The 144,179-nt window shown below is 33.8% G+C and overlaps 7 protein-coding genes and 3 long non-coding RNA genes across 14 annotated transcripts; 3 read left to right on the top strand and 7 right to left on the bottom strand.

The window, feature by feature from the left end:
* Window positions 1-4,552: 4,552 nt before the first annotated feature.
* On the bottom strand, window positions 4,553-12,384 carry LOC129952147 (ADP-ribosylation factor-like protein 6). The gene is made up of 5 exons (XM_056064602.1): window positions 12,227-12,384; window positions 11,965-12,157; window positions 8,566-8,694; window positions 4,948-5,076; window positions 4,553-4,870 (listed from the first exon to the last, which is right to left on the bottom strand). The coding sequence occupies exons 2-5, from the start codon at window positions 12,140-12,142 to the stop codon at window positions 4,704-4,706; spliced, it is 603 nt and encodes a 200-aa protein (XP_055920577.1). The 5' UTR covers window positions 12,143-12,157; window positions 12,227-12,384; the 3' UTR covers window positions 4,553-4,703.
* A 1,580-nt stretch (window positions 12,385-13,964) lies between these two features.
* On the top strand, window positions 13,965-14,938 carry LOC129952181 (uncharacterized). The gene is made up of 3 exons (XR_008782277.1): window positions 13,965-14,117; window positions 14,218-14,383; window positions 14,438-14,938. It is a non-coding gene; the product is annotated as an uncharacterized LOC129952181 (long non-coding RNA).
* A 6,687-nt stretch (window positions 14,939-21,625) lies between these two features.
* On the bottom strand, window positions 21,626-22,690 carry LOC129950617 (uncharacterized). Its single transcript, XM_056062546.1, has 3 exons — window positions 22,245-22,690; window positions 21,930-22,186; window positions 21,626-21,868 (listed from the first exon to the last, which is right to left on the bottom strand). The coding sequence occupies exons 1-3, from the start codon at window positions 22,510-22,512 to the stop codon at window positions 21,626-21,628; spliced, it is 768 nt and encodes a 255-aa protein (XP_055918521.1). The 5' UTR covers window positions 22,513-22,690.
* A 4,213-nt stretch (window positions 22,691-26,903) lies between these two features.
* LOC129951731 (small integral membrane protein 20) lies at window positions 26,904-27,472 on the top strand. The gene is made up of 3 exons (XM_056064036.1): window positions 26,904-27,090; window positions 27,149-27,205; window positions 27,268-27,472. Exons 1-3 carry the CDS (start codon window positions 26,976-26,978, stop codon window positions 27,303-27,305), a joined length of 210 nt encoding a protein of 69 aa, XP_055920011.1. The 5' UTR covers window positions 26,904-26,975; the 3' UTR covers window positions 27,306-27,472.
* A 4,664-nt stretch (window positions 27,473-32,136) lies between these two features.
* Window positions 32,137-39,382, top strand: LOC129950135 (longitudinals lacking protein-like). Of its 4 annotated transcripts, none has more exons than XM_056061969.1 (4): window positions 32,137-32,358; window positions 35,405-35,753; window positions 38,627-38,713; window positions 38,760-39,382. In XM_056061969.1, the coding sequence occupies exons 2-4, from the start codon at window positions 35,655-35,657 to the stop codon at window positions 38,967-38,969; spliced, it is 396 nt and encodes a 131-aa protein (XP_055917944.1). In that variant the 5' UTR covers window positions 32,137-32,358; window positions 35,405-35,654; the 3' UTR covers window positions 38,970-39,382. The 4 variants fall into 4 exon arrangements, with proteins under 4 accessions (XP_055917944.1, XP_055917947.1, XP_055917946.1 ...); XM_056061972.1 differs by having other exon boundaries at window positions 32,141-32,358; window positions 38,775-39,382; XM_056061971.1 differs by lacking the exon at window positions 32,137-32,358 and adding an exon at window positions 34,745-34,902.
* Window positions 39,383-41,696: 2,314 nt separating this feature from the next.
* Window positions 41,697-44,594, bottom strand: LOC129950137 (uncharacterized). The gene is made up of 3 exons (XR_008782085.1): window positions 43,411-44,594; window positions 42,829-43,298; window positions 41,697-42,769 (listed from the first exon to the last, which is right to left on the bottom strand). It is a non-coding gene; the product is annotated as an uncharacterized LOC129950137 (long non-coding RNA).
* Window positions 44,595-50,204: 5,610 nt separating this feature from the next.
* On the bottom strand, window positions 50,205-52,641 carry LOC129950215 (WD and tetratricopeptide repeats protein 1). The gene has a single exon (XM_056062068.1). It carries the CDS (start codon window positions 52,369-52,371, stop codon window positions 50,515-50,517), a length of 1,857 nt encoding a protein of 618 aa, XP_055918043.1. The 5' UTR covers window positions 52,372-52,641; the 3' UTR covers window positions 50,205-50,514.
* A 19,637-nt stretch (window positions 52,642-72,278) lies between these two features.
* On the bottom strand, window positions 72,279-72,940 carry LOC129952523 (uncharacterized). The gene is made up of 2 exons (XR_008782327.1): window positions 72,911-72,940; window positions 72,279-72,844 (listed from the first exon to the last, which is right to left on the bottom strand). It is a non-coding gene; the product is annotated as an uncharacterized LOC129952523 (long non-coding RNA).
* Window positions 72,941-89,494: 16,554 nt separating this feature from the next.
* On the bottom strand, window positions 89,495-102,509 carry LOC129950616 (uncharacterized). The gene is made up of 2 exons (XM_056062545.1): window positions 102,306-102,509; window positions 89,495-90,592 (listed from the first exon to the last, which is right to left on the bottom strand). The coding sequence occupies exons 1-2, from the start codon at window positions 102,507-102,509 to the stop codon at window positions 89,495-89,497; spliced, it is 1,302 nt and encodes a 433-aa protein (XP_055918520.1).
* A 3,298-nt stretch (window positions 102,510-105,807) lies between these two features.
* Window positions 105,808-143,612, bottom strand: LOC129948952 (ankyrin repeat domain-containing protein 13D). Of its 2 annotated transcripts, none has more exons than XM_056060107.1 (10): window positions 143,310-143,612; window positions 136,529-136,661; window positions 136,299-136,469; window positions 134,882-135,025; window positions 134,506-134,819; window positions 134,350-134,442; window positions 132,886-133,053; window positions 131,074-131,404; window positions 130,833-131,016; window positions 105,808-106,327 (listed from the first exon to the last, which is right to left on the bottom strand). In XM_056060107.1, exons 1-10 carry the CDS (start codon window positions 143,406-143,408, stop codon window positions 106,123-106,125), a joined length of 1,842 nt encoding a protein of 613 aa, XP_055916082.1. In that variant the 5' UTR covers window positions 143,409-143,612; the 3' UTR covers window positions 105,808-106,122. The 2 variants fall into 2 exon arrangements, with proteins under 2 accessions (XP_055916082.1, XP_055916081.1); XM_056060106.1 differs by having other exon boundaries at window positions 105,811-106,327; window positions 134,506-134,822; window positions 143,310-143,610.
* Window positions 143,613-144,179: the final 567 nt, after the last annotated feature.

Here is a 144,179-nt window from a genome sequence, read left to right as displayed (position 1 = left end):
AGCTAGCATACCTACAGATGATTCCAACTTTGGTTTACAAACGGTTTTGTAAAACGCAGGAAGAGAAGGCCACTTTATCGTAAGCGACATTTTAAATAAAAAAATTGCTAATAACTCATAGAGCTTTGAAGGCTATTATCATTTCTTAACTTAAGTTTAATTAATAATTTCCAATACCTATCGACTATGGGTACAAGTTGTTTCAAGGACCAGCAGTAAGCTTTTGATTTGTCGTTTACGATAAAATTTATTTTGGCGCTTAAGATAAATTTGCGGGAGGGCTCGATATAGAGAAATCACGGACCACAGACAATTAATCAATTTATTTACAAACCCACCATCTACTATAATAAAAATACGTCTTTATCATTAATAAATCTGCCATTTTTACTAGAACTGTACAGAAAAATACCAAAAAGAAAAAAAATTGTACAAAAGTCTTTGAGTAGATTTTGAACACTTGCTAGCACTTAGCAGCAGCACAAACTGTTGTTGTAAAATTTAGCTAAAAATCTATCAAAAAGCAAACTGAAATTTAAGAATAGAATATTTAATATAAACAGTGCAGTTATTAAAAGATGAAATAGTAAATTACTTAATAATATGCTGCAAGAAAAAATAGAAGATGCTTTAGATATATGAAATATTATTTTAATCCTTAAAACAAATAACAGTAAAGTAAGAAATACAATGAATAGAAAAATATCATCGTTCAAAACGATGTGAGTATATTGGTATCAGAAGATGTCCCAATAAGTGAGAACAAAGATATATTTGATACATTTCTACAAATATTGGTACAATGCAACATCAAACAATTAAAATTAAAAATGGTCATATTTGTAATTCTTTTGCTGTCAAACAGGATAACGATATCAAGAATTTTGTCCATGTCTACAAATTATTGTTAAATTCAAAAGCACTCTACATAAAGATATAAATCCTTCGAACGTATCAAAAACCCATTTGTTAAAATTGTTGTATTTGTAATGTGGACGAATTCAACGACAAAAACTGACGTGCTTTCACGTCCCGGACCCGTAGCGCCAATCTGTTGTGGACGAATTCAACGAGAAAAACTGACGTGCTTTCACGCATACATAGAATCAATTACTAAGTTTTTTTGGGAAATTTCATAAATTAGGGGAGAAATGACACGCACACTAAGAATTCCGTTTTAGCTTGTAGGTAAGATTGAGGTATAGGTGCTGATATTGAAATCAAATAAATTTGGATGAGAATGGAATGAGGTTCGCGGAGGCAGGTGATGGATATTATTCCTAAAAGAAATCGAGTTATAGAAAGAGGTGCAGTCAAGTCAACAACTTGGTAGTCAATATGGAAACTGCAGTAGTCATAATGACAACTTTGGTTAAAAGAAATTGAAACTACGATAATCAATGTGAAAACTGCAGTAGTCAATATGACAACTGCGGTAGTCAATATGAATTTTTTTTTGAAAACTGAAATATGTATATATATATATTGGCGAGCTGAAATATTAATGTTGCCGATTGCACTTAATTCTCCATAGAAATTCGTACGCTTTAAACACAGCCTTTAAGCTAGACGCTCCGAGATCAAATTAAGCTGCGAGCGAGAATCCAAAAGCATACGAGTTGGGATAAATACGCCATCAACTCCCTTTACGTTAACGACAGCCGTTGCCAAGAAAACGTAGCTGCTCGTGGAATGTTGTACACACCTAGAATGGAGAGCAGATGATGTTATTGGTGCATATGGATCAGCATTACAGGCATTGTCGGTTGTAGGTTTTAAGCCGAGAAGTGCACTCTGAAAGCGGTAAAGTAATGTATGATGATGTTCTTTACATACCTTGCATATTGGTGATGTGCAATCCTTAACTGAATAAAACACCCTGCCACCTTATCAGGATTTCAAAGAAGGTTTGGAGAAATCACTGAACCTTGTTATGTTGTCTTTGAGGGCCGCGATGGTTTGCGTCTAAAGGTGTCAAATCACTCAATCTTTTTTGCCAATTCACTTTGCCTCGACCCGAGATAGCAATCGATATGTGTCCTTCGCTGTATGACACGTAGCGCCAATCTGTTGAAACCATAAGTCTATGGTGTCCATTCAATCAGCCCACAAGAAGTTGGCGATCATCGAGTTATAGCAATCATTGTTGACGGTGATGACTTGGCCAGCATCATTTTGGAAGAAGAACGGACCGATGGCGGCTCCTGCCAAAATCTACACCAAATTGAAACTTTGTTTGGATGCATTGGCACCTCGTCAAATCCGGAAATTTTTATTATTCACGTCCCCATTTATCTTAAAATGATCCTTATCGCTTACGACGATTTTCGACCAAAATTGGGATTGACTTTCAGCTGCTAAAATATGGAATTAGAGAACAAACAACCCCTTTGTGGTCGTTTGGTTTCACCTTCTGGGTACGTTGGATTTTGTATAGCTGCAAGACACAAAATTCGAAATGGTGTGAACTACGACAGTTCAGTTCACGAACTGCGGCGATGTTTTTGGAGACTGTATTTCGTTGAAGTATAGGTGTCGGCTGATTATTCACTGAGTCGGTGGTCTTAAATTCGGCCACCAAACATTTAATAGTCGACTTGGAAGGACGACTATATACCCCATAAAAGGGAGCTACACTGCTGCTAGAGAACACGATTTTTTGTATTTACTTGTGATGATGATTTATCTTTAATGAGGTTCTTCTTTTAGCCTATAGAAGAACTTTTTCTCTAATCAACAAAGTCCAAAAAAAAGAACATAGCTATCCTCTTTTTCAATTATAATATACATTGAAACATGTTGAATAAATAACAATACAAAGGAACAGATACCATTTCCTCCCTCGAACTACAAGTTACGATAAAAATATACTACCCCTTATACGAACATTACCTTGTGGAATGTGTTTATTTTTCTTCTTTATAAATTATAAATGAAAATACATTTGTCACAAACTTAAACCGCTATAATTTGATACAGAATTTTGCCCGTACAAGCAATTTTTGCAGTCTTTAAGAACTTTTCAACGACAAAGTTCTTAATGTGCCATTACGATAGTGAAACCGACCATTCCATCTTCCCATTTCGAGGTATAGTCTAGCACAAAGTTACATTTTCCAGAGGACGTAATTTTTTGTATGAGCAGGGGGTTTGTAGAATTATATTTGTAGCAAATTATATTGCCCACAACTTTATTCTTGTTACTTTTTTTACAATAAATGTCTTAGTGCAATCCTAAAGATGGGTTTTAACTAATTATGTTAACTTCACATTTCTTTAATTTCATAAGTTTATCTGGGTCGATCAGGTCCTACTTAACATTGATTTTCGACTCAAATATCTCATATCAGAAATGTTTATTTTTGACCGTTTGGTAAAATTAAAAAGTGAACAATTGACAGCTTTCTTGCAATAAATAAACACCCATATACACATAAATACTTCATACAAATTGACTTTTGTCTGTTTTTCTTTTAAAGCTTGCCGTATTTGAGTAAGTGTTTTTATTTCGCCCCCCCCCCCCCCCTTAAAATTCAGAAATTTTATTGAACATAACCCTGCACCCCCTTGATTTAAATTAAAATTATTTTTTTTCCTAACCGACCCAAAAAGTCAAACTTAAATTAACACTGTCGTAAGGTAGTGCGTGTGCAATATATGTATACGAGCACGTTACGTGTGGTGGTCTCTATGGTAAGCTCTTCCCCATAAATTTCACTGGTATCAGGAATAGAGCATTGAATCTCTTCGTTTAAATAATCTCCTGTTTGGTGTTTTACTGTGAGGAATGTAAGGAAATATGATTGTCCCACATTTGAGATTTGAAAAACAAGTCTAATGTTTACCGCTCAACTTATTCTGCTTTTCGTCTCTATGTGAAGTTTTTATCTCAAATTTGTCTGTTTTTAGAAAAAGTTTGAATACTAACGTAAGGGGTTCAACAAAAGGATTACTACAATTTTTAATACAATCGAAAGAATACCATAGGGACCGGCTGAGCAGTCATTATTCAACACGGATAAAAGATCAAGGACGGTACTATGTAGCACAGGGTCCTTGGTCATTTGATATTCGTCTTAGCTAGGCAGTCTGCAAGATGTTACCATTAATGCTGGCTATTCTTCTCTATTCTGTCTATTCTTTTGCGACACTCAGTTAGAATTCATCAACAAGGCCAACTAAGGCTTTTTTATACCTATTTTAAGTTTTCTGTGCATACGAGTACTTTACAACGCACATACAACCTTTGGCTTCCATATCAATCCTTCCTCCCCAAAGAAACAATCTGTAAAGCTCGTTCTAAGGTTTTTTTTTTAATTTTTTACCATCAAAAGGCTTTTTTTGTTTTTAATACTAAGAATTTAAACTTATTTCAATATAAAGTTAATAATGGACTTTGATCTTTTAATAACTAACAAACAAATAAATCCTATAATGTTCCCGAGCAGGGAACTCACTATTTACTAAAAGTTGAAACATATTTACATACATAATCCCAACATATTTTTCTTTCTTACACTGAAATTGGTTCAAGTAAATAAGTGTTATCATCTTATATGGTTTTAACTTTTTAATGTGCCTTTTTTTTAAATGTTATCAAACAGCTGGGAATTAAATTAAATGAAATTACATACACACATACATAATCTCTCCTATCAATAAATACATTTTTTAAATAAATATTTTTGATCGTCATATGTTTTTCACTTTTTAATGGACATGTTTCTTTTTTTGTGATCTTTTGATTTCGAAATACTCATGCGAATCTGTTCAATTAGCCACGAAACGCCTTCTTCTAAGCCTTCACCAGTTAATGCATTACTTGAACTTATATGCCACGGCTTGTCTTCGATATTTTCCAGTCCCAAAGCTACGTCATATGTTTTTTGTTACGAATGTATTAGTTTCTACAAACATATTTTTATAATTAGTATTTATATTTCTTACCAGCAGCTATTTTAACACTTGAAAGAGCATCTGTGCAGTCCATTTTGTTTGCATAAAATAACAACGGCACACGACGGTTCGCCAAGTCAGGATGTGTTAACAAAAGATCCAGCTCATCCTTGACAACAACTGTAAAAAAATTAGCTTGCTCATTATTTAGGTATGGATTATCGAATACATAGAAGATTACTCCAAACATTTTAAATGTGTCATGAAAAATCATCAACATGACTTGTAAGAACTTAACATTTCAGTAAATCATGCCAGAGGTCTTGGGTTCGATCCCTGCCTATGCCATCTAAAGTCTTTTCACGGGTACTGCCTCTTGCGAGGAATCGACAAATTCTCCAAGAGTAACTCTTGCCATGGAAAAGTGCTTTCTTAAATTAGCCGTTTGGATTCGGCATATAAACCGTAGGTGCTCTCCATACCTGCAATTACTCGCACACAGGAATGGTTAAGAGTTGTAAGTCACTAGGCCCTAGTTCCCAACTGACTGTTGCGCCACCCAATTTATTTTATTTATTTAAAATATAAAAATCACATCTGCTAAATAGAAACAATAGAGAATCTGGTATGGTTGTATGTATAAGCGGTTATCAAGTACTTAATTCGATGATGTACACCACAAGATATTTCGCAAAACACTTCCTAAACGAGTTGACAAGCAGATGCTTGATCGATGTTTCCAACATCAAGATCATAGGGAAATATTTCAGTTTTTTTTAATTAAAGCAATTAACTTTGTGCTCTTTTCCATAGAATCTCAAAGTGTTTAAAAGTCTTGACCAAACTCCCCTGAGGTTCATCCAAGTGATTTCCTCAAATTATCATTGGATACAGTTGGCTTTCGGTTGACGGTTAGGTCTCTTCGTTCAAACAGCTTAAAAGAAATAAAAAAGAGAACGATTCTCGTGGCTAAAAAGTACGTACACTTTTCCGGATACAACAACTGGCCTAGTAATCTTAAAGCCATTCGGTATGAATGGAATACGAACGAACGAAGATTTACAGAGGAAGAGAGAGAGAACGCTTTAAGAACAAGCAAAAGAAGCGCTTTGATACAATTCACTGAAGCATACGACCCACAACGTCAACAACTTTGTTCTTATTGAAAATAAACCAGCTACAACTGGGCATTCTCGAAAGCTGAGAATGGAGATGATAAGCTGTTCGATGATTACAATGGTTGATGAAGACACGACGAGATATCTTGTAGAAATGATCAATGAAGATTACTGAATCCGTTCCTTCATTCATATGTATATCCTCATTCAAAGTTTAAACAAAACATAAACTTCCCCAACAACCTTCCAGTTGTCCATTAGACGACATGCATGAGAATGAAGTTTTCGTGTCAAATGAAATTTCTTTCAAGCATTACCACCTACTACATATATATACATACATGTATGTCATAAAGTACGTTAATAACTTATTTACTAACTATATACATATACAAACTCACTTAAGAAGTTTAAAAAACTTTATTCAAGCATTATAAGGCTTAAAAGCATCTTGTATTATTAAGCTGTTAAGTTCGTTTTGATAATGTAAAGAAGTGTCAACTTTATCGTTAAATCGTTATGATTTCAGTGATTCTGCGTCTGGCGTTCGTGGGAGGAAAACAATGTCGTCTTCGTCGTGAATAGAATGTCTACCATTTTGGTCTACCTTTTGCTGTAAGCCCAGGGTTTAGACAGGAAATAGCATCAAAGATTGCAATAAGATAATGAATTGCAATAGTTAATCATTGAAATGAAAGCTTTGATCCCTTTTAACGCACCACAAAATATATTAACTTTTATACCAATAACCAATAATAGCGAATAACATCATAACTGGCTTACAGTATGTACATTCTAATTTTCTTTTAATTCGATTTAGCTTCAAGAGGATCATTACTTATTACGGTTACAGAACTATAAACCATTAGTATAATACAAAAAATATTCTTCCTTTTAACAGAATGCGAAATTCTTCTTTGTTTTTTTTTTAAATAACTTAGTTTAAGGTTGTATATGTTTTACAGAACGTTCAAACGATAGGTATGTCATATCAATTTTGTAGTCCTTATGTTTGGCGCGACATCAAAACATATTCATTACCCTACCTGAACTGTGAAGGGCGTAATTCGTGACATTCATATAAAACTATAAAATCAAAAGTTGCAAATCAAGTTATCTTTATTAACTTCGCATATGAAGTTATTGTAATAAACATTTCTCGACGTTTCAAAGTCCCTAGAATCTAAACAAACGATTTTGAGACAGGTGTCTGTGCGTGCGTGTATACGTATGTTCATACGTACGTTGGGGGAAGTTTTTTCGCCATCTATAGCTTGTTGTACAAATAATAATGCAGAAAGATGCAGAAAGATGCAGAAAGATGCAGAAAAGACTCTCAAAAAAGTTGAGTGCCTGGTTGTTTTGCCATAGCATTTTAAACATTTTGGTTAACCCAAAATATTTTACGAACCAATAATGCTAGCGGTTTGAATTGAATTTTATATCATAAGTTGTAACGTAATACCAAACCAGTATACTTTATAATTAACGATTTGTTTTATAAATAAAAAAAAAACTGAAAAAAAATAATTGTCATCTCAAATACTTTACGAACAAACAATGATTTTATCTATGAAATAATTATATGCAACGAACGTTTTTGACAACTTGTAAAGTTGTGAGAAAAATCTAATTGACAGTTATTTTTACAAAAACTAAACCCTAAACAAAACATTTCTAAAAGGTGGTAAAAAATGATTTTCGACCCAAATATCATTTAAAGCTAATTTAATCTTATAAGAAATATTATTTTCAATATTCGGTAAGGTTTTGAGAAAAATACACTTCCCAGTCTTTTTTACAACAAAATAAAAAACTAAAAAAACATTACTAAAACTGGCTAAACAATTACTTTAACCGCTTAAAGTATTGGCTTCAAACTAATTCAAATCTCACAGAAAAAAAAATTCAACATTTAGTAACTTTTGTATAAAAATCCATTGATGTTCGGTTCTCGATATCTCGTGAATAATAGAAGATAATAACTTCAAATCAATTTCATTCTTTCAATTTGTATTTGTTTCTATAAGAAATACAAACTTTTTATAAATGCTACTCAAGTTTGTAAAAATTGGTTTTGCTTAAAAATCTCATTAACAAAAATAGGTTTTGAAATCAAACTCTTTCATCATATGCAAAACATTATTGGTAATTTATAATTTTTTTTAGAATAATTCAATTGACAACTTTTTTAATAAAACATGAAAATCTACAAACTTTTTAAGGAAGACAAATTGCCAGACGGGATGGGAAGTTATCAGTGTGGGTAGCAACCTCTTTTTATTTTAATATCCAAAATGTGTTTTTTTTCCCTTTTCCTGTCCGTGCATGGAATTAAAAGCGGATTAGAGATCATTGTCATGAAAATTGCTTCCCAAGTAGCCGTTCGAATCCGTCATCAAATCTGCATGCTATCCATTCCTGACCTTATTTGCAAACAGGAAAGGTTGAGAGTTGTACGTCACTAAGCCCTAGGCCTCTACAAGCTGTAGAGTCGTCAAATGTATTTACGTATACATTTATGTGATAGAAAATATAACTTTTGGCTTACCTAATCTCATCCGATCACTAGAATCAATGACGTATACGATTCCTTGGCAGCTTTTAAAGTGGTATTCCCATAGATTTCTGTATCGACTAGAACCTGACATATCAAACGCCTTGAATCCAATGCCGTTATCTGAAAATGCATGTAAAAATATAATCAAAATACAAGTAACAATAAAATACAATCCTATGTTTAATAGGCGGCATGGCAGATCGGGTAGTTGGTGGTGGCCCTCGGGCAATGATTTGTGTATCCCTATATACACAAGATTGCTTACAGAATAAACAAAGAGCTGATCAGTGCACACAGTTCAAAGCAACACCTGGTGAAAGAAGTAGACGGTACTTTGCTAAGTTCGGTGGATGACCAAGTCAGAAGGTGGAAGGAATACTTTTCCTCGGTTTTAAACCGAGTTTTTGAAAATAATGTGCAGCCAATGCACTCTGAAGCGTCCGAACAAACTAATCCCCGAATCCGCACCGCACCTCCCAGTAAAGATGAGATCGTTGCCGCAATTAAAGCACTTAAGAACAACAAATCAGTAAGACTTGATGGAATTCCCGCAGAGCTTTTACAAGCAGCGCCAATGGTGTACTGCGCGTAGCCTTGTCAGGTAGCGGAGGGATCCAATGGACTTTGACATCCTTGGAATTGGATTACGCGAACGATGTTTGCTTACTCAATCATAGGATCATGCATTTCCATCAATGACAACAATTTTGGAGAGAGAAGCAGAAGTTGTGGGGCTGAAAATGAATACCGGCAAAACAAAATAAAATAAATATTTCCTCGCAACCGGTGGAAAAAGGTGAGAGCTTTCAATATCGTTTCCGTCGAAGGCAGAACCGAACAAGACTCACCTGCAGCATCGGCAAAGCAAAAGCGGCATTCGGTATGCTGTCGAAAAGGAATAACTCTGGTAGCTTAAGAACAAAGCTTCTATATGAGTGCAGCACCTGGAAGGTTAATTCAGCCATTACAAGAAAAATACAAACCTTCGTGAATAAATGTCTTCTCAACATCCGAAGAATTTTCTGGCCAAACCGAATATAGAATGAACATATAGACTCTATTATACGAAGGAGTAAGTGGCAATGGATAACGACTGCATTGCAGGCCAAGCAAGAAGAGCTTGACGACCGAGAAGCACATGGTTCAGGACAGTCGAGGAGCAATCAACATCACTAAGAAGTTCGAGGGAGCTGAAACACATCTCCGGAAACCGTACACCATGGCGCCTAGGCGTAGTAGAGGCCCTGTGCCCCTTAAGAGGTTCCTAGTGGACTTAACAGGTCTGAGGACCTAAGTAAGTAAGTAAGTATGTGTTCTCTGCTCAATATACAGGAAAAATAGTATAGGAATGTTTACTTCTCATTCGCACTCTTTTGTTTTCCATAAGTGCTATTCTTAAAGAATGCTTTTAAAGGGATGCCATCACAACATTAATTCACATTAAACAAATTAGGGTGGAAATGAATAATTTTGTTTATTGTAATTGAATATATAATTTTAGACTGTTATATTTAAATATTATATTAATTTACTTTCATTATTATAAAGAAGCCTTATTGATCATTAAAAAGTTTTTATAATGATTATGTTTTATGTTTTAACCAACACGGTTTTGTAGTAGGTAAATCTACTGCAACCAACTTAACTATTATGGTGAATGCAATCATAAATAATATGGCAAAAAAGGGTTTCAAACCGATATAATTTTTACCGACTTTGCCAAAGCATTTGATAGAGTCAATCACAAAATTCTACTCCACAAATTACTTTCCTTTGGTATAAGTTCGTCTCTTTTAAAGTATTTCGAGTCTTACTTGACTGGAAGAGTACAAATTGTTAAAATTAAAAACTTTTATTCTGATGATATTTATGTCCCATCAGGCGTTCCACAAGGTAGCCATTTAGGACCTTTACTTTTTCTTATTTTTGTGAATGATATTCCAACAATTTTTAAAAATTCTGACTGTCTCCTTTTTGCCGATGATCTACCGTAGGATTACCTGCATATCGGATTGTAGCCTTCTGCTAGAAGACCTGGTGAGATTGGTAGATTGGTGCAGGATAAATAACCTTTATTTGAACGTAGAAAAATGTCAAATACTATCGTGTTTCAGGATTCTTAATCCAATTGTCTTTGATTTCAATATCGATAACATAATTCTAACAAGGGTAAATTAAAAAAAAGACTTGGGAGTAATCCTAGATGTTAATCTATCGTTCCTTCCTCATTATGATTACTTGATCAATAAAGCGAATCAGATGCTGGGTTTTATAAAAAGAAATACCAGAGAATTTACTGATTCATTCACTTTATTATCTCTTTATAACTCTCTGGTAAGATCAGTACTTGAGTATTGCTGTACAGTTTGGAATCCTTACTATGCAAATACATCAGAAAGAATTGAAAAAATTCAAAGAAATTTTACACGTTATGCTTTTTTCAAGTTAAATTGGAGAATAGTAACACCTTCTTATGAAACCAGATGCCTGTTGTTTGGAATAAAAACGCTAGAAGCTCGTCGTAAATACTTTTCAATTATGTTTGTTCGGGATATCATTACAAATCATGTTAATTGTCCTCCTCTAGCAGCTCTAGTCCATGAGAGTAATGCTCCTCTAAGAATTACACGAGAACGGTTTTTAATTTATGAGCAGTTTCACCGCACAAACTATGGACGCAATGAACCCATTTCTCGTTGCATCAGAGAAAGCAATTTAGTTTGCTCTGGGATAAACTTTTATATGGATTGCACCAGAGAAACTTTTAAATCAATAGTTTTAAACAAAATTTAAATATTGTTATTTATTACACATGTATAACATTTTTTATTATTTAATACTAGATAAACTATGTAAATCAATTAAATGTAATTTGAATTGTATATACCCACCTACAAATATGTAACTAAATTTTTAATTATGTATCTTAGTCTATAAGAGTTCAATATGCTCTGATTGATGAAATAAATAAATAAATAAAAAGTTGTATTAATCGTTTCTTCCAAACTGTTTGGTTGTGATTTTGTGTTCTTATTTAAATATTTGTTCTAGTGTTTTTTTTATGTGTATTGCTGTAAAATATAATATAGACAATTTTATTACATGTAAAATGATACTAGGATTCTAAAAAGTTTAAAGCATAATGGAAGGGAATGGAACATGTGAAAATTAAATACTGCCAAATTTTCTATTTTTAGTACCTTTTGTAATAAGTTTAAAAAACAAAACAATGCTTTAGAATGGAATAACAAAAAAATGCTTGTATTTTACTCATTCACATGTTTAAAACTTTATCAATTTATATTTATTCAAGTAAGTAAGTATGTAAAATGTTTACTTTTTAAATAAGGTATCACAAGTCATTATCAAATGAAATTAAATTCTTCTCACTTTGAAATTGCTCAACCGTGAATCCGACTGTTGGAACTGTTATGGAAGTTCGTTCATCTGATGTCCTGAAATTATTAATTATCGTCGATTTTCCGCTGTTGTTTAGTCCTACTATTAAAATAGTCATTTGTTCCTTTTTTAGCTTAAGGATTTCTGCCAGCTTATTAAAAATTCCCATTTCTTTCTATACGCTCTGTTAGGGATACAAAATGTTTTGAGTTTACCACATTGCACAAGATAATATTAAAAATAACAAAAGAACCTTTGGTTTCAATCCTTAATATATAAATTATATAAGTCTAGGAATATACTTAAACTATGTTTTTCAAAAACACATTCTTAAAACAAATCTTTAAATTGATTTCCAAAGACATACAGTCAGTAAATAGGGACAAAACTATTATTGTTTGTTTGTGGGATAGGTTGCCATGACATTACTTTAGATAGTAACATAACATTTTATTAGGCATTATTCAGCGCATGCAGTAGTTTGCAGATATAAATGTACAGGGTATCCGATAATTCATTGGATATTTTTGGATTATATCAACGAGTATTCATAATATGTGTATGACTTGGTGTGGATGCGGCATACAACTGTAGGCCAGGTTATGACATATCGGTTTTCGAGTAACGGTTGTTTTAATGAAATTTTGAAAAACTGCTGCTTTTAGTCGGTATTTCACTAACCTTTTTTAATGTTTTTGGAATTTTTAAATAACGAAATGTCGAGAAAGTTAATTTTATTCTAAAATAAATTTGATGGGCATTGTCATTTCGATACAAAATAATTAATATAAAGTATCAAACTCATTTTTTACCTTCAACTTCAAATTTCTGTCGATTTGTCTTACTTAAAAAATGTTTGGTTTTCGTGTTGGGTTAAGAAAGTTGTTACTTGATTTATTCTTAAACATTTTAAAACAACCAACAATATTTTTCATATAAAGAAATGGTTTAGTTTGAACATCTAGTTTTGTTAAATAGAATTTTAGTCGAAAACTAATTTTTACCAATTTTAGTAGCATATCTTAAATTTTTACAAATTGGATGAATTAAATTAATTTGAGAGATATCAAGAATCGATCATCAATTTTTACTTAATTTGCGTACTATTTCTTGTAAATTTTATTTTTTTATGAAAAAACGGACTGTTGGATTTTTATAAAAAAAAAACTAATAAATATTGGAAACAATATTTTCTGTGAAATAAAAAAGTTTGAAGTTTGAAGCTATTTGAGTCGAAAATAAATTTTTACCAAGTCTTTGTATTGTTTTTTTGTAAGGTTTTTATTTTTTATAAAAAAAACTGTCAATTTGATTTTTCTCAAAATTTTTAAGAATTTTGAAAACAATATTTCTTATAAGTGATTACTAGTTGGAAGCCATAATATCAAATTTTTGTAAAGATATTTGAGTCAAAATACAATTTTTACCAGCTTTGAGTAATGTTTTTTAGGTTTTGACTGTCAGTTTTATTTTTCTCACAATTTTAGCAGATGTTATAAACGTTATTTTTAGTTGCACAAAATTGTTTTGGAGATAAAATCATTTTGTATTCGTAAAATTTTCGAGGTGACACATTTTTTGTCCCAGTTCTTTTGATTTATAAAAAAACTGTTAATTATATTTTATCAAACAATATATTTGTTTGATATCAGGTTACAATATTTTATATAAAATTTAATTCAAGTCTCTAGCGTTATTGGTTCGTAAGATTTTAAGGGTTAACCAATGTTTTCACCTTTTTTTTAACTGCTATGGTAAAAAAACACCCATGCAATTTTCTTGAGAACAAAATCTTTATAACAAAATTTATTTAAAGTCGATATCTCTTCTGGTTCTTGAGCTATAGACTACGATAAAAACTTCGCGAACGTACGGACAAACTTACGTACGGACGTACGAATGTTCTAAAAATCTTTTATTTCGACTCAATGGACCTTGAAACGTCGAGAAATGCCTAAATGTTCAATTTGACAAATCGGAACTGTGGCGACCTTGTCAGTAGGAGATACACTGTATCATATTGATTAAAGTTGCAAAGCATTTAATTGTTATTGAGATTGTTATTGAAGAAATAATAAATAAGTTTTAGTTTTGTTTTGATTATGGAATAGTTGTGTTGTGTTATTTAGAATTGGAAAATACAGGTTAGTACAGTTGGCGACGAGGTTGAAACGAAATATTAATATATATATATATATTATATATATATATATATGTATATATATTTTTTTTTTATTTTTCCAGAACAAAAAGAATTTTTGTTTACGATTTAAAAAGAATTCGATCAAGGGTTACATTCAATTGTTGACCAAAAGCATTAAATTGCGATAAGAGAAAAATAAAAAGAATTGATTGGGGTTACATTCAATTGTTGACCAAAGGCATTAAATTGCTATAAAAGAACCGGAAGGTATGATCATTTAATTGAATATATTTGTGCTTAAGTAATTACATTAAATTGTAGGATTGGTGGTGCATTTAATTGTTAACTAAAAAAAAAGGAGATGATGAGCGCCTCAGGAATAAAACCTTTTCTTTGTGAGACCATCGATAAGTCTTTGATTACGTCAGAATGGGAAAAGTGGTATCGCTCATTTGTTCTTTATTTGGAGTCGGAAGAAATTATCGATGCAGTTAAAAAGAAAAATAAGCTTTTGCATCTTGGAGGACCGCAGTTGCAAGAGGTAATTTTTAATATCCCTGGAGCATTGGTCAGTTGTGTTACTACTGGGGACGATATTGTTTCTGAAGATGTATTCAAGGTGTTAGTAAAAAAGCTAAACGAATATTTTTCTCCAAAGAGAAATTCGACATTTGAAAGACATTTGTTCAGAACGCTGAAGTCGGATGATGGGGAGAATTTCAATAAGTTTCTTTTACGGCTACGCAATCAGGCAGCTAAATGCTCTTTTGGTGAAACAAAGCAAGAGATTTGTGAAATAAATATAAAAGATAAAGTTATAGACGCATGGGCTTCTAGAGATTTAAAGAAACGATTGTTAGAAAAGGAACACTCTTTAGAAGAAGTGTTAGAGATGTGCCAAGTACATGAACAGATTGCAAGCCAGACAGATTCGATGGCTATAATTCCGTCGTCAAGTGGGATTAACAGTATCCACCCTGCTCATAAACGAAATGGTCCAAACGAAGATAGAGAATGTCAGAGATGTGGACGAATGGGGCATTTATCAAATAGTGTTTACTGTGCAGCTAAAAATAGCAAATGCAATAGTTGCGAACGTTTAGGTCATTTTGCTAAGAAATGTAAGACAAAGTCCGACAAGCGGAAAAACACTTTTGATGATGGTTTTGTCCATAAGAAAACAAGATTTGGGCCATCGAATAAAAGGTTTGTAGAAAAAGGAAAATCAAGCGATAACCATGATGAGCATTACTGTTTCCAAGTGGCGGAAGATTTTGTTGAATCTTCAAGTGCGGGGTTTACAACCCAGAATCAAGCATTGGCTATACACATCGGTAATCAGACCGATTTTAACGTACGGTGTGGCAGTATGGTGGACTGCTTTAGAGAAAGGTATAAACAGGGATAAGTTGAATAAAGTTCAACGTTCAGCCTGCCTATGTATAAGCGGATCGCTTCGCACTACCCCGTCTGCGGCACTGGACACCTTGCTCTACCTTACACCTCTTGACATATTTAGTAAACAAATAGCTGCAAGCTCTGCTATCCGCCTCAATGCTTCGTCGCAGTGGACTAACAACAACATTGGCCACTCCGTAATTCTAAGGTAATTAGAATCAATTCCAAAGCACACAGACTACACCATCCCCCAACTACAATTCGATAGGACTTTCCAGATTTCTATACCTACCAGATCTTTTTGGGAGGATAGGACATTCTTAGAGGATGAGTCAATCCACTTTTACACAGATGGCTCAAAGACCAAGGAAGGGGTTGGTGGTGGTGTGTACTCTGAACGACTGAAATTAAGTCTCTCATTCCGCCTTCCCAATCATTGTAGCGTGTTCCTGGCGGAACTTTTGGCGATTAAGGAAGTCTTGTCTTGGCTCAAAGAACAACATCTGATATCCGTATTTTCTCCGACAGCCAGGCCGCTATCAAATCTCTGGACTCAGTCTCTACAAACTTTATAACGGTCCATAACTGTCGATCATCTCTAATGGAGATGGCGCAACAGTTTAATATTCACCTTTGCTGGGTGCCGGGCCATAGAGACATTCCAGGTAACTGTAAGGCAGATGAACTCGCCAGGAACGGTACAGTACAACCCATCCTACCACGTCTGGCAAGTACTGGCATACCAATCGCTACTTGTAAACTGCTACTAATGCAAGACGCTGTGAGGAGGGCAGGCACCAGGTGGACCAACATCACCACGTGTCAAGCCACAAAAAACATCTGGCCAACACTGGATTTAAAACGTTCAAGGTGCTTGCTCTCTCTAAGCAGATCGCATATAAGCTCGATAATAGGTGTCATAACCGGACACTGTCTAATAGGAAAGCACGCCATGAGACTAGGCGTATTCTCAAATGACTTTTGCAGAAGCTGTATGGACGAGGAAGAGGAAGAAACGGTTCTTCATCTTCTCTGCACATGCCCTGCTCTAGCTCGAAAACGCAAGAATTACCTAGGAGAATTCTTCTTTAACGATCTAAACGATCTAAATCATATCGGGATAATCAGCCTCTCACGTTTCGTAAGAGACTCTAACTGGTTCCGTTGAGCTTAGGAGGAAGCCTCAAGATTCATGTGGTATCACAATGGGCCATTAAACTGGCCTAAGTGTGTCCGTTCCATCTTGGACAGCCACTATAACCTAACCTAACCTAACCTTCAAGTGCGAATATAATGTGTTTTATAGGAAATTGCAAACTTTTAATGCTCATCGACTCAGGATCACGGTTCAATCTAATAGGAGAAGAAGACTGGGAAAAGTTGCGTCAAACATCAGCATTAATTAATGTTCGAACAGAATCGGAAAATCGGTTCAGGGCATACGCTGCTAAGGAGATGCTTGAGGTTAGAACTGTTTTTGAGGCCCCTATTAGCGTTGACTGCCGCAATGAGTCGATGGCATCATTCTATGTTATTAAGAACGGCAAAGAATCACTCCTGGGCCGTGATACCGCACTTAAATTAAAAGTATTAAAATTAGGAGTTGACATAAACCATCTAAAAGACAATCGTGTTTTTCCGAAGATAAAAGGAATACGGGTACAATTAACTATAGATAAAGCATTTAAGCCGGTGCAGCAACCATTGCGCCGTATTCCGTCAGCTTTGGAAGAAAAGGTGGAAAATAAACTAAAAGACGCACTGGAAAAGGAAATTATCGAGCCTGTCTACGGTCCAAGTTCATGGATCTCTCCTATAGTGTTAGTCTTTAAAGAGGACGGAGATATTCGTTTGTGTGTAGATATGCGTCGAGCAAATGCAGCCATCTTGAGAGAAAATTATCCACTCCCTACATTTGACACTCTTATGACCAAACTGAAAGGTGCTCAGTTTTTATCACGCCTAGACCTTTAGAATGCATATCATCAACTAGAGCTGACTGAAGATAGTCGAGAAATAACAACATTCATTACCCATAAGGGATTGTTTCGTTATAAACGATTATTATTTGGAGTAAATTCAGCTCCCGAGATATTCCAAAAGACAATGGAAAATATCTTGGCTCCCTGTCAAAATGCAATGAATTATTTGGATGATATAATTGTTTTTGGACTCACTGAGGAGGAACATGACAGAGAATTAAGGTTGGTGTTAAAAATTTTTAAAGATATGAATGTTTCCCTCAACAGGGACAAGTGCAGTTTCAAAGTTGATGAATTGAAGTTCTTGGGCCATGTTTTAACTACGGCTGGAATTAGTGCAGACCCCAACAAAGTTAAAACGATCTTGGAATTTCGGTCTCCAAACACAAAAGAAGAAACAAGAAGTTTTTTGGGTCTTGTCACTTATTTAGGAAAGTTTATTCCAGATTTGGCAGATACAACTGAACCGTTATGGAAGCTTATCAAAAAAGATATTCGATTTATCTGGGGTGAGAAAAAGGAATATGCGTTCAAGCGTTTAAAACAGTCATTAGCGAAAATACCGATGCTGTCTTATTTTAACCCCAAGAACCGTACTCGTTTAGTTGCTGATGCAAGCCCTGTTGCTTTAGGAGCAGTTCTCTTACAGTTTCATAATGATTGTCCTGAAGTAATTTCGTTTGCTAGCAAAAGTCTTTCTGCGGTGGAAAGGAGATATTCCCAGACTGAAAAAGAGAGTTTGGCGTTGGTATGGGCAGTTGAACGTTTTTATTATTACCTTGCAGGAATAGAATTTGAACTTGTAACGGATCACAAACCTTTAGAGGCTATATTCAAGCCTACCTCGAAACCTCCTTCTAGAATCGAAAGATGGGTTCTACTACTTCAGTCTTTTAAATTTAAGGTGATCTTTCAAGCAGGAAAATTGAATATCGCAGATTCATTGTCAAGATTGTGCAAGATTGAAGATACGGATTCTTTCGACAGGCATTGCGAGTACAATGTATGTACACTGATAGAAAATGTGGTACCACGTGCTCTTACCATAAGTGAAGTTGTCAGAGAAAATGATCACGAGATTATGGAAGCGGTAGAAAATATAAAGAAAGACGATTGGACAGCCAGTAGTAAAAATAAGTTGTTTCCATTTCGATTTGAACTTTGTACTTTGGGAAACATTTTACTTCGTGGCTCCAGGCTTGTCATACCAAAATCATTACGATCTAGGGTACTAGAACTGGGTCACGAAGGCCATCCAGGAGAGACAGCAATGAAGCGGAGACTGCGGTTAAAGGTCTGGTGACCATTAATGGACAGGGAAGTGGAATCATTTGTAAAACTTTGTCGCGATTGCCTTTTAGTTTCAAGACCGACTCCACCTGTGCCAATGCAGCGACATGCTTTTCCGGGCGGACCCTGGCAATATTTGATATTTGATATTCATTGATTATTATTCAAGATACCAGGAGACTAAGTTTGTAAAAAAAATTACATCTTCCGAAATAATTGATATTTTGGAAGAAATTTTATGTAGATTGGGATATCCTAAATGGGATATAGATAATGGTCGACAATTTGTAAGCAGTGAGTTTAAAGGCTTTTGTGACAAGAACAACATTGATCTGATAACATCATCTCCTTACTGGCCACAGGCCAATGGCGAAGTTGAAAATATCAATAAATCTATTTTAAAGCGACTGCAAATAGCTCATGGAAAAGGGGCGGACTACAGAAAAGAAGTACAGAAATTTACTCTTATGTACAACGTGACACCACATGGCACAACGGGTAAATCGCCTTCAGAGCTTCTTTTTAATAGGACTATTAGAGACAAAATTCCCTCTGTACAAAATGTAAGTGAAACTATTTTAGATTCAGAGGCTAGAGATTTAGACAAGATTAACAAACAAAAAGGAAAGGAGAGAGGAGATAGAGTTCGTGGTGCAAAGGAAGCGGATATTTTCATTGGCGATAAAGTTTTACTTCGTAATTTAATTCCTTAAAATAAACTTACAACAGCTTTCGATTCAACTGAATTCAAGGTGATGGAACGGAATCGAAACGAAGTAGTACTACAAGGAGATGATGGCAGAATTTTTAGGCGAAATTTAAACCATGTGAAAAAAATACCAATGTTGCATCAGACTGAAATCAAAACAACAAATAATGAAGATATTTTGGAGCAGCCATTCAATGAATCCAACAATGATGTTGAAGAGACCACCGAACCAAGAAATTTGGGGTTGAAGCTGAAGCTTAAAAATATAGGAGGGATGTGGCGACCTTGTCAGTAGGAGATACACTGTATCATATTGATTAAAGTTGCAAAGCATTTAATTGTTATTGAGATTGTTATTGAAGAAATAATAAATAAGTTTTAGTTTTGTTTTGATTATGGAATAGTTGTGTTGTGTTATTTAGAATTGGAAAATACAGGTTAGTACAGGAACCATTACAATAACTTGCTATGGGAAGTTAAAAACTTGATTTACTAATTTTTGTTTCTCAAAATCATTAGAGCGGTATTTTTTTCTTACACTTATTTTTGATATGCAGTTATTAACTGCTAATATACATTTTACATTTGAAATTCTGATATCGAATTTTGAACAAATATATACATACATACATAGAAATTTTAAAAAATCCAAGAAAAATTGAATTTTTGAGCATCAAATATTATTTAGACAGTACAGGCAAAATAATTAAAATCTGTTCAATCTTGAGTATATTTAAAAAAACAAAAAAAATATGGGGTGGTTTCCTTCTGGAGCAATACAAAGATATATTTTATTTGATAGAAGAAGTTAAGAAAACAAAACCGACCCAATTGTTTTGGCTTTAAAGGCGAGAACAGACAGACAGACGGACGAAATTGGGACTCCCACTTTTCAACTTGTCAATTTTACACCAAATTTTGCTGGAGCAGTTTAGCAATTTAGCAACATATGTTCAGCACATCAACTTATTAGAACATCAGCAGTTCAGCAGTCAGCACAACCGCAGTTCAGCACATCAGCAGCTCAGTCACTCAGTAACTGTTCTTTCTTAAATTATTTATTCATTCGTTGCCTCTTCTTTTAAACATAACATTAAATATGTATAACTATCAGTTTCTTTTCTTTGTTGAATAAAATTGTATCAAATTTGCACTCAAGAACTATTTTTATTCTGAAAAAAACTAATGCCTGACATAATTTAATTTCTTCATAGCACAACGGTCGAAATCGGCGAAATTGAAAACGAGAAAAAAGAGCATGTAATGTATGTAAATGATAACAATAATTGGAATCTCAATAGGGGTATATAGGGATCCAGTGCAACGAAAAAGTGTAAAACCGTGGGTTTGCATATAACTTACAAAAATTTCGAGTAAAATTCTTGGAAGTGTTGCATACAAACCACTTTCATTTCAAAACTACTCTCTTCATTGAGATGGTTCAAACGGTTCGGAGTTTTAATTTATGTCTGCTAACTGATTCCGTAAACTCTATTAAATTCAAAAAATTATTTCAAAAAATTTCCATCTAAAAATTGTTCGAACTTTTTTTTTGAGAATCAAAAAATTTAAATAATACTTTTACATGGGAATTTTTTGAAATCATTCTTTAAATTGAAAATGGTTGTAAGAAACACTTAGGTGACATAAATTATAACTCAGAACCGTTTGAACCATCTCAATGAAGAGAGTAGTTTTGAAATGACAGTGGTTTGTATGTAACACTTTCGCTTGAAATTCTTGTAAGTGTTTAACATGCAAACCACCGTCATTATTGGCTTGTATTAAATAAATGCACTAATTCGCATTAACTTGCTCCCATAGCTTACTTAAACGTCTACTAACAACTTTCCTTTCCATTTCGTCATCTTACCTTTTGTTTTCTTTCTTGCCTATCCATTTTCCACTCTTTTGATTTCGTCAGCTTCCCAAATCACGCTAATATAAACACACAAATCTAACAAAACACTCATTTCAATTTTATTTCATAGGTACATATAAATCAATTGGATAAATTCACACTTAATTTTTTAGGTCTGATTTCGCAGGTCTGAACTCAAGTTTGAATATATCTGGAAAAACTTTTCCAAAAATTGTCGGAGGATGATGTGGTTGATTTAAATCAGCAATTCATTCCAATGACACACTTTTAATTTTTTCGCAGGTCATTGTAATGAATTGCTGATTTAAATCAACCACATCATCCTCCGACAATTTCTGGAAAAGTACGTCGAGGTTTTTCCAGATATATTCGAACTTTAATTCAGATTTCGAAGCAGCCGAATTTTGTTGGACAAATGTGCTGAGTGTCTTTGTCAAGTCGGACAATGATGCTTCCAGCGCATCTGGTGTGTTGCTTCCTCTCTTTGAAGCCTGAAATGTATGTTAATAAATTAGTAACAATAATTAATAAGTTAAAGGAAAAATGTATTACATATTTATATATTGCCGAACTTGACTCCCCTTCACTTAAAGACTTTGTTTCCTCCTCTGTGCCACCCATAATTATAGTGGACCGAGGAAACTTGGACGAGGTTGGCGTGAGGAATGCCAAAGCGTCATTCAGTTCAGAGCACCCGGTTTCACCAAAGAACATTTCGTCGCCACTGTCTCCCGATTTTCCACAAACTTTTTTTTGTTTGTGGCGTAGGCTGTCTCGGATGCTTTTGTAAATGGCTCGGCAGTCATCAACTGAAAAATTTATACAAACATTATTATACTAATTAGGAAATAATGTGGGTATATTTACCACTTCTGTCCATTTTCTTGGCCACACGCATCCAAGCAGCGCTGACAGCATTTTTGTTCGCGTGCAACTTGTTCTTTAAATTATGGATCACATCCTCGTCTTTGATGAAACCGGAGAGCTTGATTTTGTCCCCATCTGATGTCGGCTTTCTCTTATTTCTCTTTTTTGATGTGTTATACATGTTTTTTGTTGCTGTTTTTGAGAGGCCAACATCGTCAACTTCATCTTTTGAATCTTCAAATAGGTATTGTATTTCATATGACACCATTTTAACTTTTTTTTTCAGAAAAACGCGCAAGCAGCCACAAACTTTAAAATGCCGAAACCAAATGTCAAAGCTTCACCAACAGTTCCCGTACATTTTGCACGTGAATTGCCCGTGAACGAAAACTCTCCACTTTGTTCTCCACTCAGCTTCACGAGCACGTTTACGGGTGAACCAAAAACCGAAATTTGTATGGGTTCACGAGATGGTTCACAAGTATGTACTAGGCTTAAAGCCTACTTCCTCGTGAAGTGAACGTTCGCCAGTGGAGAAAGTGAACTTTTGACATTGCTCACTGGTACACACTTGTGAGTACACGTTGTGAACATGAACAAACCAAATGTCAAAGCTTCACCAACAGTTCCCGTACATTTTGCACGTGAATTGCCCGTGAACGAAAACTCTCCACTTTGTTCTCCACTCAGCTTCACGAGCAAGTTCACGGGTGAACCAAAAACTGAAATTTGTATGGGTTCACGAGATGGTTCACAAGTATGTACTAGGCTTAACGTTGTTGCCTTTCTGTTCACCACCAAAATTTAAGTGAACATTTTAGCTGTCAAGTGTGTTATATTTCACCCGAATTGAATGCTCCTGATAAGGGGAATTTTTCGAACATCACTTTTTTTCGGGTGAAGCTCAAAGTAAGGGAAAAGAAAAAGACATTTTTTTTCGGGTGGACAATAGTTTTTATTCAATTTTTTTGTATTGACAATTTAAAAAGTTTTTTTCAATCTATCTACACTACATATCAATTTTTGTACCCATAAGAAAAAAATAAAAGCAACTCGAAAATCAATATTCTGATTTTACAAAATAATGCTAGTGTTTATGTATTTCTTAATTTAGGTGGAAAATATATTAAAAACATAATCCAACCGGTTTAATTTGTTCTAAGAAATTGTAGGCAAAAAACGCTAGATGAAAATAACTCACAATTTAGTAATAAATTGTCAAATTTAAAATGAACATGTATTAAGGGTAAAAATTGTATTTGTTTTAGTCTTCTTAGACCTCGTTCACACGAGACGGTTTCGTCCGTACGGTTAAAATCCGTACGATTTTTTTCCGTACGGACTTTGTTTTCGCACATAACGTATTTTTCCCGTGAATCGTCCTCGTGTGGTTATATTTTATATTAAAATGCTTTTGTACAAGTGATCACAAAAACGGACCGCAGACGAATAAAAATCGTCTTGTGAATGAGTTCGAGGCCGCCGTACATTTTAGTCGTTGAGGCTGCTGTTTAAAATCGTCCATACGGGAAAAAACCCGTCTCCGTCCAGTGTGAAAACTTTAGTTAATTTTACTAGTTTACTATTAATGGCTCACGGATAAAAACCGTACGAATTTTAACCGAACCGGCGAAACCGTCTCGTGTGAAAGAGGCCTTATAGTTATTATTAAAATAGAGAAATCATAAATTAATATGAAATCGATTCTAGTGCGTGAATGTCAATTATTTAAGATTCTCTCTATAAAAAGTTTTTCGGAGGTGTGCATATGATAAGTTTTGACAAAAATTTGGAAGTTGTTGCAGGTAAAAAGGTGGTCGTTGTTGGTGTAATTAATGTTTTGGTTAATTTAATTAATGATATTATAAGTGTTGTGTTGCCATTTCTCTAACGTAGCTGGCTTAATGTTTTATTTCTTAATTGGAGGAGTGTATTTAATCTAAATGTGAATAACTTAGCCACACTAAATGATGTACGTGGTGAGTGTATGAACGATTTTCCCTCCGTTTTCTCGAAGGATTTTAAAGATACAATAAGGGCTACGATTGTTTGAAGCCAGAAAATACTCAAATTTTTCATAAACCATATACTCTGTAACGAATGGTTTGCGAGAAAAAGTGGAACAACAATTTAATAGACTTGTGGATCAAAAAATGTTGATACCTGTCCGCAACAGCGACTGGGCATCACCGGTTGTAGTAGTAGAGAAAAAAGATGGTTCTGTTAAGCACTATTCATACGAGCACGACCAACGAATGAACGAATATTCGTCGATTTTGACATTTATTTCACATGAGAGTTTTTAATTCGTCGCGAATACAGTTTGACTTTGGCTATTGTTTTTTTTTTGCTTATCCTTACTGTGCTTTGTTTTGAAAACAAACGATTTAGAAAATGTGGTCTAGTAACAAATTAAAATATTTTATTCATAAAAACAGAAAATAAGTATTTTCGATTTTTTACCGGTAGCTTTGTCACAGTAAAAACGGTTTTGTTAAATAATATATTAAATATAAATAAAATAGCAGTGCATGACAAAGTACTAGATCTATTATATAAGAAGTAAGAAAAACTGTAATAATGTATATGAAATAAACAAAAATGTTAGCTTACAATTAGTTCTTTGTTGCATAACCATTGTTTTTTATGATGCTTTAAATCTACGTGGCATCGAGTCCACTAAAACCTGACACCTCTCGACTGGTATTGCGTTCCACGAATCACGCACTGCTTCCCACAATTCTTTCGAATTGTTGGGTTTTGCTTTATGAATTGCGTTCTTAACATCCCCCCACAAATTTTCGATAGGGTTAAGGTCGAAGTATGGAGCGGGCCACTCCATAACGGATAACTTCTTCTGCGCAAACCATGATTTTGCATTTTTTGACGTATGCTTTGGGTCATATTCTTGTTGGTATACCCAATCCAACGGCAATTCCTCTTCAGCATAGGGTAACATAACCTCCTCGAGAATTTTCAAATACTCGGTTGCATCCGTTATACCCCCCATGGGGTAAATAGGCAAATAGGACGACTTTGCTTTCATCGCATCACAGAACTCTATGCGCTTTAGAATGGTACCTTGCGTGGACTTCGGGCTGGTAACTTCGCTTATAAAAGACGTATTTGTATTGTGACAACGCTAATAGACAGTTGAAGCCCATTTCTTATTTTCCTAGAGCCTTTGGAAGAGCTCTCTTTTGCTAACTGAACAATTTTTCTGTCAGTTCTTTCAGTAGTCATCCTTTTTGGGCCTCACAATTTTTGCTGAGCAGCCTTGGATGTCTTGAATATTTTGCTAGGTTTTTCTCTCCAAACGCGAATTTTTTTCGGTGCAGTGTCTTGACCGTCAAATTGTTTATTTTTGAGCTAATATTTGTGTATGCTTCTATGGTACAAATACTTTAATACTTTACTTAGTATAATATTTACTTACTGAAAAATAAAAAAAATTGAATTTTTAATACTTTTTAATTATAAAATCAAAAGCACTGCTATTTTTATAAACACTATATCCAGAGAGTTTGAAATAATGGAAGCGGAAAAGTAGAGTATAACTTCAAGCTAAAAGCCTCTAATATGAAAACGAAAGACCTGTTGATTTTTTTAAGAATTTTCGTTCTTTAAATAATTGACAATCTAATAAAATGTTACCAGCACTCCTATTTTTATAAACACAACTGTAGAATATTAAAGAATTCTAGCAGGCGGCATTTGACACTTCTTCTTAAATTGTTCTCAGATTTAAATATTCACTGCGATTACAGAATCCAATGAGTAGTTTTGGGAGGGAATTAAATGTCAATTTAAATTTCAAGAAATCCTGCTGAATCCATTCGATTCCTTACATACTGCATATTAATCCTTTTCTTTTCGCTGGTTTATAACATTTTCTACAGAAAATTAAAAAAAATATTATTATACAAAAATATCGCCCTCTTAATCTACACATATAAATTAAAGTTATATTGTATATAAAAAAGAGTTGAAGAATGTATAATAGAAGCAAAATAAATAAAAAATGAGTAAAAATCTATAAGTACACTTTTTGTATTATATTTGTTATAAAAATATGAATGGTGGCAGGCGAAATGACAAGTGAGGTTGTATTGCCCTATAATCTTATCTTATTGGCTGAAACACATACACGCTTCAGCTTCGGCTTCGTCTGCTTTACGTTAGGCCTGCTTCGAGGTTGCTTTGAATGACATTTCTATTATTTCATCCCTCCAAAGAGCAAATATTTTGTTTGTTGACATTTTTTTACAGCTGATGAGCTGTCAGACAAAGCAAATGTTCAGATAATTGAACTAGAGCTTCAGTTTGGAGTCACATTACGTTACATTACGTTCTTTTCCTTACGATTGTCAAATGAAACGTGAGGTCGAAGCTCCATTGTGATAGCATTCATTGAATTCCTATGGCTGAACTCATAAACGTCAGGCGAAGCCGAAGCTGAAGCGTGTTTGTGTTTCGGCCAATATATCACCCAGTTACACTAAACACTTTCAATAGTCTTCGTTGTGCAACAGAAAAAGTTAATGATTTAGTTGTATGAACCAGTTGTAAGTTTTTGTCGATTAACTAGCGCTGAAACAGGCCCCAGCTGATTTGTATGTAATATTTCAAGAATACATCAAAAAATCAATATTTGTAATTTTAAAGATTGCGCTTTGCATGTGAACCTTAAAAACACTAAGAATATATTTATTTTTTTATTTGTTTTGCAAAATGAGTACTTTGAAAGGACGGAAATTCATTGCCTTTATTTCAATGATTGTTGGTGGAATTGGTCTGGCTGTTTACCCAATTATAATCGATCCAATGATTAATACCGACAAATATAGTAACTACATTACAAATGGACAAAAACAAATGTTATAAAGTACAACTTTAATTCACAGAAAAAATTCAAGAACAAACGAGAGCTGGTGTTAATCAGGAAGCAATTCAACCTGGAGGTATTTGTTTCTGATATAAAAACAAATAATTTAATTTTTAACCGCATTTTAAAAAAAAATAGGCATGAAGGTGTGGTCAGATCCATTTGGACGGAAATAGAATTAAAATAAGACGTTTTAGTATTTATAAATATAAAAACTTGAATATGATTTAAAGCAACAATTAATCGACATTTTTTTATACAAATAATATGTTCATTGTTGTACGAGATTAATGGATTTATTTCCGCTTTAAATGGGAATAAAAACACCGTTCGTATTGTTAAACTGGAATTTTTGACAAATCGATATAGTAAAAAATCTGCATGATACAGAGTACACAATTTATATAATCAACAAATCATTTTTATAACCTGCAACAAACTCCATCAATAAGCTTTTACTTTTCCACTTAAAATAAACAATTATGCATTCCATTTTCACGTGTATGATAGTTTTGTCTCCATTGATCATATAGTCTACTATTTAAAATATATATTCGCGAACAAAGTCTGACAAAATGTTTAATATCAAGTGCAAACAAAAATTACAAAATAATATATGTAGCTAAGTTCTCTGTTCCACTTTGATCTGAAATGATATTCAAATAGATTCTAAATCAAAACTAGAGTTCTGAAATTCACTTTTATCTTATCGAATTTTATTTAAGTTACAAATTTGGATTTTTGGGATTGGAATAGGTGAAATCATTGTGATTTAAATTCAACAAGACATTTTTTTCTAAACAGAAGTAATTTCAATTAAAAAAGAAGAATGAAGCTTAGCTAATTTTTTAAAGACTATTCGTAGAATATTGGCAGTTTCTACTTTATACATGAAGGAACGGACAAACCATTTAAAACGAACATTTCCAATTCAGACCATAGTAATAACAGTCTTTTCAAACCGATCGATCTTCGAAACGGGTTCCTAAAAAGAAAAGTTAATTTACAGCAAGCTGTAATGCCCATCAACACGATGCCGTGAAAAAACACAAATATTTTATACTTTGAACAAACAAAAACATACGAAATTATACAAATTTTGCCAATTAACAAAATGGTTTTTTGGCTGATGTGATGCATTTCAGGTTGGGTTAAGTTAATATATTTTAAGAAGAAGATAGGTTACTTCAATACATTTTTATATACGACGTTTTTTGTTTTTCCTTCCTTGGCCAGAACGTAAATATTTTGAGCACGTAAATACTCGTGAGCACGCTACATATAATAGTCCATGGGAAAAACAGTTTTTTTTCCCCAAATTTACACCCTGATAATTCCCAAGAATTAAGAAACTCTATTAGGATTGCAGAGGACGACGCGTCTAATATATCGGAAAAATATTTTGGTTTGCAAGCAAGATTAAAGGAGAAGTGCTAATTTGCTAACTTTGTACCTTGTGCAGCACATTCTCTCAGTAGGCCTTCATGCAGCTGGTTGTGTGCAGGAGGCAACAAGTTTCTCTTAAGTGGTTTAAAAAATATACAACTTTTTTCCTGTTTCTACCCGTCGTCGCTGGAATAAATTTAATGAATGTTTAGGTTCACATAGAGTACTTTCTGAAACAAGATGGTCTGCTCTAGCTTATGCAGTTAACACGCTCATTGTTATAAGCAAATTACTGAAGCCTTGGCATCTATTTCTAGAGATCCAGAGCAAGCTCCAGACACAGTCTGTCAATTTCCTTTGTTCTTTCATAAATGCAAGGGAGAAATTTGATAAATTTGAAGCGTGTGTCGCAATTCAGAATCCAGATACTAATTATAAAGACTTAATGCAGCGAAAAATAATACGAAGTTCGCGTTCCACATATTTTGATGGTCCTGCACCATCAGTCTAGCTAATTGGGAAAGAAAAGTTTAAAATATCAACTTTTTTTTCCAATTATTGACACTATTACTTTGCAATGTAAAATACGATCCAATTGCTATCAAGAAATTAATGCATTTTTTGGATTTTGTTGTCGATTATCATAGAAATGTTATTGCAGAAAAACTTGAGGTAGAATGCCTGCACCTCGTACAGTATTTAAAAGAATTCAATAAAAATGTAAATGAAGATCTTATTGCAATATCAAAATTGTAGTGTCTAATTACAGTGGATGAAATTCGGAACACTTTTCCAAATGTAGAAACATGCTACAACTAAACAGCTTGTCAATTATATCAATTGAAAATGAACTGCTACAGGAAATTGAATCGGGTGACTTAATTCATGATGTTGCAACTGACAAAGTCAGAAAAGTATGCCTTCAATATTATTTTATTCTATACTTAAACTTACATGTATGTATATCTAAAAAATAAACTAAATCAAAACAAATATAAAGAAATAAACTTATATAAAATTAAAAAAAAATATAAAAACATTAGAAATCAATAAAAAAAACAATAAAATTTATCAAAAATCAGCTATAAAGAAAAATGTTAAAGTATTGAATGTAAATTAAAAAAATTATAAAAGTAAAAAAATAAATGTGTTTTTTTTAGTTCTTTTTAAAAAGTTTAAATTTATTTTTTTTAACTAAAGAAACCTTCTTTTTTTGGCCCCCAAATCCTTTAGAGCCCAGGGCCCCCAAAACTCTAAAGACACCCCTGAGTACTTTATAACTAAGTTTGTCAAATGTTATGCTAAAATCTGTAAATACATACAATATCAGACAATTTAGATATATGTACATAGGACGATAGTTACAGGTAAGATGTGAGAAACGCATATATTAAATGACTGATTACCCAGAATAAACATTGGCTATGAAAGTTGCTTAGCACATTTTTTAAGCATAACAGATGGCATGCTGTCAAGACTGGGATTAAGGTTTTCGTCAAGTTTTAGAATTTTGTCAAGTATAGAAGATTCAGAGATTCCTATATTAATGTAAGCTAAATTGGGAAATTGAACAGTATTTGTAATAAGTGCGAGCTATGACTAGTTTGAGAAGAGGGTTCATAAGGCACTTTTACAAAAATCAGCAAACGTATTTGAAAGCACTTGGGGTACGAATTTAAAAAAAAAGTAGGTCTTGACAGCGGAAAGTTCACCATAAATCTGAAAGTATCAATGATGATGACTTGGGAATATAAATATTTTCATATAAGATGAAAATGCTTGCTGTGCTCAGTGCTAGCAGAGGATGGGTTAAAAAAATCAAAAGAAAACTGAAATATATTTATTTGAAAGAATACAACGTTTTTTTTGCCAAGTGGTAACACTGTACTACTTTCTGAAGTGTTTCACCTATCATGGTATTAAGAATCCCATGGTTTTCATCCAACAATATCTATACCATTGGCCCTTTAGCTATTCTTTTCCTGACTATCTTTAGCTATTCTTTTCCTGACTATCTTTAGCTATTCTTTTCCTGACTATCTACATCGAGATTAATATAATTTGAAATATAGTTGAACAAAATGATTTGATGTGTGTATATTTGAAAGATTAAAACCACTATCATTCACATTCGTCAAACATCAATCCCATCTGAATTTTGGTGGATATTACTCCTTATACTTCGGATTTCTTTTTCGTTATCTTTAAAGTGTAATAAAACTGTTAATAAAAGTAATATAACGATTAACGCTGCTTGTAATTTTCCTTTAAAATAAATGTTCTGCAGGTTTGACAATCATGTGCGTTCCAATTCTCAAACATGCTTGTGAAACCAGCTAAACACGGCTTTCTAAAACAAAATGGATCCAAGTGGCATTTTTTTAGAAACTAAGTTAAGTTAATTTGTACATATATCATCCAATGAGTCTATGCAAAAGAAATGTATATGATATCCTGCTGCTAAAATGTCTATATTTTGGTATTAAAACAAATTAATAATGCATCTGTGATTTGAATATAAACATAATCTAATTAACCAAAACCAAAAAAAAAAAACATTTAAACCGCTCCTTCACCTGTCAATTAAAACAAATTAATAATGCATCTGTGATTTGAATATAAACATAATCTAATTAACCAAAAAAAAAACATTTAAACCGCTCCTTCACCTGTCAGTACGGTATCGTTTCTATCGGTATAGGTACCATTCGGTATATAAATCTCTGTACATAAAAGTTAGTAGTGGCTACAGCCACATCTTTGTATGTAAAACCTATAGTACCTATTGTCAAGAAGTAATTTTTGTTTACGTCTGCCGTAGACCAATTTGATCGTCGGAGGTTTCATATACAAAAGTCAAGTCAACAATCTTTGTACGAGCTTATGTCACCATAGTTACTAGATGCCCCACCGTAGAAATGTCCGTGGATGTTTCCTACTATAATTTTATATACGAAGCCTACTAGGAAGGAGCTAAGCATAAGATCTGTAATAATTCGGCTAGGCAGATACAAGTACCAATACCTACTAGTGAGGTATCGGTCTTAAGATTTACATCAAAGAAATCTGTAGTAAATGAAATATACACAATAAAAATAAGATACTCGTTTGCTTATAATCTCAATAAATAGAAATCTTCTTGTGGCTTTATTCTGTTCTTAGCTAGCCATATAATAGTTTCCATCCAGCATATTTGCCAATCTGTTACCATTTTTAAATTCTAGTTAATCAAACGGGGATGGTCAATCGTATTTGAAAGTGTGAACCTCCCATAGGTTGCATGTAAAATAAAATTCTACACCAGACAAATTTAATTTATCTCTACACTTTTTTGTTTTCATAACTGTCGTCTATATATTCGTCCTCTTTTTTGTAGAGACAATATATTTGTTTCCTGTTTGTATAATGCATTTCATATTGTTTAATTTTTGTTTTTGCTGTTCTTCATCTTCAGTCACGCTGTGAGAGATGGTGCTTCTGCTTACTCTGTAATTGTTCTTTCTCACTCACCATTATACATTCTCAGGCAGATGAGCGAGAGAAAGAAAAAAAGCAAGTTTGTGTGGTTTTGATTTGTTCTTATTCGTTTCTTTACTCTGTTATTCATTTTTTATTTCATTCTTTTACTTGTTCTCAAACGTTTTGTTTCTTATTTTCTTAAGTGAAGTGGAAGCACGACCCGACCAAGAGTACGGAATTACATCTATCGTTGTTTTAAACAATTTATTGAATAAAAATTGATATCGTTTTAACTATTTTGTGAATCAAAGCTACATCACAGAAGTATTTTTCATATCCTAGAGCGGGAAAATTTGCTTAATTTGCATACAAATTCTATTCATGGTAAGAAAACACCATGACCTACTACCTAAGAGAATTTTTTTTTTGTATTTTAAAAATTTCTTTCACACTTTCTTTGTTTGAATTGGTGATTCTATTGTACAAAATGTTGTTGAAATCCGCAATATATATTATAATGATATAAATAGGTAATATTTAATAAGTAGGTAGGTACGCTTATCTAGAAACAGAAAAGGGTTACTAAGATTTGAAAAAAAAATCGAAATAACCACAATTTATAAAGTGAAAGGCAGAAGCTGAATAATTATAAATTATATTACGATTTCTCCCTCCCTCAAGCACTGAACCATTGTTTTTCTAATCCTCTTGGTAGAAGTAAGTACTTTTTTGTGTCTTTCATTTCTATTCTGATGTATACTAAATTTGTTGCAACCTAGTAAAAGAACCAGGGTTACCTTTTCACCAAGATGATTTTCTAGTTTAAAAAAATGTGTGTCGATTATCGAATAGCCGGGGCGACTTTCCATTACCGCAGCACGAATTTCCTTCTGATTTTTTTTTTACAGTTAGGTAGGAGTCTCAATAGAACATGTTTTAAATATTAGGGCGAGGAAACAACTTTAAGTCATAAAAAAAAATATTTTCTTTTTCGGACTTAACCCTACTTTTTGTGTATTGCATTTTTTGAGCCTGAAACAAGTTTTTTTTAATTGATAGCACGGCGTACTAACAGCTAGGTAACCCCCCTGCTTGGGGTCACTATAGGATTTGGGGTGGGTGCGAGTTTGGGTATATGCAAAGTACTTTTCCATTTGAGCACTAAAATAAAAGAAATTACTAAGAAAAGAAAAAAAGTATGGCAACACTGAACAAAAAACAGGGAAGAAATGTCAAAATCAACCATTTTTGAGTGTTTCGTATGGAAAAAAGTGAACTTTAAAAATTAATTAAAAATAGAAATAAATGTTTCCTCGCTCTAAAATTGCTGTAGTTATTATTTATTTGCACATATCTATCGAATAAAAAAACCGCAGGTCGAAATTCGTGCTGCGGTAATGGAAAGTTGAGCCCTTTTTTCTTTCTTTTCTTTTCCTCACTACTATAAACTATTATTGTTATGTCAACAAAAAAATTTAAGTTTACGAATTGTTATTTAGAAATTGTTAATCTTTCGAGTTGTGGGTATCGAAAATTAAATATGCATTTTTTTATAACTTCCAATCGCATAGGCTAAGGACAGATTGATGACTTAAATAATGTACCTACGTACATAGTTTTAAAACTGTTCGTGAATCAAATATTTTTCTTAGTTTTAATACCAAAACAAAAAAATTGTATAATATGTAACTGTTGTTATATTTCTAAGGATATCGAAATCCTTCGAATTAGTAACATGTTTAATTATTTTAAATGCAAAGCGTTAATTGCTTTAAGACTCTGGAATCGTGGTCTTCAGTGACAGGTTCGTCAACTGGAGTGAATTATAATTAAATAACGAATATATAGGTATAATAAAATCGAGAATAGATTTAAATTTAAAATTAATAAAATGTTATTTATTACGTTGTATTTTAAGAAAAATCTGAAAAGAATCAAAATAGAGTATCGCAAAAACAGCATCTACGTAGCCATTTGTAGGTATGTTCTTCTGTTAAGTCCTAAGTGTTTTAATAATGTTCTTAAATATTATTTATTTTAAGCCTATTTTATAGAAAACACAAATTGTATCTCACTAGGAAGTAAAGAAATTTATTTTCTGTGTAAGTACATATTCTTAACTTAGATAATTATAAGTAAACTTTCAGAAGATAGACATCGAACTTATGTTCCTCAGCATGCTTTTGATATTAGATGTAATTCATATACATATGTATGTAATTTACTTCTGGAGTTCAAGGATTCAAAATCTCATTTTCATACCCGTATGTCTTCAATTCCTTAATAGAATAGGATGGATTACGCTTTCTTGAATAAATGTTTATCTTTTCTAAGCACTTCAAACTTTCAGCCCTCCCTCTTTACCAAACCTCATTACTTAAAAACAATTCTTATAAAGAAAAAATAATATGGTCTCTATTTGGGTACAAGATTCTACTTCTACTTTATTTTTGTGACCAATCTTAGAAGTTTTTTTTATATAAAACTAGAGCTGGTCGAAATTTATTTCAGAAGATGCTTTATTCGTTCACAAATGAGTAAAACAAAGATCTTTGTATATTATATTAGTATATTTAAATTTGATTTCATATTTATTTCAGTGAATAGCTTAAACTCAGTAAGATACGTTTTTTTTTGAAATTGTGCTAAGATGATATAAATTCATAATTTTTATAAATTTTGATTAAATTGATTTGCTGGCAGCCCTGTTCTGTTTGTTTTTATCTTTCACATTTTCTTTTTTCGCTCGCCCACCCGACGATACCGATACTAACCATCACCTGTACACGCTATGTCTGTGCAACTTTACCTTTTCTTTTGAGTTCTTTATTTTTATTTAAAAGTATTGTAAATCTTTGTTTGGTTGTAGTTTGCTATATTACGAATCTATTGAAAATAGGAGACTAAAACTAAAGATAAATTAACAAAGTAAGTGTAGGAGAAAGAAAAAAGAAATTTACAATTTCGAACACATACGTTTTGAAGAATGGCAATGGAACTGGAAGAAAAAACAACTGCATCATTTGTATTAGAATTGAATAAGCGCCAAAAAAAACAAATAAGAATACCAAGAAAGAGAGACAGAGAAGTATAAAAGTTTCTATCTCGGTTCGGCTGCTTGTTGCTATTGCTTTGTCTACTGTGTATCTGTGATGAATGCTGACAAATAAAATACGTGTAAAGAAAAATTACTTTCAACTCAACATTTCTATGCTCCTCTTGTTGACTACGTCTGGTCTTGTTGTCGTTGTCGTGAAAAAATGTGAATTATTAACTTTCCATTGCTCTTGATTCTTCAACTGCTTTCTTTTTTTCCTTATTATTTGTGTTTAATTTATTCTAAACATTGTTTGAATTTTTTAATATTGTGTTCATATTTTTTTCTTTTAATAGTTGTTTTGTACCTATTTAAATATAAATTTCCTTTCAGAAAAGAACACAGTCTAGTACAACATATTTTGTCGGTTGTCACTTGAAAAGAGACTGACCTATATACGCGTGCCGCTTCTACTTGCAATACTTTTTACTACGGCTGGAGTATTTTATTTATCGTGCCTGCTTTCCTCTCTATCTTAGCATATAAGTTCGCATAAGAGAAGATTTGGAACCGCAATAAACAGGGTACCACACGAAAATCTCAAGAAGACAAAATAAAGTTCTCAAAACATTAAACATTATTAATGATGGCCGATCAACAGTTCTTTTTAAAGTGGAATGACTTTCAGACAAATATGGTTACATCCTTCAGGCACCTGCGAGATGAAAAAAGCTTTACAGATGTAAGTATAAGTATCGAAATTTAATCGATTAAAGCCTTTTCTCAAAAATTATTGCCTTCACTTAGATGCAATAAAATTGCGATTTCTATAGGTACTTAGAAATAACAAAAAGTAGGTAATCCTTTAAAGATTCCCCAATTTTTTGAGGTCTGAGTTATTAAAACAATTTGAAATATACCTATTTGAAATGGTTTTTTTTTTTAAACATACCTGCCTGCATATACTTAGCGATATAATAGAATTGTGATATGGATGTGAAAGTAGTTGACTTGTGTGTTTTTTTTTAATTTTTATTGTTCTACAAAGGAAGAAAGTTGAGATTCATTCAGCACATACAAATTAGTTTGGTGCTTCTACCTTACTCTACAATTTTGATAAATGAGAATTCGATAACTTATAAAGATTGACAAAGACTACAAGATATTTATAAAAGTAGACTAAGTAATTGTAAAATTCGTCAAATTAAAAATGTTTCCAAAGTAAAAATTTAAACAAATTGTTTTAGACTAACTTGTGATTTTTAAGACCTAAGTAAATCGATCTTGCTCATCTGACCTAACATTTATATAAAACAATAATATTTAATTTAAATCGAAATAAGGAGTGTGTTTCATAGTTTAGGGCTGTCAAAACACGAGTGCGACATGCAGTATTTCCATACTGTATGTTTGTAGATTTGTAGAACCATAAAAAGTGTAAAGGTGTTATTCCATCATAGAGGAGGAAGGCCTCAAATCACCGCAGCAAAAGGTGATTGAAACGTTTATTAAATTTCTTCCGAAGAAAACCTACGGAATCATCCAGGGAAGCAAAAATTGAACTTAGGTTACCCATTGATCCATCAACTATCAGACGCCGCACACTGCAGACCGTATTGCGTTGTTTTAAAATAGCAAAAGAGCCATTTATTTACAAACAAAAATGTGAAAGCTCGTTTTGCTTTTCCAAAAACTCATCTCAATTGGAATCCTCAAAAATGGTTCAAAAAAGTTGAATATGCACGGATCTGGTGGAAAACAACATGATGTCAGAATGCCAAGATGTGAGAGAATAAATCCAAAACACACTAAAAAGCCGGTCAAACATTGCCCAAGGAATCGGGCCAATTCAACAAAAGGAGGGCATACTTCCTTTGTAACACCATGCTGTCTTATGCCCATTGGGAAATGGACGTTCCAATACGCAATGAACCCAAACGTAAGTCGAAGTTGGCCACAAAGTGGATTGCAGAAAAAAGATTGAGGTTATAACATGAGAGAACCTGTATGAAATTGTGAAGAGAAGAATTGGGAGCAACTTTTTTAAGGACAAAAGTGACCTATTCGCTGGAATTCAGTGCCAGTGGAATATTCCAAAAACGTTTATTAATAACCCTATAGCTCCAATGCCCAGAAGATGTACAGCCTTTATAAAAAATAAAGGGTAGGCGATTAAATATTAACATTTTCTTGCCTTGAAGTTAGAAAATAGTTTGAAATTTAGTTGTAAGATCTAAGTTGCAAATGTCTTACACAGCAATTTTACCAACTATGAAAGTATTTAGTTATTTATTTTGGTGAAGAGTGTTAATTTTTGTTCCAACAATTATAACTTAATATCAAAAGAATTTAGAAAACTAAAGAAAGAATTTTGCTGTTTGATTTTCTAAACAAATTTTTTTCTTAAAGAAAAATGTTGGAGGTTCTAGTTGCAAATGTTTTGCACAGTACTGTATGTTACCTAACCAGGTTTTTCAAACCAATACAAACACAGTTTCTCATCTATTTCAAACAATTTTGGGAACATTTTTAGAACTAGGTAATTCAGACCTCATAATTTTAGCTTCTTCTACATAGAAAATTGTCCAAGTAGTTTTTTGTATGTTTGGGAACAACAATAAGTCGTATGTTGGTCAAATACTGTTATATTATTGTTTAGTTAAAGGCTCATTTGCATACTTATCTACATGACTCATTGTGTGTTATGCTATTTATAAAAATTTAAATACCTTCAGGAGTATCACATAACGAGCTTGCATCAACACATTTTGAACTTTACTAGTAAAGAAACGATCTTCACGAACTTAAGCTAAGGGTTTCCAAGATTCCTTATACTAGGATTTACCATTCAAACCCAAAAGTGAATTTCATTCTAGACTTCCCACAAAACCGAATGTTCCAATGTTTTCGGTAAAAAAGCAAGCTCATTAATTTGAAATATGTTACTCAAATGTGGGCCCGTACTAAAATTACACCTGTATAAGCAAAAGCTAAATAGAAGCTAAAAGGTTTTAAGCGATCACACAGCATAACCAAGATTCCATAAAAGACATTTAAAAGACCAGTTCCTCTGTAATTGCCAGGTGTTAAAGTGTCTTCTTTTAAGTTATATTTATTGTTTAATTACAGCTTTTTAAAATTATGATATGACATTTTATATTATATTTTATTATACTATATTGAAAGATATTGTTTTGATGTTAGGGTATTGTGAATACAAAATGGCAGTGTGGGCCTCTTTCTGCACTAAATTTATTTGTATCACTATCTTTTCTCAAAAGTGATCATGGAACAGAAATAACACTTTAACCGATCACCTGAGAATATCTTATAATGAACCTGTATTTTTCAATGCTAGTAAGTTTATGGAAAATCTTCAAACTTTTTAAATATACCTTACAAAAGATTTACAGCAGTTAACCGATATTTTTTCCCCGAATCGTGGCTTTGTATTGTAACTCAATATTTTTTGTTATTTACTATACCGAAAATTTGAAAAACTATACTTTTAGATCCCGTAGAGTATTAAAAATAATCTTAAAGAAACAAGTACAACAAAGCAAAATATTACCCCATTTATAAAAAAAAACTATATTATAATAATTCTAATTTAAGGTGACATTGGCATGCGAAGGGCAAACGTGTAAAGCCCATAAAATGGTGTTGTCAGCTTGCAGTCCATATTTCAAAGCTCTATTGGAGGTAAGCTCACATAAAGTAATTATTTTTTATAAATTTAATATTGTAGTCTTCGATTTTAAAGGAAAACCCATCGAAACACCCCATTATAATTTTAAAAGATGTTTCATATATTCATCTTCAGGCGATTCTAGAATTTATGTATGCGGGTGAAGTGAATGTATCACAAGAACAGCTCCCAGCCTTTTTAAAAACAGCTGACCGATTAAAAGTGAAAGGACTTGCTGAGACACCATCATCCATTAAAAGGGAAGGTTGATGGTAATAATTATTTAAGTAATCCGCTCTCCTTTAATGTATCGTTTAATCACGTTAATTGTTTTTTTTTGTATTCGTTTCAACCGAAGCACTTCATACATGAAATTCATTTTGTATTTAATTTAAAATTTTCTCTTACTCTCTTTGACATTGATATTTTAAAATTCCATTCATATTTTTTGTCAGTTTATATTTCTAAGTATTGACAAATTTTCTTCATCGAATGTTATGATATGTATAAAGTTTTGATAAAAAAAAAACAGAAAATGATTGATATCGTTTATATTTTTATAAATACGGAGATATTGAGATTTTGGAAACATCAATCAGTTTATTAAAACATGGGCAAAAAACAGATGCAATTGTAATCGAAAAAGCTACAAACTGAATAAATATTCCAAAAATTGTTGTTTATATACTTTCTTTATAATATTAAAGTTCAGTAAAAGTGTTTTATTAGAAGCTACAAAATGGGCGTTCTGCATTCTATAAATATATGAATTAATTTCTTTAATTAGCATATAAAAAAGGTAATTTAAATCACATTTTACCAGCACGTTGTATTATACCTTTTTGCCTACTCTTAACATAAAAACAAACGTTTAAATAATATTTTCGTAATAATCAAATCAAAAGGTTTATAGGATTGTCATTGAGGTTTTTAGTTTATTAAATAATAATAATTATGTCTTATTTTTTGTATACAAAATGTAAAATTTATAAGAAAAGTATTAAAATAAGTTAGTATTCAACGAAATGACTTTCTTTTACTAACGTTAAAGCTTTATATTGTCTATTTTTTTGTTCAGTTTTATAAAACATGACAGAAAATTTGCTTAAAAATTAATTTCTTTATTTATTTCAACAGAATTCTCAAGTTAATTCACAATTATGTATATTCTATTAAGTATTTTTTTTCCATTGCTTACCAAGGCTCCACCAAGACTTAACGCACGAATAAATAAATAATATAATAAGCACTGGAAATCCCTAAAAATGATTAAATACAATTAGTTACAGGTTGAAACCCATGCAATTTAAAAATCCCTCCGGATGTCAAAGTGGATGATCTGTTTACAAACAAGTAATTGATTTTTTTTTTGGCTTGGAAGAAAACAATAGAGGCACTCTTTAATTACGTAGTCAAGTGATTCTTATTAGCTAAATGCAACTAGAAAATTAATTAAATTTCCACTCCCACGTAGTATACCAATTTCGGCTATAAAGTTAGTGGACACTAATTTTGACGTTTTACAGTCAGCTGCCTGGTAAAGACACAAACGCTCAAGGTGAAAAAAATCTATCAGCGCTTCGATATAAATATCTTTATTCAATTTAAAGGCAAAACAATGCATTTAAAGTTCTCAAAACTCAGATGTTTCCTATTTTATATATTTATATTTGTCATTAATATGACAGTTCCGTAATAACTGACTACGTAGTCCTCAGTTTAATGAATGCGACCCATGCATTTAAAAGCTATTCGTCATTTAAATCGAAGCTCAAATTTCATTAAGCAATAAGCTCATGTTTATCGTTGATTCTTTTAATCCGGTCCTCTCCATACCTAACAACAGTACTCGTACACAGGAATGCTTGAGAGTTGTGAGTAACTAGGCCCTAGTTTTCAACAAACTGTTGCGCGACCTAATTTATATATAATTTATCTCATCAATTTTTAATAAAATTCTCAATTAAATAAGCAGGCTTAATTTTTCTTTCGTTGTTGGTCGCGATGTAATGTTATAAAATGTTGGTATTGGTAGATTGATGATCAACAATTTCTAACAACTTTGTTTCTAACAATTCATTCCTGAAGTAACAACAATAGTTAACAATTTTTCAAAGAAGGATCAAAGACTACACTTTATGGTACAAAAATCTTATTCATTTTTATTAATTCAATCTTAAAGCTAGACAAAAATTCATAAAACTAGCCTAATAAGTTTTGGGCAGTAATAAAGTTCTTGACTAAGCATGGTAAATCGTCTTAGATTAATTTGGAAGAGATGTCAGCTGATTCCGGGAACTCTTACTCTCGGAAACCAATGACTTACAATTGGTATAGTCTTTAAACAAGGTAGAGAGTCCATAGAAAAATATCCCCGCTTTGGATGACCGATTGAGGCAACTTCTTCAGACATCGCAGAAATGGTTGGAGTATCACGTACGTCGTACACCCATTTTAAATATTCTACATGACCATCTTGGCATGTCTAGGGTCAGTGCAAGTTGGGTGCCGAGAATGCTTATAGTTGTTTGAATGAATTTATGCAGTGCCGCAAAAGAGGCGAAACGCCCACTAAGAAGTTCAAGGTCTCACTATAAGATGGAAAAATTATGGCTAGTCTTTTGGAATTCGGAGGGGAAAAAATATACATACAATTTGAGAAAAATTACAACTTTTTTTAAAAAATTGCTGCGCCACATCAAAAGTATATTATTATTGGATGAGATTCTAAGCATGTCGTCGGATCAAACTGTACGACTTGTTGCAATACGTCTTCGTTTTATTACACCTATGTACATCGAAAACTCAAGTTTTCCCATACATTTTTGGTAAATCACAAGTTTTCGTAAACTACAAGTTTTATATAAAACCTCTCGAAAAGTAGTAGCAATTCAAAGTTGAACTAAACCAACAAACTTTTCCAACCATTCAGTACTCAAATTAATGTAAACAAAACAGCTGATGGCTGCTGTCAAAACAAATAATTGGTAAGTAATATTATTTATACAATTTCCTTACAAAATAAGAATTATTGTTTTTTTTATTTACAGAATATGGCAGAGAAAAAAAGGAAACTGGGCGAGCTGCGTGGCAACAAAAAAACGTCGAAAATAAAAGCCCGGTGACTATTTGCGGCACTGGCGGTTCTTTTATGATCCTCTAGAGATTCAAACGCTCTTCGTTAAGCGAGGAACCAGAATTCACTATGGATATTGGCGTGACGACCCCAAGGACGAGGAAGACTTGCTCATAGTTCGTCATAAAGATTCCAAAGGATACGTCTTCGAACTCTTCGCCACAAATATGTTCGATGCTTTCGCTTTCTACCTGGAAAAAAACTTTCCGGTAACTCTGTTCAATTACAAGGTTTTGGGAGATATAAGAAAGGCAATAAATTCATTTGTGAACGAAAATTGTCACACAAACAAATTGGTATTGCAAAGGGCGTTATAGAAGCGTTTTACTTAGCGTACGCTACTTGGCATTTGGCGGTTAGTGGAATCCAAATTTTTGATCGACAAATGTAACTCTCGCTGTTGTTTTAGTTTCCTTTTAGGACGAGTAAACCGCCATTTTCTGTCGACGTAAAATTTTCAAACGCCTTGTGAAAAATTAAATGAAAATGCAAGTTTTTATTATGTTTTACTGTTTCTTTTAGTGTTATTAGTTTAATTTTTACTAAAGGGTGGAAGATACTAATCCAGGTGGAATGAAAAGGTTCACAGAATTTATTAAATCAAATCCTTCATTCGCACCAAATTTTAAAAGAGGTGGCCCAAACTGAAAAACAAAAACAATTGGGAATCCGTTGTAAAACCCCCAATTCCTTGGGGCCACTGGTTAGAACGGTAAAGGAGTTACCAAAGGTTTGGTTTGATGCCAAGTTTAAAGTAAAACTTTATTGACTGGTTCCGTCTTGGTCGGAAAAGTGAGCATTTATTCAACAAAACCAAAAGTGCAATTCCATAATTTCAAGCATCTCTTAAATGATGAGGCTCATCATAGGTTCTGCAATGTCCAAATTGAAATCATTCCCTACACTCTTTTGGTAACTGCCTTCAACAAAGAATCTTTTGTGGTGAAAAATATAAAATTATGTTAAATATCGAAACAATTAACAAAAACTTACTCTTAAAATCCGTTGTGGAATTGTAATTTTTGACAGGTCACAAAAATTTCATAATGTTTTCTTGTAGCCCAATCCCCCATTTCGCTTTTTTTTCACCACTCACATGTAATCACCGATGGCGAATTCAAGAGTTTACCTGGAATGTAATTTGATGGTGTCTCAGGTAAGACGGGTACCGCTCGGGATTCTAGATAATATATTTCCTTTATGGTTTCTATCTTGACTTCTTCAGTTTAGTTATATTTTGAATTTCGAGGTTAGTTTATTTTATGTTTTAAGCAAACATACTGCAATTACCAAGATGGGAATCTTTCGTACGTTTCTACTCCGAAACCCGTTTGTTTAGATTGTTGTATTTGTAATTTTGACAAAAGCCAATTTTAAGCTTTTGTTGATAGCAACCAATGTTCATTTTTATCTTGAAAAAACCATGTTCAAGCCCAAATATTTTGTTTGCAAGTAATTAAAACCTGTGTCAATTTAATTAATCCAAGTTTATTTATTTGTTTTTAATGATTTAAGCTTGCAACTATTTTTATTAATAAATATTAAATTAAAAAAAGAGTTATAATCGAAAAATACCTTATCCATAACATTATTGATTGATAGAAAAACTATGAATCAAAGGAACACCAATGCTTTAAAAAAATAACTAGAACGATTATAGCGAACCTGTTGAATAAATGCAGAGCAAATAAAATGTAAAATTTTGACATATATCACAAAATAAAAACGTCTTAAAATCGTTCTGAATTCATGCACAACTCATTCAATAGATCATGTAATCGACATGAATAATTATTGTTGACGTACAGAATATTTCTTTAGTGAATTTCCACCAGCGTTACCACTTCTCATTATTAATTGGAAGTAGATTTTAGAAAAAAAAGTGAAGTAGATTGATTTACTTTTTCATATTTTTCCAAACATTTTATACATTTAGGGAAATTCACGATCTAGTGCAATTAGTCTGTGAATTGCATTTGAGAGTAAATATATGCACAACGCCCGAAAAGCAAATAAAAAAGCAAGGTGTACTTGCAACGATTTTTGACAGTTGTGAGAACAGCTGATTATTTTTATTTTTATGTGGAATTCAAAAGTTTATTTTGGTTTTAATATGCCGAGGAAAACTGAAAAAAAAAAACAAATTATTGATTCGCTTAAGCTTAAGAAGAAGCTGCTGCTACCATTATTGATGAAGGTAAGTCAATTATTCTCATACATAATTTCGGCAAGTGACCACTTTTTATTCGTTTTTTCTATTTATTCCAGCCATGTTGATTATTTAAATATCAGCTGATTTATTGCTGTCAAAACAGTGTTGCTCATGATTGTGCATTTTTATACTTTAGGGTTTCAGCGAAGTAAATTTGCAATACTAAAGCATGTGCATATTCATATATTTTGTTAGTGTATAGCATCTGTATGCACAAAAAATATGCACATGCACTGATGTAAGACCATTTACATCCGATCGTGAATTCCCCTATTATTTCAATAAAAAAAACTATAATTCCTTCATATCATATAATTCAATATGTTAATGTAACAAAAAAGTCTGTTTAAAACTATTTCCTGCATTTTAAGAATTAAAATGTACCTGCAAAAATGTTTGTTTTCAAAAATGTAAATACCATTTAATTTATCGAGAAAACATTATTTTTCTAGATTTGTATTTGAAAATCGTTTTTGAATTTTAGTTTAAAAATATTTTTATGTTTAAAACTTATTATTAGACGTCTTGCATTTCAAGTTTGTAAAAAGTTATGATGACCTATTTTCAAGATATCAAATTTCGAAAAAAATAAAATTTGTTTATAAATTAAAAATAAAAACAATGACATTTTTGGCAGAAAAAAATAGTTTAGTTCTTGAGAAAACTTAAAAACAAAATAAGGGTTATATCCGAGATACCCTTCTGGAGCAATACAAAAATATTTTTTTATATCGAAAGAAGCCAAAATAGGAACACTTTTAGCAAGAATTTCAAAAATTCTATTTGTTTTTTTTTTAAATTGATTTCTTACCGTACAAATTTGTATTGGTACAACTGTTATTATTAGTTTGAAAAACAGGAAAGACATACAGACAAAATCTGGGGCCTAACTTTTTTCGACTTATCTACCATCGTAATGTCATGTTTGATTAAAATCCTGAATTCGAATTTGTTTACGAATGCAAAACTTGCATACAGGTTCTGTATGTCTAAAGTAAAACTTACAACAGGGTTAAACTAGAATACAGTAGATAAAACGGAACCTTGCCGCAAATGCAAATACCCAAGCGATTTTGTATGCTCTAGAAAGTTTTAAAACTACATACAAGATTGATATGGAGAAAAAAGAAGTAGATTCAGTCTATTTTTACTAAAATTGAAGTAGGGAGAAACACAGATCTTAAAAAGAAGTAGATTTCGATATTTTGATGATGGTGAGAAGGAAGAAGTAGATTTTTAATTTATTTGAAAAAAAGAAGTAGATCTACTTCATTTCAAGTAAAATGGTAACGATGATTCCCACAGTTTAACGCAAAATATTATTTTCATTCATTCTTTAAAAATGCTTAGTTACGAAAGTTCAAGTTTACTTATTATTATTTGAAGGGTATGTTTAGTAAGGGCTGCTAATAATGAAAAAATCAATGAGTTTTTATTTTTCTTAATATATTAAATACTTCCATAGATTACATTTTATAAATGCAGAACATAGTTTTCAAATATAACGCAGAGGCTAGTGTAAAAAATATTTTTGAGAAAGCTAATAATATTTAAGGTATGTTCATTAAAGAAATTTTCGCTTCAGCTCACCTTCATCAACTTTTTAGAAAAAATAAGCAATAATAGCAGCCAATTATTTCATAGCATATTTACATACGCAAATGTACATATGCTAAGAAATTCGTAATTTTATGCGAAAGCATAGAAGACAACATTATTAAGTCAAGAAGTATGCATTTTGGAGCGTTTACCGATTTTATTTCTATTGGGTGTTCGCTTTCCCTATACTGGAATAGAAAAAGTAACTTAAATCTGTTTATTGCACTAATTTAGTTGGTATTGTGTGTAACCATATTGCCTATTTCTATTCTTTAAAAATGCTTTACACAAAGCAACTTATTTTTTAAACATGGTTCCCTCAAATTTGTATTCCATAATCTAACTACAAACAAAATTCTAACTCTAACATAGTCCCCCAAAAAGAAATTATTTCTGCAACAAAATGATGGAAATACTAATCTAATTGAGGATTCTGAACTAGCTAAAGTTGGCAATGGAACTTCACAAGTATGCTTCTCGTAGCATTAAGGTACTCTTTTGTACATTTCCAATTATACTTAACCATTTACAGCGCATAATGCGTTCGCTAATAATTTAAGTACACAAATACAGCAATTGGTCAATTTTATTTAATTTAATATACATACATTTACAACATTTATTTGGTTTGAAATTAAAAAGATTTTCAAATCTTCAGATTCTGTTGGTTAGGATTGTTTCGTTTTTGAACGAAGGCCATGAAACATTGAAAGTGAAGCATTTACCCTGGATACAAGAGGAGATCGAGGAATCGAATCGAGATTTCGATCCAGGTTATATGGTGGCACTGAATTGAGGAATCGAATTCAAATGGAATCGAAATAGCATTTAGCTTTGTATGTATATATGTATATTTGAATAGTACTATCATGAAACACAAAATGTTGGTACGAAAGGCGAACCATAAAAACGTATAAATATTCTGTGTCAACGCACGCACCGTCAACGTTCACAGTGTCAATGCTTTTTAATTATCGTAAATCTACAAATGACGTCTATTTTACGTCAAAATGTCAAAGTGTTGACCGTTTACGTTGACCTTCTAATAGTAGCTTCAGACTTTTTTCTTTAATATTTGCAGTGCGAAGCAACTGTGTTAAAATTGGAAAAAAATGAGAGTTTATGCATGTTTACCTATTTTAAAACATATTTTTCTATATTTATCCTTTTGGAGTTAAAATAGGTACATGAATAAGTACGGTAGTATGTGTTTACGTTCGCAGGTTGTTGCGTAGATTAAAATGTAAGGTAGTTTCCAGAGAATAATTTAGTTAAATTAATGTATTAAACCAAAAAGGTAACAAAATTAGTTTAAGAACCTACTATTCTCCTGACACTCATTTTGGTTGTTTCAATAAAAGGAGAAATGGCTGAAGCTTACTACACTATCCTCTTCTTGCGTTCTTAGGAAAAAGGGCAAATGGTTTTGGTTTGTCAGGTGTAATTAATTATTTAAGTAATCACGTTACAAAAATGACATTCCAATTTTAAGGAATAAAGATGAAAAACACTTAACATTGAAGAAATACACATCAAATTTCAAATTAAAATAAGTTTTTATTTCTAACTAAATCTTTGTTAATTTTAATTTTCACCTCAATTACTATTGACTGATTTCTATGGTGCTAACATCAAATCAACTAGAAAGAGTTTTTAAATAAGTGACCACTTAAGCTCTTATTTAAACATGAATATATGCGGCTGGGATGCCACCCACACTGATAACTTCCCATTCCGATTAATTACTTAACTGTTTTATTTTAATAAAAATTAGGTAAATGTCGCAAATAATATTTTCTGTGCCATCTTCAAGTAACCCAATTTAAAAAAAAGTGCGATTTTAATCGTGTGTCATAGCATTAACGAGGGCTTTTAAAAGCTGCCACCTAAACTTCAAAAGTTTAAGAACGCCCAAAAAACGCTTCTTTGCAAGATTTGTCCAAGATATTGCCCGTGGCATGATGGTTAGTGCGTTGGACTAACTTAGAGTGTCCGTATGGGACCATTAAATTAGTTGTAAGTTATGGATAATTAGGCTAGTTTTATGAATTTTTGTCTAGGTTTAAGATTGAATAAATAAAAATGAATTTGAAAAAAAAAGTGCGTTGGACTGTCATGCAAGGGGTCTTGGGTTCAATCCCTGCCTGTGCCACCTTAATTTAAAAAGTTATGGATAATTAGGCTAGTTTTATGAATTTTTGTCTAGGTTTAAGATTGAATAAATAAAAATGAATTTGAAAAAAAAGTGCGTTGGACTGTCATGCAAGGGGTCTTGGGTTCAATCCCTGCCTGTGCCACCTTAATTTAAAAAAATTAATTTGCGCGGGTACTGCCTCTTGCGAGGAATTGAAAAATCTTCAAGAGTAAATCTGTCATGAAAAAGTGCTTTCTCAAATTAGCCGTTCGGATTCGGCCTAAAATTGTAGCTCCCTTCCATTCCTGACAACAGTAATCGCACACAGGAATGGTTGAGAGTTGTAAGTCACTAGGCCCTGGTTCACAACGGACTGTTGCGTCACCCAATTTATTTATTTATTTATTTGATCACCCAGTCACTTGGAACCTTATTAGAAGTTAGGTAGTCGGGGGCATCATGTTCATACATTTTGAAATAGGTTTCCCTCCTGATGCCCGAGTGCCGCATGCAAAATTAAAAAAGTAGAATATAAAATTTTATTTGCAATTAAAGAATAATCACTATCAGTATATAATAAAATCTAATTTCAGTAAGTTTTTCTTAAGCTGAAATAGTAAGTAATAATCAATAAATAGTATACACAATTTTTAATTCTATTAATATCCAAATACCTAGGTACAAGTACAGTATTGTGCAAAACCTAAGCAACCATTTCGACTTTGCATTTCAATATTGTTTTTACCATGCTTTATAATAATAATAATAAGATAATAAAATAATAACGCAATTTATGTGGAATTATAGTTTTATTTTTATGTATCGTGTTTTTATCTTTATATAAAAATAATAACATTATAAACATTTTCTAAAAATAAAATAACAAAAAATTCAACGATTTCGTATGTGCAAAACATTAGCAACTTTTCAATACATTGTATAGTTTCCCTTATTTCTTAGGACTTCAGCACATCTTCTTGGCACGGAAGCTATTAATTAGAGATGACATATCGTGGTATGTTTTTTTCCATTGTTCTTGTAAAGATTTAAAGAGCACCGCCTTGGATTGGAAGCGTTGCCCAGCGACTCGATTTTTGAGAAACCCAAAAAGATTTTCAATGGGATTCAAGTCTGGTGATTGTGCCGGCCAATCAAGAACTTGAATCCCATTGCCTTCAATCCACTTTTTAACCATCTTCGTTGTGTGTTTCGGGTCGTTGTCGTGTTGAAACACACATCGAAGCGGCATATTCCAATCGGAATATGGTAACATCTGCGTTTCCAGGGTACGTTTATATTCGAATTTGTCCATTATTCCTTCAATTTGATGAAAAGGACCTTGTCCATGTCCTAAGAAACAGGTCCAAATCATCACACTGCCAACCCCATGTTTTACTGTGACATTGCAGTATCTTGGATTGACCCGTTGACCCTTACCTCTTCGCACGTGACATATTCCATCTGACTGTATTTAATTAAACTTTTATTCATCGCTGAAAAGTACCGTTTTCCATTTCTCAACGGACCATTGGTGATACTTTTTTTGCAAAATCTAATCTAATTATTTTAAATAAGTTAAAAGTTTGATTCAATACTTCAATTAAACCCAACCTTTTTTTCAAAAGTTGTTTTGTAAGCAACGGTTTTTTGCATAGCCTGTAACTTCGAAGGTCATTTTCTAGGGCACGTCTTCTCACAGTGCTTGCATTAATATTAAGATTTAATGAGTGTACTGCTTCCTTTGAGATGATGAACGGTTTTTTTTATTATGTTACAAGTTTGTCTATCGGTTCTTCTTGTTGTTTTACGTGGTCGACCTCGAAAATTTTGATTTTCGACGCTTTCAAATTTTGTAATCAACCGTGAAATAATTGACTTATTAAATTTATATTTCTTGGAAAGTGAAATTTTTGATGCCCCACGATTATACTCATTAATTATTTTGATTTTCAAGTTGGAATCGTAGTTATTTCGGGACATATCGAAAAACAAACCGAAGCTGGGCCTTAATCGATCCAAACTAATAGATGACATTTGTTACACTCTTGTTGATTGCATTCTATGCCAAATTTTACTTTAAAAGCCCCCTTATCAAAAATTCTCTTACAGTGGAAACGAAGTTGCTTAAGTTTTGCACATTAAACATTTTACAATTTTTTTAAATTTGAATTTGAGAATGTATATTTTTAATAAAAAAGATAAAAATACAATATATGAACATAAACCTATAATATCACATAAATTGCGTAATTTATTTAATATCGAAAGAATCGAAAAACCAATTTCGAAATGTAAAAACAAAATGGTTGCTTAGGTTTTGCACAATACTGTAGGTACATTAAATGACGTTTTTTTTTCAAAAAGACGATTAAAATGTTTTCTTTCATGTGTTCAAGTTTGGGATTCATGCAATAAAAACAAAAATTATATTTAGAAATAACATAGTTATTATTTAGTAATAATGTATAATATAGTATTTAAAGACATATAATTCATGAATACTTAAATCTATGTTTAAAAAGCTTTTACTTTAGATTTTTCTTAAAAAATTCACACAACAAAAAGACTGATAGTTTTTTTTTTCTGAAATTTTCGGGCTTGGTTACTCCTTTTTGTTTTTAAAATAACTGCAATAAATATTAAGGAAGGCAAGTTTGATCATAATATATTTTTTGTTATTGAAGGGTATTACAGAAAAATAAAATAAAGCTTCTTTATCAATTTGGTATGAAAACTAACTACTTCGACAAAACGTTCCTGGAGTATTTAAGTCAAAGGGATCTGCCTTCATTCTGTACTGATTAGATTCAACAATTTTATCAATATATTGTATTTTGTTTCGTTTATCATCGGGAACTTGGATTTGAGGACTCCAAATCTTGATGTCATGGTCAATTCCGCTTGTTGCCATCAGACAGATTTCAGGATGTGGTTGTACACAGTTAACAATTGCCATATCCGCCTTGTAGACACTGCGGATCTTACACGTTTTTCGATCCCATATAAAAAAGTTTCCATCATCTGACCCAGCTACAATAAACTCACCATCTCGACCAAAGAAGTTAGCTTCCTTGATATCAGTTGTGGTATTACAATGTCCCACAAAGCGTTTATGGTAGTCTTTCGCTTTGCTTCTAAAGCGCCATTCAGCGACAGGCAATTCTACCGGTTCGTATGACTCCTCATTCTTGTTGTCCTTGTTTTCCATTATGTCTTTACGCAGCATCATTACTCCATGATTGTTTGTATAGTTTGGAAAACGATTAACAAGTTCCTTAAGGCATTCGTCAGCTTCTTTAACACGACCTAGATCTAATAAAGCACGCGCCAGACGGAAATGTGCTTTTATATAAGAAGGATCTAGCTTCAGAGCTTGATGACAGTCTCTTAAAGCGGCATAGACGTCTCCATACCAGAGACGACGCATGTAGGCGATTGCACGATTAAAATACAGGACTGGACAGTCTGGAAAATCAGCGATTGCTTCAGAATATTGATCAATGGCACGAACATACTTCTCATTCTCCAGAAATTCATTTCCCATCCTTTTAAAAGTTTCAATTTTTTCTGGCAGTTTTTTTTTATTAGAATCCGATAGTGAACAAAAAGTTGTTGTACATTCCGAAACGTCCTTTAAAGGGGGTTGAAATTCTGGTAAATTCAAGAAAACTGGCTGCTGAGCCGCTTGTAAGTCATACAAGTAAATATGGTCGCCACCCATGTTGACAAGTAGCTCATTGCCAGCATCATTGAAAGTCAAATACGTTATAGCTCGACTGTCGTGGTCAATATACCTCTGAGTAGCCTGATGTATATGACCAGGACTATAATAAGTTACACAATCCTTTGGCACCACACATATTTCTTCACCTTGATTGTTAGTCGGCGGTGAACTTACGGATGTTCGGGATAACATTCGTCGGTCGTAAATGCGTGCATACGGATCGTTTGCTCCCAGAGCTATCTGTTCTGTTCTTCGGGGATTTATAGCTATACATTTAGCCTCGGTAAGGACCTTAATGCTTGCAGACAAATTTAGCAGTCTAACATTGTCTTCAGAACGACAACGATGATTTTCTCTTATATCAAATTGAAAAAGACACCCATCCTCTCCAACCGACCAAAACATATAAGGATGATCTGGTGCTGTAGCCAATCTCTTAACTCTGGCTAAATGACAATTACAGTTAAAAATTTTTTCGTTTGACCGATTGATATCAAAAACATAGATGCACTTATCTGCCGCTCCCGATGCAATTAGCGAATTTCCACTCTTGGGTAAGAACTTAACCGAAAACATGTTGCCAGTGTGTGGCGTTTTGATTGTTTTGATCTTTTTCTTGTGAAATACATCCCATAGTATAACTTGGAAGTCATCTGACCCAGAGGCAAGGATCTTGCCGTCGGTGCTCCATTCGAGACAGTTAACACAGCCATCATGGCCTTCAAGAGATGATTCCAATTCTAGGTTGTTTATTAAGTGAGATGCACTTTGTAGGCTTTGACGAACAAAGTTGTCGATCCGGCCATACTGCCGGTCAATAATCCATTGAGTAGTATTACTTTTTGAGTAAAACTTGCTGCTTAACATTGTTAATTTTGCTAATCCTCTTCAAATCAATTCCTTTCCAAAATGTATTTAAAAGCCCATTTTTAGTTTTGGGGTAAATTAAGTCAATTATGGTGTTGTTATTAACCGTATTTATGAAATTCGATTGAACACATTTTTTTAATTATTTATCAAAGGTTAGAGAAAAATCCGATCATAAAAATTGACACAGTTTTTACAAAACAACTTTTTATTTTGGTCAAAAGTAAAAAAATAAAGTGATTAAGATTTCTTTCTTCGCATCTGTCATTTTTAATAGATGTATATGATAGGTCTGTTCGTTTACTTTCGGAAATGAAATATGCTGGAGTTACATGCATCAACTTTCATATCCGCAATATTACCAAACAGGGTGGTATGAATAATAAATAGTAGCTATTAAAACCTCAATATCTATTTTTATAAAAAATCTATAATATTATCATTGGGCACAGTCTCCGACTAGCTCTCGTGCTATACGTATCTCTGTTTACTCGGCTGCTTTCTTTGTACTTAGTACAATAACAAAAAAAAAGAGGCTGGGATGCGACCCACACTGATAACTTCCCATCCCGTCTGTCGATTTGTCTTGCTTAAAAGTTTGTCTATATAAACTCGTATCAATTTTTACCAAATTTGCGTACTATTTTTTGTAGATTTTATTTTTTATGAAAAAACGGACTGTTGGATTTTTATATTAAAATTACTGAAAATCGAAAACGATATTTTCTGTGAAATAAAATAAGTTTCAAGCCAATATTTTTAAGTTTTGAAAAGCTATTTGAGTCGAAAGTAAATTTTTACGAAGTTTTAGTATTGTTTTTTTTTAGAGTTTTATTTTTTGTAAAAAAAACTGTCAATTCGATTTTTGAAAAATTTTACCAAATGTTGAAAACAATATTTCTTATGAGATAAAATTACTCTGCAGCTAATGTTTAAAATTTTTGAAAAGATATTTGAGTCGAAAATCAATTTTTACCAACTTTTATACATTTTTTTTAGGTTTTCATTTTTTGTAAGAAAACTGTCAATTCAATTTTTTTCAAAATTTTACTGAATGTTGACAACAATATTTTTTGAAAGATAAAAGTATTTTAAAGCCAATATTTCAAATTTTTGAAAAGATATTTGAGTCGAAAATAAATTTTTACCAACTTTTGTTAATTTTTTTTTATGTTTTTATTTTTTGTAAAAAAACTGTCAATTCCATCTTTCTCAAAATTTGTCCAAATGTTGAACACAATATTTCTTATAAGTAAAAATTAGTTTGAAGCTATTATCTCAAATATTTAAAAAGATATTTGAGTCAAAAATCAATTTTTACCAACTTTTGTTAATTTTTTTTTAGGTTTTTAATTTTTGTACAAAAACTGTCAATTCGATTTTTTTCAAACTTTAATTGTATGTTGACAACAAGATTTTTTGAAAGATAAATCTAAATTAAAGCCAATATCTCAAAGTTTTGAAAAGATATTCGAGTCGAAAATCAATTTTTACCAACTTTTATACATTTTTTTTTAGGTTTTTATTTTTTGTAAAAAAAAGTGTCAATTCGATTTTTTTCAAACTTTAATTGTATGTTGACAACAAGATTTTTTGAAAGATAAAAGTAAATTAAAGCTAATATCTCAAAGTTTTGAAAAGATATTCGAGTCGAAAATCAATTTTTACCAACTTTTATAAATTTTTTTTTTAGGTTTTTATTTTTTGTAAAAAAACTGTCACTTTGATTTTTCTCAACATTTTTCAAAATGTTGAAAACAATATTTCTTATAAGATAAAATAAGTTTTAAGCCTAAATTTCAAGTTTTTGAAAAGATATTTGAATCGATATTCAATTTTTACCAACTTTGAGTAATGTTTTTTTTAGATTTTTATTTTTTATAAAAAAAACTGTCAATTAGATTTTTCTCAAAATTTTATCAGATGTCAAAAACATTATTCTTCGTTGCACAAAATTGGTTTAGAGATGAAATCATATTTCAGTCGTAAAATTTTGGAGGTGACAATTTTTTTTTTTCAGTTTTATTGATTTAAAAAAAAAAACCGTTATATTGATTTTTTTCAAAAAATATACTTGTTTGGTATCATGTTACAATATATTATATAAAATTTAATTCAAGTCTCTAGCGTTTTTGGTTCGTAAGATATTTGGGGTTAACCAAAATTTTCACCTTTTTTTCAAACTGCTATGGTAAAAAAACCACCCACGCAATTTTCTTAAGAGCCCTTTCTGCATCTTTCTGCCTTATTATATGTATAACAAAATTTATTTGAAGTCGATATCTCTTCTGGTTCTTGAGCTATGGACGACGAAAAAAACGTCGCGAACGTACGGAAGTACGGACGTACGGACGTACGGACGTACGGACGTACAAACGTACGTAAAAAATTGCCGAAAAATTTATTGCCATTAAAAATCTCCCAGGATTATGTGATGTATCCATCACCATGCACAATCAACTTAATTCCTCGAAAGGTATTGTATACGCCCCATGCCTCATAAGTGTCTCTGAATCTGAAATAGTGTCTGAAATGAAATCACAAAACGTCACTGAAATATACAAATTCAATAAGACTGTTGACAATATATCCAAACCTACAGGATTAATGCTCTTTACCTTCGATACTTTCCAACCACCTGAAACCGTAGAAATAGGTTGGTACAAAACAAAAGTGTCTGAGTACTTCCCTAATCCCATGCGGTGCAGGAGTTGTCAACTTCTCGGACATACCAAAACAAAATGCAACAATAGCCCAGTATGCCCCGCTTGCAGCCTTCCACCTCATTCCAATACTGATTGTACCAGAATAATGTGTGCTAACTGCCTCTCCGACCACTCATCTGATTCTAAAAACTGCCCAAAATTTATTCAGATGAAAGAAATTTTAAAAATAAAAAAAAAAAAATGCACTATGGCTGACGCCAAACGCCTGTATAAAGAACAAAACCCCATAGTACCAAATTTAAATCAAAATCCGTTTGCTTATGTAGCAAATTCATCTAGCTTACCTTCTAAAAACTCAAATTCATCCCAAGCTCTACGTAATAATGGCACCATTGCCACTGTTAGGTTATATTAATAACTTCGACGAGCTCAATATTCTGATCAAAAAAAGATCGCCATGTGCTTTATCTCTTCAAGAGACACACTGTGCGTTCCAATCTACTCCAATTATTCCGAAGTCTTATTCGGGTTATTTTCTCAACTTTCCTCAAAATTTAACCGGCAAACAAGGCATAGCTCTTCTTATCAAAAAGAACATACCCCATGTGGTAATCAATATCAACTCAAACATTTTAACACTTGCTGTACAAGTTAACTTGGCCATTAAATTAACTATCGTCTCTTTTTACATATTGCCCAAACAAACTTTTTCTCAATCTGATCTTGCAAACATTATACAACAGATACAAACACCTATCCTTCTTTGTGGTAATGTTAACTCGTGGAGTGTTCTTTGGGGCTCACCCGTTTCAAACCGGGGCAATATTATCGAAGAATACTTATTTAATTCGGATCTAATGCTTCTAAACGACGGCTCGCCAACTCATTTTTCAACACACAAGACTTTTACACATATCGACATATCATGCTGCTCAGTCACCCTTTTTCCATTAACGACATGAAACGTCTTAGAAGACCTACATAATAGTGACCACTTTCCTATTATAATCCAGCTACAAACTAGCCCAAACAAGTCCAAATTTTATTCAAATCCAAAGTTCAAAATCGACTTGGCTGATTGGGACCGTTACCAAGCTGTAACCAAAAGGTACTCAGATAAAATATCCCCATCCTCAAATATAAACAAAGAAGCCGCGATTTTACAAAAATCAATTCGCTACGCAGCCAACATCTCAATTCCGCAAAATGGTCACACTCTCACCACCAGAAAAGTTCCCTGGTGGAACCCAGTTCTCAAAGAACTGAGAGATAGAAAAATGAGACTTTGGAGACTATTTAAAAAGCACCCTCTAACTCCCAACCTTATAGCTTATAAAAAATCAAACGCTTTATTTAGAAAAGAAATGAAAATAAGCCAAGCTAAATCATTGATTGAATTTACATCAACAATTAATCCAAACTCTACCGTCGCCAAAATGTGGCATAATATTTGGTGCCTCACTGGCAAATATGTCCCTCGTCTAATAAGATGTCTAGAAACACCCATGGGTACTCTGTCTTCGATTTCAGACATAAGCAACTTCTTCGCTTTCTCTTGGTCAAACCTCTCAGATGACAACAACTTCTCATCATCCTTCAAGTTTTTGAAAGCAAACAGCCTTTCCAATACACCACCTGACATTTCTGTTACCTCTTTAGCGGGACAAATTGAAGGTAGTATAACACATATTGAATTGGAATGTTGTTTAAGCATGTTGAAAGGCAATACTCCAAGTAGAGATCGCGTTTCCTATCCTATGATTAAAAATCTCCCCTCTAATGTAAAATCTAGACTTCTTGCACTTTACAACGAGATATTTAACACCGGCATCATCCCACAAACTTGGAAAACTGCTTATATCATCCCACTGCCAAAACCAAACAAACCAATAGACGCTATAGACGGATACCGTCCAATTTCCCTCATCCCGTGCATGTCCAAAGTTCTGGAAAAAATTGTTGCAAAACGCCTTTTTTGGTTCCTAGAAAATAAAAAGTTAATCAGTGCAAACCAAGTTGCCTTCAAACCAAATAGAGGCTGTTCAGACGCCTTGCTACATATCGATCATTACGTATCCAATGCTTTGTCTTCACGCAATCACGTATCGATACTCAGCCTGGACTTTATGAAAGCTTTTGACAGAATAGGGATACACTTGATATTAAACAAACTCCTTACTTAGGGTGTTGGTCCCAAGACCTACGGATTTATCAAATCATTCCTGTTGAACAGGAAAATATCTGTGAAAATTAACAAATCCTTTTCTTCTATACAACCTCTCAATAATGGCATACCACAAGGATCACTTCTGTCGGTGGTGTTATTCTTGATTGCTTTTAACGACATTAGTGCCATTATTGACAAATATCGTACTTTAGACCATTGTATCTACGCTGATGACGTCTTCATTTTATGTAAACACAATGATTTAGAGGTAACAAAAATAACTTTTTCAAAAGCTGTAAAGGACATTGTAAATTGGTGTGATAACTCTGGAGCTAAGCTCTCTCTCAATAAATGTAAACTCTTACATATTTGTAAAAAATTGTCTTGTCCTAAAATTGAATTAGCTATAAATAATGTATATATAGAAAATGTAGAAAATCTCGATATTTTAGGATTAAGATTTAACCATAAATTTAATTGGAAGCCACATTGTATAAACCTGAAAAAGAGCCTAGCCGCAAGAAGCAACATAATTAGCTACTTATCCAATAAAAAACTTAATATTCATGTTAACACCTTATGTAATATAACTAAATCTTTAGTCTTAAGTAAAATAGATTATGGTCTTTATATTTATGGTAAATGTCCAAGCACTACTTTGAATCTTCTCAAATCTACATATCACCAGTCGGCCAGAAGAAGCATAAATGCCTACCGCACAACAAGAATTGAAAACATCATGGCGGAAGCTGGCCTTCCCACATTGGAACAGCGCCAATCCGAAAGTTTATTAAAAATCATCGCTAAACTTGTCTTTTCCAAAGACTCGATCATTGACAGGGACATTGATTCAACTTGCTGCTCAAAAATGCAAAGACGTCTTCCATCGACAATCAACAAAGCCTTATCTAAGGCAAAAGAATTGGGCTTACCTTTCAAGCGAGTTAAAGGCTACACTCCAAACCTTCCACCCTGGAAAATAAGTCAAAAGTCTTTGCAGCTAAACCTTACAGAGTACAATAAAGACAACACCAACAGGAGAGTTTATTATTCTAACTTTGCAGAAATAATAGGAAATCAAAACAGGAAGGTTGAACTCCTTTGTTTACAGATGGGTCGAAATCAGCTTATAACACCTCCTTTGCGGTAACCGATGCAAATGGCACTTTATTGAAGGCAGGGATATTATGGGAGTTCTCATCAATCTTTACTGCTGAAGCATTAGCCATCCAAGAAGCTGCTAAAACGATCTCACTATCAAGCTACAAATTAGTAATATGCACCGACAGCCTCTCAGTTTTCCGTGCCATATTCAACGCAAACCACAATAGCAAGATAATAAACAACATATGTGACCTTCTTATAAGGAACCCCAATTCACTAAAACTTATGTGGGTGCCTAGCCATATTGGCATACCAGGCAACGAATACGCTGAAAAAGCCGCAAAGTCTTGCAATAGACTACCTGTCTTCACTTTTGATATATTTTCGAAAAAAGATCTTCAAAGATACATCGAACAAATCATTAAAAAGAATAAAATCCTAAAATGGAGTGGCTACGAAAATCACTATTCTAAAATTAACACCGATCTTCATACCCCCATCTACCCACCATCTTTATCCAGAGCAACATCAAAATTCATCCGACTTCGGTTAGGTCACACTACCTCAACCCATCAGCACATCTTAAGGAAAGAAGACCCACCTTTGTGTCCAGCCTGTAACAACATCACTAATACCTCACATTTACTCGGCCTCGCAGTATGCAGCATCTCTCAACAAATCAATACCATTTTGCCTTATAATCAAAATATCTATGCATTTTTAAACACTATTAGTATCGAAAACATTTTAAAAATCGAAAAATACCTTAATAGTCATAAATTAGTTATTTAAATAAATACATTTATCTTTGAGTGGAAAGTCTTTGCAGCTAGCGCTCTTTTCTTCCTATTAGCATGTAATTTTTAAAATTGTATATTAATAAATAATAATAATATCATTGGGCAATTATTTTTTACGTTAGCCATAGCCACAATGTGGCGTTGGAAATTTTGTATACAAAAGGTGAAATAAAAAACTGCACGAGCTTATTTTGCTGTAGGCGCTAGGTGCCAACCCAGTGAAATCTTGCGACCATAATACTATAGATTGTATATACCTACAGAGATGACAGGAAAATTGGTGTGCATAAAATACTGAAGATGATCACCGATTGAGAATCTTTGTTTGATGAACATTTTTCAGGCTGATTTTCTTCGTTGAATCGTATCCATAGACTGACGCAAACCTTCATCAAAAGGTTCAGCTTCTTTATGCAGCTATTTTGTGTTGTAAATGACCGGAAAAGTTTATACATTTCTTGTGCAACGTGAACTAATTCAAACCGAGGGTGTTCATGTTTTTGAGGTTGTTCATGTTTTGGAATGTAACATTTTATGATTCAAATTATATTCCTACTGAAAAGGTTTCATATAAACCTTATGCGCAGCAGCAGACCACACCGGACATAAACAGCAGATACAAAAGAAAAGTTAAAACATTTTTCTGCTCAACGTTATAATTATTATTTTTTAATTCTATTAAATAACACAAAAATTTATTACCTTAAGTTTTGGTCCACGATGTGCTCTGCTCTGCGGTTGAATTCCAATAGAACGAATGCTTATTAAAAACAAGACGTGCATGAACTTCTGCACCCATCATCTTTGCAGACGTATGCAAGTTGTTGTTGTTTGTGGATTTCATCTCGTTGAGAGCATTCTCGTTCTCATCATTCAGCACACCGTGGACCACGCATAATTTATAAGTTATATAATAATAATTGAATGAACAAAAATATAGATTTATACATTATAGTTTAACTTCTCCATATAACAGAATTTTAATTTTAATCTTAAACATTCCGCCCCCCTGAACGAGTTTCAGGATATTGGCAATAAGGCTAGTTTTGTAATGGGTCGAACAAATGTTCCCGATGCTGTACGAACAGTGGCCACTCGTGCATGGTGATCTGCACCCAACGTTACCGAGAGTATTCGACCCAAGTAGCTGGTGGTAGATTGGGTTCCTTAATAACCACCAAATCTCCAGGTTTGAAATTGATCTTTTGTTTTTGCCATTTGGGTCGCTCTTGTAAGGTTTTGAGATACTCCGTTTGCCAGCGTTTCCAAAAGCCTTGTACCATACTCTGAATATGATTCCAATGTGATAGGCGGTTGATTGGAGTGTCTGAATGGTATGACTGTCAAAGGTTCACCTATGAGGAAATGAGACGGGGTTAGTGGATTTAGATCTGAATCTGATAAAGAATATAAAACGAGAGTTTAAAATAGATTCAATCTGGGTTAACAAAGTATACATCTCTTCAAAAGTTAATATCGATTCGACAACAACTCGTCGTAAATGTAATTTGACCGACTTCACTCCAGCCTCCCATAATCCACCAAAGTTTGGGGCGGAGGGTGGAATAAAGTGCCAGGTTATGCCGTCTTTAGCCAAGGTGGAAGTTATGAGATCGTTATGCGGTTGGTTTAGGCACAACTTATGGATCTCCGTTAAACATCGGCGGGATCCGTGAAAATTCGTCCCGTTGTCACTGTAGATGTTAGCACATTTTCCGCGGCGTGATGTAAATCGTCGAAGAGCTGCGATGAAAGCATCCGTAGCAGAGAGAAAAAAACTAAACGAGAGAACCAACTTCGACGGTTGCTCTCTTTTTGCCTACAAGCTGCGATTTGCACATAAACTTGCATATGTATTAACTCCATATAAAAAAAATGTGGGGAACGAATACTTATGCAAGAAGATGTGCATACTCCCCACATTAAAAAAAAATGGCGTCCACCTTCGAAAAATGGCGGATGCCATGCTGTTCAGAGGTGTTCAAAGAAAATTCAAAATTGTGGATGAACAATTTTTTGATATTCTCAATGTGTTACTTTGGGAGTAATATCATTCGAATATGAAGTAAAATTAATTACTCTTGTTAGGTGCCAGAACAATGAAGATTTAGCAACAATTGTAAATTACGCATTTAGAGAAATATTAGTTAGTTATTTGAAGCCAGTTTTAATTATTAAGTAAGTAAAATAAATAAGGTGGTGCAACGGTGCAATGAGAATTAGGACCTAGAAACATAAAACTCTGAAAGCACTACAACTATTATATGTTTTATTATTAGCTGCGTTTATGAGTTTAATTTTCGCTCAGACCGTTGAAAAATGCAAAAAAAACTCAGATTTAGTTCAATTTTCAGAGTTCATCGACTTAATTTTGGCTGCGAGAGTTGCTGGAACATTGACAACAAGAGTTAAAGAATGTAAACATGGATCATTAAAATAAAACAACGCAGAAACATTAAAAACATTTTTATATACTCATCTCTTTTTTACATTCCTTTTGTATTTGTGTGTACTCGTTGTTTATTTTCTTTATGTTACCGACATTTCCAAAATGCTGAAAATAAGTGATTTAAGTAGAGACTAAATAAAAACCGTAAACTTCTGTTGCCAATTTTCATCGCATAAGATTTGTGAATTGGCGATAAGCTATGCTTTCCACTAAGCTAGTGTGCTGTTTTTAAAGGCTTAACTACATATGTAAGCCGAAAAGTACTTTTGTAAAAAAGTAAAAGTATATGTATTCCCCCTAGGTCAGTGGTTTTGTGAAGAGAATATACAAATTTGTTCTTCAACCAAAATTTAAGTCTTATGCATCATTTTTATAAGTTTTCCAGTTCTACTATTTATTTATATCTTATCTTTCAGTTATATGGCGACAAGGAAAAATCTGTGAGGGAAAGTTCTAACTACAGTTTTTCTGAAAGTGCATTGTGGGTTATTAATAGATGTTTGCTAATCTTTTTAGGCTATTTAGAAATAAATGCAAATCTAAGTTAAGGGCTAAACCTGAATAACTATAAACATATAAAATGCTGTGTTCAAGTAATTATTATCGCAGCCAAATTTTATAATTAATTTTTTTGGTGTATAAAACAGCTGAAAGAATAATTCATGACAAATAAATGTTACGTAAACACTAAGTTCCAGAAAATATCTATTGATACCGCAATTGCAGAAGATATGGATATTTTATATAAATATTCCCTGTAAACTGTAGACCTTAATTATTTTCACCTATTATAATTAATTCGATGTAAAATAATTCAATGCAGTATATTTTAGATAAAACAGCAGTTAAGTTATTTGTTAAGGTATTACTATTGAAATAAACATAACATACATTTATAAAAAACATGTACTTGTTCATAACAAATAAAGTCTAGTCTAAAAAACCTTAACCTTGTTATACACTCTTTCTGAACACATCTTTTCTGGTTTTGGTTGTTAATGCCATCTATATGTAACTCAAAGAAAGAGAAAAGAAAAACAAATTCACCACAATCTTCCGTTTTAACGTTTACCGTAATTCATTGACAAACGAACATTTTTTGCTAGAATTAATTTGTGAAAACCAGAGAGAGAAAGAAATATCAAATGTCTCGATTCTCTCTGCTCTTCGAGGTGAAAACATGTATACACCGATACGAATTCAACACGCTATAAAAAATGAGTGTAAGAGGTTCCAAAGGGACGGAGACGAGGAAATTTTTTTAATGATTTTTTTTTGCCGGTGTGGGTGGGATGATAATTTCAGCACTCCCTCATTAGGCCATCTACCACACAGTGGATTAAAAAGTGGGTGATAGTGGTAAAATAATATTCAAATATCAAAAAATGATACAGTTGGACCAGCAGAGTTAGTTTTTTAATTAATTTGTTTAAATTTGTTTAAATGCGAAAATAAAAATTAATTCCTTATAGGAAAGAAAAGCTGTTTGAGATAGTGAAAGTGGAATAAGTTGAATTTCAATTGGTGCCAACTATTTGGAATACCAAAAAAACAAAACAACCAAGCAAATAAGAAGAAAAAGTTGTGAGTCTCTTAAATTATCGAAATATAGTGGTATTTTTTTTATGATAGTTTGATTCCCGGCGGCCCGAATTAAATTATGGAGAGCGGGGCCGCCGCCCAATTAAAAAATTTTGAAATTATATACAAAAAAAAATTTTTTGAAATTAAATAAGATTCAAAAAAATTTTGAAATTTAATAAAATTAAAAATTGAATACAAATCTGAAATTAAATAAAATTAAAAAAAAAAGAAGTGAGAGGAAGAAAAACTAAAGAACCCGAAAATTGAAACTTGAAAACTGAAAAAAAAAGAAATCAAAGAAGAAAAAAATTGGAATTAAAGGAAATTTTAAAGAAGAAACGAGGAGTTAGAAGCAAACAAAATTGAAGGAAAAAAAAAAGAAATCAATTTATAAGTTAAAAAAAAAAGGAATTACCCAGAAAGAAAATTTGACCCACCACATATACGACCATCTACATGTTCTATTTATCTTCATACCTACCCGGTGGGTCTTTTTGTGTTTGTGATTGTCCTATATAAGTTTTTTTTTTGAAATTTATCAAATTAATTCGTTGATTATTAATTAATTCATCGGCGTGAAAGTTATTTTTTTTGTTTAATTCCATAATTTTTTTTGTAGGTTTTTTTTTTATTGTGAGGTGCGAAAAGAAACGGTTGGTGTAAATTTCGTGTTCGGTCCCGTAAGTTTTTTTTTTGTACAGTGTCCTGATAGATACCTCCACAGAGCTCTTTAGGGGTAGGGAATTAGGGCTCCGCTAATCGTATTCGCTTAGTAAAAATAGAATATACCAAAAAGGGTATATAGGTCTTATATATATAAGGCAAAGGTAGAAAGAAGTAAAGACGTAGGACTACCAACCTGGCTTTTTTTTTGTTAAAAATTGTATTTTAAAGAAAAAACACAGATGGCCTCCTTGTGTGTCAATTCCTGAAACATTTGTAAAGTCATATAAACATGGTTCTTACCCTATTCAGTATGAACAAAGGTATGATATTTGGGCTGAGGTAAAGTTTGGGAAAGTTTTTGACTACGATTTGAGTCCTGATACAACAGAATTGATAAAAGATTCTGCAGCTGCAGATGATTTTCCTGATTGGTTTTCAGACTATGACAGCTGTGCTTTTCGACATTTACACGGAAAGAAAAAGCATCCGATGAATCCTGATGGAAAGCCTACTAGAGTAATACAAAGATTCTTGCAAGGTTACGAATATGACCTGGAGAAAAAGATCCATGAACTAAAAAATAATTATTTTGATCCTAAAGATAGTACAGCTTGCTTGTGTAGGAAAGAACAAGAACTAAAACCAGATAGTAGATTATTTGTCAAACAACCTTTTAATCAAAGATTAGGCCAAACATCTATGGAATCAAATATTGCAAAACAGTACATGAGATATGTCCCTGAACAAACGATGACAGATGGAGAGATAAAACTAATGAGGCGCTTAGCAGAAACAGCTAAACAGCTTAGATTTAAGCAAATGGAACATGCGCTTTCGCCATGCTTTAGTGTATTGGTTTGGAGAAGTCTTAGATGAATTATTTGATTCCGGTGATTTATATAAAAATAATCATTTGTGGTTCTTACAATCTAAGGTCTTCTGCAACTCTCGATTAGCACCCCCAGATTATGATGAAAACTTCAACCCCATTTTAGGTGAATTCTTTTATGACAACCAATTAGGAGGTATGGAAGGCATGCGACAAAAGTTGTGGACAATTATAACTATTTGTCTAATCAAGTACTCTGCGGAAACAGAAAATCTACCTATCAATATAATGTGCCAGGGTGATAATCAAGTGGTAATGGTGAATTATCCTACATTAGAAAAAGAAGCACGTACTAAAAGAAGATTTGCATTATTAGAGAGATTAGAGAAAAACTTTAAATCAGTAAATTTGATCTTTAAAAGAGAAGAGACATGGTTTTCTATTAGACTCTGTGAATTTGGGAAAGTGAGATATTATGATGGTGAAGCAACATCAAATGGTGACAAGAAAATAAATCGCTGTATCCCAGACATAAATGACGGGGTTTGTTCGATTATGTCGTCTCTCTCGACAATAAATACCATAACTGAAGCAACTGCTAAATGTGATTATATGCCTGACACATCACTTATAATTAACCAATTTTCTATTTTCAACTACTTAAAAAGGAAAAAAGTATTAGAAAAATGTAGAAATAAATTTGAAAAGATGGCTTATCTCTATCATCCTACAGATTTTGGGGGAATATCTCTATCTACTTATTTTTCACATACAATAAGAGGATACGATGATAAGTTAACTCTCTGGATATCTTTACTCAAAACACTTAAATCAACATATCCTCACGTTTACATGATCACTGAAAAATTAAACATTGGAGAACCAAAGAAAGGACCAATAAATCATTCTAAGTTAGTTGAAGATATTTTCTCCTTAAATTTTGTCAATCTACCTTCTGTAGAAAGAAAGATGAAAAATTTAGCATTAGCATATTTAAAGTCTTCAAATGTTACAAATCCTGAAGTAACAAATATATTTAGCAGTACTTCAATAAAAACTAAAGAAGATATCGTGGCTAGACTTGTAACAATGGAACCTTTTATACCTTCTTTGGCTCATGAGTTATTAAGGAACTCTAATACTGGCATATTGTTGTCATTGAGAAACCAATTTTCCAATTTATCTACCATAAATAAAATCTTTTAAAGAAAATGACTCCTAATATCTCTTATATTGTCGATGAAGAAGACAAAGACAAACCTTTTGATTTTCTTAAAATAGCAGAATTAAATAATATTAGATGTGTAGAGATTTTAACAACGAGATTATTTAGAAGACCTAATTACTATCTAAACAATTATTTATTTTTAGAATGCCCAACAGAAGCTTCAACAAAATGGTGCCCAACGCAACAAAATGGCACCCAACGTAATTAAAGGGTGTTCCAACCCAGTTGGAACATTTTTTTTGGCGAATTAGTTTATGTTGTACTAGTTTCAGTTTTTTCTATGTTGTAATGTCTTAACCAAACTTACTTACACCGCGATACACGTCGCGGTGTATCGCGACGTTCCTTTGCGAAAGCTTGAGTAAGGTCAGTCAGTACATTTTTCGTTTTGTCTTTTACCTATTCCCATCCTAACTTTTTTTTACTTTTCTTTTTTTCTAATTTTTCAATTTTCTATTCCTAGTCTTGTTTTCTACTTGGACGATTGAATGTGCGTGACGGGTAGTCCGACATCATCGTTCCAAAATTTTTGTGAGTTTGATTCTACCGTTTCATGTCTTCTAGCAAGGTCCCTTGAGACTGTCTAGGATCGCGGGAACGTTAGGAAAAAAACTTTGTAATGTAAATTGTTTGTGTTTCTAGTAGTTTTCCTATCCCATTATGGTCACATCAGGGGAAGTTTAATCTGTCCGTCTGATGTCTTTCTTTTGCAGCGATGTCGTCAGTAGGGTCGTATCATGTCGCTCATAAGCTACCTAAAGCACCCCGTATGCTATTTGGAAACCGAAATTACCTTTTCTTCTATAAGTGAAGAAATCTCTTAATTTTTTTTTGTTTAATATTATTACATTTGTTACATATTTTTCCTTGATATATTTTTTTGTACATTGGTGAGTTATTTTTCAAAGTTATCCTGATATTTTTTTTGTTTGATTTTTTGTTATATTTTTTTAGTTATTTATTTCTATTTACGTTTCATTACAAAAGTATTGGATCTTGATATTTTTTTCTTTTGTTTTCTTAGTTTACTAAGTTTGTTTTTGATAAGTTTTCTTACTTCATATGGTTAATTTGTTTTCATAATAGAAAACTAATTTAATTATGGTAAGATAATACAATTTTAAGATAACTTTACAAAGTTTTCTAAAATAGATTTTTAAAATTACATTTGTTAAAAAGTTATCTATTGTTTTTCGTTTTTCATTTTTCTATTAGTATTATTATTTTTTTCTAATCGTTTCTTATTATTTCGTGAGTTATATAATTTACATGTTTTAATTTGAGTTATTTATTTATTTACATTGATATAGTTACAGTTTTTTTTGTAAGTCTAAGTACAGTTTTTGAGAAAGTCATTATTTTGTTTACAATAATTTTCTTTGCTTTTTTCGTTTACATAAGTTATTTACTAGTTTTAGTTTATTTATTACAAATTTCTTTAGTTGTTTATCATTTTTTTGTTGTGGTTATTTATTAAATTTTTTTTGTTATTTATATATCTTTTGTTACAATATTAGGTTTTGTTTAGTTCAAGTTTACAGTTTTTTTTTCTTATTTATTTATTTTTTGTATACAGTTTTCGATAAGTTTACATTCTGTTTTTTTTTGATTAATTTAGTTTTTTCAATTTATCCTTTTCATTTTTTCTTATTCAGTTACGTTAAGTTTACATTTTTTTCATCATTATATTATTTATTTTTTTTTGACATTTTTGTTTTCGTAAGATTAGTTGTATAAATTTGGGTTGCAAATACGAATAGGTGTGTTTCTAAAAAGATTAATTTTTTTTTGTATTAGTGAAGAAATTCAGTTTCTTAGATAAAGTACTTATCCTTTTTGCGAACTCACCACTTTTGTTTTGTTGTTTTCGTATTTCTATTTTCTTTATTGAGTGTTGAACAAATAAAAGATGGCTTACTCCAGTAAAGAAGAGGAAGAGCGCATAAACCGCCTTATAAGGAATGCTGAAATAAATCAACCAAGATTAACCAGGTCGACAAGTCAAGGGTTAGACCATACCTCTAGACAGCAGATGATGTATTCTCCTCTTATTTCTGATAGGCAAATCCGAGCTGAATCCAACCAACCAGCTAGGGCTAGTATTCCTCTGGCTCGCGACGAAAACTATAGCACGGTCGATTCAGTTTCTCCTCCCCGTTTAGTCAACTTAGTGGGATGGGAGAGGAGAATGTGCATAATAGGGAAAGTATCGGATCGATGAACGATACTGTGCGACCAGCGACAGGTTTTGTGCCTGATACTAGCAATAGACCAGTGTGTTAAGAGATTTTCATCTACTTCTCTCAGGAAATGGTACCGAGTGGTACTGGCAGTTTCAGCGGATAAATTACCGTCATGACTGGCCAGCTTTGAAGGATGCCTTGCTGCGTCAGTATAGGAATACTCGCTCGGACTTCGAGATAATCCGGGACATCATGGATCGCAAGCAGCATTCGTGGGAGAAGTGTTAAGATTTCTTCATGGCCATAAACCGGATGAAATTCCAGTTAAGGGTCCCAATACCGGATGTAGAGATGGTGCGAATCCTGAAAAGAAACCTCAATGAAAGGATAGGGAAATTAGTTTACCCACAGGCCATCTTTACCTCGGATCAGCTGAGGACTGCTTGCAAGGATGCGGAAGTGGCATTTCCGAGGAAGGAATTGCCAAAAACCTTTGCTAAACCACCAGGCAAATATCCGGTTAATGAAATGGAATTGTAAGAGGAGTACCAACCGACTGATGAACAGCTTGCTGCTTATCAGTTTGGTACGGCTCGACCAAACATTTATACTCGCAAATACACCGACCCTACAAAATTAGAATGTTGGAACTTCAGAGTGCAGGGCCATACTTACTTTGATTGTGAGTCTGATGTGCGAAACGTGTTTTGCTACAAGTGTGGTCTAGAAGGCGTAATAACTCCACGTTGCACACGATGCAATCAGGGAAACCGGTTTCGGGACGCGAAGGGTACGGGGGAATCGCGTGCCAATCCAAATCAGAACGCCCAATAGATTTAAAAAATTCCACCCCCGCTGATGGAGGGATGGAAACCTCTCTCTTGCAAGAGGGTGAGATAAAAATACACATTTTAAAGCGAGAAGAAAAAGGAGAAATTATAAAAAATGAAGTGAGAGAAAGAAATTTATACAAAATTAAACCGCTACATGTCCGTCTTCAGGAATATGAGAAAGTTTGGGCAAGAATTTTTAACAGTGCAATTAGCACACCTTCGAAAAATATTTTAAAGGCAAGGGCGAGATTCAAGGCCCGTAAAGAAACTTCGAAGAAGATATCTTCCACTATTGTAAATTTAGAATCCGATCCTCGGCCTTATGCCAAAATTAAAATAGGTTCGAGAGAGTTTTTAGGCTTACTAGACAGCGGTGCTAGTGTAAAAATATTTGGGAAAAATTGCGAACAGTTGATTGAACAGCTTGGTTGTCCTATTACGCCCTTCAGTTCAGGAGTTAGGACCGCTGACGGAAAAAGACAATCAATTGTGGGCAAAATTTCCATTAGAGTTACGTACAAGGATAAAGAAGATATGTTGACCTTCTTCCTCGTTCCCAGCTTGGACCAGGAGATCTATCTTGGAGTTGACTTTTGGAGAGTGTTTCAGTTAGCTCCGGGAATTATAAGTAGTATCTCTGTTGACGAACAATCAGATTCTCCAAATGCTCACCAGTTAACCTCGGATCAACAGGCCAGACTGTATGCTGTCAAAGATAAATTTTTAAGTTTCGAGCGCGATGGTCTTGGAAAGACTACCATGATGGAGCATGTCATCCATACAGGAGATGCTCTCCCTGTGAAACAGCGTCACTACCCTGTCTCTCCAGCGATACAAACACTGTTGTACGATGAGTTGGATCGGATGCTGAAACTCGGTGTGATTGAGGAAAGTGAAAGTCCGTGGTGTTCGCCAGTGGTTCTCTTACGGAAACCCGGCAAAAACCGACTCTGTTTGGATTCCCGTAAGGTGAACGCACTGACGAAGTGATTCCTGCACGACTTAGGGAGCGCGTTTTTGTGTACCTCGATGACTTGCTTATCATGGCACCGGATTTTGATACCCATATCAGCCTTCTAAGCGAAGTAGCCGAATGCTTACGTAAAGCCAATCTCACCATCAACATGAAGAAATCAAGGTTTTGCTTCAAAGAGTTAAAATACTTGGGCTTCATAGTTGGTGGTGGGAAATTTAAAACGGATCCGGCGAAAGTAGAGGCGATCGTGGATTTCCCGATCCCGAAAACCCCTAGGCAGATCAGTAGGCTGCTTGGAATGGCAGGCTGGTATCGGAAGTTCATAAAGGACTTTTCAACTTTGACTGCTCCTTTGACTGACCTGTTGAAGAAGAGAAGCGAGAAGTTCTTCATGACGGATGAAGCGCTGGTGGCTTTCGAGAATTTGAAGAAAGCGTTGATCTCAGCGCCGGTTCTTTCGCACCCGGAGTTCACAAAAAGATTTTACATCCAATGTGATGCTTCTGACGCCGGGATCGGTGCTGTACTGGTTCATTTGGACGAGGAAGGAGAGGAGGTACCGATCGTGTTTTTCTCTCAAAAATTTAATAAAAGCCAGAGAAACTACCGTGTCACCGAGAAGGAGTGTATGGCCGCGGTGATGGCTGTGAAGAAATTCAGGCCGTATGTTGAGGGTATGGACTTTACGATTATAACCGACCATTCCAGCCTTAAATGGCTGATGAGCATGAAGGACCTTAGTGGCAAGCTTGCCAGGTGGAGTCTTTCGTTACAGTCCTGTATCTTCGACATACAGCACCGTAAAGGAAGTCAACACGTAGTACCGGATACTCTTTCTCGGGTACATGTGGATTCTCTGGCTATCGAGGACATTGCCCCGTTGATTGACTTGAAGTCAGCGGAATTCCTTTCCGATGAATATTTAGACCTCAACGGATATGTTTATAAAAAAGTTTTTAAAAAATTAGGCGAAGAAGAAATGTGGGAACATTCTTGGCTCCTTTGGGTACCATGAGGTTTAACCGAGGAAATTATAAAGAAGGTTCATGATCCTCCTAAATCTGCACATGGCGGCATAGCAAAAACCCTAGCTAAACTTAGAAATTATTTCTACTGGCCTAATATGACCGTGCATGTTCGTGAATACGTATCCAATTGTAGTGTGTGTAAGCAAAGTAAAGCGTCGAATCAAGTATCTCGTCCTCCTATTGTTACGTCATATTGTAGTAATCGTCCGTTTGAAAAAATATACATTGACTTTTTAGGACCATATCCGAGGTCAAAATTAGGAAATGTATACGTGTTTGTTGTCTTAGATCATTTGTCCAAATTTGTGTTATTGAAAGCGTTAAGAAAAGCAAGTATTTCAAGCGTCATTAAATTTTTAAAAGAAGAGGTCTTTAATATGTTTGGAGTACCCAATATCATCCATTCCGACAATGGAAAACAATTTGTATCCAAAGAATTCGAATCGATGATAACTAAATACGGTATAAGGCATTTTAGAACCGCTCACTATGCACCGCAATCGAACGCGTCGGAGAGGGTGAACCGCTCCTTGTTGGCTGCTATTCGATCGTACCTAAAAGACGATCAAGGGTATTGGGATACGCACCTTAGCGACATCGCGTGTGCGTTAAGAAGCGCGGTTCATAGCTCTACCGGTGTGTCACCTTATTATGCATTATTCGGCACTAACATGATGACGCACGGTAGCAGTTATGAACTTGCCAAGAAGTTGCATGCGCTGGACGACAGAAAACTGTTAACTCTTACCCGACAAGGTCGATTGCAGTGCATACGAAATCAAATTCGCGAAAATATAATCAAAGCCAACGATAAATCCTCAAAAATTTATAATGTCCGTACTAAAAACGTTCAATTTTCACCCGGACAAGCGGTGTATAGAAAAAATTTTGTGATAAACGATTCGTCGAAAGGTTTATCAGCCAAACTCTCACCCAAGTATATAAAATGCCGCGTAGTTAAACGAATAGGAAATCAGATGTATGAGTTAGAAAATTTAACCGGAAAAAGACTTGGAATATATCACGCAAAAGATTTAAAACAATAAGTAGAATGTTTCCAAAAACACGTTTGTTTGCTTGTTTGTTTAAAATACAAGGCGTTTTTCTTAGTTATCATTGTTGCTATTCGTTTCGTTTCTGTTTGTTATTTGTTAATTTATTAAATTATCCGTGAGTATAACTTATTATATTTATTTAGCAACAGATCGAAAAAGAAAAAACCAAAACACCCTATAACAAAAACCACAAGTACCTGGAACTGTTTAATAAACACGGATATTTTAAGTATGTATGTATTTATTATATTCATTGCATGCCTTATGTTCTAAATGTTACTTAATGTTAAATGTTCTTATTTATTTATTTATTGGTATTTTAACTTATTTTATTAAAAATCTGTGATAAAATGGTTCAACCATCCCATCTGTGATATTTTTACTTACTTTATTAATTTTACTTAGGCTAATAGCTTTTAAAATTTTTCTTTATCTGTGATAAAATGGTTTGACCATTCCATCTGTGATACTTTTAACTAACTTTATTAATCCTACTAAGACTGATAGCTTTAATTTTTTTTTCATCTGTGATATTTATATTTTCTTTTTTATTTTAGCTTAAGTAACTTATCTTTTAAAACTTGTGATACTTAATTTACTAATTTTACTAACTTAAATACTATCCGCAATGATTGAAAACTACGATCTGTGATATTTACAAAATCTACTGATTTTACTAATTTATCTACTATTTATTTATTTATTAACTTATCAACTTATTTATTAGTTTATTAATTTTTAAGTTTAACTATAATCTAATCAATCAAAGTAAGGTTATAAAAAAGATCACTCACCAACAATCACTTGAATGGTGTATGGGTACTGTAAAGTAGAAATTCGTAGTGGTGGCGGATAGAGATGGGGGTCATCAATGTTAAGTGTTGATTCGATGCATAGAAGGATTCCTGAAAAACAAAATACATTTAAATTAGTAGGTACTCCCAATTAAATATAGATAGTTTTTTGTATACACTTAAGGCTTAATAGAGGACATAGGTACTTGTAACAATTATGTTAATTGTTAATGAAATAAAGCACTAATAATTTAATTATAAAATACAAATTTATTATATGAGGTTATCTTATCTTAACAGCGGTCGAGAATAGAATGATCTTAATCCAGACAAGAGCAAGAAAGTAGTTTCTTCTTTCAGGTGTAGGAATACATTATGTTTGCGTTCTTAATCTTAACATTATGCTTGCATTCTTAATCTTAACTATTTTACATTAAGGTATGTGTACATTAGCTAGCTTATTACACGCTTTTTTCTTTAATAATTTTTTTTTTTTTTTTTTTTTTTTTTTTGAAATTATATATACATATATGTATGTACCTATATAAGGTTTCAGTCCCAGCCGTATCTTTGCGGTGGACGTACAGTTCTTCCACTACTAGTTCTGTATTGTTCATTACCCATTACTGGTATACTATCTTTATTTACAGCAATTTCAGGTGTCTCAAAACCACATTTTTCGTTTGATTCTGATTCACTACTATCAGCTGTTTCATACTCATTATCTGATGATGTACTTGTATTATTAAATGAAACTGGTAGTTGTGAATCATCCACATTACATTCAATTTGTTTAGTCTTATTTAGAGATTGAGAATTTCTTTTATTATTTCTATCTTCAGGAACAATTTGAATTTCTTTAAAAATATCTGGATTTGTTACATTTTGTTTGATGTTTTCTTCATACATCATATCGCTAACATTAAAATTATTATTTTTAGTTTTAGCAATGAAGCGTCTATTACGCCTAAAATAATTATCAAAGCTATCTTTTATAATATATGAGCGATTATTTACATGATCAACTATTGTTCCATAATACCATTCTTTTGAATTTTTTTTTAAAAATCACACGATCACCCAACTCAAGCACTGGAAGTGATTTTGCACTTCTGTCATAATAATATTTCTGCTTTTGCCTTTTTTCTTTAAATTTGGTCTGAACAAACTTCTCATCTATGTGATTTCTGTGAAGTAAGGAACTAGAGATCGGCATTCTTGTTTTAACCATTCTGCCAAAAATTAATTGAACTGGGGCAAGTCCAACGCTTGCCACAGGCGTGGTATTGTACTCAAGCAACCTATACTGAAAATGTTTTGTTTCTTGTGCTTCATAGCACCTTTTAAGAATATTCTTTGCTATTGCTACACCCTTTTCTGCTAACCCATTGCTTTGCGCATACCGTGGACTTGAAAATCTCATGATTATGTTGTGACTGTCTGCAAATTTTTCAAAGTCCCCGGAGGCAAAAGGACTATTATCACAACGAATAATAGTTGGGTATCCTATTTTATTGAAATTAATCTTTAGTTTCTCGATTATATGACTTGAAGTTTTGTTACTAAGATTTTCTACTATTACAAAGCATGAATATGCGTCAATAATGGCCAGAAAGTCTTTTCCCGCATACTCAAATAAATCCATAGCAATGATTTGAAGTGGATATTCAGGTTGATCATCTTGTAATAGTTTTTCCTTTTGAATGTTTCGCGTAAATTTTTCACAAATTTGACAAGATTCTACAATTTGCTTTAAGTGAACACTCATGTTTGGCCAGAAATAGTGCGCTCTTGCTCGAGCAAGTGTTTTTTCTATTCCCAAATGTGGAGCGTGTATCCACTTCGCAATTTTGTTCTGTAATTCCGTTGGAATTACTAAACGATGGTTACGAAACAGTAATCCATTTTCAAAATGTAGTTCTGACTTATATTTATGAAGTTCTTGCCCTAACTTACTTAGATGATGGAAATTTGGCCAACCATTTTGAATAAATCCGACTATTTTCGAATATTCTTCATCACGTTTTAAAACAGAACTGTAAAGGTCATAGTTTGCCATCGATAGGCATGCAGACTTAGTTACAGTGTGAATTATTCCCATTAAGTTTTCGATTTCCCCACAGCAACTTAGTTGTGCACGCGATAAACAGTCTGCTACCAGCATTTCTTTGCCAGGTTTGTAAACTACTTCCATTTTAGGGTATTTCAAGAGTGCCATAAACATACGTTGCAATCGTGGTGATACACCATCAATGTCTCTACGGACTAATGTTTCTAGTGGTTTATGGTCACTTTGAACTGTAAATTCACGTCCATAAACAAAAAAATGGAACTTTGTACAAGCAAATAGTATAGCTAAAAGCTCCTTCTCTATTTGTGACCATTTCTGCTCACTGGTACTCAATGTGCGAGATGCAAATGCGACAGGATGCCCTAGTTGCATCAAGACACAACCCAATCCATCCTTGGACGCATCTGTTTGTATCACGACAGGATTATTTGCATCATAAATTGCTAAGACGGGATCAGAAGTTATAATCCCCAATAGCTTATTTATTTCTTCCTCATGTTCAGCTGTAAGCTTAAACTCAACGTTGTTATAAGTAAGTTCACGTAACTTGGCAGTAAGCTTTGATAGATTAGGAATAAATTTTGCTAAGTATTTAAAAAGACCCAATAATCGCATAATGTCTTGCTTACATTTAGGTTTTTCCATATTTAAAATTGCATCGAGATGCTTGATTTCCGGTTGAATTTTCCCATATGACAAAATATGTCCCATAAACTTAATTTGGTTTGCCCTGTACTGAATTTTGTCTCGATTAAACTTAATTCCATTAGCCCTCGCACGTTCTAGTACCATTCCCATTATTTTGTCATGCTCACTTTCATTTTCAGCAGCTATGCCTATATCATCAAAATAAATCATAGTTCCTGGGATGTCCCCAAATATTTGAACCATTTTGCATTGGAACATTTCAGGAACATTATTAAGTCCGAATGGTGCACGATTGAACTTATATCTCCCAAATGGGGTCATAAATGTTGTAAGATCAGCACTAACTTCATCCAATTGCATATGCCAAAACCCATTAGAAAGATCCAATACAGAAAACACACGTTTTCCTGCCAGCCTGGACGTGAAGTCATCGATTGTAGGAATTAGAAAATGTTCGCGCTGAATACATTTATTAAGTGGTTTTGGATCAAGGCATATCCGAAGCTTCCCATTTGGTTTCTCTACTATTTGAAGATTATTTACCCATTCAGTTGGATAATTTACTACAGAAATTATACCTTCCCGCAACATATTTTCAATTTCTGCTTTAAGTTTATCTAGTAGACTAAGTGGTATTCTTTTCTTATAGTGCAACGATGGCCTAGAATTTTCTTTCAATTTAATTGAATTGGTTCCCGGAAACTTACCAACACTACCAAAAACATCCCCATTAGTTTTTATGAATTCAGTGCATGCCAGTGATGAAGACATGACAGCGTCAACATCAATTCGTTTTACCAACCCAAACTCCCTACACGATTCCAAGCCAAGCAATGGCTCATGACTATCATCAACGACATAGAAGTGAGAAGAGTGTTCAGTTTTTTTTTCTAAATCATAACACGAAAGCTTTACTATGTCAAATACATTAATTTTATTACCATTGTAATCAGAGATTAGCAAATTATTAAGTTCGTTTTTATACTTTAATTCAATGTCAAGTTTTTTTTGTTAAATAAACCGGTATACAATTGACATCAGATCCAGTGTCAAGTTTAAAGGTGATGTGTTCATTCCCTATCAAGAATGTTTTTTTCCATTGCTCTTTTTTTCCAAAGATATTCGAATTTATTCTATAGTGACATTTTTCATTTAAATAATAAGAACTATCAAAAACATTGCTTTGTAATTTACCTGATGAGTCACCCCAGTATTGCAAAGAGTGAACCGAAGGCTTTCCTTTATTGTAGTTGTCTGGCTTTTTGTTTTCCTTATGATATCCAGTTTGCTCCCCTTGTTTTCCTTTTGATTTGCACAACCTTTGATAGTGCCCCTGCTTTCCACAACATCGACAAGTTACCCCGTTTGCTTTGCAGCTTCTAAGATGTGAAGGAGTGAAGTCGTCCCCACAGTTGTAGCATCGTCGATTTATAGCGCTGATTTGTTGTTGTTCCACACTGTATGCCTTTTGAGCGATTGCACCTCTATCAAGCAAAACTTTGTTAGCATTTGCTGCCTCGAACGCCTTGCAAACTGAAATCACGTTTTGCAGTGATTCATCCCTCCCATCCAGGAGCTTAAGCTGCAGCTTTTTGTCATAGACCCCGATGATGATTCTGTCCTTTATCATTTTTTCTTCATAGGAGACACCACAAGCACAACCAAATTCGCAGAACTGAATTTGTTTCCTGATTTGAGTTTCGAAGTCAGTGAATGACTGCTTCTCTTTCTGCAATATTTGGTTGAACTTGAATGTCTCCATTGTTACATTTTTTTTTGGAATGCAGTAGCGGTCGAAAGCAATTATGATTTCCTCAAGTGTGCGTGACTGTCGCTCTTCTGCTTGATTCTCGCCTTCACCTGCTTGTTCGTTTCCTGGAGCCACAGCATTTTGATTTCCCAGTATTCCATCAGTTGTGCCATCATTTGGGAACAACGTGGTATAAATTTCCATTGCAGCTGGACCTATAAGCCATAGGAATGTTGCAATTTTTTTTGTTTCGCTTTCCTCGTTTTTTCCTGTGGCCATCATGTACATTAGAAATGTACGTTTCCAGCTTGGCCACTGTTTCCCCAAATGTGAGCAATCTAGCTCAGCAGGCACGCGGTCAGATGACGTCATTGATTCTAAAAGTTGATTTCCAAGTAACAAAAAAAAATACACGTACAGCGACGCGATACTTTTTCTTTTGTTTGTTTAATACTCCTCCGGTAGTTGCTGTTGTTATTGAGTGTTTTTTTTTTGTATGTATCCCACTTTTGACACCATGTAACAATTATGTTAATTGTTAATGAAATAAAACACTAATAATTTAATTATAAAATACAAATTTATTATATGAGGTTATCTTATCTTAACAGCGGTCGAGAATAGAATGATCTTAATCCAGACAAGAGCAAGAAAGTAGTTTCTTCTTTCAGGTGTAGGAATACATTATGTTTGCGTTCTTAATCTTAACATTATGCTTGCATTCTTAATCTTAACTATTTTACATTAAGGTATGTGTACATTAGCTAGCTTATTACAGTACTAGCTCGGTTTTTTCTCGCCAATCTCTGATGAGCACCTCCGATCCACATATCTAGAAGTGTACCTCCCAGCATCTTTAACTTTGGTACACCAGACGCTCCAGCAGATAGGGGTTTCGACAAAATCCTGAAAAAGGAATGCTAATAGTTAAATGTGTATATAGTTAGGTATATATGTGTAACCTCAGTTGTCTAGTTGAATAATTACTAATTATAAATAAAAGGTAATTCGTTTTTCCTTTCACTAACGTTGAGGTAGGTCGGCAACCTACGCTGATTATTGTTAGCGTCATTGACCTTCCCACCACTATGGAAAAATAACCATAGAAAAAAAAAAAACAAAATGGAAGCCGACTTATCTTTATAAGTATTAATTTGTTTAAATTTGTTTAAATGCGAAAATAAAAATTAATTCCTTATAGGAAAGAAAAGCTGTTTGAGATAGTGAAAGTGGAATAAGTTGAATTTCAATTGGTGCCAACTATTTGGAATACAAAAAAAAACAACAACCAAGCAAATAACAAGAAAAAGTGGTGAGTCTCTTAAATTATCGAATTATAGGGATTTACTTAGTGGTATTTTCTTATGATAGTTTGATTCCCGGCGGCCCGAATTAAGCGGGGCCGCCACCCAATTAAAAAAATGTTGAAATTATATACAAAAAAAAAATTGAAATTAAATAAGATTCAAAAAAATTTTGAAATTTAATAAAATTAAAATTTGAATACAAATCTGAAATTAAATAAAATTAAAAAAAAAAAGAAGTGAAAGAAAGAAAAACTAAAGAACCCGAAAATTGAAACTTGAAAACTGAAAAAAAAGAAAGAAACTAAAGAAGAAAAAAATTGGAATTAAAGGAAATTTTAAAGAAGAAACGGGGAGAAAAAAAGGAATTACCCAGAAAGAAAATTTGACCCACCACATATACGACCATCTACATATTCTATATATCTTCATACCTACCCGGTGGATCTTTTTGTGTTTGTGAATGTCCTATATTTAAGTTTTTTTTTTTGAAATTTATCAAATTAATTCGTTGATTATTAATTAATTCATCGGCGTGAAAGTTATTTTTTTTGTTTAATTCCATAATCTTTTTTTTTGTAGGTTTTTTTTTTATTGTGAGGTGCTAAAAGAAACGATTGGTGTAAATTTCGTGTTCGGTCCCGTAAGTTTTTTTTTTTGTACAGTGTCCTGATAGATACCTCCACAGAGCTCTTTAGGGGTACGGAATTAGGGCTCTCCTAATCGTATTCGCTAAGTAAAAATAGAATATACCAAAAAGGGTACTTCTAAGCAAAGGTAGAAAGAAGTAAAGACGTAGGACTACCAACCTGGCTTTTTTTTTTGTTACCATTTTATTTTTCTTGTTTTGATGCTAATTTTTTTTGTTAATTTATTTTGATTATAAATCTTTTTTTGTTATAATTTTGTAACAAATCCGAATTGGTATCTGTCATATAAATAAAAAACTTCCGACAATAACGCCGGCAATAGAAAAAAAAGTTTTTTTATGTTTCGCCCAAGCGAAACAATGAGGGCTTGAGTTTCTTTTCAGGGGTGCCAGGGGTAGCAGAGTGAGCGTGACTCAACGATGACCTGAAACCGAACGTCGACCTACAATTTTGGGGGAATCCAACACTGGCCGCGGATACCTAAAGGTAGGGTGGGTAATGGCCTCACTGCACAACATCCGCAGTGCCCTGATGTGCCAATAGTCCGTCCGTATATATTTCCTTCCTTTTCCTCATTCCTTGGCCTGATATATGTTTTTGTCTGCAGGCGAGGTTGAGTTTCGGGGGCAAGATCCCGCCCCGTCCGACGAGCTGACGCCGTGCACCGCAAGCAGGCCGCGTCCCCCGGAGCTCAACAATCCCACCTAACCTTTTCCAAATCTTCCTATCTCTTTTTCCTACCTCATCCTTATCCTACCCCTCCACTTCACCCACCTCCACACCTCCTCTTGCCTCGCAACAAGCTCTAAATGGATGGCTTTTGTAGCCATACAGACGAACAGAGCAAAATAGGCTTTTGAAGTCTTAGCCTTCCGGCATCGGGACAATCTTATGGTGAAGGGACCAGCATAATCACATCCTGTGTTTGAAAACGGGCGACTGGGTGTGATGCGGCATTTTGGAAGATCACCCATGATCTGTTGACTGGTTGTTTGCGTTGCATAAAACAAGTCTTGCAACGATCCACGATTCTTCGAATGAGATTGCGGCTACCCATTATCCAATATTGATGTCTAACAAAGACAAACGTTTGAGATTGTCCTGCATGGAGATAACGTTCGTGAATATCTGTAATTATAAGCTTAGAAATCGGGTTAGTTTTAGGTAAAATAATAGAGTGTTTTATGTTGAATGATACTGTTGATTGTTTTATGCGCCCACCTACACGAAGCAGACCCACATTGTCAATGAATGGTGAATATTTTAGTAATTTTGATTTTGCTGGTAGTTGGTGATGAAGTCGCAAATGTTGAATGTCATCTTGGAAGGCGGTATTTTGGACGAATAACAATAATGAGTGTTTTGCCTTTTGGATCTCCTCGAATTTTAGGCCATCGAAAAAATGGGTTCTGGTTTTATTTAAATTTAAAGTATACCTTTTGATGTATGCAATCACTCGTAGAAGACGATACCAAGACGAGAATTTTTCTACAAGTTCGTGAAAGACATGTCCATCAAACGACGTGACGAGTGCATGCCTTCCAACGTTCTTTTCCTCACGTTTAATTTAGTCCGAATCCATTGTAGTTACACAAAGATTTGATTTTGGCCAAGCATCTTCAGACTCAGACAGCCAAGGTGGACCGGTCCACCAAAGATGGTGATTAAAGAGTGTTGAGGGTGTTATACCGCGGGACGCACAATCAGCAGGATTTGATTCGGATCGTACATGATGCCAATAACTTCTCGGCAGTGTTTCTAAAAATAAGGCCGTCCTATTAGCGACAAATGTTGTCCATCTACGTGGTGGTGATGCCAGCGAATGCAGCACGATTTCCGAATCGCACCATACCATCGTTTTATTAATTTTTACATTAAACGATGATTTTACCGAAGTTATCAACCGAGATAACAATAACGCACCACAAAGTTCCAGACGAAGAATAGACACTGGTTTTTAAGGGCAACTTTAGTCTTACTTGCTACGATGTTTAAATTTACGATTCCATCGGAAGACCTGGTAACAGCGTACACGACGGCTGCATAGGCTGATGAAGACGCATCGCAGAATCCATGGAGTTCAACAGTTGCATCAAACAAGAATACATTGCGTGGGACACGAACCTTTTCAAAACACGATAACTGTTCGCGATAGGTCAACCATGTTTCCGAGAGTTCAGAGGGAAGGGGATCATCCCAGCTTAAATTGAATTGGGACGACCACAGTTTTTGAAAAAGCATTTTAAAAAGTACTACCGAAGGGGACAAAAAACCTACTGGGTCAAAGATACTGAATATTTCGGAAAGTAATATTCTCCTTGTTATTACAGGTCGCGATTTGAGATTAGAAAGCCGAAAAGAATACATGTCTGACGCAGGATTCCAGTACATCCCTAACACATTCACGGATCGTTCTGGATCTACAAACGAGTAATCACAATCTTCACGATTTTTGGTAGCTAGTAGTGCCCAGCAATTAGAACTCCATTTTCGGAGCTGTAACTAGGATTCTGACAATAATGATACAAGTTCCGTTTGTAAATCTAATAAGGTTTTTATTGAATTTGAACCGGTCATGACGTCATCAACGTAAACGTCGTGAAGTAAAACCCGAGCTGCGGTTGGGTATCTGGATTTATAGTCTGTAGCGAGTTGTTGAAGAACACGAACCGATAAAAAGGGAGCCGACGCCGTTCCATAAGTAACCGTTTTAAGGCGATAATGCTTAATAGGTTTTTTCTTGTCTTCCCTCCAAACTATTCGCTGATAGCCTCTATCATTTTTATGTACCCAGATCTGTCGAAACATTTTGACGATATCCGCGTTAAACACAAATCTATGTTGACGGAATCTTAAACATACACCGAACAAATCACGTTGTATGGATGGACCGATAATTAGTTGGCTATTTATCGAATTTCCATTAATGTCCTTAGCCGAACCATCGAATACAACGCGAAGCTTTGTAGTCGAGCTATCTGGCTTTAGCACGGAGTGGTGAGGCAAATAAAATTGGCATAACCGGTTTTTATCGATTTCCGAACTAGGAATCAGTTCTATATGACCTAAGTCAAGATATTCATTCATAAATGAAACATATTGTCGGTGTAATTCAGGATTATTCGTAAATCGTCGTTCCATAGCATAAAGACGCGAAACTGCGGACTGAAGGGTACCTTCAAACTGATTCTTAAATGGAAGTGAAATAACGTATTTTCCATCTAACGCGCGACCGAATGTTCCTTGAAAATGCTTTTCAGCGGGATCGTTAAGACTAACAGGAGAATCGTGAGAAGATACTTCTTCCAACTCCCAAAATTTTTGAAGAAGATAATCCACGTCACAGGTTGAGTGGAACGAAGATAATGCTGAACCAACATCTTTCGACTCATTGAGTTCTCCACTTATAACCCAACCGAAAGTCGCATTCTGAGCAATGGGTCTTCCTTCAGGGCCAATAACTTGTTCAGGTTTTAATATCGACCAAGCCTTATCGGCACCAAGAATAATATCAATAGGACCCGATATATTAAAGTATTGATCTGCGAGATTCAAATGGCAAAGATAATCCCAATTTGAGATTTGAAACGAATTTGAGGGTAAATTGGACGTCAATCTTGTCAAGCAAAACGCATCGATAGACAGCAAAGTCGAATCATAACGTGACATCAAGTTCAAAGTCACACGTCCTTTGGTTTGGCCTGCTTCTATTGAGCCTAAGCCTAAAACAGGAACTTGAGCATGTTTTCGTCGAAGTCCAAGATTTTGAACACATGACTCTGACACAAATGAAGATTGAGATCCTGTGTCTAATAAAATACGAACATCGATGAATTGATTTTGGCAATTTTTAATTTTAGCTAAGATCGTGGGCAGCACTGTTTGCTTTTAAGCGATTGATTCACGACAGTGGTTATTAACCAACTGTCCAATTGAAGAACGATTCAAAATTTCCGGAGTTTGACCTTGGCCTGTAGCTAACAATGATGACGAAGATGACGACGACGATAACGATGGCACCGACGACGACGAAGACGATTGATTAAATGAAGATGCTGGTGTACCATTAGCTGCATCATCTTGATGAACTAAATAATGGTGTCGAGCCTTGCATATACGACAGCGAAAATTTGAATTGCATTTACTTATATTATGGCCTGGTCACAGGCAGCTGAAACAGATCGAGTTGGTTTTTGTAAATTCTCTTCGCGATGGAATATCTAAGTCAAGGAATTGAGAGCATTGATACAAATTATGAGTTGTTTTACACAACGGGCATTGTGAACGTTTGTCCGATGGCTTTGCTACTTAGGCTCGAACAGCACCTGTCGACTTTCCACGAGTTGTATAGGTGTGCGGTTCAACGTCTGACAAGATTCTAACGCGTAGCACCTTAACTCAATAAATTCAATGAACTCAGTTATAGATTGATCTTCCCGACAGCGAACTTCTTCTGCCCACGCCTGTTTCGTATCACTATCGAGTTTTCCTAGTAAAATATAAATTAACCAAGGGTCCCGATTGTTCTTGGATAATGCACTTAAACCTCGAATTACTTCATCAGCACCATCTGTTAATTTTCGAAGTAATTGTACGTTTGGCGAGTTAATAGACGGAAGAGACATAAATGTTTGGATAAATGATTGAACGATCAAATGTCCGCGATCAAAACGTTTTTCTAACCTATCCCAAGCTTCCGTATAATAAGCTTCAGAAACTTTTATATGCTGTATGACGTCAGCAGCTGTTCCACTCAAAAATGATTTTAAATATTGAAATTTGTGAGTGGAAGATAGATTTTCCTTTATATCAACCGTGGCCAAAAACAAATCACGAAAGGATGGCCAATCCTTATATTCACCGTAAAACTTCGGAATGACGATTGGCGGTAGTCGAACCTTTGTGGGATCTTTGGACGTACAGCCTAAAGTTTTTAAAAGTTCGCTATTATCATTTGCAAGACGTTCAAACATAGAATTGTTATTATTATTATCTCCGCCTTTAGCAGTTCTTTCGCAAATCGCACGATTTAATCCCGCATGAGCCAGGAAGTATTTTTCCTCGTAACTACTGAAGTCAAGATTAAATGCATCTAGATCTTCATTTTCCTCCATGTGCTGGAGGCATTCATAGTGCAAACTAGTAAACTCGGACCATGCTTCGACAACTCTCTTTAATCGGATTTCTAACATATCTATTGTTGTCGATTCATCAATTAACATTATGAACTCCGCCGCACGAGTTAAAGTGGCTTTAGGAATACCACGTTTTTGTTTCAACGCATTCATACTCGTATTTCACAAAAAATAATATAATGTAATGAGTTCCAAGGTGAAATATATGTACCTATAAAGAAAACGAAAGATTCAATTCAATTTCAATTCAATTTTCAATTTCTTTATTGTAAACAATACACTAAGACAATGTCTTTTATAGTATTTGTACTTTGGTTGAACAATTAAAGTGCTGTTTGATTCTATATACAATAAGATAATACTTAGGCTGCTAAAAATATTTTTTTTTTTTTTTTTTTGACTTTTTTTTTATTTTTTTTTTTTTTTTTATTAATAATACATATAAGACTTTTCCTCTCTTCTTCTTTCCTATTTCCCCCTTAACATTCTAGTTGTTCGAAAAATGTTTAAAAACCTCGGTCTTGAAACTTACTGCATCCGTTATCCTCTTAATGCTAACCGGCAAAGAGTTAAAAAGGCGAATGCTGTGAACGAGGAACAACCGTGAGGAATTTAGATATCTAAAAGTTGGAATAACTAGATTATTTGTTCTTGACGATGTACAGAACTCAATTTTTTCATAAAGGTACTCAGGTGTTCTTGTGCGAATAATTCTGTGGAGAAAGATACAAATACGGAAATTTACGTATTCGACCATAGTGCACTTAAGAATTTTTTTGCTGAAAGCAGAGATGTGGTCATATCTGCGAATACCATAAACGTAGCGAGTCATGTCATTAAGCGCCACACGTAGTTTGTATTCCGATAAAGAATCCAGTTTCGGATACACGACTTCAGAAAAGGAAATGATTGGTACGAGTAGAGTTCTCATAAGACGAAGTTTTGTTTCTTGAGGAGTAAAAGAATTAGATACCCATAGTTTTCTTAAAGTTCCGTAAATACGTGCAATGACATAATTTATATGGTCTCTGCAAGAGAGATCCCTAGAGATTTTGAATCCAAGACTAGTCACAGAATCTACAAAACTAACATGGGCACTATTCAAAGTAATCGAAGGTAGATCTCTATAGTTGTATGTCTTCTTAGAAATTAGTAGGGCTTGACTTTTATTGGGATTGAGCACTAGACCATTTTCCTTAGCCCAGTTAGAAATTCTCTCAAGATCTTCATTAACGCGAAAGACAAGATCCTCTATTAAACCGATTCTACGTGAGAGATAAATTTGTATATCATCTGCATATAGATGAAAAGAGACGTGCTCACAAACCGAAGGCAAATCGTTGATAAAGGCACAAAACAAAATTGGCCCCAGAATAGAGCCTTGTGGCACGCCCATCTTCAAGTACGTATGTGCTGAAAAATTGTTTCCAACACATACACGCTGAGTTCTGTTACACAAATAACTACCAATGAGACGAACAGCTGAATTCGAAAAACCAAAGTAGTGCTCAAGTTTTTGACAAAGAACTCGATGATCAACTTTGTCAAAAGCCTTCGAGAAGTCCAATAGGCACAGTACTGAGATATTGTCTTTATCGTATTCAAGTCTAATATCCTCTAAGATCTTAACCATTGCTGTAGAGCAGGAATGGTTAGCTCTAAATCCAGATTGGTATGGAGACAGCAATCTTTTGGACGTAAAATGGTCAATAATTTGTTTAGTAAGGATTTTTTCGAGAACTTTGGACATGCAAGGTAAAATGCTTACTGGCCGGTAGTCGGCGAGTTCGGAAGGTGTGGGCTTTTTCGGAACAGGAGTTATCCTGGCTGCTTTCCACGCAATAGGAAACGTAGAAGTGACAATACAGTGATTAAAAACATGAGTGAGAGCGTTAATCAAGCAGGGTAGGACAAGTTTCAAAAATCTTAGCGGAATACCATCTTCGCCTATAGCTTCGGACCTCAAGGATTTAAAAGTTCGTATAATTTCGTCTTCAGTTACCGTCTCAAAGCAAAAATCGTTAACTCCATCATAAAGTAAGCCAGCCTTGGGCTCAAAGCTAGTAGCTAATTGATTTGTTTGAGTAAACTGATTGTTGAGGTCATTAGGATCAAGTTCACACTTAGAAATTGGCTTTTTACCAATACCAATGTATTGAGTTTCGAGGCGAAAAAGTTACGTTTGGCGCAACGGGTAATGAGAGTTGACTGATTACGAAAGTAGCAGTTGTTGTTCATTCGGAGTGTACGGTATGCCTATTAGGATAGCATCAGCTGCAATGTTATTGATCGCGATTGTTTGGATTTGTAGTTTTAAGCTGCCTATTTCTGTATGTATGTGCTCAGTTTCGTTGTCATCTATTGAAGCAAGTTGGAGACGGTCAACATTTGATGCGGTGTTGTTTACTTTCTCTCGAATCTCAACTATTTCTGTGCAGTTATTCTCGAGTTGTTTTACCCGCTCTTCCAAGTTTATAAGATCGCGAGATAATTTGTCAATTTTTTTTGACATATTTGTTTCAATATTATCCATTCGACTGGTTAAATTTAATTCAAGAGTGGATAATCTACCCAGTATGGACTCACCTTGTTCTTTTAATTTTAAAAGAAGTTCAGTTTGAGAAGGCATGTTTGGCTGATCAAGAAGAGAGTCAGTGACGACATTCAAATCATTTACTGGGATGACAACAGCAGGAGCAGAAGCAGCAGAAACGGCGGAGGCGACGGTGATTGAATTTGCAGAGGGAGAAGAGCAAATATTGACCTCACCAGGAGGTTTATTGGTGGTGTTGGTGGACTTTTGTGCGAGAGAATTTTTACTGTCACTTTTGTTTACATGAGATGGTGAGTTTTTCATTATGTGAGAATTAGTTGGATTACTCTTAATTAAAGGGCTAAAGAGTTGTGGTTTTTTTGAGCGGGTTTTATTAAATTGATCCATTGTCAATGGTTTAGTCTAAAAAAATTGTTTTTATTTTGTTTTTCGTAATTTTTGTAATTAGTTATAAAAAACACTTTTTATTCAAATATTTATTTGAGTCAACAAAAAACACTGTTTTCTATCTCGCACGTATTTTAAAACTCAAAAAGCACAGTTGGGGTTATTAAAATCTTAGGCAGCAAATTATTTGACGTCTGTTCTCTACCACATGTTTCTATGTACTCTGAATACGTTAAAATTGCATAAACAAAAGTTCAACACGAGATCTTAGAGGGCATTAATATGTGTAAATTTAAATACATATATAAACCCATATAAAGAGTTCTTTTTTAAACCACGAGCACGAGGTTTCGTCTTTAAAGAAACAAAAATATTTTACCACCAGAAAAAATGTTCTATTAACTTTATAGACACACACGATTATTTGCCTATCAATTAATTAAGTAATAAATTGGTTCACATTAATATTCGGCTTTTCGAAGGAACTTGAAAAGGTTTTATATAAACCTTATGCGCAGAAGCAGACCACACCGGACATAAACAGCAGATACAAAAGAAAAGTTAAAACATTTTTCTGCTCAACGTTATAATTATTATTTTTTAATTCTATTAAATAACACAAAAATTTATTACCTTAAGTTTTGGTCCACGATGTGCTCTGCTCTGCTGTTGATGTTGAATTCCAATAGAACGAATGCTTATTAAAAACAAGACGTGCATGAACTTCTGCACCCATCATCTTTGCAGACGTATGCAAGTTGTTGTTGTTTGTGGATTTCATCTCGTTGAGAGCATTCTCGTTTTTATCATTCAGCACACCGTGGACCACGCATAATTTATAAGTTATATAATAATAATTAAATGAACAAAAATATAGATTTATACATTATAGTTTAACTTCTCAATATAACATAGAATTTTAATTTTAATCTTAAACACCTACCGTATTGTCTAAATATTTCTCTTAAAATAAAACACATTTTCTTCCATTTTATATTTTTTTCGCTTTAATTCATAAATATTTGTACATATTTACAAATAAAACTTGTACATAAGGCGCATTAACAAAATTGATAAGATTTCTTCATATTAGAAAGTTCTAAAAACAAAAGGTTTATTTAACAAAAAAAATCAGTACTTTTTTTCTGTTGTATTTTTCCCAACATTTGAACAACTGCATTTTCTCTTAGTGGTACGTAATACATATGCATACACATTAATCGCGTTCGGCCAACCAAACGATAGGCTATCCATAATCCAAAAAAATTTCAGATACTGTTCAGCAATAATTATTAGAAATCAAAATTATTCAAAATAAAATACAACCTTTTTTCACGTTATAAGGAATGTATTTAATTAAATATTATTGGAACAAGACAAATTTTATTTAATGGACTTGATGTTGCCTCGATGATGGTTGCTTGTAAAGAGATCGATTCTTTGCATTGCACCATCGCAAGATGCTTATTCATATAAGAACAAATGTATATGGATAAGCTGTAAAAGGGATTAAGATTAAAACATTATATAGAAAAACAAAGGTGAAAAGCATTAAAAGTTATAAAGCCAAAACAAAATTCAAGGTAATAAAACATAGGGTATTATATAACTATGTTTGGCAACTTTGCAAAATATTAATATTTCATAAAGATTTAATTGAGTTTTAAAGAATTCATTAATTTACAATTCCAAATATAAATTTAGTAAATTTAAGATAAATAATAATTTAGGATGAAATAGTTAAACACGGCATTCCTAAACATGCCGGCCCCCCTGAAAGAATTTCAGGAACATGGTAAAATAGCCAGCTTCGTTATAGGTCGCTTGAAAAGGCCATTTTTGGTACGAACAGATACCACTCGTACAAGATCATCTTCTCCTTGATGAAGTTCTTCAACTCTTCCTAGAGCCCATCTGGATGGTGGCAAGTTAAGCTCTTTGATGACTACCAGGTCACCACCTTTAAAATTTTTGGTCTTCTTTTTCCATTTGGGACGTTGTTGAAGTGAAGTTAGGTATTCAAAGTTCCATCGACGCCAAAAACCTTGCAACATGTTTTGAATAAGTTGCCATCTTCCTAGTCTGTTAAGTGGAATATCTTGATAGCTGGGCTCCGGTATCGCCGTATATGGTCTACCTATAAGGAAATGAGAGGGTGTTAGAGGGTTCAAGTCTAAATCTGATATAGCACAAAGAGGCCTGGAATTTAGGAGTGCTTCAATTTGGGAAAGCAAAGTAGACATTTCTTCAAAAGTGAGAATATTATTCCCTACTACACGTTGGAGGTGCAGCTCCTTGAAAATTGGTGCCATTGTCGGAGTAAATGATGCTGCATTTTCCTCTTCTAGCAATAAATCGCCTCAGCGCCGCTAAAAATGCATCCTTAGATAAATCGCTGACGACTTCCAAATGTAAAGCCTTTGTCGCCATACAAACAAATAATGCGAAGTATCCTTTCGTGTACTTTGGATTTCTACCTCTGGCGATTCGAAGAGTTATTGGTCCAGCATAGTCACAGCCCGTTCGGTCGAAAGCAAAAGATGGGGAAAGTCTTGAAGAAGGCAAGTTTCCCATGAGTTGTGTTGTTGTAGCTTTACGTTGTCGAAAACATGCCATACAACCATGTACAATTTTTCTTATATGGTTTCTGCATCCAAAAATGCAAAACTCCTGCCGTACTAGAGAAAACAATTCCGATACACCTGCATGAAGAAATTTAATATGAGCATCCTGCAGAATCCAAATGGAGACCGGATGACCTTTAGGCAATATTATAGGGTGTTTTAGGATAAAATAAACATTGACTGCATTGCAAATTCTTCCCCCAACGCGAAGTAGCCCAATATCATCCAGAAACGGTGATAAGGATGCCAGTTTAGATCGTGTAGAGACATAATTTTTTGTTTTTAAGGATTGTATCTCTTCGTAAAACTCTTCTTGAGCCCATAAAAGGCATTTTCGTTTAGCGTAAAGCAATTCTTCAGATCGCAAGAAACTTTTTATACGTTCCTGTGGAGGAAATTTACCATTTCTCGCACGGCGAACAAAAACAGCAACGATTCGAATTACTTTAAACCAGTATGAGACTCGTTTGGCAAGTTTGTCAAAAAGTGATTCCATCACACACATTACATTGGCAACAACAGGCTGCTTTCTCCTTTCAGGTAAATCTTCAAAATCCTTTTTTTCTGTGGAAATCGGCCATAAGTTAAAATCTATAGATAGCCAATCTGGGCCTCTCCACCAAATGTGCAATTGCAACAGCTTGCTGGGCTCAACTCCTCTGGATGCACAATCAGCTGGATTTTCTTCTGAGCGAATGTAGTTCCATTGAGTTGTTTTTGCATTTATTGACATCAGCTGTTTTTTACAAGGAATTACAACAACACAAACAAATCCGGATCACTAAAGATACGCACCCGAACCCACCCATTGTCAATATTATGGGGTTCCCCGAATACTACGCACTGTCTACACATAATATGGTATCCCCCGAAGTTTTAAAAATGAATTCAGTGTATTTTTAAGTAGAAATGTTGAAAAAAAATCTCTTCATGTTTTAGAGCTTTTAAATTTGTTCACGTTTTAGAGCAGCCAATGTAAAAAATACAGTGCTCACGTTTTGGGGTAGTTCACATTTTGGGGGGTTCACGTTTTCCAATGTTCACTGTAATTGGAAAACGGGAACTTTTTAAATAAATAAATGTAAAAAAAAACGTACTAAAAGTAATCATTTATTTAGTATGTTTTTTTTTAAACATAATAACTTTGTTTTAAGAATTAATAATTTAAATATATTGCCTGTTTACATATATGCATATTATAGATAAAGTTACTGTTCTTCGAATGTGTTTAATTAATTAAATTGTATATCTTTTTAAATTCGTGTCAATTTTGATGTTACTTGGAAGTTTATTAAACATTTTTAAGCCTTTATGAAATATCATATTTTGTGTTCTGGGGTCTCTATACATTTTGAATCTAAAGTTACAATTATTTCTCGAAGAATAAGGCTGCGGGCATCATTTTGCAAGTTAGATATAAGATACTTTGGCATTATATTATATTTTATTTTAAAAAGAAACATCAGAACATTCAGTATAATGCACAGCTTCACAGATTGCCATTTTAGGGAGAAAAGCATCAAAACTGTAGGTGTGAGAGAACTGCTTCTTGGAATAGTTCTTCGCTTTATTTTGCAAAATCTGAAGACGTTTGATTTCAAAATTGGTTTCTAGGAATAAAATTGTTGAACAGAAGTCAAAATGAGGTTAACTATCGTATTATAAATATTGACCGCACATATTGTTGTGATATTTTTCCTTATTCATTTAAGAAAACCAATTTTGTTCGATATTTTACCAATCGTGTATTGAATATGCCTTCTAAAGTTTAACTTATTGTCCAATTTAATACCCATTTTTTTTATTTCATCAACTTGTTCAAGTTTTGAGTTATAAATTTCAAGGTTAATCCTATAATTGTTAGTGCTTTGGACTGTCATGAAAGGGGTCTTGGGTTCAATGCCTGCCTATGGCACCTTAGTTTAAAAAAAAATTAATTTTCGCGGGTACTGCCTCTTGCGAGAAGTTGACAAATCCTTCAAGAGTAATTCTTGTCATGAAAAATTAGTCGTTCGTATTCGGCCTAAAATTGTAGGTCCCTTCTATTCCTGACAACAGTACTCGCACACAGGAATGGTTGAGAGTTGTAAGTCACTAGGCTCTGGTTCACAACGGACTGTTGCGCCACCCCATTTGATTTTTTTTTTGACAGGGAAGATGGCTTCAATTTTCTGTTCATAGTTTTTATCAAATTAGTACAAACTATCTCGTTTTCATGTTTAAGGTTAATTTCTGTTCCAACATTGGATTTATCCATCATATTAATTTTATTATCAATATAAAGCAAGTTGTATGCTTGGTTTAATAAAAGGCTAGCTTGATATGGTCTACATTAGTTAAAAAGCATGTAGATACTACAAGTATTTACATATTTTATAAATTTACGATTGTATTGTTCCTGCTGCATCTTTTAAAACAGCGGACATATGGCCAATAAGCGTTGTGGTTTAAGCCGTTTTTAAGTCATCGAAAATTGGGCCAACATCAACAGGTCCTGAATACCTTATTACAGGAAGTATTGATGTTGAAACAAGTGGAAGTCTTTCTCCCCACCCATGCCTGAAATCGATACCTCATCGCTCATTCGAACAAAACTAACTTTTTTTTTACACTTCAGGATTTTAGAAAGTAGTTAGCTTATAGCAAGCTTCAAACCACGATCAGAGGCTCATTATAAGTGCATGTGTTAGTTGTTAGTAAGATAATAATACAATTAAAGCCTAATACACGCACAAAATCCAAAACATAATAAACATTAACATGAATTAATACAGAACAACAAAAGATAAAATAAAGACGTTTACGATAGTGGAGCACTGGTTCTAAACAATGATTTTAATCCCACCTTATTTAAATTTAAATCTATTGATGAACAGTTTAAATTATATAAAATTCGGCTTAAAGCTTCATTTTTCCCATAGTTAGTTCTAGGGAAGTCAATATGTATAAAATCAAAAGAAAGTAGGTGATGAGTTCCGCCTGGTAATTCAAATTTACACAAGATAGCAAATAAGGATCTTCCCAATTAAGACCCTTTAGGGCAAAGCGAATGAAATTATGTTGAATTGATTCAATTACGTTTTCTATAAATTTCTTAACAAGGAGTCCCTACTTGCGATGCATATTCAAGATGAGGACCAACATGGCAATTGTACAAAGAAAGAGTAACATAGGGATCATTGAACTCCTTTGGCCAGCGTTTTATAAAACCAAGCATAGAACTTGCCTTATTGACAATAAAATTAATGTGATGTGTAAACCCTAAGTTGGAACTGAAATAAACACCTAAATCTTAAAATGTGGACCCTCGACAGAGTTTTTGCTGTGATATATTTACAATAATCAAATACACTAACAATTCATTTTTTAGTAAAAGTTATCGTCTGGCATTTTAAAGGGTTGAGGGCAAGGCTATTTTTTCTACACCAAAATGTGAAAGGATATGATCATGGGTGGACTTTATAATCTTAAACATTTTCATGTCATCTGCAAAAGTGAGAACTTCACTTGAATGTAGACATGACGATACGTCATTAATAGACAGGATGAACAGAAAAGGGTGTTTCCTGGGAACACCAGATTGAGCAACAAAAGGTTCTGAAAGACAATTTCTAAATTTTGCCTCATAGGATCTGTTTTCAAGGTATGATTTGATCCAATCTAAGAAAAATGGTGGAATACCAAGAACTTTGAGTTTAAATGTGTCCCGTTCGGACGCAGCCCTACTGAACCGAAGGAGCTCTGCTCCACCTTGAGCCATGACGTCCCGATTGTATGGGAGTCGCCTATCCACGGTTCTTTGTCTGATGTGGTAGATTAACGTTACTGCCAATCTATCCTGTATCAAACCGCATCTATCTAAAAAGAGGAATGCCTTTGGTGGAATAAAGGCACTCAAGCGTGCACTCTCAAAATACTCGTCGTTCGGATAGAACACCCCGAAAATTAAATTGTTGGTCGAAGACATAGCTCTTGCAATGTGACCTCGAACGAGTTTTATCACGAAATTGTCAATTCTGTTGATTCGAGCCCCGCTGTATAGGACCTCGTTAGAATAGTAATGCACATAAGAAGATTCGGCTGTTCGATATAAGCCGGCACAGCGTCGTAAACACTGCCGCTCGAACACCCGAAACTTCTCCATCTGGGAAGGGGCAACGTTGAACCGTACAGGACAACCATAAACGATCATTGGCCGTATGAGGGCCATGTAGCAAAATACCTTCACTCTGGGGTCAAGCCGATTGCTAAACAACAGCCGTTTCGTCAGAGCGAAGGCTCCTCTGGCTCTAGTCAGAGCAGCATTTATATGACTTTCGAAATATAAATACTGATCTAACCAGATACTGAGGTACTTCACTACACTTTTGTTCGCCAAAGATCAACGATGACCATCTTGCGCCAATTCTTACACGTATCCCTCCTGTCCCCAGCCAACGGAGTCCGGAAAAGAATTGTCTCCGACTTCTGGACATTTATTTTCAGTTTCCAGTCGTCGCAATATCGCTGAATCTTGTCGAAATCAAGCTGCAAGAGAATTCTAATAACCTCAACCTTTCGGACCGTTCTGTAGATCGTCGGCGTACGCAATTGCCGCAATCGGCGAATTCACCGCTCCCTGTTCAAGACTATTTTTAATTGAGAATGTTGTGGTAGAAGTTACATTGCCACTTTTGACAACAAACTTTCTACCGTTAAGCATATCATAAAGTATATACAACAATGGCTTGCTAATGCCAAACCTGCTCAGTTTTAGGTAAAGACCCTCTAACCATACGGTGTCAAAGGCCTTTTCCAAATCAACCAGAACAGCACCTGTGCATTGTTGTTTTGATTTATTCCATTGGATATCAGAAACGAGTTTAGACGCAGCATGAATTGTGTCATGACCCGCTTTGAACCCGAACTGTTTATCCGGAATTATTTTGTTGTCCGCAGCCCACTTAGTCAGAGCCCTATTAATGATCTTTTCGAAAACTTTGCTGATGCTCGTAAGAAGACTTATCGACCGAAGATTTGACGGGTTGGAGTTGTCCTTTCCCTTTTTCGGGAGAGGATGAACCACAGCGGTCTTCCAATGTACTAGATAATATGCATTATTCAGTGCATTATTGAAGAGTGTGGTGTAAATGTCAATTGCCTCCATCGGTAAATGTCTTAGTACAATGTTGGTATGTATATGTTGGTTGATATACGAACGACACCTGCTGACTTTTTGTTTTTATTGAATTGAAGATGAGCTGAACCTCAACCTTCATCACTAACAAGGGAATTGGTCCCGTTTGCTCGGCGATTATGGCATTTGCCAAGGAATCGTCATTGAACCGCATGAAACTTCTGTTCTCAGATCGCCAATGTGTGATATCATTACGGAGGAAAAAGTGATTAAGTAGGGCTCTGTTTTCCAGGTCGTGGTTGGGGCGAATGCTAACATTCACCTTGTACACTTGCTGGAAAGCAGCTCCCACCGCCTCCACTTTTTCCTTTGGATCTTCAATTATATAAAAGTCATCGTCAAAGATGGCTTCTTCTCAACGCACTAACCATCATGCCACGGGTACTAAAAGATTTCGCTATAAACAGACTCTAAACTTTTTGGAGGAATATAAATGTTTAAAATGAAAATTGTCTTGGTCTGTACCATTATCTTTACACATACCAGTTCAATTGATAATTTAAATGGAAAATATACAGAAGACGAGAAATATGTATTTTTTACCACTATGAGAACATTTCACCTAAATCCTTTGCATTACCAACATGACGATCATTTCTGTAAACTTCGAACTCTTGGCTGAAAAGTTCTGTGTCGGAAAAGCTTGAATTAAGCCAAGTTTCTGTCAAAACGAATACGTCATGTGAAAATGATTGGGAGTTGAGAAAAATGTCAGCAGTCTTACTACGAAGTCCCCTTTTTTGGTAGAAGAGGGCAAGTCTGTTGAGTTTTTTGGCTTGGTTTTCAAAGAAACACCTCATTTTTCACTTTGTATAAATTCTTTGACTAAAGTCTCTTCGGGCCATATATTTCTATTGCAAATTAAATCGAAGAACGTAGAATTTGTTACTAATTTAAAAGAATTTGGCTTATTGATCTTTGTACAACTAATGGGTGAGCTACAAGGTATGCTCTTGGTAGAAACTAAGTAAGAAGTTATATCTTCTGGTGTTGTTAGTGGGTCTAGACGAGATATACAAATTATTGTACCTTTAATCTTCTCCTCTTCGCAACAATATGACATCATTACTTTCTCTAAAACTTGGTTGAATGAAAATCCAAGCTTTTTAATAACGAGGATTACAATGTTTTCCTTAAGGATCGATGTCCCAAAGAGGTGGAGGTGTTTTAATAGCAGTCAGATCATCTTTTTCTTGTATCGAGATTGGTTTGTTATCAACAAGTATTAATGTAAGTTACGATATTGACCAACTTATGGTTTGTGTCAGCTTAGATAAGATTCATGATTTATTTATTATTTTAAGTTGCATATAAATAACTGCTGCAAAGTGCTTGGAAATTTAAAAATTAATCAGCATGTACTTATTTTAGGAGATTTTAACTTGCAATCTTTAAAATGGATTTATGACAAGGAATTTCAATGCTTATTGCTTTTTAATGGTAGGTACATTGGTAAGGTGAAGTTGTTGATAGATTACCTGAGTTTGATCTTAAGCAGATTAATAGCTTTTCGAATAATCTCGATCGAATCCTTGATTCAATTTTTATCGACAAAGAACTTTGTGCTGATATAAATGTTATCTCTTCAACTCCACTATCCAAATCCCCCCATCATTTTGCACTTTATTTAAACATCAAATTTTACAACATTTTAAAAATTCAAACAGCCTAGAACATGAATATGGTATCATTATATAAATGGTGATTATATGTCATTGTCAAATACCTGTGTACCTTTAACTGGCCGCCTGTTTTAAGCAATTTAGAATTAAATGATGCTAATCAAAAGTTTACTTCTAAACTAAAAGAGGCTAATAGTTTTATATTCCAAAAATTTGCAAAAATAAAGCATTTCAGTTATTCCGTAATTCTTAAAATAATGAAACATTGTATCAAAAATATTGCTGTCTTCAAAAGCAGTTCGATTATCTTAGTACATTTCTATTTAGTACGCATTACATTTTTTAAGTTGAAACAAACCTTGATGTTTTATAAACAACAAGAAAAAGTCAATAAGTTTTCCTAATAAAATGCAGTATTTAGACGTTACATCATCTGTTCTTTCAACCGTATGCAATTTGTTTGCCAAACATTTGCAATCCGTATAGTAGGGGAGCCCAGGATGCTAAATCGGGATTTACTCGAGCGTCAAAGAGACCTATTGGATTGCGAAGCTTAGATGATAAGAACAAAAAAATGTTATATCATATATATACTTTCATCGGTGGGGAGAGCGGCTATAAGTTTTCAAAAATTTAAAAAAAAACAGTTGCATGGACATACTCGAGCGCGTCAGATATTAATAGCATCCATGTTCAACGTATTTTTGAAAATATACGTATGTTAATCTGACCGTTTCCATGATGGGGGTGGTCGTACGTAAGGGTTGAAAACGGTAAAAAAAAATTTACCGAGCGCGTCAGATTTTCAAAGGGGATGTTAAGTGAACCTAAAAAAACGCTCTTATGTGATAATCTGACGATTTGGATGTGACCCAAACTCGCTGCCATCATTAGAACTTGCAAAAAAAAATCGCCATTTTGAAATATATTTTGATATATATGGTTCATGTATGTACCCTAAACGTGTTGTCTCTTAATCTGACGATTATCTGGAGGGATTCACCTAATCTGACAATGGAAAGTTTTTTTTTTTTAAATTACAAAAAGCAAATTTTTTAATTAAATTAATTAAATTAAACTTTGCATGCACCCCATCTTGCATCCATCGCACCTTTCAACCTCCCCACCTTGCACATACTGCACCATGGACCCACTCTAAATCCTATAGTGTGCCCAAGCAGTGGGGTTGCAGGGGGCAGCATGCCCCCATACACATCTCGGTGTGGCGTACACCCAAACTCGCACACACCCCACTGTTGCATACACCCACACTCACACCTACTATTATTACTATCAAAATAAGACCACTCACACTGGTTATTTTCAATGTTCTCAAAAACTAAAAGACATAAAATCATCTAGTTTTCAGTTTTTGATCAAAAACAAATAAGAGCAATAAATTCTGAAATAAAAACAATGGTAGATAATCTTGAAGTATTAAAAAATTACACTTTAAACCTTTTTGTTAATTTTTTTACTCAAATTTTGAGTTTAAAAACTGGCTAATAAAACAGAATGTTGGCTTTAAAAAAATGTATAAATCTTAATTGTAAGCATCACATTTATTTTATAATTATTTTTTTTCCATTTTAAATAATTTTTTTTTTAAATTTTCCCTCCCCTCACTTCGGTTAACGAAAATCGTTAGATTATATATTACTTGTGAACTTTGAATTATTACCTTCAAAATAAAAAAAAATTTAGCCACGCTGGAGAAAGTCAAGATGACGTTTTTTTTACAAGTTTGTAACCCGCCTACTTCTTATCGTCGATCAAAAATTGTCAGATTAGTGGAATATACACTTTTTAGCATATAACTAACTTACCCTACCTTAATCTTACGCGCTCGAGAATTTCAGATGAACATTTTTTTATCCCTGACGCGCGGCCACATATACTGGGCTAATTCTTGGTGGAGGTATTTAATGGGGTACTAGGTACCTCCCTGCATATTAATCTGCCGCGCTGTAGTAAATCCCAAAATCCCTTCTTGGGCTCCCCTACTAAATAGTATATGTGGTTCCAAATCAAGATACATCTTTTTCTAATACATAATTCTATAAATTCATTAAATGTTGAGAATTTGAATATCTCGGTAAACGAAGTCATAGAAAAGATAACATTCCGAATTCAGATAAAAAAGCAGGATTTAATGGTTTCCCATTAATAGTTTTTAAAAACACCGCACAGGTAATTGCTTTTTCACAAGCAGGTTCATAAAATGATGATGTTCAACAATCGTCCAATTTGTAAAATATCAGTTATCCCGAAACTATTTGAAAGTTGAATTATAAGAAACTTATACTTTTATTAAAAGAAGTGATCTCTCCGATGCAACATGGTTTTGTAAGTGGTAGATCTACTAACACAAATCTTATAATTTTTTTCTAATTTTGTGCTGACAGCAATGGAGAAAGGTTTTCAGTGAGGTGTGATCTGTACTGATTTTGCCAAAGCATTCGATAGAGTTGATCATCATACATTGCTTCGAAAGCTTCAGAGGTAAGATTTTCACTCTAATCTATTGAAATGTTTTGAGTCGTATCTGAGTTAACGAACCCAATTCGTCCGTAGGCTTGCTGATGTTGTTATAGTTACATGCGGTGTCCCCAAGAAAGTCGTCTGGGCCCTTTGTTGTTTCTTCTATTTGTCAATAATATTCCAGATGTTCTTGTTCAATCATAGTGGCTTCGTTCAATTTCCAATCTCGTGTTGGATAGGGTATCTTGGATAGGTGAATTTTTAGATACCTTGTTAAACGAGTTGGATAGCTGTATTGAGATAGCAGTCAAAAAATAAAAACAACTTTCGGCTGTTCACAAAAAACAGGGAAACATATAAGCTTAAAAAAATTATTGTAAGATTTTTATATTTATATTTTTAATTCCTTCTCATCAAAAATTGACCAGTGTTCTTCAAGAACTTTTGCAATTTCTTGAAAAATTGTTCTTCACCGGGGTTTTGGGTCTCGGAGCTGGTCCTTTCTCTTTCTGCACTCCTCCAAGAAGAATCGATTTATGTTCCCAACCTTAAAAAAGGGAATAAAGTGGTTCTTCTTTAGGGTTTTGAATCATCTGAAAGAATCACTTATCTTTCCTTTCAGCGACCTTATTTACTTGAGCTCCACAAGCTGTCTGCTTTTGTACATAAAAGTTAGATTTATTTATTTCCACAAGATTAATATAATATATTTACCTGTATTTTGTTCTACCTCTGGAACAGGGTGAGGTTCTTCAACTTCAGAATGCTGGACACTAGACTGGAGGTAAGAACTAGCGAATTGGTCATCTACAAAACGAGAACAAAAGAAGTCAATTTTGAAGTTTAAAAAATAGATCATAATTACCTTCTAAAATTCGGAGGCAAATAGCTTTCTCATCGTCTATTAGGTACAGAATATCCTCAAATAAAATTTCAACTTCAACTTTTGTATCTTTTTTGTTTACCAACAAATACAAGAAGCTGAAATCAATTTTCAAGTTTCTTGAAATTTAACTATGTGTTGAATCCGCTATTCTGTCAGATATTTACATACCCCAGAAATTATTGAATACCTTTGGATTCCTTTTTTGACATCTAAGCTGTTTTTGATCAGCTGTTATACCATATCAGTCTGAGATTGAACGCAGCCAGTGTCTTATATTTACTAACAGATTTGTCAGTTTCAGACGACATAAAGGACTCGAAAAAAGGCAAGTTTCTAGCATCTAAGTGGTCAACTGTCAAAAAATTGTCTTCCAGTTAAGGCAACTTTATTGGAAAGTTAGTCAAGAAAAATTTCCCTAACTTTCAAGTCAAGTCATCTTATGTCAACATTTATCAATTATCATGTTTTTTCATTCAACCGAAAGCTGAACTTTATTCTCCATGATTAATTTGTTTTCTGCACAACTTCATTTAATTCTTTCTGTAAAAGGGTTCCTTGTCAATTTGGAAAAGAAATAACTAATATTTCTTTACAATACAAAATACAAATCGTGATGGACTTGTAGCTTGCTTGAGCGGTGTTTTGTAGACAATAATTTTTGTTGGTACTTTTTGTACTATGAACTTAAAAAAAAGGTTTGCGAAGTAAAGTTCTGAATTTGAAATTCATGACACTTGAAAAACTAACTAGTTGCTTTGGTCAAAATTTAAGTTTAAAGAATGAAATTGACTAAAAATGAAGTCCCTTAAGTTGTCTGAACTTGCCCATTGATATCAGATTGGTGTGTAAACAATAAGCTATTTTTAAATGTATCTAAGTGTCAGAGTCTAAAATTCTGTCATCGTTCTTCACCTTTAAGTTTTGAATATTCTTTAGAAAATACGACTCTTGATAAAATTAAAGAAAAGAATAATTAGGTGTAATATTTGAGACTTTTTACATAATGGAATTTCGCATTCCTTGCATATTGTTTGGTATGCGTTTATTTTTAAGGCTTCGCACAATTTACGCAACCTCGATGACTAGATCTTCGTATCGCTGTTTTTTCGAGTACTTGAGCAACCAAGGCCTCTGATAAATTTACCAAAAAAGTTTTGAATGTCATTTTTTGTCGATTCATTTTTGAGTGAATACCCCATGCGTTCACTGCTGCCATCATTATAAGCGGGTAAAAAAACTTCTTTCACCATTTATCAGATTTTCGGTCGTATTCATAGAGGCCGCTCATTTGATCTGCCATAACAATGCCTCCCATCATCTCTCTATAAAACTTAATCATTTTTGGGCAAGGAACTTGAATTTTTTCATCGGTCTCCAAGTGTTTGTAACAACCTTCATATCATTGTTATGGCAGTTGCTAAGCACTAGAACCTCATTGGTATCTTGCAATTTCACGCATAAAAGCCAACAATTTAATTTTTTCCATTGGACATAATGGTTCCCAGCGATGGATATCCAATAGATTCCAATAATTTGACCGATGTGAAAAAACGGCCAAAACATACTTCTTTTATCGTGCTAGCCAATTTATTAACGACTCTCTCCCCCAAAGTTCTATTAAGTGCTTCTAACTCCTTTTCGCTGTAAATGTTGAAATCATACGTGTACCCAGTTAGGGCATCGCACCGAAGCCACATTTTGATTCCACGTTTTACCGGCTTTAGGGGCATGTATTGTTTGAGGTTACTGCGCCCTTTGAATTTAATCATTGACTCGTCGATGCTCTGATAAGCACTATCTTGTCTGCAGTTTTGAAAGATTTTTTTTCAAGCATTCAACTAGATCATTGTCTTTGTAAGTCTTACAACAGTCAGCTGGATTTTCGGGTGGCGAGAAATACATTTTTGATGTAATCATGAGGAACCGATCGCGAGTTATTGTTTTTTACTGCTTGGTTTCCCAGCGATAAATGCGTTGACTAATAATCCTTAAGGCTTGGCACCCGGTTGTAGCACATTGGAAACTTACAACCAGTGATTACTTCAATTTCATCAGCGTTAGTTGGATCCATAGTCTTGCAGCGTTCATTTTTTGATGATCTACGATGAATATCCAAGCGGTCGTTTGTTCACTGTTTAATATATATGTATACAGATTTTGGCCAAAGTTTGTGGAAAATTTGAAGAATTGAGAACGATCGGTGAATGGTCTATGATATATTGCATGGTCGTGAAGAGAAAACTGTTTTTTTTTTTGGAACAAATACACCGATAGTCCAAATTACATCCTCAGCTTGTGTATCACTTGTAGAACCGGCTTCACGAAGATTGTTATTACCGATTTCAGGAACAGATATCTCTTCATCTGATTCTTCTCTAGAGCTTGAATCCTGGTCGTCTTCTGTTTCGGATTCATCACTTGGATATGGTCGAAACGAACTAAACGAAGAAAAGTCTGCTTCACCCGAATTTTCTAATTCACCATTCATTAATTTTTCAATTTATTCGTAGTCCATTTAAGTCTAAGAACGAAGGTATTATAATGCAGTACCCAGCCATAAATTCCGAACGGTAATTATAAGTACCAACATACAGGACGAATGGTACACTACTGTACCATCCACTTTTATTTGATAATAATTGTTGTATTTTGATCCAAATCACTTACCTTTTATAATATTATCACACTCTAAAAATGTATGATGTATGTATGTAATTGGTTTGATTATGGGGGCCCCGTGAAATTTTAGGCATGTTTGAACTTTAGATGATAGGTACATACATATGTGTACCGTGCGTCACGAAAGGGATAAGAGCTGTGTGCTCTACTTGATGAATAATAAATAAATGCACTTAATCTCAATTAGTTTTTTTTCTATATTTAATCAAGTTTCCGACACGGGTGCGTGTGTTTACCTTTCCCTTTGATTTTGTTATTTTTCTTACTAACAATTAACACACAAGGTACAATTATGACGAGCTTCAAAATCGTTAAGTGACGCTTGCTATACGCCAACTATTTTATAGAATTGTGGTGCTGTGAAATAAAGCCAAATGAAGTAAGGCCATTTTTTAGGAGTTGGATTTGTTACACTAAAACAACAGAGTAATAAAGCTAAATTGGTTCTATGAAGTATTTATTTGAAAAAGTAAATGCTTTAAATCAAGATGAACTTTTTTATAAAAGAAATAATAATTTATGAATGAGAAAATTTAAATCAAAATTACACTTTAATTGGTTTGGATTGCACATTATTTTACGGTATATAAATACGGCAAATAAAATAAAGAATGGGTTAGTTGTGATGTTGATTAAAAAAAAATTGTATTATATCAAATTTATATTATTTGATAAACAATGCTAAGCAACAAATTTAAATAATGTAATCTCTTGTTTTATAAGTGCAGCAGAAACTAAGCATACACTCAACTTCTAAGCATGTCCCCCATACACAGCTCATTGTTCGTTCTCACCGTAGTGCTGGGTGTGTTCCCCCTGCACTTGTAGAAAGTGGAATAATTTTTGTAGGTTGGTGTTAACTTGCCTTTATTTCCCGTCACCCAACATAATTGTAGAACTCTGCATTGTTCTCTTATCACATTGAGGATAAAGCTTAAACAACTTGCTCTAAGCTGGAAGAAGTCAGATAATTAAGCATTTCTGGAAGCGATGGCAATCAAAATAACAGACTTATCTGTAGTAACGGAAAAATAGGAGATAGAAAAGGAGAATTTAAAAATTAGACAACTAACGAGACTTTCAGGATTGTTTGCCCTCGTACGATAAATCACCATACATACAGTTGTGTTCATAAAAATAGCAGTGCTCCCCATTACAAAAAGGCCTTCCATATCAACGTTATAATATATTCATCAAACTTCAAATAACAAACTAAAATATTTTATTCATAATAACAGAAAATAAGTATTATCGATTTTTTACCGTTAGCTTTCTCACAGTAAAAAACATTTTTTTAATATATGGCTGTTCATAAAAATAGCAGTGTATGACAAAGTACTGGAAAACTGTAATAAGTTATATGAAAGTATACAAATAATGTTAGCTTGCAATTAGTACTTTGTTGCATAACCATTGTTTTGTATGACTGCTTCGTATCTAGGTGGCATCGAGTCCACTAAAACCTGACACCTCTCTCGGGTGGTATTGCGTTCCACGAATCACGCATTCCTTCACAATTCTTACGACTTCTTGGGTTTTGCTTTATGAACTGCGTTCATAACATCCCCCACACATTTTCGATGGGGTTAAGGACAGGGGATTCAGCGGGCCACTCCATAACGAATAACTACTTCTGCGCAAACCATGATTTTGCATTTTTTGACGTATGCTTTGGGTCATAGTCTTGTTGGTATACCCAAACCAACAGCATTTCCTCTTCAGTATAGGGTAACATAACCTCCTCGAGAATTTTCACATAGTGGGTTGCATCCCTTATACCCCCGATAGGATAAATAGGCCCGACCCCCGTAATATGAAAAGCAAGCCCATATCATAATTTTTCATCCATGCTTCACTGTTTTTATAGTGTACCGTGGTTTAAGGTCTTGTCACATATTTTCGACGACCCTTGGACCCAAAAAGGACGACTTTGCTTTCATCGCTCCACAGAACATTTCTCCATTTCTCTTTTGTCTAATCTCTATGCGCTTTAACAAGCTCCATTCTCTTGGCCACATGCCGTTTCTAACTGAACAATTTTTCTGTCAGTTCTTTCAGTAGTCATCCGTTTTTGGCCTAGCGTTTTGGGTTTATTTTGCCATTTTAAGGCGTTACTGGCTATTTTTGGTGAGCAGCCTTGGATGTCTTGAATATTTTGGTAGGTTTTTCCCTCCAACCGCAGTTTTCTAATAAGTTTTCTAATTTCTTTGCTATAGTGTCTTGACCGTCTGATTGTTTATTTTTGAACTTATATTTATTCGTTTTTTATATGCTAGTAGATATGTTACATATACTTAAAACTTTAAATATTTAAATATTTACTTACCGAAAAATAAAAAAAAAATTTGTTTAACACTTTTTAATTATAAAATCAAAAGCACTGCTATTTTTATGAACACTCTATATCCAGAGAGTTAGTGTGTGTTCATCAGGAAAGTTAGAGTATAACTTCAAGCTAAAAGTCTCTTATATAAAAATAAAAGACCGTTAGATGCAAGTAGCATTATAATTTTGTTTGTAAGAATATCAGTTATTTAAATAATTGGCAATCTAATCAAATGTGACCAGCACTGCTATTTTTATGAACACAACTGTATAGCAACGAAAGATTAATGCTTCAAATTCGCATTCTTCGGTAAATCGTTAGATGACAACGAGCAGTCATAAAACGTGGAAATAACAATGTTCCTAAGCTGAGTCGGTTAAGATAGGCAAAACTGGTCACTCGTGCTGATAAAAAATATAGAGGGTATCCCAGACCTGGTTGGAAGAGTTTTAGCATCTTAACTATATTTATAGAAAATCCTTTAAGAGTAAAGGTCTATCACTATTGATTATCATTGGTCGGTCAAGTAAAACTAAATATGGGTTTTCTTAAACTTAGAAAATTGGGTGAAGACCTTTAGTACGTTTTTTACCTAGAAATATACTTGAGATCACTCTTGGTACATAATTTTTTTTTATAGTTCTGATAATAATCTTCTTTGTAATGAATAGATGACTGGTTTTTCGGTGGGAGATACTTTAACTTATTACTAAAATTAAAGGTTGATTTAACTAATTTTCTCGGCTTCATCATCTTTATAAACAAAAATTGAAAAGTGCATTTTTTAAAGTTTTAAATAAGGATTATATAATTTGTTCTTAAAAAAATGTACATAAGAATTAACACATTTTGAAATCATTTAATTTTTGTTGTAGGTTAATACGATTTTTTTATTTTATCTGAAAGTTGGAAAATATCACAAAAATGTATGTTTGTATATAAATACAAATTCATATAAATGTGTTTATGATTTTTTAATTTTTTTGTTTAAAGAAAGGTATAATTTTATAGAATATATTGTTAACCTAGTTGAAGTCTAGTAATTTTTTTTTTTTTTAATATTTTGTTCACAAATTATATTCCATTGAAAACGTAACTATTTCTCTGCAAGGCTCAGTTTTAAAGCCTCTTCGACCATTTCCTGTTCTCTCTGTAATTCAAGTTCATATCGATCCTGATCTTGTTGACTGAGGCGGAGAGCCATTTCTAAATCGGAGTCCGTGTAGTTGAATCCACCATCGTCATCTTCGAATGCTGGAGAACCAATACCACGACCTTGGCAGATAGATTCTTGAAGAACTCTAATTTTTGCGCGTGGAAGGAAAAGGTTAAATGCGGGACATTAAATACATGGATGCTTAGCGGTACATTTTTTAATGAGTTTCAAATAAATAAAAAGAAATGTCTCAGTTGGCTTAGCAATGTTAAGTAACTACTTGAATATGTTTTTCATATAAGCGTAATTGTTTTTAAGCTGTTGTTGGGGTGGTTGCTGTTGTGGGTTACTTGGAAAGCGAGAATTTATTCTTTATTTTATTGGTTAATGGAAAAAGGATATTTGAGTTGGTTTGGTTGTAAAGAAAAAACAAGACACTGTGTTAAATGCTTTAAAATTGTATACTTCAATTAAAAATAATATAATTTTGCGATTCTGATCAAGATTGGGTTAAAATAATAATTGTGGTATCAAACTTTTAACTAACAGTGTAACAATTTTCAATATAAACTCGCTGTAAAATTAAATTTAGTGCGAAAAAGTGCTACAGTCAAACATGTCGATACTACCTGTACAAATACAAAGTAACTATCTAATTTTCCTGTACAAGTATTAGAATTAAAGATTAATACTACACATTCGTATTTTTGTTTTAGGTACATTAAATGATCTTTAATATTATGTCCATATTTTGTATTCTTCAAATTATTAAAAGTCAGATTTATTACGAAAGTGATTTTAGAGACAAGTTTGCTTTGCATTAATTTAGTAACGTGTTGTACAACGTGGTGTAGTAGTAATTATTAAACAAGATTTAAATTATACCTAGTTTCAATGAGATAGTAATTTTAAGTAATCAGTGAACATTAAAATGCAAAGGAAATCCGGCGAATCTTGTACCGCCATACTAACATTAATTTAATAAAAGATTTGTTTCACACCCGCACTGATCACAGAGGCATAGTCTGATTGCACATTGAGTGATTATAAGTTTATCTGGCAAGGAAGCTAAACGTACTAAAAGCCATATTTTAAATAAGCTATAAATAGGAAATGAAAATTAAAATCATGGTTGTAACTAATAACTTAGTTAAAAGGAACATAATGCATTCCCTTTTTAATTTAAACTCATTCACACTTTTCTACTTTTTTTGTTTTTAATTATAAAAAAAATTATACAAAAGCTGGGTAACTTTTGAGGATATTTTGTTTACGATAGTTATAAAGTCAAACTTCAACAAATTCGGGTGTGATAGCTATTCAAATTAATATATTTTTTCCAATCGGGCCAGTCACTTTTTTGAGTATATTGTTAGATATTTAGAAATTCCAGAATTTAAATGACGAGGTAACATAATACTGATACATGTTGTACACAGTTTTTAAAGTATTAATATTAAATTTAAAACAAATTAGTAAAAATCTCTTAGGATTTAATAATGATCACTTAAAATCAAACCAATTGTACTAAAAAATGGTTCAGTTGTTTTATCGAATCCAAAAGATGTAGCGGATGAATTTAGTTAATTTTTTGCGTCTGTTGGGCATAGTTCTTTTTCTGAAAGTGTACATACTTTGTTTGACTGTTGCTATGAGATTGTTCCTCAAGAAACCAGTTCGAATAGTTTCTTTTTTGAGCCAATTACAGGACTTGAAATACTTAAAACAATAAACTCGTTAAATAATTCAACTTCTCATGGCAAAGATGAAATATCTAATATAATGCTTAAAAAGGTTGGACCAAATTTGGTAGATATATTGACACACATTTTTAACTTAAGCATATACTCTGGAAAGTTTCCTGAAGATTTAAAAAAAGGTATGATAGTTCCATTATTCAAAAAAGGAAGTAAATCAGATAAAGGAAATTATCGACCAATAACTTTGTTGTCTTCAATATCGAAATTGTTTGAGAAGGTAATTAAAAGAAGAATTTTGTTTTACCTTAATAAAATAAACTTTTTGAGTCCATTCCAATTTGGATTCAGGGCTGGGCTTTCTACTGAGGAGGCTCTTCTAGAATTTTGCTGCATTTTACAAGAAGGTTTTGCTAAGAAAAAGTGTGCTGGACTATTCGTGGATATTACTAAAGCCTTTGACATGGTGAACCATAACATACTCTTGGATAAACTGTATAAAATTGGTTTTCGTGGATTCATCTGGAAATGGCTGGAGTCTTATCTAAAAATTAGATTACACAATGTAAAAGTTTGGTGCAGCATAATTTCCTCTAAAAATAGTCTTTTGGGAGTCCCACAGGGATCCGTGCTGGGACCAATTCTATTTTTGGTTTATATTAATTCCCATTTTTCACTTCCTTTCCGAGGTAAAGTCAGAGCCTTTGCCGATGACCTTGGAATTGCATACTGTAGCAATAGTCCTTTGAATCTAATTTCAGATATTAACTATGATGTTCACTTGCTAAGATTTTGGTTTGCTAAACATGAGTTAATTGTGAGCAATAAAACTAAGTTAATGTTTTTCAGCCTAAGAGGTAGTATCTCTCCCGACATACCAATAATTTTTCATTCTCACGATTGCTTCAGTCATAAGTTACTTTATGGTGAGTGTAATGGTCATCGTACTCAATCATACCATCCCAACGTTAAATGCAGTGGTAGCTGTTTTGAAATTGAAATAGTTAAAGACTTTAAGTACCTCGGCATCTATATTGAAAAAAACCTTTACTGGGACAAGCACATTTCTATTCTAAAAAACTATCTTCTCTCATCCACCCGATGTTTCTACCACCTGAAAAAACATTCCTCTTCAAATTTGTTGAAGATGGTTTATTTTGGCATTTTTCATTCCAAGTTGCAATATGGAATACCCTGTTGGGGCGGTGCATATGTCAACAAACTACAACAACTCACCGTTATTCAAAAATCAGCTATACGTAACGTTTGTAAAACCCATCGTTTAACACCATCAATGGAACTTTTTAGGTCTTTAAAAATTATTCCCGTAAGACATTTATATTTTTTTAAAGTTTTAAAAGTTTTTTTTAAAAGAGCTGGATATTTGGAAAGTCCGATTTCCGACACACGAAGTCTTAGAAGTAATTCCTCCTATATAGTAAATATCCCATATTTTCGTACGACAAGCTACAGGAACTCCTATTCCATTGCTTCCTGCAAACTTTTTAACACGCTTCCTATAGAAGTTCGTAAAATAAGAAATATTGGCGAGTTTTTAAAAGAAAAAAAGTTATTTCTTCTTGCCGTAGACCACCAAGAAATAAAAACTTTGCTACGTTACACTGTCTAAAAATTAAACTTATGTAAATAACCAAATACGATTTGTTTGCTGAAACTTAACTTTTAAAAAAGATTTTCTTAATTTTCAAATTTATTTTTGCTAATACTATTTTTATTTTTCTAATTTATAATTTTCAATGTATAATTTATATTAAATTTTTTTCTTCCATTATATTTTTGAAACCCCACACAAAATAAAATCGATGTGGCATCACCACTATTTTTAAAAAATAATTGTTGTCACTAACTATTCTTATTATACAATGTTATTGTTAACTATGTATTCGAGCGCAATGTAATATATGAATTCATTAATAAGAATAGAGAAATTATATATCTATCTTAGTAATAATTAAAAATAATTAGTAATATATAATAATGGAAGAGAATACTATATCAGTTTTCAGAACGGACTTTTGACATTTAACGTAACGTTATTCACTTATCTTTAACCCTGCAGTCGTCGCGCACCAAAATGTTACACCAGTCGTCGCGTGGATTACATATGCAATCCATTTTAAAATTAGAATAAACCAAAATGTTTTAATTTTTTCAAATTTATTTTGGCTTTAAAATGTACTTACATGTTATATTAAGTTAAGTTAACTAACTTTTCTATCTATTTAACTGTAAATACTAAAAGAGATGAAAAATCCCCACCACTAGTTTCTTAGAAATACTCCATTTTGTATGAGTGGATTACAATAGTAATCCGCGCGACGACTGCAGGGTTAACTACTTTCACATAAAAATAAATAAATTAGGTGGCGCAACAGTCCATAGAGAATCAGGGCCTAGTGACTTACAATTCTCAACCATTCCTGTATGCGAGTAATTGCAGGGATGAAGGGGACCTACACTTTTATATGCCGAATCCGAACGGCTAATTTGAGAAAGCACTAACCATCATGCCACGGGTATTACAAATAAACTTTAGATTAACAAAAAAATGACGACTCACAATAGGATTAACGTTTTGACTGGCCAAGCACGTATATAGACAATAAACATAAACCAAACTCTACAGTTATGGTGGCCGTCAAATTGTGCGACCCACAACTAACTTTATTACCAACATTAAAATTCAACGCGGGATGTGACGTTGAGTCGGCAATATTTCGCTCGAATTTTAAATTTAAGTAAAGTGGAGAACACTGCATTATGAAAGTTGTAGTATATATTAAACTAAATATATCACAGGTTGTATTAAATTGATATGTTTTCTCAAATCAATTATAATGTTTAATAGACTTAATTCTTGGTTTTCTTGGTTGTGACATGCCAAAGGACTGACGTTTTAAGAACTAATTGTGTTTTTTTAATAAAATGTATTCAAAATGAAGAACTGCAATTGGGTGACTAAATAAAGGTCTTTCCATTGTTTTAAAATAAATTGTAATCTCAATAAAATATAATTAGACTATGTATATATTGGTTGATGACATCGAGTTACCCAACTTTTGTATGACCACCCATAATTGAAATTTTAGTGATGCAGATGCATACATAGACCAGGAAAGTCCCAAGTTGATCAAATATTCACATTACGGCAGATCCTGGAAAAAACTCAAGAGCACCAAATCGACACCCGCCATCTTTTCATCGATTTCAAGGCCGCATATGACAGCATCTACAGGACGAGCTGTATAGAGCCATGTCTAGTTTTGGCATCCCTGCCAAACTCGTCCGTTTGTGCAGGATGACCATGGAGAATTCACGCTGCTCCATTAAGGTTGGAAACAACTAAACAGAACCTTTTGATGTCAAAAAAGGTTTTAGACAAGGTAATGCGCTGTCATGCGATTTTTTTAACATCGTGCTTGAAAGAATAGTGCAGAGCTCACACGTCAACACTAGAGGCACTATCTTTCAAAAGTCTGTCCAATTACTGGCATATGCTGATGACATTGACATAATCGGAAGAACTCAGCGTGATGTCAATGGGGCTTTTGTGAGTATTGAGGCAGAGGCGCCAAAAATGGGTTTAACGGTTAATGAGGGCAAAACAAAGTACATGCTGTCGTCTAGAAAGGACATACAACACCGACGTTTTGGTCACAACATCACAATCGACAGACGTAACTTTGAGGTAGTCAAGGACTTCGTCTACCTAGGCTCCGCTGTAAACGCAGAAAACAACACCAGCGCTGAGATCAAACGCAGAATAACTCTTGCTAACCGCTGTTTCTTTGGACTAAGAAAGCAATTGAGTGGTAATGTCCTCTCTCGAGGGACCAAAGTGTTGCTATATAAGACCCTTATCATCCCCGTCCTGCTATACGGTGCAGAAGCATGGACCATGACAAAAGCGGATGAAAGCACCTTGGGTCGCTTCGAGAGAAAAGTTCTTCGTGTGATCTACGATCCCGTATGCATCGAAGGGGAGTGGAGGAGAAGATGGAACGACGAACTGTACGGGCTGTACAGTGACGTAGACTTAGCAAGAAGAGTAAAAGTCCAACGACTAAGATGGCTGGGTCACGTAGAGCGCATGGAAACCAATGCTCCGGCCCGGAAAGTCTTCGAATCCGCACCCACAGGAAAGCGCAGTAGAGGAAGACCGCGGATCAGGTGGCGCGCACAAGTGGAAGGTGACCTCACCCAACTTGGAGCGCGAAACTGGAGACATCTAGCTAGGGACCGAGCTAGATGGAGAAGTTTGTTGGGTGAGGCCCTAGTTCACACAGGACTGTAGCGCCACCTTAAGTAAGTAAGTAAGATGCATACATATGTATATCCATTTATTAAATTGGATCACAAATAATCATACAAAAAAAACCTAAGAATATTTATTATTTTGATTGAAAATCAAAAGCGAAAATTTTAACGAATAAAGACCAAAAGCGAAAAACACTCTATATAGAGTGTTTTTGACCAAAAGCATGAATGGACAAAATAAAAAGCTTTTCAATGAGTCTCTTCTTTCTTCTCTCAAAAATTGCATTTTGATTGATTCGCTACGTTTTTTTGATTGTTTATTGTTTTAATTTTTGATTAGAGAAAACGGTGTTACCTCGCGTCAAATAGTTCGTAAATTGTTCATGAAGGAAAATAAGTTCTGTTGGTGAAAAGATTCATTTTTTGACAATAAAATTAAAACTTACAATTCAGTAGATATATTGCAAACGCCGAGAATAGACGTGTTTTGAGAGCCAAACCTTATAGCTTTGTTTTTGATCTTTACGCCATGCGGACTGAAAATTCAATTTATTAACTTACTTTCTATTTTGTATTTGATTTAAAAACAAAAATCTTTCTGGTGTCTAAAATTTTAAACGAAAATGCGGGGGGATCCCCCTAGTAGAAACAGATTTAAGGGCTCGATTTTGATGCTCCCTTAAGTCCACGAACCAAAATGAAACGAAAATTAAACCAACCTCACTACCAACCTCAATTGCGTCCATATTCATCGTACAACTTATTTCAAATTAATCGTGGATATGTATATCCAAAGAAATTTTAGAGGTTTAATCCATGCGGTCTGGTGATCTATTAGTAAAAGTTGCCAACTTACAAACTGCAAATAAATTTATCAAACATCGACTCGATTCCAGTTAAAATTACAACACACAATAGTTTAACCTCAGTGCAAGGAAGAATCTTCTCTCACCATACCAGAGACATTTCCGAAGAAGAACTTCTAAATGAACTGCAACTACAAAAAATTATCGACTTAATAAGACGTCCCAATGAAATCAAACTAGGTAGGCTTACATTTAAAGTCGAAAAATATATCGCAAGATCAATGAGATGCATCATTTGTGAAAAATTGGGACACACAAAAATCGCTGCACAAATGCCGAACTATGCAAAGAATGCTGCCTTCCCCGCCACACGACGAATGTTCGCGCATTTTTTGCATCAACTGTCAATACGACAGTCATACATCGTATGTTGCCTTATGCCCACCATTACTTCTCCATAAATCAGTCAACAAAATAAAATCCGACCACCGTTGCACCCTCAGAGAGGGAGATCTCTAAAAAACCGATCCCAAGCAATCTATGACAGAGATCATTATAAACAGAATTCTGAGAGAACAATTTAAATTGAACAGAAAAGTCCCTACCACAAGATAACACAATACCATAACCAGACTAAACAACAACAACCCCATACTAACTATTAAAACAACAAATAACCAATCCAAACAATTAAATAATATCTCTAACAAGCCCGCAATAACCACCCGAACAATATTCGCACCAAATAACACAAAAAAAAATCAATCAAAAAATGAACCCCCAAAACAAGATTCACATTCAAACACAAATTTTTCGGCATCAGATTCTCCATTATCACATGTTACAAGAACACTTCATAAAGAAAATAGTTACTATGTAAACGTAATGGATGATGATGACCAGTAATCAAACTATAGGCTCAAAACTTCAACATAATATCTCGACAAACATACTTATTCACCCCTCGTTCAAAACTATCAACCCTTAAAATTCTCCAATCGAACATGGGCGGATATTTTGATAAAACCATGAACTTCAGCTTTTAATAAACGAACAAAACACTTCTATAAAACCCACATTCCCTCAAACACCATTTTTTATTCTCCTAAGGAATGTGCATGACATTTCTACAACCAGAACACTATAGCCAAACAAGGAATAGGACTTTTAGTTCACAAGTCTGTTCCACACAAATTCATAAATATAACATCTAATATTCTAGCAGTGGCAGTAGAAATCAAGCTAAGTATCAAACTTACAATTTTTTCGTTATACATTCATCCAAAAAAGGATTTTATAAGTCCTGATTTAGAATTAACTGCTGAGAATTTCAATACCGCGATATTTTTAACTGGCGATTATAATGCTTGGAATCCTATCTGGGGACCTCCTAATATTAACACTCGCGGTAAAATCGTGTAACAATTCTTTACTAATTTCAGCCTTGCTATTTTCAATGATAGATCTAACCATTAATTTCCCCTCCTTCACTCCAAAAACAACATGGAAAGCTCTTACTAACCTACATGGTAGCGATCACTTCCCAACCATCACCGAAATTACCCTTAAAAATCACACGAATCATGAAAATCCAATACGAAAATTCCAACTAGACAAAGCAAATTGATCGTTATTTCAGGGCAAAGTTACAAATTTTTAGTCAAACACAACACGGACATTTTCCAAAATATCAATAAAGAGTCAGCACTTATTCAAAAATCAATTCGCTTCGCAGCCAACTTAGCAATCCGCCAAACCAACAATTTACCATACAAACATATGGTTCCCTGGTGGAGTAATGAACTTTGAAATCATCGCCAAAGCAAACAAACAGCTTGAAAAACATTAAACAAAATCCTACTACTACTAATAAGGCACATACACTACGCAAACATAGTTTCGCCACACACTACACAAACATGTTTGAGAGTATTGGTTGCGTGACGTTTTTCATCTTAATCAGACCTACCTACGGACACGGAGCAATGAGTGATTTTGCATGTGCAACTTTTTATTATTGCCTTAGCTATTAAAAAAAATTTGGAATTTGGTGTCAAAAAAATGTGTTCCTCCTGTTTAATTATGTTAACTCTATGAAAATTGGCATCGGTTTGAGAAAAATTCAATACACACCACATAAACATGTCGGCGCAGGCACGGAAAATTCATTTTTTTTTATTTTGTTCAAACCGCTTGCGCAAACACGTATAATCACTACACACTACTAAAATAGTTTGTTCAACCATTTTTAAAACAACAAAATACATTCGTTTGCTCAAACAGTTTGTGTAGTGTATGGGCCATATAACCTGATTACATTAAAAAAAGCCAAATCTATTCAAAAAATCAGTAACAGAAATAGTTTTGATAAGTTTACTTCAAACATCAACCCAAACTTCCAAGAAGCTTCAAAAGAATCAAACTTTAATTTTTTAACTCAGAAAAACTTTATACTAAATGAAAGAATTCAATTAGACCTCATAAGTGAAATAGCAAATCAAATCGAAGGTAGTATGAACCTAATCAAATCAAATCAATCAACTCATGCAAAGGCAATATATACGCCATGATCAAAAATTTCCCAATTTTTCTCAAAAAGCGTATATTTCATCTTTACAACGAGATTCTTACTTAAGGTGTTATACCACAAATATGGAAAATTGCTACAGTAGTTCCTATTCTCAACCCAAGCAAAGAAATCATAAATCTATCCAGCTATAGGTCAATTCCCTTCTACCATGCCTTAGCAGTCGTTGAAAAAATTATATCCCGTAGACTATCTTGGTTCCTCGAAAGAAACAACCTGGTAGATATCAACCAAGTTGCCTTTTAAAAAAAGCAGGGGAACAATTGATTCACATTTATACATCGACAAATTTTTTTTTTTTTTATTCACAAGCACTCAAGGGGTTATTTACAATTGATTCACATTTATACATCGACAAATTTTTTTTTTTTTTTATTCACAAGCACTCAAGGGGTTATTAGTACCCTTTATATGTTTATATTTAAACACAGTGCGAGCGTTAGGAAAATAGGGAAGGATTTAAAAGGAGATACCGGTGCACATTGGTCTTAAAGTTCTGAACATCAAAATGGGAGGGAAAAACAGAGTTGGCCAAAGCATTCCACATTCTCGATATGCGATTTAAGAAAGAATCTCAAGGGTAAACTGATAAGTATTCCTAGAAGTGCGAGTATTACGGCTGAATTGTTTAAGGGGTAGAATGCAACTGGCTAATTCGACAGAACATTGTTTGTAAAAATATCTATAAAATAACGAAAGCATGAAACATTGCGACGATGTTCTAGCGATGTAAATGTTTCGATTATAGTTCTGTCGCCTATCATTTTTTAAGCCCTTTTTTGAATTCTATCCAAGAGATTTAAATTTGTTTTGGGGGCACCTGCCCAGATATGCGAATTATATTCAAGCTTTGGACGGATAAAAGCTTTGTAGATTATAGCCAGATCAGAAGGGGTGAAAAATTTCTTGCATCTTCGGAGAAATCCTAAGCATCTGGCAGCATTTTTGGCGATATCGAATATGTGATCATTCCATAAGAGGTGATCTGTGATATTCATACCAAGTACTGAAAGTTGATTAGTTTCCTGGATGCAAGTGCCGCTCATGGATGCGGCATCGGGGGTGGGTTACGCTTTAACGACAGGAGACAGCATTGAGTTTTCGAAGCATTAAATTCTACACGGTTTTTATTCCCCATTAATGCTGTCAAGATCAGAATTTAATGAGCTTATCATATGCTGCCGTTGGAATTCCACATTCGAAGGACAAGGATGCGAATCTAGAAACGAATATGAAAAGCTGAGGGTACTGTCGTCGGCGAAACAGTTTAATGGATTAGAAGTGACAAACAAGAGATCGTTTATGAATATAAGGAAGAGAGTCGGAGACAAAACGGAGCCCTTGGGTACACCAGCATTTATTTTATGAATTTCAGACATGAAACCATCCAATACAACTTGTATTGAACGGTTAGAAAGGTAATTTCTAATCCAACGAAGAAGAGATTCATCAATACCAAAAGCACGCATTTTCGATAAGAGAGCTTGGTGCCAAACTCTATCAAATGCTTTTGAAATATCAAGTGCAATAATCTTACTTTCTCTAAAACGATGTAAAGATTTTTTCCACTGTTCGGTGAGATAAACCATGAGATCAGTAGTGGACCTATTGCTACGAAAGCCATACTGTCGGTCATTAAGAAGCTTCCGTTCTTCAAGATATTTCTTAAGCTGGAAATTAATCAGCGTTTCCATGACCGTGGAAAGAAGGGACGTAAGTGCAATTGGACGATAGTTTGAGGGAGAGGAGGATTCGCCTTTTTTAGGGACTGACAAATGCAGTTTTCCATCCACTCGGGAAGAGACCTGTAGAATAGGACAGATGGAAAAGCTTACGCAGTGGTTTTGCCAGCGTTGAAGAACACCTCTTCAGAACAATAGGGGGAATACTATCCGGGCCAGCGGATTTGTGTATGTCAAGGTCTTTCAGTACTCTTTCGACTGCACGAGTGTGAAAGAAGATTCGTCCCATAGAATCATTTACGCTCTCAAGAACAGGAGGACTCATGACACTATCCGGTAGCGTCGAATTAACAGCAAAATGTGCTGCAAGCAAATTGGCTTTATCAATCGAGCTTACATAGGGAGTGTCATTGTGGACGAGCGTTGGAACCGAGGATGACGTGGTGTTTCGTACGTTTTTTACAAATGACCAGAAATTTTTACTACCTTTGGGACATTGTAGTATTTTTTGCCTTAATTTCTGATCATGCAAAAATTTGGTTCGTCGAATATGACCATTACAGGTCTTTCTAGCTTGTTTAAACTTATTCCGGTTTTCCTCAGTCGGGTTGGCTTTATAACAAAGGAAACTTACATCTCTGATCCTAATAACCTCTTTACAGCTCGAATCAAACCATGAGTTCTGTTTGGGTTTGATAGATTTCACCCTATTCGGGATAAAATTTCTCATTTCACAAAGAATTAAATTTTTCACCATATCTGCGCTGGAATCCACGTCACTATCGAGGAAGCATAGTGACCAGTTAAAGTTCCTGAAGAATTTATTGAGACCGTCCCAGTTGGCTTTCTCATATTGCCAAACGGTTCTCATAGGAGGTTTTTCTATAACTGGGTTTTTTCGACATGAGAATTTTGCAGATACGATACAATGGTCTGATGTGCCTAAAGGCGGTATTACACTAATTGTGTATTTAAGGGTAAGAAAAGCTGAGTTAATTGATTTAACTCAGCAAAGATCTCAACATACCTTCCTTCCGGTGTTGACTGGCCAGAATAACGAAGCCAAGAAGAATTGTGTACATTGAAATCGCCCGCAATGACGATTTCAGTGTGAGGATAATGGGCAACAATTCTTTGAATGGAGTCAGACAGAGCATCAAATTCGTTAAAAGTTGAATTTCTGTCCAGATTTGGACTTCGATATAAAAAACATGCGTGGATGATGCGCTTATTTACCGTAAATTTTAACCACATGAAATTGAAGTTTGTGTTAGAGCACAAACCATATTGTGGCTGGAGTTGGTACGCAACATCATTTCTTATATACACGGCTAATCCATGATGAGGAAAAAATAATGCCACTAAGTTATACCCATTAAAATGAAATTCTGAATGATCGGAATCTTCACCTATTTGAGTTTCACTCAATGCCAAAACAGATGGCCTGTTTGATGCAGTGTGGACATATGTGGCATAGAAGTTCTTTCTTAAACCACGAATGTTGCTAAAATCCACCCTGAATTCACCCAACATTCTAATGTTCAAAACTAATTAAACACAATTCGGACAATTACCTATAGTATATGTTTTATCTTGAATCTAGTTTGAACTTTTCAGTTACAGATTTCCACTATGTTATGCCTAAGTGAAAATTTGCATACTGATCCGCCCCTAGTTAACTAGATATCACATTTACTAATCTATCCGAAAACACATCAACTCAATCGATGTATACACTGTACAGCTATAAAAGAACCGTACGCAATGTCTACATCGATTGAGATAATATGACTGTGAGGGATGGAGTGAAGAAAGAGAAGGGATTACCCATTGCTGTGTTATCATTATAACTTTTGCCATTTCACTAATTGCTTATGAATTTTTGTTGTAACACTAGTTTTAGGTTTTGATTTTTTTGTTGTTTGGCTTTGGACACTGCACTTGAAATAATTTGTTGACACCGCGCGGGATTGCTTCAAGCTTATCATCAAAAAATCATGTTCGACTCTTTTCCATTGTCTTCGAAAAAGCTTTCGATGGAATCGGAATCCACCTTATTTTGAACGAATTAACCTAGTGGAAGAGCTTTTTTAACTCATAGAAAATTTCGAATAAAAATAAAAAACTAATTTTTTTCCGTGCACAATCTTGGAAACGGTATTCCCCAAGGATCGCCTCTTTCAGTTGTGCTCCTCGTGATAGCTTTCAATAAAATAAGAACCATAATTATTCTTGGTGTCTTTATTCTTTTCAGGAATCATGTTGCTATCAGCTCTTACCACTTTATGGCCTTAGCACCAATTCCTTTTTTAATTATATGTAGTTTAAATTATCCGTAAATAATATATATCGAAGTCCTAATTTATAGAGTATCAACTTCTCGTGAATTTGATGCTTTGTCTGATTCCATCCAAAGAATTTTTTCGTCCTATCCTCGCACCGAATTCGTTATTACGGGCGATTTCAATGTACACAATTCTTCATGGCTTCAACATTCGAGCCAGACAACACTCGATGGAGTATGTGCTGAGATCTTCGCTGAGTTGAACCATCTAATTCAGCTGGTCTACGAGGCCACTGAACGAGCTGAAAACTCTCTTCACTTGTTTCTTACACCTGACCCTAATAAATACACTGTTAGTGTTTTATCTTCTCTAGGCACATCTGACCATTGTGTAATATCTGTAAATTTCTCGTGTCAAAACTCTCCAGTTTAAGAAAGAGCTCCCATGAGAATCGTTTGGCAATACGAGAAAGCCAACTGGGACGGTCTCAATAATTATTTTAGGATCTTTAACTGGTCACTATGCTTCCTCGATAGTGACGTTGATGCTAGCGATGATATGATTACAAGTTTGATTATCCTGGGAATGAATGAGAACAGGGTTAAAAGCATCAGACCTAAGAAAAACGCATGGTTTGATGCTAGCTGTAAAGAGGTTATTAGGTCCAAAGACGTAAGTTTCAACAAGCCAGAAAGGCCTGCAACGCACATATTCAACGGACCAAATTTGTACAATACCCAAAATTACTGCAATGTCCCAAAGGCAGTGCAAATTTTTGGTCATTTGTAAAAAACATGAGGAATTCTTCCTCTTCTTCGGTTCCTGCGCTCGTTGTCAATGACACTTCTTTTAAGAAGATGAAATGTTAACAGTCGAACTGTTTGTTCCTGAACACCAATTATTTTAATAAATATGATTTAAAATCATGAAAATAATATTTTTAAAATCATTAAATGAAAATAAAAATAAAAATGAACCAGCATAGTGTTCAAATATTTGATTTATTTTCATTTAATGATTTTAAAAATAAAAATATTATTTTCATGATTTTAAATCATATTTATTAAAATAATTGGTGTTCAGGAACAAACAGTTTGACTGTTAACATTTCATCTTCTTAAATCCCTTAGCAAGGAAATAAAAACAGCTACAATTTATCTTCTCTGAAGACTTGTAGCAACCATATAATTCGCAGTAGCTCTATGTAGCTCATATTATATGGAATCTCGATTTATTCGAGAAAATATGTGTCAAGACAAAGTGCAATGGTCATCTTCTGATGAGCCCAACCATTGCACCGGGGCGAAACGCATATTTGAACACTATGCTGGTTCATTTTTATTTTTATTTTTATTTTCATTTAATGATTTTAAAAATAAAAATATTATTTTCATGATTTTAAATCATATTTATTAAAACACTTCTTTTGTTGCTCTTTAGAGAAAGTTAATGTCTTTGCTTGGCAGTTCGCCAACAATTCTACACTGCCAGTGAGTATTATGACTCCTGTTCTTGAGCGAGTTAGGGATTCTATGGGACCAATCTTTTTTCGCACTTTTTTCGTTCCGAGCGGATAGAAAACTGCATTTGTTCAACCCATCCCAAAAAAGGCAAATTTTCCTCACACTCTAATTACCGACCCATTGCACTTACGTCCCTTCTTTCCAAGGTCATGGAAACGTTGGTTAATTATCAGATCAAGAAATATCTTGCAGATCGAAAGTTTCTTAATGACTTTCAGTACGGCTTTCCTAGCAATAGGTCCACTGGTTATATCATGATTCATCTCACCGAACAGTGGAGCAAATCTTTACATCGCTCTGGAAAGTAAGATTATTGCACTTGATATTTCAAAAGCATTTGATAGGGTTCGGCATCAGGCTCTATAAGTGCTTTCGGTTTTCATGAATCCCTCCTTCATTGAATTAATAATTATTTTTCGGATTGTTCAATACAAGTAGTATTGGATGGGTTCAAGTCTGAAAACCACAAAATAAGTGCTGGAGTGCCCCAGGGCTCTGTTCTCCAACACTCTATCTCATTTTTATTACAGTACATTGTTTAGCTGAAGATAGTGCTCTTAAATTTTCATATTCTTTTTTAGACTCACATCCCTCTTCTTCGGATTCGGTACTGCAACGACAAAATAAGATTACTTACTTACTCACTTAAGGTGGCGCTACAGACCGGGGCGGACCTGGGCCTCAAGCAACAAGCGTCTCCAGCCAGCTCGGTCCCTAGCTAGCTGTCTCCAGTTTCGCACGCCAAGTTGGTTGAGGTCCTCTCCCACCTGGGTGCGCCACCTGAGTCGCGGTCTTCCTCTACTGCGCCGTCCCTCGGGATTGGATTCGAAGATCTTCCGGGCTGGAGCGTTGATGTCCATCCGCTCTACATGACCTAGCCATCTAAGCCGTTGGACTTAAATTCTGCTAACTAGGTCAGTGTCGCTGTACAGCCCGTACAGTTCGTCGTTATATCTTCTCCTCCATTCTCCATCTATTCGTACGGGACCAAAAATCACCCGAAGAATTTTTCTCTCGAAGCATCCTAAGACGCTCTCATTTTTCTTTGACAGGGTCCAGGCCTCAGCGCCATAAATGAGAACCGGGATGATGAGTGTCTTATAGATGGTGATTTTACATGCTCGAGAGAGGACTTTACTTCTCAATTGCCTTCTAAGTCCAAAGAAGCAGCGATTTGCAAGAGTTATTCTTCGTTTGATTTAAGCGCTGGTGTCGTTGTCTACATTAATAGCGGTGCCTAGGTAGACAAAGTCCTTAACTACCTCAAAGTTATAGCTGTCCATGGTGACGTTTTGTCCAAGACGTCGTCGTTCAGTGTCCTTTTTTGATGACAGCATATACTTGGTCTTGCCCTCATTGACCACTAAACCCATCTTCTTCGCTTCCGTCGCAATGCTCAAAAACGCTCCACTGACATCACGCTTTGATCTTCCAATTATGTCAATATCATCTACGTATCCGAGTAATTGGATGGACCTTTGGAAGTTTGTGCCTCTAGTGCTGACGGTTGAGTTTTGCACAATTCTTTCCAGAACGATGTTGAAGAAGTCGCATGACAGTGCATCGCATTGTCTAAAATCTTTTTTGACATCAAATGCATCGGTAAGATCTTTTCCGACCTTGATAGAGCAGCGTGCATTCTCCATCGTCATTCTGCATAAACGGATAAGTTTGACAGGGATGCCAAAACTAGACATTGCTCGGTAGAGCTCTTCTCTATAGATGCTGTCATACGCGGCTTTGAAATCGATAAAGAGATGGTGGGTATAGATTTGAAGCTCCTGTTTTTTTTCCAATATCGGGCACACTATGCTGAGATTCCACTCATCGGGCATGCTTTCTTCCGACCATATTTTGCAGATGAGTTGGTGCATGCTCCCTACCAAGTTATCGCCTGCTGCTTTGAATAGTTCGGCAGCGATGCCGTCAGCTCCAGCAGCTTTGTTTGACTTAAGTTTAGATATAGCTATCTTCACTTCGGGTAGGCGCAATTGTTGATCTGCGTCGCCGAGGTTGAGTGGTTCTGTCTCCCTTACAGCGGAATTCGGTTCGTCATCTCCGTTATATAATTTGGAGAGGTGATCTTTCCATATTCTCAGCATCCACTGCGGTTCTACTACGATGTTCCGCTGATCGTCTTTACAGGCTTCGGTTCGTGGCTGGTACCCTTGGGAGTTTTTTTTTACCTTTTGGTAAAATTTACGAACCTCATTCCTGTTGTGACATCCATCTATCTCCTCGATCGCGCGCTTCTCATGCTCTCTTTTTTCCGTCTAAGAAGCCGGTGTTCCTCTCTCCTCTTCTGCTCGTAGAGCTCGCGAGCAGCTCTAGTCCTTTTGTGCAGCGCCGTTTTGTATGCCTCTTGTTTCGCTGCGTGCGCTTGCCGGCATTCGTCATGAAACCAGGGGTTTCGCTGTTGTGGCCGTGTGATACCTAGCACTTCAGAGGCGGCATCTCTGATGGCTGCAAGGCAATGTTGCCACTGGTTTTCAATGCTTAATGCAGGAAGCAAAGGAGTCCTTAAGAGGTTATTAGAGACTCCATCGGAAAAGGACATGGCAGTCTCTTGCGATTGTAGCCGTCTAACGTCGAATCTTCTCACAGTACTTCCATGTTTTGGCTTGGATCGGGATATCCGTAGCCGTACCTTGGCTACAACGAGGTAGTGGTCCGAGTCAATGTTGGCCTCCCGGAATGTTCGGATATCCTGGATACTGGAGAAGTGTCTTGTGTCGATCGCAATGTTGTCAATCTGGTTGACGGTTGATTGATCAGGAGATTTCCATGTCCCCTTGTGGATATTGAGATGCGTGAACTGCGTACTAGCTACCAGAACGTCTCGCCCCGCAGCGAAATCGAGCAGCCTGAACCCGTTGTCGGAGGTAGTGTCGTGCAGGCTGTATCTCCCGATTATGCCACCAAAGATGTCTTCTCTTCCTAGCTTGGCATTAAAATCTCTTAAGACAATTTTAATGTCATAGCCAGGGCACTGCTCATATGTCTTGTCCAAGAGCTCGAAGAATATGTCTTTGGTGTCTTCATCTTTCTCCTCTGTTGGGGCATGCGCGCATATTAGGCTTATGTTGGCGAATTTAGCCTTGATGCGGATTGTCGTGATGCGCTCGCTCACACTGTTGAAATTCAAGACTTTTTGCATGAGCCTAGTTCCAACAACAAATCCACACACAAATAGACGCTGTCTTTGTTCTCGGTAGCAGTCGCCGTAGTAGATATCGCAGTCTTTTAGTTTGCGTTTGCCCGGTCCATCCCATCGCACTTCTTGGATGGCTGTAATATCTGCCTTGCAGCAGTTTAGGGCTTCCGCTAATTGTTCGGCTGCACGTGGTCTGTTAAGGGACCTAACATTCCACGTACATATCCGAAGTTCGTTGTCCTTATTTCGTATGCGTGGGTTGTCAACAGTGAATCCGTCCATATCCGAGGCTTGTTGGAGCTTCGAAATTATGATGTTTTTACTCGGGAATTCTCTCCCCCCTCTCTCGTTTTCTGCCCCCAACAACTTTCCACTGGGGACAAAATATGATAAGCTCATTAAATTCCGACCTAAACAGCATTGTACAATAGGGAATAAGAAAACGCTTCGAAAACCCAATAATGTCTTGTATCGTTAAAGACAGATATATAGATGGCACTTGCATCAATGAACATCTCGATATTCTCGGTATGTGTGTCAGTAAAAATTCTGCAAGCTGTTTGGGTTTCCTTAGGCGATGCAAGAAATTGTTCACCACTTTTGATCTGGCTGTTATCTACAAGACTTATATACGTCCAAAGCTTGACTATAACTCCCATTTCTGGGCTGTTGCTCCTGCGACTTACTTAAGCCTTTTCGAAAGTTTTGAAAGTAGAGCATTTAAATTGATTGGTGATAATATCATCATAAATTCCTTTACTTCGTTTGAACCCTTCTTTAACTTTATTTTAATGGTTAGCAGTTCAACCGAAATACTCGGACTCATCAGTGTACTCTCGAGCTCAACTTCGGTCGTACTGTCAAGTACAGGGAATCGTTTCTTAGCCGTACTACTATGTGGAATGCCTTGCCACACTATTTCATTGTCATTGCAATATTCAGGAATTTAAAACCAATGTGCACCAAATTCTACTTTTAAACCTTCTTTCTAAGGGTAGTAATTTACCCTTAAGTACGGCAAATGCTCAAAATCATCATTTCAGCTAATCACACCATAATACTACAGCGCCACATATCATTAAATATGTATTAGCAGACGCCGGACGTCCATCAATTTTCGATCGGATAGCATTCCAAACTGCCTCCATTCTTCTCAAAATAAACTCCAGCAAAAAATCACCTATCCAACCACTGATACAGACAATTCTACGTAGAACTAGACAACAAAAATATTCATCCTCACTGCGCAATGCCATAAACCTTTCAACAAAATGGAATATTTCAGATCAAACGAACACAGCTAAGTCTTCAATATTTCCACCATGGGAATTAAAAGTTGACTCTATAAACACAGACCTTCAAAAATTCCTTAAAATAACAACAAGTAATGAGACGTACAGGAAATTTTTTATGAAAGTGGTAAGAAATCTTAAAAGAACAGAATGAAACTTCCTCGAACACGGGAACGGTAAAAAAAATAAATATCAAAAGTGAAATAATCGATCAATTGAGGGATAAAATAATATTAAACACAAATCTTACCATTATCTGGGTGCCTGGACATGCCGGCATACCTAGAAATGAGATAGCAGACAAAACGGCAAAAGTAACATTTTTAAATAAAAAAGATTAAAAAAAAACCTTTTGCACACAGCCTGTGATCTCAAAAAAAAAAAAAAAAAACATTGGAAAGAATATATCAAATGACTCAAAAAGCGGTCACTGCCATACAACAAAATACAACAAGCACTCTGTTAAAGCTTTTAACCGGCCCTACTGAACAAAACATTAAGGACGTTTTCAAAATATTAACTTCAATTAAACTTCAAACTCTAATTTAACTATTATATTTATAATAAGTATATTTATATTCAAGTTAAACTCAAAACCTCACAACATACAACAATATTCAATTAACTGAAGTCCTTGTAGGTTGTGCCGAATAATATTATTGTTATTAATTGTGTAATTTATTACCTGTTTTACTGTAGAAAATAACCCATATGGGAATGTTCTGGTTGTGATCTCAGTAAGATTTTTTTTTTTATTTCGAGGCGTAACTTATGTCCTAACTCATAATAAGTATTATGTAGTTAGATACAAATACGCACTTTAAATTGAAGCTCAAAATGTGTCATAGCTACCTTATGTAAAAGACTTGGATAATATTGTAGGTATTAATCAAAAATGTGAATAAGCCTATTTATGTTTCAACTTACAAATACCTTCTGACTTAAAAGAATACAAACTTTATATTCCTTTCAATCTACTAACAAATAAAATTAATTATTTCTACGGAACCAAAATCTTGAAATTATTCACTTCAGAATAAAAAAATGTTTCTTAACCTACAAAAGCATACATACATGCCTAATGCATGTAAACCAAGGAAAGCCTATGGTGCGCAACTCTGATGAGTTTCGCGGTGCAGTTATTTGGCAAATTTATAGAAAAGGATCATTATTGCATCTAGCAAATTATCCGGCAATCTCGTTGCCTCGTATAAAATTTGTACGATGGCCCTTTATAACCGTCTTACAACTTTGATTGCTTTAAATAACTTGCTTCGAGTTTCAATCAGGCTTCGAAATGACTATTCAATGATAGACAACATTTTCCTTCTGAAAAGCGTAAAAGAAAGCTTCTTGTAGCAAGGTTTAAAACTGTTAGTTATGGCTTTTTCTATAAATTGTATGGTCTTGGAATTTCACTGAAATTTGGAAGTGTACTGGAAAACGGTTATAGCACACGGGCTTTTACTAATTTATATGATGGTCAAGCTTAGAAGTGAAATGATCAATTTAAATTTTACTTCCTATAGACCGGATCAAGCCCTTGAATTCAGTCTGTGCAATTTAAAATAACGGGAAGATTTCATTCACTTTATATGAACGGCATAAGTGAAACTAGAAGTTCTGTATTTGGAAGAAGCATACTATCAACGAGGATTTGTGAATCCTTGTTTCAAATTATTTTAATATAAGTAAATAATATTAATAGATAGCTCACGTACGCTTATATAATGTATACAACTGTTATACATGTATCTATATATTAAATTTTAAACTTTTGATTGTTGTCATTCTGGTAGAAGGCCAAAGACATACTAAAGGGTTTTTAAATTGGCACGCAAACGTTGTGGTGGCCCTTCACAGTTGACGATTCAACATTTGGTGGCCAAATTTAATTTGAGACGACCGGTTCAGTAAACAATCAGTAAAAAGTTACCGTTTGGAGTAGATTTTTGGCCGGCGCGGCGGTGTAATTGGGCCGTACTTTTTTAAACTGACTTTAGTCAGGAGGTCACCGTCAACAGCGAGCACTACATAACGATGGTAACTAATTTCTTATGGCCCAAATTGACCCATACGGACCTAAGCGACAAGTGGTTCCAGCAGGACGGCGCTACGTGTCACGTAGCAAACGGCAAGATTGACATTTGCATAAACGATTTGAGGTAAGGTTATATCTCGAAAGGGTGATGTGAATTGGCCACCAAGGTCATGCGATTTTACCGCATTAGGTCTATGCAAATAAATCAAAATCGACCGATGCCCTAAAGGTGAACGTAACACAGGGCATCGCTCAAATTCAGCCGGATCTGGACGGTAAGAAGCCAAGGCGGGCATTGGGCATTTGCACACTTAATTTTGTTAATACCTCAGACACAGTTTGTTTTATTCCACTCCAACATCTGCCCGCTCTTATTGAAAAAGGCTTTTTTAAGATTTTTGTTAAAATTATTAGTAAAAACAATTTATCTATTCGTCTATTTAAATATACAATTTGTCACTATAAATTTAATCCTAAAACATTTCTCAACCTTGCTAATTTTTTTTTGAAACTAAACTTTGATAATCACAAAACTGCGGCTTACGCAGATTCATTGGTTGTGCATAACTTACGACTCAGATACGAAATTTGTTTACATGTTTTAGACTATGTTTAGAACGCTAAAATGAATGTATACAAAATTAAAATTAATTACTTTTAAATTGAAGTTTACTGTTCTTGTTTTTAAACTGGAATAATAAGTCATACACACAGTGTTGGCAAAAACATTAGCAACAAAAACTACTTTCATCTTTATGTCATTCAAAAACTAATAGCTTTAACTAGTCATGTTAGTAATACATTATGTATGTACTTCTAAATAGAGCACAAGAGAAAATAGTTTCCAAGAACCTTTATTAAATAAAAAAAGCAACTTTTTATTACTACCTCTATTATTCTTAATAATAGAGAAAAGTTAGTCCGTTAACTAGAAAATCTTTAGCTTATATTAAAGGTGTTGGCAAACAAGTGCAGTTGAATATATTTATTAGGTATTATTCAGTTCACGGGCAAGTTAATCAGTGTTCTTAGCTAACTTTTGTTAAATGGCCGGAAAAAAATACTCTAACGAAATAAAAAAAATATAAAAGAATATACAGAAATGAGTCAAATTAAAATATCGGACAAATATTCCATTCCAAAATCAGTGATTTACCGATGAATACAATTTTACAAATGCAAAAAGTCATTCCAAACTGTTCATCGAGGTGGCAAAGCAAGAAAAACAACAAAACGAGAGGATTCTGCAATAATAAAATCGATTGAAAAAACACCCTTTTATATAATCGTGAGAAATACGAATCCAGTTCGATCTGAACGTAAGTGCGAAAACTATTCGGATACGAGCTGTTGATGGTGGACTAAAATCTTTTAAGACTGTAAAAAAGCCTTTTATTTCCACCTAGAACAAGCTTGCGAAATTAAAATTTGTTAATGCCCACATTAACTGGACCGCTAGAAAAAGTAGGAACGTAATCTTTTTCGACGCGACCAAATTCAATTTCAATGGTTTCGATAGATTCCGTCGTGTTTGCGGTCTGGCTGGTCTAGCCAGAGACATTCTTCTTCTTCTTTACACTAAAGCTACTTTAAAGCACGGAGGAGTTAAAGTAATGGTGTAGGGATGTTTTCAGGACATGCACTGGGACCGATTCACCAAATAGTTGGTACAGTGGATCGTTTTATTCACCGCGACATTTTGCAAAATATAATGCTGCTACACCATAAAGACAAGTTTAAATTGATATTTCAGCAGTATAACGACCCAAAGCACACACTTAATGCGGTTTTGAAACCACTTCTTCAAAAAAAACCGGATTGACGTGTAATAGGGGCCAGCACAGTGCCAAGATCTGAATCCCAAAGAAAATCTATGGGAAATTGAATATTGTCGAATTGTAAGGACTAATTGCACAAATATAAACCATCTGTTTGATCAAATTAAATTTAATATCACAGACAGCATATAAGCAATTTAATTGACTCCGTGTCTCGAAGTTGTGCTAAAGTGGTTAAAAACATGAGGTTTGGTAAAAAATTCAATTTTCTTTGTCTGTCAGTTTTCTTTTCATTGATCAACTCCAACCAATGCATGATTTTAATTAAGAAATTCTGGGTTCAATTTAGGAAATTTGCGATCAATGACAGACATTTTCCATGAAAGCTATAACCAACCTGTCAAAATATTTCCAATGATAACAACCAATGACTTAAAAATAAGTAAAGTTTCTATAATCTGATTGGCCAATTGTCAAACAAATGTCTTCCAACTAACGCAACTTGATTGGAAAGTTAGTCAAGAAAAAGCTCCTTAACTATCAAGTCAATTCCGTCATATCAACTAAGGGGCCGGTTATATTTAGCTATCAGTAAAATCCATCAGTAAATTGTTTGTTTTTAGTTTTTCAACATGTTACAGATTTATTTCCAGCACAAGATTGATGCAATAAGATGAACCCTATATTCAAGTATTTTTTTTTTTTCAAAAGAAAAAATGCATTTAAAGTTTTATTTAATTTATAAATCCATTTCAATTTTTTTAACGATAAAATTTCATTTTACTGAACAGCTGACTGCCAACAGCCAAACAAAATTCCATTTCGTTTCACTGTTAGTGTTCCAATTTTGTACTGTTTCCATCACATCATTACAAATATTACTGATAAAAGCAAAAATGCAAAAATTGGCGCAAAGCTCGATATTATGATCGAAAGTGACAGTTAATTTAATGGCGTAAATTTACGGATTGTAAATTTACTTATCAGTAAAACATTTCAAAATTTCGCCTGTCTAAAAATTTGCTGATAGCTTTAACCGGCCCCTAAGAGCTGAATATTTCACTGGAATTGTTTGAAATTGAAACAGAAATCAGTGGAACGTTACTTTTTAATTTTTAACATAAAAGTATCAGATTTCCATCCGGAAAATAGAAAAATACATTTTTAGACAAAAATAAATGCGCAATTAAACCTTTTTTCTCAAAAAAAAAATAATAATTAGATAGGTTATGTTAACAGCAAAAAATGTTAAAAACAAAGTCTCACCTAAAACCTAAGACCTAAGAAACATTAGTGAATTCAGAATTCCATCAAGTTTTAAACGTGCAACACTTATCTAAGTAAACTGTGTTTTTTTAAATTAATTTCCGTTTCCTTTTTTTAATTTACACAACTTATAAAACCAACCAAAACGAATATAATATGTATTTTAATATACATACTTCATTACGAGTATTATTATTTTAATTATAAAGGAGTTATTTTAACTTTGAACAAGAATCGCAATTAGAAACATTCTCAAAATACCTTTGCAACTGAGCTTCTTCATCTTGTATTAGCGAAGAATTTGATGATCCACTCTGACCACGAAGTGCTTCCCATATATCCACTTTATCAGTCTCTTTCTCTGTGCTTTCTACTAAGCTTTGCTCAATAGCATATTGTAAGAGATCGTCTTCATCTATGGTTATTTGACGTCGAACATTTGTATCTATGAAATAAAAATAATTAATAAATAAAAATAAATGCATTATTTTGTTAAGCTTGCCTCTATTAGTATAATGAACAGGTATATCAAAGCATCGATCATCGACAATACACGTTAATCGATCATCTTCATTTATCGTTTGGACGTGCTCGATTGGAGATGTCAAAGCAAACACATTACCAAATGTTATGCATGCATTTAGTACGTGAAATAGTGGAATTTCAATTTTCACTGGAAACCCAGACGGCAGTTGCATAGTAATAAAGTCTTTTAATTTTGACACATGTGGACTAGCCATTGTAGACATTAAATCTAAAATAGGTAAAACTTGTTCTTGCAACCGAATCGGATATTCTTCACTGAGCCAGAGATTTGCCTTAAATCTTTGAATCTATAATTTCAATAAACAACCATAAACTTCGAATAAGAACGTATTTTACAGCTTGGTTCTACATTTTACTTTCCCTAGAAATGAAATAGAAATTTATCGAACATTAAATTCGGCCTTTTTTATTTAGTTTTATCGATTCAAATTTAAATTTTGTCTCTATCAATTTAAAGTGTTTAGGTGATGTCCTTGTATGGAAATTATGTTATGTTGGACATTCGAGGATCATAGAAATGAGAGTGCCGATCTCCTATATTATTACTAATTATAAAGTACCTAAAATTTTTACTTTACAAATCTCCTCAGATACATTAAATTCAATATTAATGTTGACTACAACAATGGTCCATTAAAATTGAACCGAATTGGCCTTGCAGGATTACATTCAGAATGATAGGTATTCATTTGCGAGCAATCAATCTTAAATAAGTGGACAATGGTTTAAGCACAAATAGTTCCTTACGCTTCGTAAGGAGATCTAATTGGTTTCATTAAGCTTAAACAAGACTCAAGATTCATGTGTTATTTCAATGGTTCGACAGTTGGGTGCATATTCCTGACGAAACACAACCGTCAATAAACTTTATGACTCCTTCCGCTAGACTGTTAGGAAACCGCCTTATGCGCTTATGCGCGTTCTAAGAAGCGTTTGCTGTAGTTAATGATGATATAAAATTTAAATTAGAGAAAAAACTGTAAAACGTTCCAAACAAGGAAAGGTAATGTTAACTAAATTTGAGAGAACCGGTGCAGTAGTATTTGGGTCCAGAGCCAAACTCTCTATACCGATGTGTAAATCTACTAGCATTTTTCGGTGTATTGCAAATAAGTATTCTCCCTCAGGCTGCAAAAAAAAGATCATTTAGTCGCAGGGCATTAGTACTCCATTAACCTATTATTTCATTTCAAATAGATCAAAATGTCCAACATTAAAACAATTTCAATCATAAGTATAACTCTATTTTAAATTTTATCTATACAATGATTTTTCAGGCTTTTTTGTCATACTATTCTGATGCAAATAAGAAAACTGTATTCCAAAATTTTACCCAACGTTTTATTTGAAATTTCCAACTCATCGTCATTATTGGCTCAACAAACCGGTTCATTTGGTGCCGTCTTTCAAAAAGTCTCTCTAATAATGGCGATGAGTTGAGCCTCTAATCAACACGTGAAGATACCAACATAAGTTTGGTACGCCACGTAGCCGTCTAATAAAAAATTTGGGTTATGGTTATTTTTTAAAGAAGTGGTATAAGACCTGTAATACATTTTGTACAGAATTGATACAACTACCCCAAAAAACTTGAGATACATTAGTAATATGTTAAATAAAGTTATGGAATGCTTTTTTTCTTACTTGCATAAGAGTATTTAGTCAAAAATAAGTCTGTAAAACCAAGATTAAATACCAAATTCAATTGTTTTTCAATTTTATTTCACTTATTTGCTAGAACCAAGCTGTTATGGTCAAAATACCTTACTTTGGTACTTATTTTCTTTGGTCTACCAATATCTCTTCCATTTAAATCAATTTCGGAAAAGTACTCTTCAGGTGTTATAATTTGTCTTGGTGTAGTGCTACCTGAACTTGTACTTGGTGTCTCCTCCTCTCCGCCATTTTCTGGATGAGATTCTATAAGTGATGGCACCTTTAATGATTATAAATAAAGTTTAAATTTGATAACAGATACTGTTACGTTTTATATCAATCGGAATAGCAGTAGCATGGAACAAGTATGTACGTTATTGTGGAATTTATGTGTCATGGAAGAAATACAATCTCAAAAGACAGAGTGACGAAGGAGTATATCCTAAGTGAAAGGATGTAGTTAGGTACCTGGTAGGCATATACGTAGTTACGAAATACTGTATTCATACTGTGTAACAAAATTCTGTATGTACAAAATACTTTAAGTCAAAATTGACTAAATCAAACATTTTTATTTTAAAATGCAATATTTTAAATTTCTGTATGAATGCAAACTTAAATTATGAAACAAAAAACTATAAATTTATGAGAGTAAGATTTGATATTAAAAGAGTGACACTTGCCTTGTCAAATGGGGCTAGCTCTCCACATTGTATTTTTGGTTGGACTGCACATACATACAATCATGGGCAATGTCAAAGTTACAAAAACATTAATGAAAGCAAACCGGTTTTGGAGGGTGCGTATGAAAGTCTCCTATCTTTGTAATGTAGTATTTTATGGCGTGTGCTTGTTTTGCTCTTGATCATTTCTCAACTCGTATTAATCTCTATTAGGTATGCACCAAGATTTGTTTTAAAATGCATAATTTAACAAAAAATGTTTTAAAATCATTCCTCTTGTAAGTTCATTGAAATTTGTTTGTATTTAATCAAATATACATTTATAAAACTTCAAGGGAAATGAAATAAATTTTTTAAGAAAATAAAAGGTTACCTTAATAGCGTGCAAATTTAAATAGAATATTAATTTTCACATTTCTTTAAATCCAATATGACCTAGTTATTTTTGAATTATTGATATTTGCTAAGATCACATAAGATCGAATGCATTCTAAAATGCATGACTTTCACATGATTTTGTATTTAATATACTTAAAAAAAAAACTATTTAATTTTCCCATTTCATTTCTAAAATTGTTCTACCTAATTAAAACACTCCCTTTCCATCTGTATTTATTCTTAAAAATGTATTTAACTGTCAAGGGCATCATTAAAAATATTTTTCTAATTTGTAAATGATTTGAAAAATTAGGTACATATTTAATTTTCGAAAATGTTGTTATTCCTGACATCCTATTTTTGCCTTGTTAGTTAAATTTTGGTTAATTCTTAACCTCTCACATTAAATTCCACAAGTCATTCAGAAGTTTTAAATTAATAAAGAATGGCGCCATGAAAGGATACTTCGGTCGTTACTATTCCAATTCATATAAAATATTTTATTTCTGGCTCACCCCATCGCGACAGCTTACCAAATCTTGACTAGAAATATACTCATCTTCTGCTAAGCCAAGGAAACTATGCAGCGGTGTTCGTGATGTTTTACTCTGCAAACCAAAAACTAAAATATTTGCATACGTTTCAACTGTATTGATTGATTAAAATGTTACTCTGATTTGTTCTTCATTAAGATGGTCCATTCGGGTTTTTGTAATAAATTCTACATTACTTGCTCCATAAACTTTGCAGTTGTAGCCGTTAACACTTTCTGTTTTTTCACTACGCCAACCCCAAATACCAGATTTGTTTCTTTCAAAACTTATCTTGTCCATATCAATGTTATTGGTCATTACAGGAGCATTAAGGCGCGCGCGAACTGCTCCTATTGGTGGTGGTATACCAGCAATATCACCGACATCACTATTTAACTGCTCTACGAGAACTTCGTGTGTATCGTGGTCAATTTCTATCATTGTTGCTGTTTCTTCTAATTTAAGAGAACACTTTTTATAAGTTCAAATTGTTAAATTAAAAGTTCACACTTACTTAAGCCTTTGAAAATATATGAACGATTCCCTCGTTGCCATGTTGAATTATCGAATCCCAAAAGTGTTGTATCGATGCGGACATTAGCACCTCTTTTATAAACTTTATATGTATCACTTGGACAGAGCTTTGACATTAAAGGAACTAAAAATATTAAAACAAGATCAATTTATTGATCATCAAAAACTGTAAATCACACACTAAATATAAAATATAAGTCATAACATTTCTTATTATTAAATTTTATATACGAAAAACTCCATTATATGACTTTTGTTCATATTTCCTTTCTTAGTTCAGTATTTCTACATTTGTTTTGGTGCTCTTAATATTGTGAATGTAGAAAATACCATATCCTGACGTCCACAAGGGCATAAAATGGAGATTCAATATCTGGAAATAGCACTAGTTTACAAATGTATCAAGGCGATTGAAAAAGCCACTATGAACTCATGGTAAACAAGACTCTTTTGAGTACATCATTGAGACGCAAACTATACTATATAAATATTTTTGGCAAAAGAAAATCGTGGTATGCTTATAGTTCGGCACAACAGAATGTAGCAGTGCTTACCAATCCTGTCGGATTCTAAGAAAAGCGCCGCGTAACAATAAGGGGGAGCTTTCGCTTCCCGTTTAAATTATGTAATCGTATTTCTTTCATCCAAGATTCAGGAATGCTGGAACTTTGTTCCCGCCATTTTTTGCAAACAAAACCAGCACGATACTCCAACAAGGGTGCCGATATGATACGATCGCGATAGAATTTTAATTAGTATGAACAAAAAAAGCCTAAGAAACGTTAATAAAGGAATGATGGTGTTGATTTTTTTTACGGTAGTAATGTTTTTTAATTAGTATAAACAAATCAGAGCCTAAGTAATGGAGTTGTTATTTAAGATTCAAGCATCCTTTACTAAAAAAAACATTGTAGCCATACTTAAATAGAACATACAAAAAAATGACCAAATTTAAAAGCACCGGAGTAATGTTAAAATATTGTAAGTTTAATTGGTTATGTCGTTAAATGCGTACTGGTCCGATCAAACCCATTCAAAAGGCTCCGTATAGAACAAAAGTATTAGATCAGATAATTTAAAATAAAAAAAAACTCAAGGGGAACAATTTGGAGATCCAAGATGCTGAAATACTTAGAAAGGCGAAGTTCAACGTTTAAAATTTTAAAAATGACACATTTTTTTTTATTTTCAAAAATATCCTAGAGATATTTTTAAAGTCTAAAGTTTACAAAATTTAGGTTATTAATTAGTAAATAAAATGGAATTACAATTTGCGGTTCAACTCTTGGCTTGGAACCAACTTCAGAATTTGCTTCAAGTTGAGCAATAGTATCGCTCTAAAAATCTATCCTTATGAGCTAAGTAAATCGACTACTAACGTGTTATGAACTTCTTACCCCATGACGTAAATTCCCATTTCATTTCGATATAAAAATCTGGAGCATCAAGCAGATGCTGTAACAGCTTAGGCACATGTGTGACTCTCTGCATGTGTCGTTGCAGATCACGTACTTCAAGGATTGCAGTAAGAATTTCCTCGTCACCACAACAAACAGCTTCCTGCACAACTATAAATAAGAGATGTCTAGTCATGAAAACAAATAAGAATTTCATTATAACTTCTTACCTGACCAACCTTTGCTTTCAAAGTTAGCATTACATTTGGCAGATAATAGACATTTTACGCAAGACAATGATGATAACTTAACGGCTAACATTAATGGCGTTCGACCTCTAGGATCGAGTTTTTCTTTGTCGTTCTGGAAAAGAATTAGAAACCAATTTATTATTAAATAATGGCATTTTTAAATTTAAAAATTAAACATTTTAAAAAAATTATCGTTTGTTTTGACAGATCGTATTCACATTATAATTATCGAGTGCTTTTCACTTAATAATTGGGACGGTATTTGTATGTGTTACAATAACTGAGATGTCAAATTGCATTGGGGTAGATGTAATTGTAGGTTAATTCTCTTCAAGTGGAAATTTAATTCTTAGGACATAACTTTGATGAAAACAAAATAAAATTGTAAATATTAAAATCAATGATACATAAGTGTTTACAATGAAAAACAATTTAATATACATATGTACATTTTTAGGGACTACTCGAGATATTCAATGATTCCACCCGAAGGATCCACAAACCACTAATCGTTTATACAAAAACTGAAACATGCTGAAGAGCTAAGAAAATCACTCGAAATTTCTTAGGAAACTTACATATTTGATATAATAATATACTTATAAACAATAACAGAACCAATGGCAGATCCAGAGCTTTCTCATAAAGTTCATAAAATTTAGTTGTATTCATACACAACGACTACATACATACATATATAGACTTGTTCATAGTTTTAAGACATTCGTCAAAAAATCGGCTTGATAGTCTTACAAAATAGACATTTATCTTCAATCTTGTAATGATTTTAAACGTTCATATGTACGTACATACATAAAAATTCTAAAATTAGAACAAAAATTTCAGACTTTTGCAGAAACCTGAAATAAGCGAGTTCTAAAAATTTTACATAAGACCATAGCAATAAAATAGCTTTTTTTTGTATAACGAAGACAGTTTTTCCTGTTTTACTTTATGTAGGTATACATCCATTTATTGAGTACTTTTTACCAACAAAATTCTGAAAATCATACAATAGAATTGCTTATTTCTGCCCAAGAGATTTCACAAACAGAATATAGTAGATGGCAGTATTTTCCAAATTGTTCATGGCAAATCTGAATTATTATACCTATATATTGAATTAATATACATATGTATACATATAAAATGTTTTAATATCTTGCGAGATGAACGGGACAACAACATAATAATTGTACATTGAATCAAAGTATTTTTCTTAACCCATGTACATAAGCTCAACAATTATTATTGTCTGTATTGCAGGTAATGAATTGTTCTTTTTTGAGCTACCGTTTATGGGCAAACCTCCCTTAAAGGCCTTTAAATTAATATGTAAATTAATTTTACTTTTCAAACCACATCTAAATATTTCAATAGACTTAAGAAGATGTAATTTATAAAGTAAGAACATGCATTTATGAAATCTTGAATTTGATACACGTAGGCGTTTAATTTCATTCTCTACAATATTCATTAAATTCTTATTAATTTTCAACTTATGGTTTTGTAAACTGTTTTTTATACTATTTATTATAAAATTTATTACTGATTGTTCTAAATATAATACACACAATATTGGGGGTTACCTTGTATTGTATTGATTCTGTGAAAACGTATAGAACTCACATGAGGTGGCTCTACGAACGACGTAATCTTATAGAATTTGTTTATTTAACGAATATCCTTGGAAAGAAAGATACTAGGATAAATAATAGAACGAGAATATTGTATACTTAATCTATGAGTACGAGGAAAAAAAAAAAAATTTGGGTAAGAAAAAATTATTCGATAATTGTGCTGTAAGTTTTATATACAAATAGTGTCACATATTTTTTGTCTCTGCTTGAACGTGTCTGTACGAAAAATCAATCTTAAAAACTTTAAATAATTTCTTATTTGCTGTGAATGATAAGTTTGTATGATCATTTAGTCTAAATATATGTCGTCTTGATCTATTTGAATATTTATATGTATTTTTAAAACAAGTTACAGCTGTAGACACCTAATTGGAAACTCAGATTGTATATACTTTGAGAACAATTTTCTTCCATTAGTTATTTATTAAATTCATTTTTTTATTTACAACATTATAGAGTTTACTCCATGACATAACTGCATAGAACATACATTTAAAAAAACGTAGTATTTTTCTTTTGATAGCATAAAGGAGCCTTTTGTAGTGGACATCTAATTAAAAACAACATGCAAAATTGTGACTACTCCTAACGTTTTTTAACTTCCAGTATTTCGAGCCATTTTCGCTCTTTGGATTCAAGAACTTGCCTAAAGTACACCAGGAGTAAAGCCTTCGTAGCGACTTCAATGTTAGAATTTATAAAACGAATTTTTCGTTATTTTTTAGTGAAACAGTTATTTAACGTCCGATAAAAGAAGTTTAATTGGTTTAAGGTCTGTACTTGCCGATAATCATTTAAAAATAGTGATATCCGGCCCTTAAATATTTGCATGTGTTTACAGTTTTAAGGGTCTTTTATATCAACGCAAATCATCGGCCTAATTTAAAAGTCGTTTCTTTAGAATGGTAAGCTATTTAACAGCTGTATATGTCTCATTAATTTAAAGCACGCAAACGTTTGTTTTTAGATATTTGCGTACAAATCCCAGAACAAAAAAGAAAAATAACTAACATGTCCACATTTATAGATTGGAGAAGAATAATCAGGATTAAAGTTTACAGAACTATCTCTCAATGGATATACTATATCAACGCAAATTTTCATCGGCCTAATTTACTAGTCGTTTGTTTAGAATGCTTAGCTATTTTACAACTGTATATGTCTCATTAATTTAAGAACACAAACATTTGTTTTTAGATATTTGGGTACAAATCCCAGAACAAAAAAGACAAATAACTAACATGTCCACATTTATAGATTGGAGAAGAATAATCAGGATTAAAGTTTACAGAAGTGTCTCTCAATGGATATACAAATATCTCGGAAGTAATGCTACAACTAACTTTTAAAAGTCCAAATATATATTAGATTTCCTTAGTACGGCTTTAAAAATGTTGACTTACATTTTCTTTGTTTTGGTTAGAGATAAGATTTCGAGCATAGTAACAAAATAAAAAAAATGCAAAATGGAGCAACAGGTAATATAATCCTTTAAAACGATGTGGCGGGGCACTAACATCACGCCACAGGTACTACCAATTTCATCAGGCGTTTGTAACTACTTCTAAATCATGCAGCATATTTAATAATATACGTATGTAATTATACCTAATTTTATTAACTTTTTTACCTACTGTACTCCATAAAAAATGCCGTTTATTTTCTTTCATTTTTTCTATTGCGTTTATTGATGACAAAAATTAAATACATAGACCGCTTCGTCGATCCCAATCATTAAATTCTATAAATTAAATATTTTGACACTATTACAGCCTATTATTTAATAAATATCGAAGTGAACTCAATAGTTAAAAAGAGGCTGGGGTACGATCCACACTGATAACTTAACATTTATATTTTCAAATGTAATTTTAAGCTGGAATACACTGGCTTTACATAACAGAAACGTTAGCAAAAATATTTTTATGGCATGAAGCAAGAAGACATTGAATTCAAATTTAAATTTTAGTGTTTTTATTTTCCTGTCAACTTAAACAAATATTCTTTATATAAAATTATTCTTGATATCATTTATTGTTCGAAAAGTATTTGAGGCGACAAATATGTTTTGTTTTAGTTATTTGATGTATTAAAACAAATTTTTTTTTACAATTATACTTATTTTGTGTTTCGTAACATTATATAATATAAAATTTAATTAAAGTAGCTTACTTTATTGTTTCGTGAAATATTTGTGGTCAACCAATATTTTCCTTTTAAATTGCTATAGCAAAAAAAATTACCCATCTAATTCCTTTCTGCATCTTTCGGTGGTATTATTTGTAAAACTGAATTTATTTGAAGTCGGTATCTATACCGGTTCTCGAGATATGCACGAACGTACGGACCTATGTACAAACGTACGTATACAAACAACTAAGGATCTTGAAACATCGAGAAATTTCAAAGTTTTCAATTCAACATATCTTACCGATTACAATAACTTCTTATGGGGCGAAGTTAAAAATTTGCAGTTGAAGTCGTTTATGTTAGTAAGTTATGTACGATACTTTTTGAGTAATTCCAAAAAAGCAATTTTACTTAAAACTAGTGTTGCTTGTTTATATACGTGTTGTTCAAACTATAATTTTGTATGTACATAACAGTGAAAGTTCATTGAATGTATACAAATTTCTTCTAAGCTGTTGTATGTTAGTACTGTAATGGTCGATTAGAGAACTGTTGGAATACTATTTAATTACTGAATTTTCAGACATTTTTCTCTGCCACACTTTATCAGGAAGCATTTAGCATGTATGTGAAGATGAAAAAATATAAAAAAAAAAATAAAAAAAGGAAAAGAGACAGCTAGCTAATATAAGAAGATGCAGCCGGTTGCAGCAGGAAAAACAGAAGGAAGGCAGTTTTAAATTCAGCAGTGGCCGTAGTCGCGTCTTGATATTTGTCTCTCTATAATTTAAACCTTAATCTATAATTTAAACCTTAATCTGTAATTTAAGAATTTCTCAAATAAATATAGCTTATCTGAATTTGTATAAAAATGGAAGCGTCTCTACATGTATGTATGTCGTAGTAATTATCTGGATACAAGTGAAAGAGCAGGCGATCAGAAAAACGTTTAGAGAACATACAAAAGTATATTCTTAAAGAAGAAATAGTTAATAACCTTGAAAGATAATTAAACATAATTAGATCTGATATCGATAACGCTAACTTGTTGAACCGGTGTTTTATCGATAGAATTGTAGATATAAGAGAATGTATTCCAAGAATAACTTATTCAGATTACATTTCAATTTATAAAGAAGTTTTTCAGCTTCATCAAAGAAGTAAATCGAATGAATAAAAAAACGATTGTAGCTCATGTTTGACTTCTATGCATTATTCCAACTTTCCGACAGACGTATCTTTAAGGTAGTTACGGCCTTTATCGAAAAGTTTGCAAATCCTTTTGAATAAACATGGAACTCCGGACCAATTTTAATGTTATAATGTATACGCTTTAATCTAGTTAAGAACCACAGGAACTTTAATCGATTCAGCTACCAAGGAAGTTTAATCAATATTTGGATCAGAGTATGTGACCTGTCCAAATACATATTGGCAATATTTATTCGGAACTAATGAAATAAACGTGTAACAAAGTTACGGTCTTAGATTAGACTAGGCTAGCGATTGATGTAGCTATCGCCAGTCTTAGATCAATGTAGATCCGTAGTTATACCCTGAAGTTTAACCTATGATTGCATTGACATTTAAAGAATTTGATAAAGAAAAGGACAGTTTTCTAGAATGACTTCGAGTTGTACAAGATAATTGAAAAAGGTTGTGCTGGGCAGTGATATAACAAGTGGGCAGTATCTTCTTTCTTTTCCTCATTTTATTCCTGCAACAGATATGACCTGTTATTACGCTCACAATCAATCGTTAAGATTTTTTTGTCTTGATGCACAATCGAACGGGATCTTGTTAAGTCGAAGTTGGACCACATTTTTCTGGTCGTGGCACCGCCAATGACAATGCTTTTCCATTTTTATTGGTTTATTGCAATATATTGTTACAAATAATCTGTTTAATTTACAGGGTAGGGTATTTTTATCTGATTATATACAGGATTGTCGTACATATTCAGCATATCAGCTCTCTCGTTTTGAGGTGCATACATGTGATCTTGCACACAGTAGAGTCTAAGATTATGCTGTAAACATATTTCTATTAAAGCTGTACATACAAAGACCTGATTGTCAAAAGAACTTGGCTTTTGTTTAGTTAAGTAAAATAATTATTCCAAAAAATACGTTTTCCATATGGGAACTTTGTTTAGGCAATATTTAAATTATAAATCAGACCTTTTTTAAAGAAATGTTCAATCTTTAAAAAAAGATCCTTAGATTTTGCTCAGTTAGTGCACTCGGTTCTAATATTCCACTTAACATTATATATTATAAATATATTATAATATTATTCCACTATAATATTCCACTTCATTTATTTATTTAAAGATGCGCATGGTCGTCAAACCAATTGTTATCAAAAAACAGTAATTTGGTTTTTATTTTGGGGATTGAAGTGGGTTCAAAACTCCTCAAGGTTAATTTGTCAATTCTTACTTGCAGGATTAAAGTTTTATCAATCTACTTTTCTGTTTTTACTGTTCACAGCAGCTTAAAAATTATGCTTAGTCCTTTAAATCTTGCTGACGACAAACGGACAGATAAAAAACAATGCAAGATATTTACTTAAATTTGTATCGTCGTTATTTGATAATTTTTAATTTTGCAGAATAAACTTGCTTTAAATTAAGTTAAGTAGAAATAACAATGAAAATGTAAAGAACGTAACACAAATTAAAATATTAATTTGAGTTTATATGTACCTAGAAACATGAAAATTAATCCAAATCCAACCAAATTTCTTAAAAATGGTAAATGTGTACTAATATCAAAAGTTATAAAAACGAAATAAGCCACTGTTCATATATGAATCAACAATGCTTATTAGTTCACTTGTTTGTTAATTGTTTGCTAATTAGATTAGGGTATCTTGTTGTATGTAGCCGTTTTTTGCTTGGATCTTGTCTTACCAACATTTGTAGATAATTTAATTTAATCCAAAACTATAATGAAACCTCTAATCAGATTTTCAAAATGTATACATACTTTATCAAATTTGAGGGCAATATTAAGTTCTTCTGAATTATTATTCCACACCAACCAATGAAGAGGATATTCTTTTTTGATATTTTCTAAGCTTTTCATTTTGCCACACTTATCACGTTTAAACTTTATTATGAGTATGTTATAATTTTGGGTTGTTTTTCCATAAAGTGGAAAGAAGTTAATTAATTGAATAAATGGAACACAACAAATTAGATGCTTGGTTAATGCTTTGAATTTAAGGAATATTTATTGCTCCCCTGATATGTTCGCTTGATTTGATTGACGTTTAAATATTATCTGATATATTATAACAAGTCAGACATCACTGTAAGAGGTGCGTTCTTTTATATCCAAAAAGAAATATGGAACTCGCCAGACAGAAGGTCAGTTTATTCCCTGTTTACAAGAGGAGATCGAGGAATCGAATCGAATTGAGATTTCGATCCAGGACCCATGTTCTGTAACTTGCGAAGCGATAAAACTTGTCGAGAAACGGTGAGAATTGAAACAAAACTCATCTTTGTATATATAATTGAATAGTACTATCATGAAGAAGAAACGCTCGACCTGACATCTTCTTACGACTTCCTAAACAATTCGTTCCACATGTTTTGCATGTGGAATGTATAGGGGTGGGAGTAAAAATGAGCGAGAATTCCAAATAAAATAATAAATTTCCAGATTATTAGAAAAAACAGAAGATAGAGAAGAATGTATACAAATTCAGCGAAAGTTCGAGGGAGTCAATGAAAATAAATTTTTGTTATAATTTATTATTTATATTTTGTATAATTTGTTATTTTGATTGTTTGATTGGTTGATTGGCAATGAAATCATTTAAAAAAACACACAGGACAAAAAATAGAAGAA

The sequence above is a fragment of the Eupeodes corollae genome, chromosome 3 (assembly GCF_945859685.1).
Source record: "Eupeodes corollae chromosome 3, idEupCoro1.1, whole genome shotgun sequence".
In the NCBI taxonomy this organism is placed as follows: Eukaryota; Metazoa; Arthropoda; class Insecta; order Diptera; family Syrphidae; genus Eupeodes; species Eupeodes corollae.
The sequence above is the reverse complement of the archived record's forward strand: the minus strand, read 5'-3'. Positions and strand labels throughout refer to the sequence as shown.

What these genes read in the sequence shown, in the direction of transcription:
- LOC129952147 (XM_056064602.1), bottom strand. Translation starts at nt 12,142, where the DNA reads ATGGGAATTTTTAATAAGCTGGCAGAAATCCTTAAGCTAAAAAAGGAA. An exon ending in TAGTGATCGGATGAGATTAG is followed by an intron (nt 5,077 to 8,565) that starts GTAAGCCAAAAG and finishes ATTTTTTTACAG; the next exon opens with TTGTTGTCAAGGATGAGCTG. An exon ending in AAGTGTTAAAATAGCTGCTG is followed by an intron (nt 4,871 to 4,947) that starts GTAAGAAATATA and finishes CATATGACGTAG; the next exon opens with CTTTGGGACTGGAAAATATC.
- LOC129950617 (XM_056062546.1), bottom strand. Translation starts at nt 22,512, where the DNA reads ATGGTGTCATATGAAATACAATACCTATTTGAAGATTCAAAAGATGAA. An exon ending in CAAGAAAATGGACAGAAGTG is followed by an intron (nt 22,187 to 22,244) that starts GTAAATATACCC and finishes TAAATTTTTCAG; the next exon opens with TTGATGACTGCCGAGCCATT. An exon ending in GTTCGGCAATATATAAATAT is followed by an intron (nt 21,869 to 21,929) that starts GTAATACATTTT and finishes CATACATTTCAG; the next exon opens with GCTTCAAAGAGAGGAAGCAA.
- LOC129951731 (XM_056064036.1), top strand. Translation starts at nt 26,976, where the DNA reads ATGAGTACTTTGAAAGGACGGAAATTCATTGCCTTTATTTCAATGATT. An exon ending in GATTAATACCGACAAATATA is followed by an intron (nt 27,091 to 27,148) that starts GTAACTACATTA and finishes TTTAATTCACAG; the next exon opens with AAAAAATTCAAGAACAAACG. An exon ending in GGAAGCAATTCAACCTGGAG is followed by an intron (nt 27,206 to 27,267) that starts GTATTTGTTTCT and finishes AAAAAAAAATAG; the next exon opens with GCATGAAGGTGTGGTCAGAT.
- LOC129950135 (XM_056061969.1), top strand. Translation starts at nt 35,655, where the DNA reads ATGATGGCCGATCAACAGTTCTTTTTAAAGTGGAATGACTTTCAGACA. An exon ending in ATGAAAAAAGCTTTACAGAT is followed by an intron (nt 35,754 to 38,626) that starts GTAAGTATAAGT and finishes TTCTAATTTAAG; the next exon opens with GTGACATTGGCATGCGAAGG. An exon ending in ATTTCAAAGCTCTATTGGAG is followed by an intron (nt 38,714 to 38,759) that starts GTAAGCTCACAT and finishes TTAATATTGTAG; the next exon opens with TCTTCGATTTTAAAGGAAAA.
- LOC129950215 (XM_056062068.1), bottom strand. Translation starts at nt 52,371, where the DNA reads ATGTTAAGCAGCAAGTTTTACTCAAAAAGTAATACTACTCAATGGATT.
- LOC129950616 (XM_056062545.1), bottom strand. Translation starts at nt 102,509, where the DNA reads ATGAATGGTGAATTAGAAAATTCGGGTGAAGCAGACTTTTCTTCGTTT. An exon ending in GTGATACACAAGCTGAGGAT is followed by an intron (nt 90,593 to 102,305) that starts GTAATTTGGACT and finishes TGTAAAAAACAG; the next exon opens with CTGATGTCAATAAATGCAAA.
- LOC129948952 (XM_056060106.1), bottom strand. Translation starts at nt 143,408, where the DNA reads ATGAAAAGCTTAGAAAATATCAAAAAAGAATATCCTCTTCATTGGTTG. An exon ending in TTGCCCTCAAATTTGATAAA is followed by an intron (nt 136,662 to 143,309) that starts GTATGTATACAT and finishes ATTCTTTTCCAG; the next exon opens with AACGACAAAGAAAAACTCGA. An exon ending in CAAAGAAAATAAGTACCAAA is followed by an intron (nt 131,405 to 132,885) that starts GTAAGGTATTTT and finishes TTGAAATTATAG; the next exon opens with ATTCAAAGATTTAAGGCAAA.